Source organism: Lissotriton vulgaris, chromosome 1_1, assembly GCF_964263255.1.
Source record: "Lissotriton vulgaris chromosome 1_1, aLisVul1.2, whole genome shotgun sequence".
Lineage (NCBI taxonomy): Eukaryota > Metazoa > Chordata > Amphibia > Caudata > Salamandridae > Lissotriton > Lissotriton vulgaris.
Window position 1 is genome coordinate 926,418,834 of NC_141685.1, and position 144,179 is coordinate 926,563,012.

Below are 144,179 nucleotides of genomic sequence, written 5' to 3' on the forward strand. Positions count from 1 at the left end.
CCCATTTCAGACATAGCCGTATGCAAATCAGTCTTGACCCTGTGCCTCATGGGAACAGTCCAGCCCGAACTGCCAAGCCATGTCTTCCCTGGACCGGAATCAAGCATCCTAGGACCGGTTTCTGGCTATCAGCCGTCTTCAGCCAGGATAGCTTGACTCCAGTGGCGTAGTGAGCACAGGACCCACGTCTGGGCATACCCTTCCCACATAGGGTGAACAGCAAAACACCCAAGATGATGGATGGAATGTTGCAATGTTGGGAGCGACTAGGGCCCACGAGTCGGGATGGCAGGAGACCAATTGATGTAGCTAGATTGTACGAGCTTTTAGGTGTTCTGCCCAAGGTATGTTCTTTACCCTTTAAGGTCATGCTGTTCAGCTTGGCTTATTCCCTGGTCTTCTTAGGAACATTCAGAATTAGTAGATAGGTCACAGACTGACACACAAACGAGGATTAAGCGGGAGGATGTTGTACTTGATCTGCATTCACTGAGCCTGTTACGCAGAAGATCCCAAACTGATTCCGGGGGTAAGGGCCTATAGGTACAGTTACATGAAGCACCACTTTGTAAATCTCTGGCCAGAGATTACCTGTGAGTCAGACCACTGGAGGGATACCCCAATTTCCTGGTGCATGCAAATGGGGCCCCATGGCTCAGGCAAGATTCACACGGAGCTGTCAAAAGGCCCTGGAAGAGTTGGGGGTGCCAACAGGAGGTTTTACTTAACACTCTTTTAGGAGTGGTGCAGCTACAATGGCAGCAAGTATGGGAATGTTGTCAGAAGGGATTAAGGCTATTGGAAGATTGAAATCCAGTTGCTTTGAACGCTGTGTCTGGCTTCATCTGGCTTTGAGTCAGTCTAGCTAGGGCCTTCCTTTCCCCCTCCATACCCCTCACAACTACTTTGGCGGGCAGTGAGTTGCAGCCCTGTTTGTTTTTGTTACAGGGAAAACCATCAAGTTGTGTTGGTTCAGGGATTCAGTAGTCAACAGTGCAGCACAGAGATTCCATGGCACCATCGGGGAGATGAGTGTCAGGGCCCGCCTCGCAGGATTCAACTGATGAACACAGGGGTCCACCTCCCAATGTTACCAACACCCCGAATATAAACACAGGGGGTTCGAACCATCAGGCGAGGGATAAATAATGAAGAAAGACCGGGGAAGGGAAAGGGTCAGCAGGGACAAGGGATCTGAAATGACAAAGCATAGGGCATTATAAATACTGCACTACATACAATACTACTCTCGGTATTTCTCGCTAGAACTATAATACCTTATAGGGCTATACTCATTCCTCCAAACAATATAAGATAGACCTAGTCCAGCTTCCTGCAACGAAACACACTGGTTAACACAATTCATATGTGAGTATAACACCATTCTAGCTCAAAACCCATACATGTACACACCATATAATGTGGAGACGGACTTTGTCATGACCCGTTTATAAACTGTAAGTTTCTTTACTTTGACCATTGAATAGTTCACTTCCCCAGTATTCTTTACAACCTTAAAAAGAGTTAGAGATATGTCTCTCTGAAAGCACTCAGATTAGGTGTATTTCGTTTCACTCTTAGGACGACTTGAATTATACTCCACAACATAGGAAGGCAACAGAGTTCGTGTCCACCTCTAGTCCTTATCGTGATTAACAAAACTTTGATTAAACGGTAACGTGTGGTTGCGACCACCACTATGCTCCGCTTTTCCTGCGGGTTCAATAAATAATACACCAATCCGGCAGCGGGTAGTTGCGACCACCACTCTGCTCCGGTACTACAATCTTTGCCTGGCACACGGTAACGTGTAGAGCCCTACAACGCTCCGCTGCTCTCTAACATCCAGGAAATACCTTCTGTAAACCACAACCTTCACGGCAACTAGTAGCGACCTGCCACAAAGTTCCGCGGAACGAACCACACTGTCCCTGAACTGGCATGCATCAGCCGATGCATTTCCTCCGGTTTGTATCGGACAACATAAACACACTAAAGAGTAATCACGCGAGCTACGGCTCCCAGCGGCTCTCACTTTGACAACAGTACCTTAAGATGAGCGGGTATTTCTGCAACGGAATCGTTACAACCACGATCAGCAGCGCGACGCTAACAGCAGCCAGTACTTCTCCAATCAAAACCAACGAAAGACTCAGAATTACGCGCACCTTCCCCCTGTCTCCTCCATCCATATACTTCCTGCAGCAAAGGCTCATGGAAGTCGTAGTCCATTAAAGTTTAGGTAGGCACGGCAAGGCATAAACCTGACAATGAGCCCTGAAATGAAATACCACTTGTTGGGTGTGACCGACCTTAAGTTACTACACCTGCAGGTGCGGTTGAGTGAGGTCCTTGAGCTTGGTTGGCTTCCCAAGCCGGGTATTCTAGTTGTTCATGTTGGGGGGTATTACGTGATCCCACTGGGGAGGCAGGGAGTACGTGAAGGGCTCATATCGATGTTAGCTAAACTGCGCTGTTTGCTCCCAGAAGTCCTGTTATTGTTATCCGACGTCATCCAGCAGAGGCACTGGCCTGACAGAGCGAACCCTGAATGGCTTAACAAGTCAGTGAAAAAAAAGTTAATCTGTGGATGGCATCCATAGACACCGTAAGGCACAGGCTACTGCACCTGGGTAATTTTTAATTTTTTGATAAATACAGCATTCACCTGTCAGAGGCTGGGATGGAGGCTTTTGTACAAACAAGCTTGGGTAGTTGATGGAAAAAGGAAACTCTTGGGGGGGGGGACAGATTCACCAGTGACCTGTGGCCAATTGTACCAGAACAACAACACTGATTATTGAGGGCACTAGGTTGCCCAGTTACCTCCCTCCTTCAGGAGAAGCGTTTCAGTGGTATGGCTGGTTGGAAGTAGGGGGTGACCTGCTGGTGACCCTACACTTCTAGCCTTGGGACTCATTTGCATTGGTATGGTGACAGTCAAATAGTTTATTTACTGTTTTTTCGCTGGCTCAACTGCAAATAAGAATATCATGTTCTTTAAAAAAAAAAAATGTTTGTTGAATTAAAACTGGCCTCCACTGGCCATGTGAATCCGGTGATTGGCTGTGCCTCCAATGAAAAAAAGAAGGTGCACTGGACTCAGCTTCCCGTGGATCTGGCGCCTTCAGTCGTTTTTTGTGCGTGCCTGTGCGGGCTGTCTCTCATTTTGGGCAATATGGTTACAGTGCAAACACCAGCTGTATCTCAAAGTGGTGCCAAACAGGAAACACTGTATGTTTTTTATCAGAGGATCTAAGGCACCAACACCGTGGAAGGTAGGGATTTCCTGTTGTTGTTGCAGTTGTATATAGACTGAACTTGACCAAAGGTTATACCGTGCTTTATATGAGCACCAGTTACATTACATAGAAGAGGGACTGTGTGCATGTAGAATGCTCAAAGTAAAAGAACTGGGGGAATCAAACAAGGGTGTTAAAACTGCCCTCACACACAGAAATCTGTGTCATGCTTCATCATAGCGCAGACCAACGCTGGAGGTGGAGCAATAGGGAGGGGGAAGACAATACAACACAAAAGTGGCAAGTAATGTGGGGATCATAAGTAAAAAATGAGTGCAGAAATAGTGATTTAAAACTGGCTCCAGGGAGTCCGTTTAATAATTTTAATATTGGGTACCTTGTCCAGGATACAAAATGGTCACACCTGGACCAGTGGATGGTGGTTTGGCAAACCGGTTATGAGTTACCAACCCTTCCACTCCGCAACAGATGTCGACATGTTTCAGCGTCTAAGTCCAATCGCCCGGCTTTCTTCTGGACTTCACTATTGAATGACCCCTAAAAAAAGTTACTAATCCTACCTCCTAATGTTCAGGGATCGAGGGAAAACAACCTTGTTGAGTAACTTACTCTGTGCACTTAAGGTACAGCGCCTTGCTCTCCAAAGTGGAACCTGCAAAGAAACCAAACAAAAGCACCTGTGAACGGAACAATGTAGTGCCCATTGTGCTATACATAGAAACAACTATAGTGATGTGTGGACCCCCATAGAAAGCATTCGTGTTTAGGGCTCGAAAACAACCAGTCTCAGTTTTTGTGACAGAATTTTAACTGAGCGCCGTGGTATGCTTATATATCAGCTAGGAACCCTTGTTCCTGGGCTATATTCGCATGTAAAAACAATAATAAAAAATACTTGTTTAATTAAAAACAAATGTCAATACTAGGAGACCTGACACACCAACATTTATCCTGTGAGGCTTACCGAGTTTATATCAAATCTAAACTTGAACTGGCGTTGGAGCGATGGCAGCTCCCTATAGTCACACTCTGTTGGAAGTAAAAGTGCGTAAATAGAGAGAGAGAGAGACAAACTTTTAGGCACACGTTATGCACGGGCATTATTAACACGTTAGAACACCACCTTCAATGTAATGGTGATGATGGGTTAAAAAAAAGGGTGGTTGGGTTGGGCTTCAGGCGGGGGTTGCAGGTGGAGGGGGTTAAGGGAGAGGGAAAGGAGAATGCTGCGTGCCCCATTAGTCATGCTAGGACCATACTCTACCCCATGTATGAGTTGGTACAGTAGCGGTAAATGTATCCAGCCCAGTGGTTTCATGCCAAAAAGGTCCGAGCTAGAGTACTCCCCCCTGGAACCCAATCTCAGGTTTCAATATCGTAAAGTCCACCTTACTTCGTCAAGGTTAGCTGCATCCTCTCAATGCGTCTCTCCCTGCGCTGTGTAGGTCAGGGAAATGGAGCCGCCAGGGTCCTCTTAGTCTTGCGGCCCGCCCACAATGACGATGAAACAGACGCGTCCTGCGTGGCGCGACTGCCGAGAGGGCAGGGTGTTTCCTAGGGGCTAGAGTATCAACCGAGGCTTCCATATTTGGAGTGAAGCGAGGTGACACGTTATTCATTCCAATAGCTAGAAAAGACTTGAAAGAATGTATCCACATGATTTCCAAGGATTGGTAGAGAACCCATTTTCAATTTAAATATAGTATTTACCTCCAATAACATAACATAACATGTGTATTTGTAAAGCGCACGCTCACCACTACGGGTATCTTGGCGCTGAATAACAGATGTTTGTTGTTACCCAACTCAATGGTACTCATTTTATCGACCTCAGATGGATGAAAGGCTGAGTGAACCCGCCGGGATATGAACCTGTGACCATGAGGTCGAACACAGGCCCCTGCAGTAGACGCATTAGTCCACTGAGCCACCACACCCAGCTTTATATCAATAAAGAGATATAAATGTATGTCTATATATCTCACTGCTCATCATAGGGGAGAGTAAAATCTGACTACCCATTGGGAGTCTATGGTCTGTTGGAGGGGCAAGCATTCCCTAGAAAAAAGCCGTAATCGAGATGAGCAGCAAAGGGTATATGTTGCGTATGGTGTTTTTGTTCAGCATGCGGTAGTCCATACAGGCTCTCAGGTCACCGTTCACTTTGGCTATAAAGAAAGCGGAGAGGCTGCTGGGAAATGGGAAGGTCTAATAAACCTTCATCTACCGAGCCCCTGGACCTCGCGGACCCTTCGCCAACTCCATCACAGACATCATATCCCCACAGGCCATCGCTTCCACCAACTACACCCTGCTGGGAGACCTCAACTTCCACCTCGACAACCAACTGGACCTCAACACCACATCCCTCCTAGGCAACTGCCACAACATTGGACTCCGCCAGATCGTGACCGAGCCCACACACTCAGCTGGACACATCCTCAACCCCCTCGTCACTACAGGAAACTCCATCACCTTCAGCCACACCATGGACCGACCATCCTTGCGCCCACTTCACCTTCAGAACACCCACCATCCACAGACACCATCACCTGCTCCCACAAAGAAATTGGACCAAAATCACCGACAACCAGCTCCCCTACTCACTCAACAATTCCACCCCAACCTTCGTGGAACACGACGACCCCAACACCGCAGCACGAACCCTGCATAGATGGATCTCAGACAGCGCCAACACCATAGCTCCCCTCAAGAAAAACAACAATACCGGAGCCAAGAAAGCCAGAGGGTTTATCACCGAACTTCGAGAGTTCAGACGCACTTCCGGCCGCCTCGAGAAAGCCTATAGGAACACCAGATCCACAGAAGCCCACAACAACTTCAGAGCCGCCACCAACACCCACCACCAACTCATCAGAGAAACAAGGAAAAAAGCGATTGAAGACAGAATCTCCACACATGCACACAACAGCAAAGAACTCTTCAGCATCATCAAGGAGTTCTCCCAACCCACCAGCAGGCCTACTGACATCCCTCCCTCACAAGGGCAAACTCAGCACCACAAAATCAAGAGCATCTATGACAACTTTGACGCAGACAAGCAACACACTGAACCTCACCAACCACCCCGACACCCAGAAACCAGCGATTGACAACTGTACAGCCCTCACCACCGAAGACACACTGAAGACAATGAATTCAATCCACTCAAGGGCCCCCACAGACCCCTGCCCCGCCACATCTTCAACAGAGCCGCCAACACCATCGCACCCATGCTCCACCACACCATCAACCGCTCCGTGGTGACTGCCTCATTCCCCGACGGCTAGAAACACGCTGAGGTCAACCGCCTCCTAAAGAAACCCTCAACTGACCCCACTGACCTCAAAAACTACAGACCCATCTCCCTGCTCCCGTTCCTAGCGAAAGTCATCGAGCAAGCCATCAACAGCCAACTCGCCACTTTCATCGAAGAACACAACATCCTCGACTCCTCCCAATCCGGCTTCAGAAAAAAAACGACCGCACCAAAACCGTCCTCCACGCTGCAACAGACGACATCCGCACCCTACTGGACAAAGGAGAAACAGTGGCCCTCATCTTCCTCGACCTCTCAGCGGCGTTCGACACAGTCTCTCACCGCACCCTAATACGCAGACTCTACAACGCAGGAATCCAGGACAAGGCCCTCAAATGGTTCTGCTCCTTCCTCTCCGCCAGAACGCAGTGGGTCAGACCCCTCCCTTTCCTCCCGGACCCTACACCTACCACCTGCAGAGTGCCCTAGGACTCCTCCCTCAGCCCAACGGTGTTCAACATCTGCATGGCTCCACTCACCCCCATTGTCAGAACCTGCGGACTAAACATTGTGTCATACGCAGGCGACACCCAACTCATCCTCACCCTATTCAATGAACCCAACACCGCCAGACACAACTTTTGAGAAGGCATGGAAGCCATCACCAAATGGATGAAAAACAGCTGGCTACAACTAAGCACCAACAAAACAGAAGTACTCATCATGGGCCCAAACCCCGATGCCTTGAGCGACACCTGGTGGCCCCGTGCCCTCGGAAACCCACCAACCCCCCAACCCCCACGGACCACACACGCAACCTGGGAACCATCCTGGACTCCAAGCTCAAAATGGAACGCCAGATCAACTCCGTCTCGTCTTCCGGCTTCCACACCCTCCGCCTCCTTCGTAAGACCTTCAAATGGATCCCCCTCAAACACCAAAAGACCGTCACTCACGCCCTGGTCACCAGCAGACTCGACTACGGCAACACTCTCTTTACGCCGGAATAAACAAAAACCTCACCCGCAAGCTACAGAACATCCAAAACGCCGCCGCAGACTGGTCCTCAACCTGCCTCAACACTGCCACATCTCTCAGCACCTGCTCACACTCTACTGGCTCCCCGTCGAGGCGAGAATCACCTTCAAGATACTCACCCACGCACACAAGGCACTCCATGGCACCGGACCAGCATACCTGAACAGCCGACTCAAATTCCACGCATCCCAAAGGACCCTACGTTCAACCCAGCTCTCCTGCACCCTGTTCCCACGCACCAGGAAGACCAGATCGGGAGGCCGCTCCTTCTCCGTCTTCGCGGCCAAAGCATAGAACAACCTTCCGCTCCACCTCAGACAGATAACATCGCTCCCCATCTTCGCAAGAAACTTCAAAACCTGCACCCCCCGCTCCCACCCCTAGCGCCTTGAGACCCCTACAGGTGAGTAGTTGCGCTTAACAAACCCCCTGATTGATGTAGACGGCGTGGCATCTCTCGCAACGGCAGATGAGATGGATGCTGTTCTTCGCGGAATATGATTTTGTTGTTACCTTTCGGCCAGGTATGGAGAATCGTAAGGCGGACACCTTGTCCCAACAGAAGACTATAGAGGCCATCAACAGCAAAGACATGGAAGCAATCATTGATCCCTCAAAAGTTGTATGTGCTATCCGGGTGGAAAACTTTCTGGAGGAAGTAAGACAACATAAATCGAACTCTGGGTGGGAGAAATGGGTGGAACAAGAAACAGGTCAATCCGTGAAACAGGGGTTGCCTTTCTAAAGAGACAAGCTGTATCTGCCCACTTCAGAACTTGTCTGGTGTTGTGAGTCCCCTTTGGCAGGGCATCTGGGTATAAGCAAGATGACTCAGTTAGTACAACATCACTTTTGGTGGAAAAACATAGGCACTGATGTCTGTTTGTGGGTGTCTCAATGCGAGGAATACGCCAGAGCAAAAGGAGAAAATACCAAGAAAAAGGGAAAACTCATGCCCGTGCCCACTCCCCTGCAACCATGGCAGAACATAAGTTTGGATTTTATAACAGGATTGCCCATGGATCAGGGTTACTCAGCCATATTGGTGGTGGTAGACAGCCTCGCAAAAATGAGTCACTTTATTCTATGAAAGAGCTTGCCTACGGCAGGACAAACGGCACAGTTACTGATTAGTAACGTCATCCGACTCCATAGATTGCCCAAAGTGATTGTGTCCGACAGAGGACCTCAATTTCTAGCACAGTTCTGGAAAATGTGGTGCAAGGCACTACAGATTGATTCCACGTTGTCAACAATCTTTCATCCACAAACGGAGGGCCAGATGGAGAGGCTGAATCAGACCCTGAAGAAGTATCTCCAGTGTTATGCTAAAGATACGCAAGACTCATGGGTGTCTCTACTGTGGATGGCTGAACTGGTCTACAATAACGCCTCGCATTGCTCGACAGGAGTTTCCCCTTTTCTGGCCAGCTTTGGTTACAATGGTAGAACGCTGCCCATCAGCCTTTGGAATGACATCGAGAATCAACCTACGGTTCATGAACATGTGAAGACTCTGCAAGCCGTTCACAGGAGAGCAAGAGAGCATTTGATCCACGCCAAACTGGTCTTTATAAGAAATGGAAGGCTCGTCACAGAACGGAAGGGCATCTGTATCATGTAGGAGATCAAGTCTGGCTGTCCACGAAGAACATCCAGTTTAAACTACACAGTGTGTTTCACCCCAGATACATTGGTCCGTACACGGTGGTCAGACAAATCAACCCAGTCACCTACAAGCTGAAGTTACCTGGCAGTCTCAGGATACATCCAGTTTTCCATGGATGTATGACATTACAACGCAAATATTTACAACGCATGCCTTTACAACTCAGTTTTTACATCGCAACATCCATTACAATGCACTATTTTATATCGCATGCCATTACAACACATTTTTAGAAACTATATTTACAACACATTCCATTACATCGCTTTATACCATTACAACGCATACCATTACAACGCGTACCATTACATTGCATTTAGGGTAAATGTTGGCTAGTGTAGGGGTAAAAATTACAATTCTAACTCCAGTGGGTGCAACAGTAGGGTAAGTGTTGGATAGTGTAGGGGTTAAAATTACTATTCTAACTACAGTGAGTGCAACAGTAGGTAAGTGTTGAATAGTGTAGGGGTAAAAATTACTATTCTAACTCCAGTGAGTGCAACAGTAGGGTACGTGTTGTATAGTGTAGGGGTACTATGCGTTGTAATGGTATGCGTTATGACATGCGATGTAATGCCTACATTGTAGTGACATGCATTGTAATGACATGCGTTGTAGTGACATGCGATGTAATGGCTGCGTTGTAATGACATGCGATGTAAAGGATGTTGCGTTGTAATGACTGTTGTAAAGGTGGTGTGATGTAATGACTGCGTTGTAAAGGTTGTTTCCCGTTTTCCATAGCAACCTTCTGAAGCCCACTGCGCAAGCAAGGCGACGTGCGCCGCCTCCAGTGGCTGGTACGGGGGTCTGGAGTACGAAGTGAGAAGCATCTTGGTTTCTAAGCTTTGGTTGGGCCGGTTATGGTATCTCGTTTCCTGGAAGGGTTATTCTGCAGAAGACGACTCCTGGGAGCCCAGTCAGAATGTGCATGCGCCCACTGCCGTTCGCTCTTTCCATCGAAGGAATCCCACCAATCCTGGACCTAGGAGGCGCTTGGCGAGAGGGCCTACTGTCAGGAACTCAGGCGGGTAGGGCCTACCTTATCGCAGAGATAGGACTTCATCTCTCATAAGGCCAGAGGAAAAGGAGGGGCCTTATATACGGACTGTCACACGCACGCAGGTGTGCGTAATTAATGTTTGGTTCTGGTGTTCTCTAGCGGCTGCGAGAGGATAGCAGCTGCTGTTTGCCTCTCTGCTCTGTTATTTGTCCGCGCTGAAGGAAGTGCGTTTCCTGGAATTGTTCGATTGACATACCCGGTAACGAACTACGTTCCGGGTAAGTAGAATCAGGAACCCAGTTCTTTTCATTTCTACTAGTTCCTGGCCAGTATCTTAGTTAGGTGCGCGACGGGTAGGATTTGTCCCCGCCGGCACATCTAATCTCTTTGGGGCATCTTGGATTCCATAACTCTGCGGTCGCCGAGTTAATCAACCTTTCGAGAGCCGAATGCAGTGGTGATTGGTTAACCACGCATTACCGTTTAGCGGTTGTGCTTTCTGTGTGTTTTTTCCCTTTTCCTTCGTTTGGGTTTTGTGGCTCATCAAGTCAGGACATCGTCATGCTCCATATTATTTTGGGGAATAGCAATTACTGAACTGGTCTTTTTTAATGTGGCGGGAACATAAGAAGACAACAGATCTTCTTTGGATTATTTCTTTCTTGGTCCTTTGGGAAAATAACTATTGAGGAGTATCAGAAAACCTTTTATTCGCTCTGTGGATTAAGACACTGTGTAATTCCCAGCATTTTTGTTCCTTTATTTTTCTCATTGGACGTAGTCTTATTTTTCTATGAGTTATAGGAACCGGTATGTATGTGGTCTGCCTGCCATAATTTATCTAGTGAGATGTTGCCTTTAGATGTGAATTAATATGTTGCATTATGCCTTGTAGATATCTGTTTATGAAGAGAGAGAGAGATTCCCAAGTGCATGACAATTAAATGGAATTTCTGACAGACGATCAAGGTACATAGGAGTGACTAGCGAGACCATATGAGAGTAGAATTCCTGTGTTTGTTTATTCAAGGTGATTGTCCTTTGTTTTACAGGTTCCTTTTCTCCGCTGTTCCCTTCCTCTCCTTCCCTCGCCTGATCACCCTAATACGCTGTGGTTATATTCAGAGTTGGGGATGTCAGGAGGTGGACCCCTTATTGTTTAAAATGGACTCTGCGGAGTTCTGATCTCCGAGGAAAGATATTTCTGACACAAACTTTCATCATAAACGCTGTTAAAATCCTCGTTGAAAATTAATTCGATTCCAGTTCAAAGAGGCCCAATCCAAGATGGCTGCCACATGTCTGGTCATGACATCAGTTGTCACGTGATACATAACAGCCAATGGAATATGATATCCATTTTTAAGAATGCAGGCACTCGCAATATGTCACGCACAAGATGCAGAAGAGGACGTGCACGAGTTTATGTGAACTGAAGAACCTTATGCAGTCCTCCGACCGCCTAAAATATGATTGGGCACTTCGCACTGCAACACCGACTCCAGCAAGATCTGGTATGAGCCGATCCCTCTCAGGAAGGAGTTTCTGGGCTGACCTGTCCCTTCCGAAACTGACTCCGAAATCCGCACAAAATGCAATAGTTCTCCTGCAGTGTAATATTGCTCGTCGCCAAATGTGATGAAGGAGTAATGAGGTAAAACACACAAGAAAGATCCTTTCTTTGAAGTTTACTGAATAAAAGTAAGAGCCCACAGAGATGCACCAACATCCTGTGCTTTACGTCTGCAACTGCCTAGCAGTAGCATTCAGAACTCACATAGCAGGTGAGCCTCCACAGGCCAGCAAGTTAAAGCATAAAAATTCCATAGCATGCACCATCAGTATGTTAAAACATAAAAATTCCATAAAGCATATTATAATAAGGTAAAGTGTAATAAAAGAAGAACTAAGATTATGTATACACCATTACACCCTCATGAACATGATTTAGACATCACAAAACTAATTCTAAAATAAAATAGAAGCATCAAAATCACAATAACCAAGGTCCCACTATCTCACAAATCAAAGCTACACAGCCAAAACACTACCAACCGGCATACATCTCATGACACCGAAACCCAAACAACAATTCCCACAATGCACTGCTCTAAACGCAAAGTACAATGCTTTAAGTGCATGGGGAATCAAATATTGGCCTGACACTCTGGGCCCCTTGCCTACATCTGTCCTTAAAGTCAAAAACCTAGGTTTTATTATTGATAAAAATCTTTCCCTTAAACCTCAGGTGTCCAGTGTTACGGCATCCTGCTTTGCTGTTCTTAAATTGATCAAAAAAATCATCTGGCAAATTCCACCGGCAGCTCAGAAAACAGTTCAGCAGGCTCTGGTGATATCCAGGCTGGACTATGGCAATGTGCTGTATCTGGGTGCAGATAAAACCTCTGTCCACCGGTTGCAGGTCATTCAAAATACAGCTGCACGTCTTTTTCCATCTGCCTAGATGCGCCTCTGCGTCTCCTCAGTTCCATTGGCTTAAAGTCAATAAGCGCATTGAGTTTAAGGCCCTATGTTACATGATTCGGGTCAAATGTGGCCTTGCTCCCTCCTATAATAAAAGATTGGTAACACCTTATGTGCCAGCTCTATAGTTGAGATCCTCAAGCCTCTCACTCTTTTCAGTCCCCAAGTTTCGCCTTGTCCGTTTGAGAGGTCGCTCCTTTTCTTACTTGGGCCCTAAGCTCTGGAATGCTCTCCCAATTGATCTTAGGAATTGTCATACTCTGTTAGCTTTCCCTAAGCGCTTAAAAACTCTGCTTTTCAGTGATCTGTCCTAATTCCTATTCTTGACTGATTGACTGACTGAATTATTTTTAAGTGCTCTTATGCTGAGGCGTCTTGGCGCTGTAGAACGGAAGGGGGTATAGCTGATGGTTAGGAGGTGGAGAAGAGCCAGGTTTTTAGTGTCTTCCTAAAGCTTGTTCTGTTCTTTTCGGAGCGCAATGCGATGGACATGCTGTTCCACAGCTTAGTTGCTTGATAGGAAAAGGATTTTCCGCCCCATCGGGCTCTCTTTATTCTGGGCACGAGGATTAGATCTTGACTACCAGATCTTAACGTGCGTGCAGGCATGTAGCGGGGGAAGAGGTTAGTGAGAACTTCAGAAGTTTCCCCGTATAGAGATTTGTGAGCCAGACACAGGGCTTTGAATTGAATTCTACGCCTCACTGGGAGCCAATGAAGTTCCCGTATGGCTTGAGATGTAGGGTGTCTCTTTGGGTGGTTAAGTAGAACTCTCGCTGCTGCATTTTGGATAGACTGGAGTCTGGCAAGCTGTTTTCTCCTGTTCCAATGTACAATGCGTTACAATAGTCTACCCTAGGCATTATTAACGCACCCACTACTGTCTCGCCTGTTGCCTAATCACCTGCATGGCCCTGCCTCCACTTGTTCAGCGCGCTTTATAAATCTATTAACAAATGGCCTACCACATTGCATCACCCTATGTATATTCACTCCTCAATTCGCAGATCAGTGCCAGGAACACTGCTTTAATCCACACAGGATAATTGTAATTCGGGAATGTAGAAGGTATCTGGGACAATTTTGTTTTGGGATTCAATTTCCAAATCCAATTAACCTACCTAGATGCCCCATTCTGTAACCATCTGCTGCTACCAGCAAACTGATGTTGCTCTTTTTCCATAATCTCCAATCTAAAGTGTTACTGATGAACCAGGAGCAGTGTTAATCCCCTAAGACTTTTGTTGCTCTAGAACTGCACATGGTCAACATGTAAATTCAATATCGAATGACATTTCAGAATTAAATATGACGCACATTAGGCTTCACAATAAGGATGGACAAGATTATAATGCAAATCATGAAGGTTTATTGAAAAATTAAAGGCAATTCACCAGGAAAAAGTCAAATTCTGCTGAAAATCAGGGTTGAGTTCTCATGAGAATCACACTGTGGTCCCAATAGAGGAGACCTTGGAAAAGTATTTGCTTTGCTAACACAGCACAAAAGTTAAGAATGAAAACCAAGAGTCATGTTGTACATGGGAATATGACATTGTGTTCAAAGCATTGCCTACAAAACATCACCACATTATATTAATCAAACTGTGTTAATATAATTATGCGTTTTCATGAAAAAAGCTACTCCACATCTGTACCACATCCTTAGCAGTCTCTAACAGAAGCTGATGTTGGGTTTTAATCTGAGTCTTGCACCGTGTCTTGAGGCAGAGCCTGCTGGCACAATGTTTTTCTTTCCATTTTAGGTCTTGCCTAGGCAGCGCATGCGCGCTGTCTCTTTAAGACATGATGTAGCTACAATATAGGCTTTAAGCATCACCCATCTTTTTCGTTTGATCCTCTTACTGTCCTTTGTAAATGCTTCCTTTTTTTGGTGAATAACCTTAGTAGTCCCTCATTTTGGACTTATGGATCCTTCCATGAGGATTTCCCCTGTTACATGTGCTTTTACTCTTCATGTTATTTAGGATACTTTGTGAAACCTATTTTTTTGGGTTGGTCTGTCTCTGCTTGCGTTAGGTGTTCGTCTTATGTTTACTTCGTGCCAGCTTGAAGAAAGGTTCACGGCTGCTTCATTTGCTTTGATTGTTTTTTAATGTGGGTTTTTCTTCCTGTAGTGTTCACCCGATCCTGTAAACTTCATTCTAAGGGAGTTCAACCATGTCCAGACCAGCATTTAGGAATTTGTAATTTTGTTGAATTCTGTATTTTGTTTCAAATTACCTTTGTTTACTTTTTTTTAAAATAGTAGACAGGAAAGCTGCTACTGCGACTCGACCCTGTACCCCAGTTCCTAAGTCACCAGCTCTGTATGTTATGTTATATCCTCGCTCTATTGAGGACTCATAGAGAGTGCATTTCTTATTGCGTTAAATTGCTCATGCACGTCTCTCTCTTACGTTGCTCTGTTACATGTGCTTTTACTCTTCATGTTATTTAGGATACTTTGTGAAACCTATTTTTTTGGGTTGGTCTGTCTCTGCTTGCGTTAGGTGTTCGTCTTATGTTTACTTTGTGCCAGCTTGAAGAAAGGTTCACGGCTGCTTCATTTGCTTTGATTGTTTTTTAATGTGGGTTTTTCTTCCTGTAGTGTTCACCCGATCCTGTAAACTTCATTCTAAGGGAGTTCAACCATGTCCGGACCAGCATTTAGGAATTTGTAATTTTGTTGAATTCTGTATTTTGTTTCAAATTACCATTGTTTACTTTTTTTTAAAATAGTAGACAGGAAAGCTGCTACTGCGACTCGACCCTGTACCCCAGTTCCTAAGTCACCAGCTCTGTATGTTATGTCATATCCTCGCTCTATTGAGGACTCATAGAGAGTGCATTTCTTATTGCGTTAAATTGCTCATGCACGTCTCTCTCTTACGTTGCTCTGTTACATGTGCTTTTACTCTTCATGTTATTTAGGATACTTTGTGAAACCTATTTTTTTGGGTTGGTCTGTCTCTGCTTGCGTTAGGTGTTCGTCTTATGTTTACTTCGTGCCAGCTTGAAGAAAGGTTCACGGCTGCTTCATTTGCTTTGATTGTTTTTTAATGTGGGTTTTTCTTCCTGTAGTGTTCACCCGATCCTGTAAACTTCATTCTAAGGGAGTTCAACCATGTCCGGACCAGCATTTAGGAATTTGTAATTTTGTTGAATTCTGTATTTTGTTTCAAATTACCATTGTTTACTTTTTTTTAAAATAGTAGACAGGAAAGCTGCTACTGCGACTCGACCCTGTACCCCAGTTCCTAAGTCACCAGCTCTGTATGTTATGTCATATCCTCGCTCTATTGAGGACTCATAGAGAGTGCATTTCTTATTGCGTTAAATTGCTCATGCACGTCTCTCTCTTACGTTGCTCTGTTACCTGCCCCTTCCACTTCCATGCACTTAAAAAAGCTAGTGAGCAGCGACCTCGCATTTCACAACCTAAGCTCAGCTCAGCATGCTATTTGGATCTGGCTGCGACACTGCTCTTCAAAATGGAGCGGGCTGAGAGCGCTCCGTGATGAGCCTATTCTGCACTTCAAAAGCAAACCTGTCAGTGCTCGTGTGTTTTACTCCCCAGCTTCTTACATGTCCCAGTTGCGATAAGTAACGTGACACACGGCAATTACGTGTTTGCCCACAGAGCACGTATCTCGGTCATGGGTTTCTTGAATACGTGAAAATTGTGGTATGGGATGTGCGAGTAGAACTGAAAAGAGTTTTTTCCTCAACAAAGAACATCCACCCTGTTAAGTAAAGCTCCAGGCGAGTGAATTTAAACGTGCTTTATTACTCGTATTATGACACACCGGTACACAAGGCAGCGCTCCGGTCACCAGCTCACAACATGGACAGAGCAACTCTCAACATATCTGTCAACTAGGCTCAACTGTCATAGGACAAGCCATCTGACGAAACATATGCAAATCAGGTAAGCCGCGCGGCAGGGACGGGGGTACACAGGGGACAAATGCGAGATAGGTAAACTGATAGGAAAGACTGTCAACGTAACACATCTCATTCCCTAGGAAGAAGGAAAAAAACACGAACTGGAGTAAAACACAAAGTCCTTGTACTTCATGAACCTGACCACCAGACGTTCAGTCAACCGTGCGACTGGTTTCTTCCTCGTTGTAGTCATTCGTGTAAAGTCCCACATCGGCCCTCTCATAGTTCTCTGTTACCGATTCACTGGTGTTGTCCCTGTCGACAGGGTCCTTACCATCCAGAATGGCTTCCACCCAGTCCTGACCTTTGTCCAATGTTTGCGATTTAATTCTGCACAAAAGGTCAGACGGGTCCTCAGATCCCCTAAACTTGTGCTTCTCCATAGACTCAATTTGCATCCCTTTCGCTACCCAATCCACTTCTGGGTGTGGAAGATGTAGGTGTTCTAGTGTCCCTTCACTCCCGTTCTCTGACTCCTCATAGTACAACCATTCATAGTAGTCCTTCATGTTGTTGTGCACGAGACTCCTCTTCCTCGCACATCCTTCTTCACGCTGGTCTGTATCACTCGCTAGATAATCCTCTTCCTTAGGATTGCACACAGTACTGGGGCCACCGGTGATGCCACTGTCCCTAAGATCTATTTCATCCGTAAAAACTTCCCCTAGGCCCTTTCCTTCCTTCTACATGGACGATTGAATTGTTCAGAAAGAGTCGGCAGAGTCCTCTTTACTGCTGTACGCGTATTCTCTCCTGGACCTATTGTGCATTTCGCTCATCAAAAATAACCTATGGGTGTAGACGTTGTAAGTGTTCTAGTGTCTCTTCACTCTCATTCTCTGACTCCACAAGATATAGCCTGTCAAAGTAATCCACCTTGTTGTTGCACTGTAGCTCCTCCAGACACAAGTCCTCTTCTTTCCCCTTGAGTTGTGCTGATATACATTGTCCCTTTTCAACCAGTTCACTCTCCTCCACTTTTACTCCTTCACCTTTCCTGATCTCGCCTTCTTTACTTTCGTGTTTGTCATCATTTTTTTCCTTGTAAGTACCTAGTTTTATTTTGTCGTTTTCCACAGTTGCTTCACCTGTTCTTCCATCTCTACTTGCAGATTTTTTCCATCCATCATTGTCCTTGGCTTGTGAAGTCCTCTTGCTCAACAACACAGAACGGTTATATTGTTTTCTCCATTTTTGAACCAACCAATCCACTTGTTGAGAATAGTTGGGATTTAGTGTTATTCCTAATTTACTCTGCTCTTTCCATCCCAGTACCAAAATCCCTTTTTTCGAAATGTATACTACTCCAGGTACTTCTCCCTTGGAAACTCAATTCCATCTCTCTACATCCAACCAGGTCAATGATTTCACCTGTGTATGTTTTGAGGGTTAAATTAGCTTCCATTAACTCTTCTCCTAGTTTTCTTGCCAATTTACTTTTCCACACATTCTCGTTTACAATTGTGCAATCTGACCTAGAATCAGCGACCATGTCAAAGTCCACCCCACCCATGGTGATGACACACTCAGGTTTTTTTTCATACTCTTCTTCCTTGTCATTGGTATCTCCTTCTGTTATGATGAGCACACATAGGTTGTATTCTGACTCGTCCGAAGATTCTGATTCTTCTTCCTCGCTCACTTCCACATAATTCATTTTCCCCTTAACTTTCCTGTAGCACACCTTCTGAGAATGACCTATCAGTCCACATTGGGTACATTTACTGTTCCTTGCTGGACATTCCGAATTATCTGCCAAGTGTTTTTTGCTTCCACATCTGAAACATTTCAGATCTTTGTATTTTCTAGTTTCACTTTTTGTATCATTATCTTCCTCCTTCACATTTTTCCTTATTAAGTGCTTTTTCCTACTTCCGCTTATTTTAGCTACTATTCCTGTTTCTTCCTTTTTATTCTCGTCCTCTTTTATGACTGCTTTTGCACAACAACGCGTTAGTACTTTCTTCTTTACTATTTCAATTACTTCCTTGTGTGGTTTCTCTCCTTTAGCCCATAATGCGTCCTGTATGTCGGGATTAGCCGCACACATTACATTTTGGTCTCTTATCAAGTCATCATGCATGTTCTAGAATTTGCATGTCAGTGCCAAATTTTTTAAGGCGGAAACAGTCTTCTATACCTTCTTCCTTCCCTTGTTTACGCCTAGAAAATATATATCTGTTAACTGCTTCACACACAGTTGGCTTGTAATAATTGTCCAAATCTTCCATGGCATGATTAAACACATCTCCTTCATTTACGCCACGTGTTTTTTTTTCAATGTTGTTGTACACCCTCAGGCCACCTGCCCCTAAACAGTGTAACAGTATCTTTTTCTTTTCCTCAGGTGGTAAGGCTTCTTCTGGTTTGTCAAAAGTTGTTATGTAATTATTGAAGAACTCTCTCCATTCTTCCCATTTAATTTCCGGTTCCCCTTTACCATTTAAGAATGATTGTGGGGGTGGTAGATTGTATAAGTTGCCTGTTGCCATTTTGAAATAGGAGTGATCTTTCCTTGAATGGACCACTTAAAATCTTGTTCTTATTTTATTTTAACCTTATACAGTCCTTCTTTTATTTTTTCCAATGAAGTTTCTCATTTAATTTTGTTTAAAGTATTCTTACATGTATTTTCTCCACACATGTGCTGTTATTTCTGTTTTTATTCATAAAGAACTGCGCGGTGCTGTCAATGCTTCACTTCAGTTTCACCTCACGCTATTATTTTCCTCACTCATGTAACTGGCTCGGTGACTTCCTCACTCAAAATGGCCCCCAGACGTCAGTTACGTCATCACGTTTACTCCGGATTCGCGCTGGAGATCTGAGGCGAGTTTTTCCTCACACGCTTGACGCGTCTCCTCAATCAGTTTCACTCACAGTTGCAGGGTATTAACTGTGTTCCCTCACCAATCACTTTTCCTCACCCAGCATTCGCGGCTCACCTCCTTTCAGATTTCGCCGAGGTCAACTCTTTAGCTTTAGGTCTTCCTCTGTTTTTTTAATTTGTTTCCTTTGAACACCCAAAGTTCAATCATCAATCTAAAGATCCGGTGACAGCGCTTATTCTCTGCTCATAAATTGTTCGTGCATGTCCATACCCTTCTCCCGATGCCTCGCGCTGCCTTCTTCAGTTTCACTTAATTCTCCAGTCGTAGATTCTTTGGTGTGTCGTTCCGTCCTCGTCGCCAAAATTGTTAAGTAAAGCTCCAGGCGAGTGAATTTCAACGTGCTTTATTACTCTTATTATGACATAACAAGGCAGCGTTCCGGTCACCAGCTCACAACATGGACAGAGCAACTCTAAACATAACTGTCAACTAGGCTCAACTGCCATAGGACAAGCCATCTGATGAAACGTATGCAAATCAGGTAAGTTGCGCCGCAGGGATGGGGGTACACAGGGGACAATGCGCGATAGGAAAACGTAACACACCCCCACCCCAAACCCCCAAAAAAAGAACATGCACTGTCTGTCTCACTTACACTTCCCGGTCATGGGCATGTTATTCCATAGAGCTATTTTTTTACAGACCAGGCTGGCAACCCCTTGCACCCAGCAGGTGTCTTGGCCAGAGACTATTAACCCCATGGCTGCTAGGCGTTTTCCCGTCCTGCGCTGGGTTTTATTGTTTTACATTATTTTATGACGAGCTGGCCTTGTCATCCGCGCACGGCAGGTAAGCGCCATGACGAGCCCAGCTCGTCATTAGCCTCGAAGGGGTTAATATGCGTTTCGGGAAGTTTCTTGGGTTTAGCATCTCTTTCGGTGGTCGCTGTTTACCTTTGCAGGCCTCTGGCATGCCATGCGCCTCTTAGGCAGTGCACTGTGTTCCATTTCAGTGGGATTGAACCTTACCCAGCCCTGCTAGATTCTCTCAGACCCTTTGTTCTACCCTTTTTTAGCTAAGTTGTAACTGGGGGTCAAACTTCAGTTGTAAGGTCAGCAAGGTACTCCATAAGATTGTGCTTCGGATGAGGTCTTATATATCCAGGCATCGTCACGTCACCATTGACACGTAAAATAACAGAAGATGTTGTAGCACCCAGGAAAACGTGCTCCATGGCTAAAAACTAATTAGGTCCAACATACGACTCTTATTGGCTTTGTCAATGTTTGTTCTCTCTCAATTTCTTTCCGTCTTTTTCTTCCGGGAAACCTCCAAAGTCTGCGTGCGTAGCTTGCACCCTCCGCAACTCGTACCCCCTCACACAGCTCGTTCATGCACCTGCACTCCCGAGACGGAAGATACCATCTACTGAGGGCGGGGTGGGTAGGAGTGTTGCTCTCCTAGTTTTCCTTCAGCCTGTGTGTTTTTTGAACATCGGCTTTAACATAGGGGATTAGCACTTGTTACCGAAGGATGTTTCACCCTCCACTCCCTTCGGCGAATGTTTCACCCTGTTACTCAGTACACTCACCCCCCGCTGCAGGATGGTACGCTCCAAGCATCCCGGCGCTGGCTATAAATGACCCGGGAGGCGCGCGCGCGCGGCAGCTGCAGTGTAGGGGGCGAAGCGTGTGCAGTCTTTGAGGGTTGAGAAGACCACGAAGGTAGGTACACTGGGTAGCGTAGAGGGGCAACCTCGTCGGTGTGTGTGAGAAAGGGGCGAGAGACCGGCATGGGTGCTGTCATATATTTGAGGTTGGTCCCTTGTAGGTGCTATATATAATGAAGGAGTATTTCACTTGGTAGAAGCGGGCATAGTAAGGGGTTAAGAGAGGGATCCGTTTGAGAGTGCTTGGTGGGTGGGCTGTTTTTTTGTAGAGCAGAGGTATGAGCTGTACGTTTTAGAGCGAGGTAGATAAATTAATGTACTGTATACTTGAGAGGTGTGCATGAAGGGGTTGTAAAAATCACGAGGGGAAGATAGTGTTACATTTGTGAGGAAAGTACTGTCTGGATCGATTGCATGGGTTGCAGAAGGGACACGTGTTGGAGGGCACTGTGCGAATGTGGCACAATAGCGGGATAGCAGTGCACTGTCTGTGCATCTTGGAAAGGCGATGTGCGTGGGGTTGAGTCCGTGTAACAGTAGCTTGGGGGATTAGTGCGAGTGTAGCATAGGTGCTTCTAAAGGTTTAGCTGGTTTGTAACGGCACAGAATTAATTGGCGTAGGGCTTTGGTTATTGATGTAGAGTGAGTTGCTTAGTGAGGGTTGATGTAGGTTCGAAATGAAGCGCGTGAGACGCTTCTGCGAGTAATAAAAAGTTCGTCTCCATTGCTATTGTTTTTGATAAGGGAAATGCTTGCTAGACTTCCAACCAGGGACATTATGAAGTGTAAATGAGTGCAGCAGTTTGCATTAAAGGCGTATGAAGGGTGAATAGTAGAAGTGATTAGTGTTGGGTTGAAATAGTAATTTAGTTGTGCCATGGCTGTTGAACGTGCAGTGACCAAGCATTGGTCAACAGGAGCAGTTTTTCTTTGTTTTATATTTTTTACCTATCTTGATAAACCGCTACATACGACTCGTTACCTCCTCAGCAAATGGATCTCAGTGGCCTACCTCGATGCAATGCACTGTGGCTTGTTTCACTCGCTGAGTGTAGCCCACTTCCTCAGATAGCGTGTTGGACTGTGCGGCCGAAGAACCACAAACTGAGCTCCAGGATGTTGTTAATTCTAGTCTGTTGTACGTGAAGCTGGCACTCAAATCGTAGAGCTTGCGAACAAAAAAAGTGCACTCTGGCTCTGAGCACCCTACTCGGAAGGGGCATGGAGCATTCGAAATTCGTTTTGAATGAGATCTGGTGAGCCCTCCTCTGGGTGACACCCATGGAGGCCTGCACTTGTCTGATAATACATTATCTTTGCCGTGGTAGGAGTGACGCCGGCCTCTCCCAGAGCAGAGGTGGACAGCGACCACCGCACCCGCCTGTAAACTGCTGAAGTCCACTGGTTCATTGTGAACTACCTTCAGCTCCCAGAACGCCTGTCCTGAAAGAGCTGAAGCCAGTGGGAGCCCTATCTCACTCATCCGTGGGATTGGTCTTACACAGGTCGTAGTCTCATCTCTTGCCCCTAGAGTTTACTGGTTACTGTGTGTTACCCAGTTTTGAATGCCATCTGGTAGTTGAAACTTGAATCTATTTTAGAACGATTTTATACTATTTAGTGTGGCAAAGCTTTCCATCCGGTGTAGACCTATTACATTTTAGAGTGTTGAAGCACATAAACAGGTCACCTGACCAAGTTGAGGCATCTATACGTGGTCAGTCTTGTTTCAACCCAAAAATGAATCTTCAAGTGGAAGATTTGCAGAGGAGGTTATTAAGCCACTATAAAACAAAGACTCTGGCCGCCTTTGCCACAAGGTGTTCATATGCCCATGATGCAGTTGAAACCCTCCTGTAGTAACTGGTTGTTGGACGTTCACTCTTAACGATTATTTTCTTTATAAGTCTCACTGTCCTGGGGGAAGGTGCAAATTCAATCTGTTTTGCTCCCATTGTGAAAATAAAACTGCATGGAAAATGTGCCTTTATATGGTTGGCTTTTAAGGTTTATTTTACGGTTATTGTCTTCAGAAGGAGGAATTATATGCCGATGTTCCGTTGTCTTTTGTGCAGGTTTCTCTTGATGTGTAGAAAGTCCAAAACATGGTAACCGATAGGCACGTGACCTAATCTGTTCACCTGTTTTTTTTTTTCTTTTGGTGTTTAATACTTGTTGCGTTGAATTGAAGAGGTGCTCGGTTTTTCATCCAGGTACGCAGCTCTTTACTGCCTTTTAAGGTGTGCATGTTCCTTACCAATAATAAACGTACTTCATATCTCTTATTACCTCAACACTTGTCCTTCATTTCCTTCTCTGACTGTTTTTAGTGTGGACCTAGAGACAGTTTCTACCGCTCTCGGCAATTTGTTGTCCAAAAATTATGCTCAACTTCTTTCAGGCTAGTTTACTAGTGTTTTATAGGTAATTGTGTGAAGAATTGGCCAGGAATCTTGGAGAGTGATGGGTATGTCTCAAGAAAATTACTGTGCATGGTCAGTGAGTGCAGGTCAGTCGTGATGGACTGATTTTTACATTTCCATTCGGACCTGTGGAAAAGCACTGGACCTGGCCAATGGGGTGTCTCGTTCTAGGAGGTGGTTTACATATTTTGTTTTTGTGCCCAGGCTAACTGATGATGGAAACTGAGGTCTGAACAGGGTTTACTCCTTTAAGGTGCCTCAGAGGAAGCACACATCGAGGACTGGTTCCTTCTCAAAGTGGGTGGCAAAGCACAATTTCCAGTTGGGTTCCGGCCTGCATGTCTATGCAGAGTCTGCAGGTAGTTGAGGGCTTCACTTCTAATCCGCAGGGGATCGTGGGAATGCGTGACTATAAGCCGGAGCAGGTGACTGAGGCCCGGTGGGCTCAGAAGCAATGCTGCTCATGTGAAGGAGATTTCGGGTGAAAGCGACCTGGCAGACAGCTTCCGATCTGTGCACACCACTTCAAGGGATAATAATATAAGAGTTAAAGTCTGTGGAGGGCTGTGATGTGTAAGCAAACTTTAAAAGTAGGAAATCGGTCTGGAGCACAAAGGAGCCACCCGCTTGGTATTAGATATGGCGCTGCTTTAGAAGGCTTAGCCATTCCTTTGGTTTGGAAATCAGAGGTGTCTGTCCTGGAAAGCAAAACATTGCAAGATGCTTGATCTGGAGAATTACAGAAATTACTTTTTAAATTTCATACTCAAACATTTCTGGGTCCACCAGTGTCGCCCAAGTCCAAGCTAAAGCCACCAGGGGCCAGAATTTGGGTAGGTAGAAAAGTACCATTAATTGATGGTGGAGTTGACCCTAGATAGCTCAGTTTAATTTTCGAGTGCATGCATTTTATGTTTTAGTCGTCAATGCATCAGCTCCTTCTGACCAGGCTTTATGTTCCAGATGCAGCAGGGACACCATGCACAGAGTACTGCAGCATTGAGGTGCACTTTCACCTATCCTAGCTGCACCCTTGTGAATTGGGGGCTGCGGTTGCATTGTCAAGAGTTGGTGTCTCGGCAGTGATACTTTTGCTTGGGGGAAGGCTATGCACAAGACTCAGTGGATTGCAGTAATAGTGTAGGCTGTGTGCCAGCACTCTGTGCCCTCCTAACCAGACTATGAAGAGTATGCGAGTGACACATCTGCGTGGCCACTGAATGACTTCTTGTATGCGAGTGACACATCTGCGTGGCCACTGAATGACTTCTTGGACACTCAACCTTGAAAGAGTTGCTAACCCCCTCCGGGGGGGGGGGGTCTGTCTCGTCTTTTTTTTTTTCTAACAGAAAATGGCATCTGGCAACGCCCGCATCGGAAAGCCGGCTCCGGAATTCCAAGCCACGGCACTGGTGAACAGCGAGTTTAAGGATATCAAATTGTCTGATTACAGAGGTACTTGGAATGGAAGGTCCAATTTTGGTTTGCATGTTTTAGGAATTCGCCATAATACAAATGGATCTGCATAGTGTTCTTCTAGCCTCACTCCCGGTTGGGTCAATTAAAACGGGCTTTAAAAAAAGAAATAAACCCTTTTACCTTTTCCTTGCAAACGCAGCCTTTTAGTTCCAAAATACCACAAATTACCAGTATACCGGCAAATATCTCATTGTAACAGTTTTGGTGTATGAAGGGGGTGCCCTGACCTGTGATCTAAAAGTTGCCTGGGCAACTGTGCTTTAGGTCCGCGCCCACTATTTTTTTAACCTGTTGGTTATGCACATCCGCAGTAGGCGTTAAACCACTGAGCAGGATTGTGCTTCTAGCAGAAAGCAGCATATTATAACAAACTGTAATGCACACTATCGTTTTGGCTGTCTTTTTGTTGGGATTAGATTGTGTAGATTTGCAGACTTATGAGATTGCAGCACAGTACTGGGTGCTCAAGTTAGTGATGGCCTGCTTTAAGGGTGCCTAGAAATTAACCCAATATGTAGTCACTGAAGTGTTCTGAGATGAATTCAGTACGCACTGTGTATTTGTAGAGACCAAGCATACTTTAATGCGAATCACTGTCTCCGCTGTGCAGCAGCTCCTGTAGCTCTGTCTTTATATCTACGACAATTGCGCCCGGACTCCCTGCACTCCTTAGGGCGTGGCCACAAGATGTTCTTCACCCATCGCCCTTTGGCTTCAGGTCCTGCATGCTACTGGACTTACATATCCTGGCGTCAATACCTTGCATGCTATATACATGGCTCCAAGACTGGTTGGGATGTTTTGGGCTTCGAGGTTAATGTAGATCAGTAGTTCTGCTGTCATTTCACTTGTCTTTACTTTTCAGGAAAGTATGTGGTTTTCTTCTTCTATCCCCTCGACTTCACATTCGTCTGCCCCACCGAGATCACAGCCTTCAGTGACCGCGCAGAGGAATTTCGCAAGATAAACTGCGAGATCATTGGTGCCTCAGTTGACTCTCATTTCACCCATCTTGCATGGTAGGTGCAGGTTCCTTTTCAGTTAGTCGTGGTGCTATCACTCTTTTGCCTTTTTCATCTTGAATGTATGCTTTTGGTGTTTATAGGGGTGCATGCAGGGTGGTGCTTCTGCCTATATATCGTGTGCTCCCACGTGTTTAGATGGCTTTGCCTGGGAAACCTATATCAGTGAATGCTTTATGCATGCAGTTTGATGCCTTGAACACCTGCCTTTTACCCCCATATTGTATGTAAAGAGCTAAATGTCTCCAGCATATGGGTGTGCCTATCTAGGAGTAGTAAACATTAGTTCTGATAGAGACTTCTAACCATAGATTACTCACTTTGGACTACTCCTCAGGCATCTGAATGAATCTGTAAGATATTAAGCAGTACCTCTACGCGATGGTAGGTAGCATCAGTGGACTTTGCATCGGAAGTGATGTCACGTTGCACATATAAGTGGCGCCCCGGCATGGTGACATACTTTTCTTTCTTCCTGCACCAACGGCGCGGACCCAGAGAGCTCCCACTGTCATTTGTTTACCATATTTTTCGACTTTTGAGCTGTACCTTCAGTTTGCTAGGTTCATGTCTCCCAATAAACCCATGTTTTTCAAACCCAGGGCCGGTCCTAGGATTCATGGGGCCCCGGGCAGGATAGGAACATGTGAGGCCCCCTCTAATTTGCATAAGATGTAGTATCACAGCAAGTGACATCATAAGAAGTGTCCACTGACTAATCATTTTCTGGCACTGTTGAAGTAGCTTTGCAAGCTTCCTCTCTAATGTGTACATCACTGAGATGGCTACAAATACAATTAATAGCCCTAATAAAATAAGTGCACATTTTTTAAAGCTCTATAATGTGGAAATGCAACACGTCTAACGGGTTTAAAAGCTAGGCCTCTATCTCTCCAAAACCGATGTTTCCAGATTAGTGCATGAATGACATTCTAAGACAGACTGTCCCATAGCTATATAGTGGAACTTCAGGTGACTCCCTGACACTCCAGTTGCACCAATGAAGTTCAAGATTAAGGCATTTGGTTTTAGCAGGCATGGACATAAAGGGATCCATGCTGGTTCGGGTGAGCGACCTGAAAATGCTCCAGTAAACAGAAAGCACAAATAAGAGGATGAGATGACACAGATAACATACACAGGTTGGGTGGCATGAGCACCAAAAGCTAGACCATTCCCATAAACTGAATGCCTAAACCTGGCAACTACTCTCTAACTTCATTTTTAGGAGATGAAAAGAGCAGGACTAACTTAAAGATATAAAGATGAGATGGCTAAATAGGGACAAGAATGTGTATCCAGGGAAATAAACTGGCAAAAGCTACAGTGGGATCCAGTCACTAAACAGACAAGTAGTAAATTAAAGCAACAAAAGAAGAGGTATTTATTTTAGCAGACTCAATACAGATTTCCCTTACAAGGAAATAAAATCTAGCAATGTGGAATAGGTTGGGGAGGCTGTGTTTGACTTTCAAAATAAATCTCCCAGAATCCCTGAGCTTTGCATTTTTAAAGATTTGAAGTCACATATCCGTAATAGCTGAGAAGACACTTGCCAAATTGCGATTGGTCCAGACACATGTCGCTTGACTCAAATTTAGCCTAAGAAGTAACAACCAAATTGCACTTACTCTCAGGTAAATGCACTGGATCTTGGTTAAAGTGACAATTGAATGCAATACCCTTTAAAGACCATGTCTATTATCCATACATTACTCTAGTCATGCCCCAGGCTATCTAATCAAACACTTTTGGTCCTTCCAATCGCCAATACTATATTTGCCTTCCTAAAACTACTGGCCACCCACTCACCTAGGCTCAGTGACTGGCTAATGGCTCCATGTGTGATGATGTACTCTATGGAAATGAGCCACTCGCTCCTCAGTCAGCTCCCCTCTGCAGCCCCCTTTTACTGTAAACTGCCACTTATTCTCACCTACAAAGCAAGGCTAATTTAAAGTGTACTGCTGAAAAGCAGCAATTTACCAAGCCTCACATCGCTCCATCTTGTGCTGCCCAGGCCTTCCCATTGTCATTCTGCACTTGACAGTGATCAGGCTATCTTTGGGAGCATGACCAGACTGACCATGTGCAGCAGCCTGGTAAATGTATTTTAATACTCTTTGGGACAGGATAACTGGTGTTCTAGTGGCTCTAGTTTCTTGGACAGTTATTGACAAATGATAAACTTTAAAACACGTTGGAGCAGATACCTAATATACCTTCAAATTACTTTTACAATATATTTGGGCGGCTTCTTCCCCTTTCCTCAGGTTTGTTTTGTTGAATTACACCAAATTGAGCAGATAAAGCAAATTTCTTTAGTTATTGTTTTATGGAAAGAGATGAATGAAAATACCACTCCAAGAGGGTAACCTTTCGCTAAGGAATTTCCAAGGAAAAGGTACAGGCTATACTAATGTATTGAAAGGCCAGTTTTACAGATTTTCCCAGAAGATTTAGGATGACCGTAGCTCAAGACTGAGACATTTTGAATCCTGTGCAGCCAGAAAAGAGAAGGATCTACCTCCACTATGTTTCCTCCTAATTTTAGGATGGCACAGGAGCATGCTGTTACAGAGCGTAGGATTCTGGAATAAACGGAAGGACTAATATAGTGCTGAAGAATGAGCAGGCCCTTTTATGCAGTGCACAATGGAAAATTGATAGATCATTTGGTTGCGGTAATCAGCAGAAAGAGTATCTAGAGCAGCCTCAGATTAGGATCCTATCAGTGTTCTTAATGATCTGAAGGGTACCAAATGCATAAGGTGGGAAGTTCAAGACAGGGAACACTTTCATTATCTGGTTGTGAGAAGATAGTTGACTGTACAACAGTCTTTTTTTTTTTATTTATTTATTTTTTTTAAACCTTTATTGTGCATCAAATCAGAACAAATACGGGCCTACAACCTTCCGGCCGGCCACGGCAACTGTTGAGCATCAATGCAACTGTACGGCGACATCGTAATATCTGGTTATAGGCAAGCAATAATTGGGTTACACTGTAAGTACCATATTACCATGTCTCAGGATCAGTGAAGGTTAATTTCAAGGTTTTCATCGCAACAATTAAGATCAGGTCGTACTACTCCGCACTAATACCAGCAAGAAAAAGAAAACTAGGTCCGTGTAGGTGGGACTCGACAATAGACCCCCGTTGCAATCAGTGCGGCTCGCAACATGCAAGTTCCAGCCAGAGGATGGCCACTCAGTATGCATACCCCAGGAGAGGACGCACCATCCCAATCAACACCGCGCCACCACCCATCCCCCAGTCGACCTAACCCGGGCCTAGGAAAGAAGAAAAAATTATACAAAAACAAAGGCACCATAGAAATTAACACCAACTAAAATGTACCCCCCCACCCTACACACATGCAGAGGCTACGGCCTGCCCCCCCCCCCCTAGCAGAGTGTTTCATCTCCCCAAAAAACCCGAAATGTAGTGAGAGAAGAGAAATTAAGAGGAAGAAAGAAAAGGGAAAAGGAAAAAGAAAAAGAAATACCTTTCACATAAGACCGGAGGAGGGCCAATTAAGCATTTCCAATTCGATGAACATACGATTCCCCGGCCGCCCTTACCCCGACCCCAAGACCAGTACAATACCAATATTTAAATCCCCGGCAGTCCATCAGCGTCCCAGCAGCAGAAGAGAGACAGTCCTGACCCAAGAGGGTGCAACCTCACCCTTGGCCCCTACGGTGCGGTGCAACGGTACAATCCAGCTGCACAACAGATCTCGTAGAAGGTGGGAACAAACAAAGGGACCACAGCTGAGTAAAGGAACGATCACCAAAGTCCATTTCGGACGTCGTAGTGTGGTCCACAATCGTGGCAGACGGTCCATAGCAAGACAGCAGTTCACCAAAGGCAGCTAGTCCACACGGCAGCGATCGAAGGTGCCTGTCCCCAGCGTCCGACCAGTCCAGTGCCGTGGAGTCCCAAACTGTATAGTGAGAAGCAGCGCAGCGCAGCGAGTCACCCACGACAATCCAGCTAGACGGTGGCGACATGGGTTCACCACAGTAGTCAGAGCCGCCAGCGGCCCCCACGGAAAGTCCAGGACATGGCTCCCAGCTGCATTTCTCAAGTCGGCGCGGTAATACAGGAGCTCCCACACTGCCCACACGTAACTCTGGCAAAGTCGAGGCGGCCACTAGGTCCAGGTCCACCAGCACCCCCGTGCATAGCCGCCCAGTCGGTTCACCACGACCGAGCACAGGATGTGGCGAAGCGCCCCGCAGGCGGACGCAAGCTCGATCAACGGGGGGCAGGGCGAGCCCACCGGCGTCCAGTCGACCTCCCAGGTCCCGAGCTGTGGACCGGACATCTGCCCGCAAGGCGGTCAGGGCGTCGTGAATGACCCTTAGGCTCAGGGGCAGGTCAGGAGAAAGGGACGGCTTAGTATCAGGACCGTGGGGCTCCCGATCGTGAGTCAGTACTTGGGCCCCCCTGCCAGCACCACTTCCCAGCTGCCCGGAATACCTGCGGCGTCTCAACTTGCACACCCGGATCTCAGGGGCAAGAGCTGCACTCTCCATAATGGCAATTTCCCGGCTGTAGCATAAGGCAGAAGATAGTGATGTCGTCAGGATCCGGCCGTGCCCGCAACAGCAAGCTCAGGAGCGCCCGGCTCAAGATGGCCCCCGGGGAAGTCGTCGGAAGGCGAAGGCTAACAGTGAGTCCAGGAACGGATACAATGTATCGCTACTTGCCGCGATCCCAGTGCCGCGTGTTGAGGAAGCGGATGCAACAGTGTAGCGGATGGCTCGTCGCTGCTACAATTCACCGCCAAACTGCTCCGATCCGCCGTCTACGGCCACTGCTCCACTCCGTCGGGGGCAGCCTTCCACGGAGACAAAGAACTGGACGCCATCCGGGTACACTGGAAACAAACTGGGATGTTTCTTCACTTCTGCCGAGCGAAGAGCGACGGGGATCACACCGTCGGGCGCAGCGCCGCCTCCCGAGTCCGAAGCCGCCGAGAGGGTGCACCGTGAATTCCAGGGTTGTTAGCGGCTCGGACAAGAAGGAGACGGACCAGCGGAGCCGAGGGTTCAGGCGGCCATCTTGGTCGCCGGCTAGGCTCCTCCCCCTGTACAACAGTCTTGCTTAATGACAGGTGAAAATGTAGGAATAGGTATTGCATATGGATGTAGTAGAAGTAGATAACACACCGTTTGTCCAGACACAGAGAAGACGTTGGAAAATAAATCCAAAATGTTGTTGTTGACACAACCATGGTTGATTGGCCCAGCTCCAGAAGCCACCAAAGAGCAGTGTGTATGGAACCTGGCCCCTTAAAGATAGGGATGTCTCCTGTTTTGCTATTTAGTTTTAATGAATTTTTCTTTATCCAAAAAGCAACTGATTGCATGCAAGTCCAAAACATTTTCATGGTTCGAGACCAGGCCTCTCAGAAAGGATAAAGCTGAAGCCACGTATGGGGAATACCTTAAATTCCAGGTTGTTTCAATTGATTCAAAAGCACCGGATGGGAAACTGATATCAACAATATAATATAGTAGTATCAAGGCTGCTTTGCCTTCCTGCTCAAGAATCCGGCACAAACTGTCCAACACAGCAAGAAATGCTTACAACTTATGGAGAGGTCAGAATACAACTAGCAAGCAATTAAGAAGTAATTTAGTTTATATGAAACAAATTTGTCAATTGACTTATTTTTCAAGGATTTTTCAGAAAAAGGCAGCAAAGAGATGTTAGAAGATGCTGAGAGGCTTTGAGCCTGCTGAAGGATTTTTGAGCATAGGAACAAACGCTGCTTTTTAGTTTTTTTTTTTTTTTTCTACATAGGTTGAGACAGATGATAACGCAAGGGCGATATTGCAAATGGAGGTCAGGGCATAAGCTATGATGTTTAGATATCCATTCATGAAATGGCCAGAAAAGGGTCCCAAATGGGAGCTATATTTAATAGAAAGATCAAGAGTAGTAAGAGTACGCAGAGAGCAGGCTGTAATTCCTCAGACATGTCGAGGATGGTTCGAGATCACAAACTTTTGTGAAGGATGACACACATCGCAAATCTAAGCCACCCTTTCTACTTGGAAAATAGAGACATGTAATTGAACACTTTGGCAGAAGGCTCAATGTACTTAGCAGCACATGCTAGTTCAAAGACACTTTTACCTCTCCTCCAGCCTCCTACTTTTTTTTGCTGATTCTGCACACTTACATTCACATCTCTCCTCTGTCCTTTACTATTTACCTCACCTCTTGCTCAGCCTATTTTCTTCTCTTGTTCTTGTTCTTGTTCTTCTCTCAGTGCGTCAAACGGGAGGGGCGGCTTCCGTGGGCTCTCGCATCAGATGGGCTCTCGGGCAAGTAGATGGCCGCTCTGCTCCAAACCACCGTGTGTTGGCTTAAGGCAACTGTTGGTATTTTATACCTGGAAGGTGCCGGGTTTGACGTAAGGTTGGACATGAGACGTCACTAAGAACTAACAGTTCTTTCTAGACTTCAGGAGTTCTTGTTCAAATCAAAACAAAAGCAGGGGGTGTTTCCTGGGCTGCTGGTGGCTTGGTTTGTTTAAAGAACGCGTTGTGCTTTCTAGGAGTCGATGGAAGTACCCGTGCTGTGCTATGGACTGCATGGGCTATTACTGAATATGGATCTGATTCTTATGCCTTTATCAGGATATTTATTGATTATAACCTCCCAAGGGCATAAATCGGGAATATCGAATTAGGGTCCTAGATATAAACACGACACCCACTCCACGGATTGATGTCCATCATTACTAAAAACTAAGCGATCGTAAACATTCAACGATGCATATGTGTTTTCCGACCCACCCCAAAATACATATTTCGCATTTGAAATGGTATAAGGTAAATACACGAAATTTAGTGTTGGTACTGTACACTTTTCAAGCAATGTCATCATTCAGATAAATGCATATATATATCAGCTGAATAAATTGCAAAATTACACATGAAATGGCTCTAAATACAGAAAAGAAGGTCGAGACCATTTCATCACATATTCATATAAATTGCTGTATATGTGCTAGAGGCTGTGGTAAAATATTGCTTCTAGTATCCTAAAAATAGAAGCTCTGTTCTCTAAGAATAGTTCTACTTTAAGCAGAGTACAATGTGCCAAAAAAAAGTAAATATTTTGAAAAAATGGGCAAAAGTAATTTCGCTTTCAGGGGAGAATGAGTTCCAAATATTTTCTGTAGCTTTGTTTATCAAAAACTGAAGGCCGAATTCAGAGTTCAGGGAACGCTGTGTGCGCATTGTTTTTATTAAGAGTTATTCTCGTTGATTAGAGAGAACATTATTTCAGACAGACCCGCAAAAAAGTGGTCTACCACATCAGGTGAAAGTTCGACCAAGTTCGAAAATACTGCAACTGTGCAGTTTTCTGCGTGATTGCTATCATCGATGGTTGGATCAGCAATGCTCACAGAAGGCTGTGCCTGTTTGGTGCTGCTTTCCTCTTGTACTTCAGCGCCACCTATTCGTAGTGGTGAAGTCTCAACGAATGCCGTCATCAGAATCGGTAGCCGCTGGGGACAACACGATGCATGAGTCGTTACAGGACCTAGCAAAGTATCGATATCCATTGGTACTGCTGATTGTAGTGTAAGACAGACGTCCAACACGCATTCTTCTCCGCATTGCAGACATCGAAGCACAGGTATGATGCAATCTTGCCAGATCGGTCTGAATGAAAGAAACCAGGTTGTACTCAGATCTCTTAGCCGGGCCAATCCGAGGACCTTAGTGATACGGTCTCGGTATCGTATTGCTAGGATCGCTTCTTCCATCGTTGCTAGAGTCTTGTCTGTGGATTGGCTTGCCATATCGGTGCAGAAGGAGCAAAAATAAAATTCCTGCCACAAGTCCCAAGATTAAGGGTAGGCCGCCAAAGACCGAATGGACAAAATTCGGGAAGATGCCCAGAACTGTTTCAAAGGGTGCTAACAGTCCCGGAAAAATTGTCTTAAATACATGTGCGATGCCACTGGTATCAGACATGTTTAAGATTTGGCTTAGTATTTCTACGAAATGCACAGGGCAATTTGTCGATAAAAGGGAATGTATCTCTGCCGATGTCCTTGCCACTTGCAGATCATACATTTCTTTTGATTACGTTAACGGCACAGTTGTCTGTAAAAGAATAGACTTCATTCTGCTTAAAGTATCAATTTGAATAGAAGAGCTATTCAACCGAGGCCATAACGCAGCCCCCATATCTGGATTGCTGTGTGGATACAATACTTGCAAATGGCCCTGGAAGTTACAGTTGTCAGATAGGCTTTTCCTGGCAGCATGCCACAACAGCTGTGGTCACTTATTAAAAAGTAACTGCTGTTAGAAAGTGGTATAAAAAATGGCTCTATCTGTTTTGCAGGCGTGTCATGCAGGTGACATGAAAGGTTATTTGAAGACCCTTCGCAGGCTCCATGCAAATTAATACCTTGACACAGAAGTGTACCGCTTAGTGATTTTTTACAATTTTTACCTCTAAGAAATACCTCCTTGTTCCCTTCACTATAACATCTGTGTGTATAAGGTAAATCCCAGGTTGATTTGATGTATTCTTTACCCAACCTTTCATAGTGGCCTACAGGTATATACTCTTGACAGTATTTAAACTGGAGAGTTGTTATCGGAATTGTAATTGTTCCATGTATTATCCATTCAATGACAGGTCTCTCTGACATTGTCAATGGTAATCTCTCGAGTTTTTCAATGCTCAGAATGGTATAGTCTGCTCCTTTTTGTGCCAAACTGATTTGTTTATCAGTAAGGTTAAAGATACCGAATAATGACGTTGTGTTGATTAAATGCCATGGTACGTATCCTGAACGCAGATTTTGCAACGTCCAGCCAAGCTGTACAATAGAACGTAATTGAGACTGACCATGTTGTAACATTAGTAAGTCCTGCTCTATTATATCAAAAGCAGATGATACAATGCTGTCCAGTAAATATATTCTGGAGGACAGTCGTTAACCCATTGTCCACAACAGAAAGTGATTTTTCCAAATGTATACGATCAATTTCTCGTATTTTTTCTGCTGTTTCAATTTGCATTACTTTCCATGCTTCGTTGTACGCAGCGTATATACCGGCCGCTATGAAACGTTTTTGACGCTGTTTGCGTGGTCCCATTATGAAATCACGCAAGTCAGCACCGTCTTTAAGTAAAGTCAAGTGTTGCTTAATTTCAGCCAGTGTGGATTTCTCTAGCCACTCAAGGCATAGTTTTCCTACACTGTATGTTGTAACTATCCCTGGATGTTGTCTCTGGGAGTATCTAGGGTCTGGTCTGGTCATTTTGAACCTCTGTGTTTTGTTCAGGAATCTATCTTAACAGTTATTCGCGTCTGTTGGCCAGATCACCCACTTTTTCCAATCAGGATGTGTTCTGTTTTGGTGTAAAATATGGGATACCTCTATCTCCACATCTGTAGTGCTGTCACTATCAGTTATGGGTTTCGGAATAGATGGTGTATTTAAATCTTTTATCTTAGCTAGGCCAAGACAAGTAGTTTGTTGAATTGTGTATTAAGAATATTATTTGTTCTGGGATCATGCAGGCCCTAGAATAGTGCTTCTAGGCCTTGTACTTGCCAATCTTTGGAACCCCAGATTGTTTTTGTTTCAATGGTGTTTTTCTAAAATTCGAAACCAGATGTAGACATTTTGTCATAACATTTTTCAGAATAAATCAGTTTAGTATTTGTCAACATTGTTTTCATTCCTGTCCTACTTAACATTTTGAAATAAAACTTTTCTGGATCACGGTTATTAAACCCTGAGAAGTATTGGAATTTCTCAAAAAATGTTTTCGAACTACCTTTTGGTGGAGTTGGACAGTGTTCCCACTGGTTATAAGATAAAACATTTCTAGGCTAAGCAGTTTTATGCAAATAGTGAACACCATAATGGTTGTAACAGTATAATTCTTCATAATTCGATGAACCCTGCAAGTAATCAAGTTCTGTAAATTTGGCTGACATTACTAAATCCGACATCATATTATTAATGTTTTCAAAGTCCCAGTCATCAGAGAAGTTACTTGGTGTCACAAAGTCACTTAATGAAACCTTGAACTGGTGTGGATAATTCAAGAGCTCAACCGGGCCAAAAATGTAATAATCAGTTCTGTCCCATGCTACCCCACCGGGTATTGGATTGGCTGAGATGTTTACTGATGACAGTTTTCTTTTCTCGATGTGAGAGGATGTGTGAGGCTTTAGGACCAAGTTGATGTTCTGACTTGCTGTGTCCATTGTACTATATTTTCCATCAATGAATTTTCCCAAACAGAGAACCATGATAAGCCAAAGCAGGAGAGTAAGTACACCTAACACAATCCAAAATTCAATACATGGTGAAATCAGATATGTTTCTTTTAGTTGGAGAGAAAGTTCAATTATTTTGTCTTTGAAAGTTTTTGTTACAGGCGTTTCTTCATGCTAACTTGGATCTTCTGAGAAGTCTTCGAAATTGATGAAGTAGCCAGATGCAGTTCTGTCAATTTTTGGAATTCTGTCCGGATTTTCATTTGCTTTTGCACTTTCTTTGTTTCATTAGAATAGTCAGAGGCTACATCATTGTAGATTGGTGTTTCTTGACGAACTGTTACTATTAGGGTTTCAAGAGGCACAAGTTCCATGGCATTATTGCTTAGTCCTTTTTTATTCACTGTAGGTTTATCAAATTTGATTAGTCTCTCAGCATGAGCCTCTTGGATTGTAGCAAATTTCGGTATTCTGCTATTTCTTGGGAGTCCACTTGGCCTACTACTTATTATTGGCCTCATGATTTTAGTTTTACCAGGTCGATTGATACAACTCTGGTCTCCTTTTTACCAGCAAGGGGCGGTAGTACTACTTATCTTGTTCCGCTGATAGCTAAGACAGGTACTGCTTTTCTGTAAGAAGGCCCAAATTCCTTCTTCACCGCAATCTTTTCTCTGACCAGATCCCCAATCTTTGGAATCCAGACAGGTCTTGCTGGGACAGGTGGTTTCTCTTCAGTGGCTGTCGGCTGTAGTTTCAACTTAATGTTACTCAGGTTTTTTCTAGTTTCATTTAAATCCTGTAAAATAGCCAAACGATCTTTGATATCAAAGGATTTTTCTTTTACCACTGAAGTATGACTATCAAGATCCTGAAGAAGCATTCTAGTCCCGAACAATAGTTCGTATGGAGTGAGACCTTTTAGAGAATTTCTTGGCATATTATTAAGACTACGTTGGACACTTGTTAACGTTGGACACTTGTTAAATGTTTGACCCACCCATCACCCGAACCTAATACCCTCGCCGTTATAGATTGCTTTATGTCCCGGTTTTTTCTTTCCACAACCGCATTTCCCTCAGGATGGAAGGGAGAAAAGTAACGCAATGAGATGCCCATGCTGTTCATGGCCTCTTTGTAAGCTCGAGATCTAAACGCAGGACCCTGATCAGAATGTAGCATGCCAATTGCGTATGTGCCGATTTAGACCCGCAAATCTTTTTATAACAGTTCTGGCGTCAGCCGAGTGTTGCTGGTCTACATAATCAAGTTAATTTGTCTTAATTATTGGCACACATTTTTCTGTTGGATTTCTGTATCATAGAATGCCTGAAGCTTTCTAACAAAGATGTCCGGGCAGTATCCTGGTCCGGTTCACAGCTGCGATCTCTGTTGCAGTCTGGACAATCCATTGCAAATTTGTAAATTTGCACGCTCATTCCCGGCCACCAGTACTCTGATTTGTAATTCTATTAAAGATTTCAAGATCTGTTGGTGCCTCGGACCTAGTCCCATGTGTGCGTCTTCTATCAGGAAGACTCTCCTGTTCGTGTTTGGAATTACTCTATCCCCCACTTCAGGGATTTGAGAAAAAGGAACAGAGTTTGCATCATTTATGTATGTATTACTGAGTGGATAGTTGAGAGGTAATGCTGCATAATCGTGTGTATCAAGAGGGAGAGAGAGGACCAGATAGCTAGTCCAGATCCCCGGTTTATATGTACAATTAATCAAAAAAGGACTAGCTGGAATGGGGTTGGTATGATATTATATTATAATCATAATAGTGACTCAGTATTGTTGTGTCAGAAGGAGATGGCACCTGTTGGGTGTCTTTAGAAAGCCCTCACCCACCAACCTAGTTGGTGGCATGCTTCATCATCGGGCCCACCCAGTGACACCTAGCGTGTCCCGGGTGTGCTACGACGCCTGACTACAGCGGAGCAGGTATGTCACTGTGTGTGCGGTGAAGGGTGTTAAGTAAGTGAGTTTAAAACGGCTTGGCGGGGGTCCCAGTACCCGAAGGGTAAGAACACTTTATTAAATGGGCCTCCGCCAGCGGTTAAAAGTAAGGCAGTGGGACGTTAGAGGCGGGTTACGACCTCCTACGTCCTTTGATGTGTCAACATGTTTCAGCCAGTGCCTTATCTGTAATCTGGCTTTCTTCAGGACTGATAAAAAGTGTGTGTAGTTAAAATTAGGGGATGTGTAGTGCAGGCTATGTGTCTACACGCCCTAAAGTGTATCTAACTGTGAGAGGGGGGATTCCCTTCTCAAGATCACGCTAGTATTAGGTTGGTATGGCTTCAAGGTTATTGAAGTGGCATGGGGTTGACCAGGATTTCTGGTCAGAGCCGGCGTGGGACCTGTTGTGCCTCCTTCGCAGAACCGCTAGGTGTCACTGGGTGGGCCCGATGATGAAGCATGCCACCAACTAGGTTGGTGGGTGAGGGCTTTCTAAAGACACCCAACAGGTGCCATCTCCTTCTGACAAAACAATACTGAGTCACTATTATGATTATAATATAATATCATACCAACCCCATTCCAGCTAGTCCTTTTTTGATTAATTGTAATGCTGCATAATCGCCTTTTAATGAGGCTTTTACAGCCAGCATGGTTTCCCCATATGTGTTTTTCTGAACGCTTTTCAGTGGCTACGGAAGCCGGTTAAACCGCTTCCGCTGTGTTAGCCAATGAATTCCCTGCAACGTGAACGCCATCACGTTGATGACTCAGTGTGTGTATCACGTGAGTCTTTTGTAGTTTCTTCTGTAAAAGAACTATTTGTTCCCAAAGCGTTTTATGCTTTATTGTAGCACCTGTGTCATCTTTGTAACTGTTTTTGATCCATGTCTGCATGTCACTGTTGTATGATTTGACGCAGAAATACGAATCGCACACTATCAGTGTGGGGAATTCGCGATCAGCATTTTAAAGCACCATCTTTTAAGTTCTTATTTCAGCTCGTTCAGTTGAACAGTTTCTGATTGATTCAGTTTTGGTAATCATCGGTCTGACCTTAAACAATCGCGCACGCTGCTTTGTATGATTTTTCCACTACATTGTAGTGTTGTGCAAATCTGTCCATGTAGATTACACAAGTGTACTTTTCTAGAGGCAGACTTTCAATTGGCAGAGGATATTCTTGTTCGTACTCTAGATCATCTAGTTTCTTCAGTTTCGGGTCAAAATAGTATTTCACGTCTTCTGCAGCAAGAGAATTTTCCCATTGTATCCATTCTGGATCTAATGCCACAGCATTTAAATTGCGTGTGCACGTTAATGCCTCAAGGGCTGATTCTGCTGTAAAAACAGTTATCCTTCTGCCTTGGGCTTGGGCTCTTTCTTTTGCTACAGCAGTTTGAACCGCTAACAGAATTTTTTCTGTAGAACTGAATTTCATTTCAGCTTGAGTGTACAAATGAGATTTGTAAGCTGAAGGTACCGTTTCTCCCTCATTAGAGGTCAGGTATGTGAATCCGCATCTTCCTGGGATGACTCTGATTACAAGATTGCGTGTGTTTTCACGTGTTTGCAATTTTGTTTTAGTTAACATATCTGTTTGCAATAATCTCAAAATCTGTGTGTTTCTGAGTCAAATTTATTGGTTTGAAATCAGGTCTTATTAATTCATAGAGAGTTTTAACTTTCTCTGCATAATTTATTATGTATGTTCTTCCGAAATTCAGGAAACCTAATATTGATTGTAAATTCTTCAGCGTTTTTGGTGCTTGGAGTACAGCACATTTCTCTAAGAAATTGTCTGCCAGGCTTTTGCCTTCACTTGATAATTCATATCCTAAAAACAGGACAGTTAGATGGGCAATAAGTGACTTTTTAAAGTTGAATTTGTAACCCTCTGACGCGAACCCAAGTATTATGATGTTCACTCTTTTCAAGTGAGTCTCCAGGTCATCATCTGTGAGATAGATGTCATCAACATATGATAATGCTTCATCATCATATATTTGTAGTAACTCTGTTACCCTTGCTGAGAATAATCCTGGGCCATTCTTGAATCCCTCTGGCAGTCGGCAAAATTGTTTTTGCGATCCAATTATTGAGAAAGTAGTCAAATACTTGCTTTCAGGTGCAATGTTTTGACAGAAGAATCCATTAGAGATATCTAATGTCATTTTATATTTTTTTCGCACAATGTTATTCATTAGTGCTGCACTATGTGAGTTTTGTACTGCAAATGTTTTACAGCAGGAGTTAAGGTGTCTGTAGTCCAAAACTAGACGATATGAATCGTCTGGCTTGGAGACAGGAAACAGGATTAGGATTGTTCATTTGAGAGGTGCATGTTTCGATCACCCCTTGATATTCAAGTTGATCTAAGATCTCCCTGACTTGCTTTTTAGCTTTTTGTTTAACTGGATACTGCCTTTGTGCAGTGGGCTGATTTTTTTAACTGGATTTTGTGGTGAGGTGAATCCTCATCCCATCCTACATGATTTTTGTATAAAGCAGGAGCTTGGGCCACTGCCCATTTTCTTGCCAATGTGTATTTTTTATGAATCTGGATATGATTCGAGAAGGCAGGCATAATCATTTCTTCGCGATAGGGCACTCCCTGACAAACTCTGGTGGCCAGTCTTTCTCAGCTAACAGAATGTCATAGCCTTTTGAAAAGTTTTTCCCAAAAGAAACCTTTTATTTTTCTAGTTTTATCTCCCTCTATACGTAATGTTATTTCATATAGCTTATGGGGCACACTAACTCGTGTGTCTGCAGTTTCCACCTGAATGTACTCATTCGTGTCCACTGTCTCCAGAAGATTCATCAGGATCTTGCGAGCTATGGTCACTTCTGCTGCGCTGTCTAACATTGTCTGTGCCCACTCTCCATTTTTCAGTTGTGTCTTCAGAATTCTCGGCATGTTTAATCTTAATACTTGCTACCTTCTTTCTGGGAAATTTTAAATTTTTACTTTGATGAGCAGGTTCCTTGTCTTTGGACTTGACGTGCTCTTCTCTGTGTTCTGATCGTCCTCTTCTTTCCGATTTCTGTGAGGAAGATCGAGAAAGATTGAGTGAGAAGGATCTAGAGGGACGTGTATCAACATCTTGATATCTGTCTGGTTTTCTTATTTTATCCCTATCTCTAAGTTCATATCTTTTTTCAGAGGGCTCCCTTTGGGGAGACTGGTCTTCTCGGCCTGGAGATCTCTCTACGCTGAGGAGACCGTCCTCTGGACTGGAAATGCTTTTCCCTGGGAGTGGATTGCTTATTATCCAGTATTAGGGGTGTCTTTCATAAATTCACATGCCTGAATCATTCCCCGTCGTCGAGACAGGAGCCTCCGGTACATAGAAAAGTAATGTCCTATAGACATACATAGAGAAAATAGGCCTAAGGGCCTCACCTTAGTAGCCTATCCTTGTCCTTATGTAAAAAGGACCAAACTCTTAGAGCCAGCCAATCAGCTATGACCTCCCTCTAGAACCTTCCTGGCAGGAGCCTCAGTCCCTCAGATTTTCTACCGCACGTTGTGCTAGGGAGTCTCCAGCCTCAGTTCTCCTCAGGATCTCTTCAAAAAACAACTTGTTCACTTTTAAAAGTGACTTCTACATCTCGACAAGGATTACTTCAAACCACTTATCACTGCAGTAAGTGATTTATTTCTTCTAAATTCTGACATGTCTGAATCCCAGAAGAAAGCCCTTTTCAGGGCATGCTCATCATGTGGGAAGAAAAGGCTACATGTGGAGGATTAGCATGCCCTATGCTTATATTGCCTTTATCCAGACCACGTCCCTAAAGACTGTAAAATATGTAGGTCTTTCCCCAACAAGACCTTGAGGGACAGAGGTCGCCTTCTCATCTGGCTTGACAGGCTCAAGGAGAGGGAGAATGTGGAATCTTCAGAGGGGAGCATTTCAATGACCTCAGAAGTCTCCCTGAAGAGGCCAAGGGTAACTTCCCCTGGCCCCTCAGACACTCCTCCTATGAAGGCACAAAAGAAGTCTTCAGAGGCAAGATCAACGAAATCTTCAGTGTCTGCCAAGGACTCCCAGACTTTTAAGAAGCCTACAGTCGTCCAGCAAACTTGCGACATCCTCCTCAGCTCAAAAAAGAGTTACCACAGCGACGACAACTGTGTCGACGACGACAGCGTCGTCGGTTTGCCCATCGACGACGACAACTTCTTCATCGTCGTCAGCAGGTAAACCTATTCCATCTATAATCCTACTGAAACCGTCGTCGACGCCGAAAACCTCGTCGACGACTAAGATTGTCCCGTCGACGACGCCGTCGTCTATGAAGAGCCCACCGTCGACGATCATGTTGACGACGAAGGCGTCGACGACGAAGACGTCGACGACGAGCTCACCGTCGACGACGAGCTCACCGTCGACGAGGAATGAAGCGTCGACGAGCGCATCGTCGACGAAGGCGTCGTCGACAATGAAAATATCGTCTACAGAGGCACCGTCGACGAAGGCCTTACCGTCGACGAGAACACAGTCGACGGGGGATTCGTCGTCGACTTTGGCCATTTCTGAGCCGTGGAAGAAATCCAAGCTGGTAGAAATGTAGTCTCTGACATTATCACCGTCGACGACACCAGCAACGACGACAGGGGCTCCTGCAACAGGTTCTGCGTCTGGCAAACTAGCCAAGCAGCAGATTACACCGGAAACAACGTCTCCAAGTAAAGTGCAAACTCATTTGCCTTCAGAAATTTTCCAGAGTGAAGAATCTGAAGAACTACTCCTGGATCAAGCTACTTCCATTTCAGACCTTCATGTAAAATGTCAGAGCACGGACGAGGAACAGGAGGAAATGAGCTACCATGAACACTCTGTCCAAGCTCATGTTCGCACGGAGGTCACCCCGATGGTATGCCTTCCCGCTTCTATTGTTAATGACCTTAAATACCTTATCCAGGACTACAAACAACGTTTCCTGGAAACACCGGCAACTGAGACAGGGGGCCCGACGCCTGCTACAAATACTCCAGCGGCAGCCCCAAAACAGACACGGCCAGTTACTCAGGTCCGCCATGAGAAAGTCCTACCTCAGGTGATGGTGTCATCAGATGAGGAAGAAGAAGAGGAACTGGAAGAGGGAGAAGTCCAGGAGATCCAGTCGGACCACAAAGAGGAGGAAGAGTATGTAGCATCTTCCCCAGCTTCACCCCAACCACGCCAGGCAGATTCACCACCAGTGGATATTGGCGGTTTCCATAAAATAGTGGAAAGGGCGGCGAAGCGATTTCATATGGTGATGGAATCGACTGAGACTAAGTGCTTCTTACATGACTTCAAGGAGCAAACACAGAAAACAACGAAGTCTATCCCAATAATAGAATTTCTCTGGGACCAGGGAAAGAAACTGATGCGGACGCCAGCCTCTGTACCTGCGGTTGTTCCGCGCCTGGATAAAAAGTACAAGGCCCCAAATACAGCGGCAGCTTGCCTAAATGGGCACCCGAAACCGGATTCGGTCGTAACCCAGGCGGCCCAAAAGAACTCTCGCAACCCTTCCTCTCCTCTGTCAGCCCCTCCGGACAAGGAAGGCAGGAAGTTGGGCACAATCGGTAAACGGTTTATAACAACATCAGCCATGGCCATCAAAGTAATTAAACAACAAGGGGTGGTGATGGACAGAGTTTCTGAATTAAGAAGAATACTCTCACCCAGTCAAGAGATCAGGGCTAGATCCAACACAGTTTTTTAGCTCACTGCACCATCCCAGCTTAGAACCTGGCTGTATGCAAATTAGTCTGTTCCTGTCCCAGTGCATGATGGGAACAGGGCAAACCAAACTACAAAGCGAATTCTTTCACTGGGAAGGAAACAAGCTTCCGGGGACCGGTTTCTGGCATTACAGCCGTCTTCGGCCCGGCTTGCTTGAATCCTGATGGTGCAATGAGCAAGGGACTCACATCTGAGTATACCCTTCCACGCTTATGGTGGACAAAATAATTAAACAACAAGGGGTGGTGATGGACAGAGTTTCTGAATTAAGCAGAATACTCTCACCCAGTCAAGAGATCAGGGCTAGATCCAACACCGTTTTTTAGCTCACTGCACCATCCCAGCTTAGAACCTGGCTGTATGCAAATTAGTCTGTTCCTGTCCCAGTGCATGATGGGAACAGGGCAAACCAAACTACAAAGCCAATTCTTTCACTGGGAAGGAAAAAAGCTTCCGGGGACCGGTTTCTGGCATTACAGCCGTCTTCGGCCCGGCTTGCTTGAATCCTGATGGTGCAATGAGCAAGGGACTCACTTCTGAGTATACCCTTCCACGCTTATGGTGGACAAAATAATTAAACAACAAGGGGTGGTGATGGACAGAGTTTCTGAATTAAGCAGAATACTCTCACCCAGTCAAGAGATCAGGGCTAGATCCAACACCGTTTTTTAGCTCACTGCACCATCCCAGCTTAGAACCTGGCTGTATGCAAATTAGTCTGTTCCTGTCCCAGTGCATGATGGGAACAGGGCAAACCAAACTACAAAGCCAATTCTTTCACTGGGAAGGAAAAAAGCTTCCGGGGACCGGTTTCTGGCATTACAGCCGTCTTCGGCCCGGCTTGCTTGAATCCTGATGGTGCAATGAGCAAGGGACTCACATCTGAGTATACCCTTCCACGCTTATGGTGGACAAAATAATTAAACAACAAGGGGTGGTGATGGACAGAGTTTCTGAATTAAGCAGAATACTCTCACCCAGTCAAGAGATCAGGGCTAGATCCAACACCGTTTTTTAGCTCACTGCACCATCCCAGCTTAGAACCTGGCTGTATGCAAATTAGTCTGTTCCTGTCCCAGTGCATGATGGGAACAGGGCAAACCAAACTACAAAGCCAATTCTTTCACTGGGAAGGAAACAAGCTTCCGGGGACCGGTTTCTGGCATTACAGCCGTCTTCGGCCCGGCTTGCTTGAATCCTGATGGTGCAATGAGCAAGGGACTCACATCTGAGTATACCCTTCCACGCTTATGGTGGACAAAATAATTAAACAACAAGGGGTGGTGATGGACAGAGTTTCTAAATTAAGCAGAATACTCTCACCCAGTCAAGAGATCAGGGCTAGATCCAACACCGTTTTTTAGCTCACTGCACCATCCCAGCTTAGAACCTGGCTGTATGCAAATTAGTCTGTTCCTGTCCCAGTGCATGATGGGAACAGGGCAAACCAAACTACAAAGCCAATTCTTTCACTGGGAAGGAAACAAGCTTCCGGGGACCGGTTTCTGGCATTACAGCCGTCTTCGGCCCGGCTTGCTTGAATCCTGATGGTGCAATGAGCAAGGGACTCACGAAGACGGCTGAAATGCCAGAAACCGGTCCCCGGTAGCTTGTCTCCTTTCTGGTGAAGAATTGGCTTGGTAGTTTAGTCTGCCCTGTTCCCATGATGCACTGGGCCAGGGACAGACTGATTTGCATATAGCCAGGTTCTGAGCTGGGATGGGGCAGTGAGATAAATAACGGTGATGGATCAAGCCCTGATCTTTGGACTGGGTAAGAGTGGTCTGCTCAATTCAGACACTCTGTTCATCACCACCCCCTTTTCTGAATCATGACCATCAAAGTGGCCAACTCCATAGCTCTGTTGGGGCGTTATAACCGCCAGCTCTGGGAAGATATAGTCCCATATTTAACGGAACTGCCAGACACAGTTCAGGGGGAAGTCAAGGCACTGCTTACGGAGGGGTCAAACCTCGGCAGCTGAAATCATTGATTGTGCCATAGATGCTGCCATGACTGGCTTTCGACAACTAGCTGGGGCAGCAGTCCTGCGCCGTCAAGGATGGCTTAAGGCGACGTCGTTCAGACAAGAGGTGCAGACGAAAGTGCTGGACATGCCCTTCGACGGCCAACACCTTTTTGGTGACAAGATTGACGAGGCGCTCCAAACGATAAAGAAAGACACTGATACTGCTAGAGCACTTGGTACTTTACAGGCACGGAACCAGTCATTACGAGGCAACAAATCTAGGGGACAGTCCTCCTACAGAGGATCCTATCAAAATAGGTCCTCGTATTCCTACCAGAATAAATCCCAGTACCAACAGAAGCAGCAACAAGGTCGTCAGACTTCTTATGGAAGGTCAAACTTCAGGGGCCAAAACCAGAAGAGGGGCACTGGCGGCCGCCAGTGACCAATTACTCCAGCCAGTCCAGCAACTATATCCCTCATTAAAGATTGGAGGAAAATTGACCCATTTCCTAAACAATTGGCATCTCATCACCACAGATCGGTGGGTACTTCAATTAATAAGATTCGGCCATTCCCTGGAATTCACCACCATCCCACCTGCTACACCTCCCCGCAGACTGCCACACAAACATCTACGCCTGCTACTCCAGGAAATATCTGCGATGCTGAAGAAGGGAGCAACCGAACGAGTTCCATCGTCTCTAAGAGGGAAAGGATTCTATTCCCGCTTCTTTCTTATACGCAAGAAGGAGAAAAAATGGAGGCCCATTCTAGACCTCAGGGCTCTCAACTCTTTCCTGAAAAGTCAGTCGTTCAGGATGGTGACGATCCAAGAAATACTAGGCATACTGGAAAAAGGAGATTTTATGACATCTTTGGATCTCCAAGATGCCTACTACCACATCCCGATCCTCAAGTGTCACAGAAAATTCCTGAGATTCGAAGTGGCAGGACAGCATTACCAATTCAAGGTCCTACCGTTTGGCCTCAAATCCGCTCCGCGGATTTTCACCAAGTGCCTTGCACCTGTGGCAGCTTTCCTGAATCAAATGGGTCACCAAGTCTTCCTCTACCTCGACGACTGGCTGGTAAAGGCACCTTCAGCTGCAGGCGTGACCGAATCCTCCAACGCCTGCATCAATCTTTTTCAGCAGCTAGGATTAACTCTCAATCTCGACAAATCCTGCATGACCCCTACAAGAAACATCACCTTCCTTGGGGCAACCTTGAACACTGAATGCGCAAGGGCATTCCCTTCAAAGGAGAGGACAAACAAAATAATATCTCTGGCCACGACTGTGGCATCAAGGAAGTCCCTAAAAGTTCAAACCTACAAATCACTCCTAGGAATGATGTCTTCTTGTATACTCCTCATCCCTCACTGCAGACTCAGGATGCGCCCATTGCAGGAAGCCCTCACGAACCAATGGACACAGAGTACAGGTTCCTTCGAGGACATTGTGAAGATAACACCACAAATATCCAAGAGTCTGGACTGGTGGAGGAATCACAAGAATCTGTCTATAGGACTGCCATTCCTACTTCCAGCAACACCTCTGGTGATCACCACGGATGCCTCCCTGGAAGGCTGGGGAGCTGTCCTCCAGGACCTTCGAATAAGCGGCAAATGGACAAATCAGGAGAAGCAACTCCATATAAATCTTCTGGAACCGAGGGCTGTGTATCTGGCACTACAAGCCTTTTTACCACGCATCCAGAACTCCCAGGTGCTCATCAGAACGGACAACACCACGACGATGCACTATCTCAACAAACAGGGAGGAACGCGTTCGCTCACTCTATCACGCAAATCGCAAAAGGTCTGGAACTGGCTTGTACTCCATGGGATCACGCTAAGGGCGGACTATGTCCCGGGCAAGGACAACACCATTGCGGATGCCCTCAGCAGACAAAAATCCCTCTCCCACGGGTGGGAGCTCGACAAAAGTACACTGGATCACATATTCTCAGAATGGGGAGTCCCAGAAATCGACCTGTTTGCCACCAAGGAGAACGCCAAATGCCCAAACTACGCAAGCTGGCGTCCCCAACCAGGGTCACTCGGAAATGCTTTTTCCATCGGTTGGTTCAGCGTATTTGCGTACGCTTTTCCGCCATTTCCGATGATTCCCAGGGTCCTCAGGAAGATGAAGGCGGAGCCTTGTACCCTGATCCTAATTGCCCCATTCTGGCCGAGGCAGCACTGGTTCTCGGATCTTCATCGCCTCTCCATCAGGACACCGATTCGTCTGCAGCAGCACCCGAACCTGCTGACAATGTCCAACAGGCAGGTACAACACCCGAACCTGCAATCGCTCAGGTTATCGGCCTGGCTCCTGAGCACAGAGAGTTCTGTAGTTTGAACATCCCGCAGGAATGCAGGGACGTGCTGGCAAAAGCAAGAGCGGACAGTACCAACAAAACATACTCTCTAAAATGGAAACGATTCTGCATGTGGTGTTCAGAGAAAGGCCTGAGACCACTCCATATCACACCCGAACAGATATTGCCATATCTACTGCATTTGGCACAGTCAGGACTGGCGCATGCATCCATAAAGGTGCATCTGGCGGCCATCTCACGATTCACCAGGACTTTCAAAGGACCGTCTCTTTGGTCCAATAGGCTTATCAAGCAATTCCTAAAGGGACTATATAGATCCTTCCCAAGACCTAGAAGGGTTCCTCCGACATGGCACCTCAATTTAGTCCTTAACCAACTCATGAAGCACTCTTTTGAGCCTATTCATCGAGCATCCATCAAGTACATCTCATGGAAGACGGCTCTGCTGCTCGCTCTAACATCTGCCAGGAGAGTAAGCGAGCTACAGGCTCTATCCATTCAGGAACCCTTCATGCAGTTCAAACAGGACAGGGTGGAGCTGAGGACAAATCCTAAGTTCACACCGAAAGTGCCTTCAGACTTTCACCTCAATGAACCGATGGTTCTACGTTCTTTCTTTGCAAACCCTACCACCGCAGCAGAAAGGACGCTACACTCCTTAGACCTCAAAAGGTGTCTAAAGTTTTACATAGACAAAACAAAGACTTTCAGGAAGTCATCACAGCTATTTGTGGCCTACAGTAGGCCAAGGATGGGTATGCCTTTAACGAAACAGAGCATCTCAAGGTGGATCTCCTCCGCGATAGCATTCTGCCATGACAGGGCCGGACGGCCTTTGAGTGCTAATGTTAAGGCGCATTCCACCAGAGCGATGTCCACATCAGCAGCGCTGTTCGCTGGAGAGCCGATTTTGGACATATGCAGAGCGGCGACGTGGAAGTCACCGCACACCTTCTCCAGACACTACTGCCTGGATGCTGAACTTCTTAAGGATGCAGCAGTGGGCCAGGCGGTGCTTCGCCATCTATTCCAGTGAGGTGAGCCTTCCAACATCCCGCCATCCTGGTATGCACATCTCTTGTCTTAATGATATATTGATATATGCTATTGTTTCAAAGTCGTATGGTAATATGTGTATTATCTAAAATGACTGTGTAGCATGATTACATCAGAAATGTGCATAATGTATTGCTGACTACTCTGATTCAGGCATGTGAATCTATGAAAGACACCCCTAATACTGGATAAGAAACGCGTTACTTACCTGTAACAGCAGTTATCCAGTATTGGTGTCTTTCATAGATTCACATGCAACCCTCCTGCCTCCCCTGGAAGGACTCACATCTCTCTCTAACTGTATTACGCCTACCTAGCTTGGTGCGTACGAAAATCTGAGGGACTGAGGCTCCTGCCAGGAAGGTTCTAGAGGGAGGTCATAGCTGATTGACTGGCTCTAAGAGTTTGGTCCTTTTTACATAAGGACAAGGATAGGCTACTAAGGTGAGGCCCTTAGGCCTATTTTCTCTATGTATGTCTATAGGACATTACTTTTCTATGTACCGGAGGCTCCCGTCTCGACAACGGGGAATGATTCAGGCATGTGAATCTATGAAAGACACCAATACTGAATAACTGCTGTTACAGGTAAGTAACGCGTTTCTTACCATCCCAACTCTATTTTGGAGTTTTCAAATTATTTTTAATAAATGTTTTTTCAGGATTTTCAGTTAGTTGGGATTTTACCGGTTTCCCACCTAAACTATCTCTTCCTAGCTCTTCATAGGATTTTTCTATGATTCTGGCAAGTTCAAATGGTTGGTCTGCTATATCTGTTTCCCTCAATTTTTGGCGGATTGCCACAGATGCTGCTTCTCCTTTTATGTTGGCTAATAATAAAGCCGAGACCTGCTTGAAGTCTTTCAGTAATTTCATACCCAGGGTTAAAGCAGGTTCTGGACCGTATTCATTTTGAATTTGTCTTAATACATCTGGTATGACCGCCATAGACGGGACACCATGTGTTTTTGTGTAGATCGAAGCAAAGACTGTGCCCCAAGTGTCACAGTCTTCCACATGTGGGGCGATCCCCATTGGGAGACAGTCTGAATTCTGTGTTTCTCAGTAGGAGTAGTATCTGGAAATACTGCCTCTATTTGAGTAATTTATTGTGCTAACCAGAATGGAATTTGTTCCCGTTTTGTGGGTACTTTACCAAGACATGATTGTATGTTCTGTGGTGTGATTTTGTTTGTGTTCCCCTGGTGAGGGGTCAGCTGTGGAATTTTAATTGTCTGTTGGACTGTTGAAGTCCGCATGACATATTGGACTAATTGTCTATATATTTTAACTAAGAGTTTTAGCTGAGCTAAAAGTTCAGAAACTGACATTTTATCAATGTCTGGATGTGGTGTGTAGCTGGCTAGAACTGGCCACGTTGCTCACGGTCTACCTAGTGGTCCATGCCTGATGATGTGATTATTATGTTTTAGGGCGCCATTAAACCAGAGCAGGTGCTCTTGGTAATTTAGTGGGATTTCAACGTCCTCAAAGAGTGTATATATCTGGAGGTTCCTCTATTTTGTAATAGTGGAATTCTTTTGATATAGAGTTTGCTGCTGGAAAGTGTATCCATGAATAGAATACCTCTGTCTGCCGATATTCATGGGCCGCTACCACGAATATGACTGTACCACCACGTGATGTCAGTCCGTTTTCTATAAGTTTAAGAGTTATAGTTCTCACGTTGACCGGAATGAGTATAACACTCGGGTAATTTTCTTGGATGGTTGTATCATCCGCCATGAGTTAAGCTGCTATTCTAGCTCTCTGCTTCATCGTCACTTTCCACCATTCTTACTGACAGAAAGCTTTTGTTTGCAGATCAAGTTTCAAGTAAACAAAGATTAGGTGCACAATATTTTGGAACACTGTATCCTTCAACGGTGATCAAACCAAAAACTAATACATAGGATTCTTATTCTACTAAGTTCCGGCGGATATTAACCTTTCACCCACTCCAGACGTCTATTGGAGTTTTTACGGGAAAAAAGGGGTCTGTGAAAAAGCACGACTGAGTTACTCTAGTGTCTTGCGTTAGATTATCGCCTTACCAAACGTTGGGCGCCATGTACTGTAGTTCCTATTTTCCCAATAGGCTCTGCGCATTGGAATAAAAAACAGCAGTTTAGACGTAGGACTGAGGTCATCTAGGTCTCTACTGACTATGTTAAACTTAATTTAGATTTGCCCCAGCTAGCTCAGAGGTCACTGGAAACTTTCTTGAATGAATAGGGAGGGATAAGCTCCCCTGGCTCAGACAAGAAGGGATTCAGTTTCCGACAACCGCATAAACATGACAACTTTGCTCCCTCAAAATAAGAGTATATCTCTAGAGTCGTGTGAAACAATAGACTGCTATTTCACTCAGTCAGCAGTGCATACTTAGTTTTACCAGAATGCAGAGAAATAGAGAAACGGGCGTTTTCAATAAAAGGTGTTATTTATTGAGCAGTCTTCTTTCTCATGCAAGAGAAATTAATTGCCACAATTGCAATACTTCAAGTAAAGTGCGTACAGTAAAAGTAGTATTAGGAAATAATACTGTAAAAGCATTGATTTGTTTTCTTAGCCATATGATACTTTAAAATGGATAAAATATATACATACATAAATACATTTACTAACGTACTCAACTGGTGCTTCTAACTAAGCCTACCCCGGTGTACCTGAGCTAAGCCTAATATTTGGGAAGGGATGAGTAAGTAGCAGTTTAAGTTAAGTTGGTTAAGATTATTTTGCCAAGAATCTGCATCAAGAATTCTTTTGAAGGTTTAGTCAGCTCCGTACCTTGGTAATAGAATGTGGGAGGTCTGGTATCTTTCCTCAGGACTCGATCTCCCAGCAACCCGCAAGGGTAGGCTGGAAACACCGGAGCTGGATTTTCTTCGTTGGAGAAAAAGACAGCGTCTCTCTCAGTGCGTCAAGCATCCCCTTGACATCGTCCTACCTGATTTACAGCGGACAGCATTAATTATTTGCATTATCGAGCGTAGGAGCTACCCTACTATGCCAGTACAGTGCGTGGATTTAGCAGCGCGTTTTTAACCAAGTGTCCCGTTTTTTCCCATAAAATATTGTTTATGTAATTGGTTGTTGTACCCTTGCTTTTAAATCATCTTTGGAGAGTAGCACTTACTTGCATTGTAAACTGTGTCCCTCACCGCGCTTTTCGCAGGTCTTTAGGCTTGTGAATTCCATCGCCGCCATCTTGGGGGTAGTTTAGGGACTCTGTACAGGCGCCACTTCCGCGAGCGCTCTAGTTTTAGGCACAGGAGGCGCGGCCCCTATTTAAAGCTATCATGAAGACGCGCAACGGTGACGCGCAGCGGAAGCGCCGTCTCAGCGCCGGAGTCACGCCAGAGTCCAGCCCGTCTGTGCCCGTCCGGGCCCAGACGGGCTTAGGGCCCGATACTCTGCCTAAATGTTATCCCATGAGGCGCTCTTATGAGCGCGATGAACTCATGGCTCTTCGTCACACAATTACCGATAGCGATGACTCCCCTATTCAATGCCCTTCTCCCCCTTCAGTCGGTGGGGTAGGGATGAATAATCTCGCTAATAAAGGTAAGAACAACTTGGTTGTAGGTCTACTGAATTGTAGATCCCTTCCACGTCATTCGACAGAAGTCAATCTACTCATTCAAGACTCTGCTTTAGATCTCTTGTTTTTAACGGAAACTTGGATAACTCCCAGTTCCGATGCGGATATTGTGGAGGCTCTTCCGCCGGGCTACCTTATCTATCATGTGGATAGACCAGAGGGGCGAGGGGGCGGCCTCGCTATTGTATACAGGAACTTGTTTGTATGCAGGGCGCTTACTCTCGGACTGTGAGAGCTGCCACTTCGCTTTCCGGATATCCCCGACAGTTTCGATATCAGGCTTACTGATTTATCGGCCCCCGGGCGCTCTGGGTAATTTTGTGAGCTCCCTTGTGGAATCAGTGACGATCCTGGCCGCATCTACGGCTAATTTCATGGTATTAGGTGATCTCAATCTTCACTTCAACGATCCCACTGACCAAGCAGCTCATGACCTCCAGGGCGATTTAAAAGTGTGAGTTGGGCCTAATTAATTCTGGGGCCACTCACGAAAAGGGACACCTACTCGACCCGATGTTCTCCAACATTCCTCGCTTCACAGCTAGGCCTGCCCTCCCCCTTCCATGGTCAGACCATTTTATGGTATCAGCACTTTGGCAAATTGACCCACTGCCTACAAGTGCCAAGCAGGCCTTCCTAGTTGATAGAGCCTGGTCCAGACTAACGGTTAACAACTGGACCTCTAAGCTGGAAGACATGCCCCCCCCCTTCTGAGTCGGACCCAGTTAAGGCTGACGCCAATATTAACAATTGATTGTCTGCTTCTTTGGACGCTCTTATTCCCAAAAAGAGAGTTCAAAAGAGGGAGAAAAGAGTTGGCTCTGCTCCGTGGTACTCTGTAGAACTTCGCACCCTCAGGAAGGGATGTAAAAGGATGGAGAGGTTATGGAGGGAGAAATGGGAATTACCTAGGAGAGAAGAATACCGTGCTGCAATGAGGGGCTATAAGTCCGCTCTTCGACATGCGAAAGCCCTATTCTTTGAAGATCGTATCAAAACTGCCTCTAGTTCTTCTAGGGAGAGTTTCAAAGTGGTTAAAGAACTGCTTAAAGTTCCTGAGCCGGCTGTCACTTATGACAAACAAAAATGCACGGAGCTAGCTGAGTTCTTCCACACAAAAATTGAGAAGATCTTAAACTCCCTGCCCCAGCCTAGGCTGTCTCAGGAGAATGGGAAGCAGACCTTGGGAACTCAGATCAGAGAGACAGCTTTCCATCTTGACTCCTTTGGCCTAGTATCAGTGAGCGAGGTAGCCAAAACCTTAGCATCGGTTAAAAGTGGTTCCCCCATGGACCCTGTTCCCATGAGGTTCCTCAAACAGGTAACAGCATCCATTGTAGCTCCTGTGACGGACCTAATGAACGCTTCTTTTGTCCAGGGTGTGGTGCCACCTACTTGGAAAACTGCTGTTGTGAAGGCTCTTTTAAAAAAGCCCAATTTGGATCCCACGGACCTGTCGAACTTTAGGCCCATCTCGTTGCTGCCGGGCCTCTGCAAAATTGCTGAACGGTTGGTCAACAAGCAATTGTCAGCTTTCTTGGAGTCGAATGGACTCCTCCGGGTTTCGCAGACCGGCTTTCGCCCAGGTCAGGGCACCGACACGGCCCTTTTGGCGGTCGTCGATGAAACTAGACGTATTCTTGATTCAGGAGGGTCAGTGATCCTCCTGGACCTCAGTGCAGCGTTTGACACCGTGAACCATCAGGTGTTGATTTGGCGGCTGGCTGAGGTAGGGGTGTCCGGGGTGGCCCTGCAGTGGCTGAGATATTTTCTTTCCGGACGAACTTACCAGGTTTGGGATGGCTGTGAGAGATCTAAATCAATCCCCCTCCAGTGTGGAGTGCCACCGGGCTCCTCCCTGAGCCCTACATTATTTAATGTTTACATGGCCCCCCTGGAGGACTTAGTGTCCCCATATGACATCAAAATCGTCAGCTACGCTGACGATACGCAGCTGGTGGTTTCCTTATCCCATCTGGCCGACAACCCGGACGCCTTGAACTCCTGCCTGTCGGATGTTCATACTTGGATGGAAGAATCTTCCCTCAAGCTGAACGGCTCGAAGACGGAAATATTGCTGCTGGGGAGTAAAACTCCCCTTTTCCCTTCGATTAGCTGGCCGAGATGCATGGGTGACCTCCCGGCCCCCAAAGAAGTGATTAAGAGCCTGGGAGTCTGGCTAGAACCAGACTTGTCATTTCGCACCCAAGCCAAGAAAACCGCAGGAGTGTGTTATGCCCTGCTTCGGTCGGCTCGAAAAATTTTCCCTCTCCTACCGCTAACATCGAGGAAGCTGTTGATTCAGGGTCTCATAACATCTAGACTTGATTATAGTAACGCCATTTTTCTGGGCGCCCCTGAATCCACCTTCAAGACCCTTCAGCAGGTCCAAAATGCAGCGGCAAGGCGGCTTATGGATATCCCGAGGACGCAATCAGCGAAACCGGCATTGAAGGCGCTGCATTGGCTCCCAGTGCGGGAGAGAGTGACTTTTAAGGCACTTTGTACTGGCCATAAAATCCTCTCAGGGAAAGGCCCCCTCATTTTAAAAAATCTAGTTATTCCATACAAAGCAAGCAGAACGCTGCGATCTGATCGGAAACATCTCTGGCTAGTCCCTAGAGTCAAAAAGGCCCGTACGGGTGGGAGAAGATTTTCATTTAACACGGCAAAGCTTTGGAACTCGCTTCCTCTAAAACTACGCGCCGAGTCCTGCACATTGCGTTTCCGCAAAGGTCTTAAAACCTTTTTGTTTCCCGCATAGTGCGTTAATTCTGTCCCCCAGTACTATCGGATGTTGTCTGGAAAAGCGCCGGGATGCCCAAGGGTAACTGCGCGCTATATAAGATTTTAAATAATAATAATAATAAATAAATAAATAATAATAAACGGGAGGGGCGGCTTCCGTGGGCTCTCGCATCAGCTGGGCTCTCGGGCAAGTAGATGGCCGCTCTGCTCCAAACCACCGGATGTTTGCTTAAGGCAACTGTTGGTATTTTATACCTGGAAGGTGCCGGGTTTGACGTAAGGTTGGACATAAGACGTCACTAAGAACTAACAGTTCTTTCTAAACTTCAGGAGTTTTTGTTCAAATCAAAACAAAAGCAGGGGGGATTTCCCATGCTGCTGGAGGCTTGGTTTGTTTAAAGAACCCATTGTGCTTTCTAGGAGTCGATGGGAGTAGCCGTGCTGTGATTTGGACTGCATGGGCTAATAATGAATATGGATCTGATTCTTATGCCTTTATCAGGATATTTATTGATTATAACCTCACAAGGGCATAAATCGGGAATATCGAATTAGGGTCCTAGATATAAACACGACAGGCCCACAACAATTCTGAGGGCCCCATCCCATTCAGTCTAGGGCCAATGAATATCTGTGAGATGTGGGAGACTCTGGGGCCCATTATCACATTCTGCAGAATGGGGACCCCATCATTTTGTGTTACACAACTGCTCTTGTTACTTTTCAGATGCGTAAAGCAATGAATGGTGAGTGGCTTGAGGGGTTATATTACTTGGGTGTATCTTGGGGTGATGAGGATGAACGTGGGATCACCCCCCTCCTAATCCCTCCCCCTAACTGAATGTTAGCATCACCACTAAACTTTTAAAGACCGAATTGTTCATTCTTCCTTCGGTTCATGTAAGTTACATGAAAATAAAAAACACCAAGCGCTTTTAGCTGGAGTTATTATTTATGCTTAACTCCTTTTATGTTTGTTTTGGATTAACATGCTTGTTTGAGAAAAAAAAAAGTTGCAAAAAAGAGAAAAGAATAACAAGCCCTTTATCCATTTTCTGTCTTCTCCCTTCCATGGAAGGAGCAGCGCCTTTTGTGGTGTGAGATCACTCTGTTTTTGTGTTGTGAGCCCTGCAGGATGCTCTGCATTTCATTCATGCAGGGGCAGGGCTCACTTCACACCTCATAGTTCAAGTAGCTGCCTAACTGCTGTTATGGAGATGCAGCGATTAGGCTGATCGCGGCCACAAACCCACCTTGCCGACTCTGCAGCACCTGAAAGCGATGGGGTGTCATATTGCACTTTCAGTTCTTGACAGCCGGCGAGGTGAGGGGCCCCCCGCCGTGGGCCTCGCACTCTACACTACAAACCCCAAGGGAAGGGGCTCCACCCCTTTCACTCTTACAATGGCACCATTTCAAAAGGTTGATGGGCTATTGGGGAGGCCCCTTCACATATAGACAGCCGCGAGGCCCTGGGCAGCCGCCCACACTGCCCATGCCTAGCACCGGCCCTGTTCAAACCGAGTGGAGAATATCTGACAGAGACTTCTATCTGCAGATTCCTTACCATAGATTTCTACCCAGGCTTCAGACTAGATCCGGAAATTGTGAGTGAGCAGTACTCCTGCGCACTAGTAGGTGGCGTAATCCGAATCTGCGTGGGTCGCCAGCATCGTTAGCACCGGAAGTGTCATGTGCAGTGACTATATTAGTGCCACCCAAGCACACTGATGTCAGTTCTTTTATTTTTGCACCAGTCAGAAAAGATCAGGAGAAAGCTACCCCTAGTCAATTTTTGATTGTCCTTTTTCGGCGATGTCGAAGTCTTTTGAGATTTCTTTTTCTCCTGGTGTGGCAGGATGTCAACTAGGAAGACTGGCTTCATGCCCTGCAGCTCCTTTCACCCGCACATGTCCATGACAAACCAGCACGTTATTTGCCTCCGGTGCCTTGAGCGCAACCATGTCATGAAGACCTGCATCGACTGGTGTGCCTCGAACCCCAAGGCCTTCAAGGAACATTCCCTGCCACCCGACATGTGATGCAGTGACAGTATCTATTCCAGTTGAGAGGAAGGACCCCGGATCGGTCGCGGAGACCAAGAACCTCGTTGCACTCAAAGTCCTACAAGCGCAAGAAGAGTAAGAAGTCGCAGGGCTCTTCGACTTTGCCCCATCTGTCAAAGTCATCTGGTCCAGATGCTCCTGGTGCTGCTGTCACCCCCTGCGGTGGTCCTCCATTCTCATCCCTGACTCCCAACAGGAAGCTGAAGGGGACCGCCATACTCCGACACTGACTCGAGCCATGCCTTCCAAGATGGAGCCCAAATTCTATCCTTATGTGCTGGGATTCTGGAAGGATTGGGAGGAGCTGCGGGACCCTGAAGAACACCATCCCTTAGACCCCAACAGGGACTGCTGTGAGTATTTGGGAGGGTGGGGGCAGTGGACTGGACACATCCCAGGTACTGGCATACTCTCTCCTCCTATCATGGCTACGGATGAGGGGCTTCCTCTGCTATGGTGGTTAGTGCAGCCAACGTCCTGGACCTTAGCCTACAGTCGGTGGCAGGCAAGACTAATGTCTTGGCAGGGATACTGCAGCCGAGAGTGACCCCCTGCCCTCCACACAAATATAACCATTTGTCATTTAATAAAGATATCAATGACGTCCTTCTTTGAACTTGGTCCAAATCTTGCACAGGGGCTCTTGTGAACAGGACAATTACCCACCGGCCCGCCCCATGGGACCCCAGCTTCCATACTCAACACCCTACCCTAGAGAACTTGGTGACCCAAGCCTCCACCTCCTATGTAAACCCTGGCACATTCCCTACCGCTTCACCAGAATGGGAATCCAAAAATCTTGACACCTTAGGGAAGAAAATGTGTTCTTCCACCAGCCTGGCAATGCGGTCCGTGAACGTCATTGCCTTTTGGCTGTTAATTCCATGCCTTGTGAGATTTGGTTGCACATATGCTGTCCATGGTCTGAGGATGCCCGGCCATACTCTCCTAAGCTATGTCCTCCTGGAGATATGCATTGAAGTTCACAAATCTATGTGGGATGGACACGACTGCCTGACTGTGTAGAGCAGTTTATTCAGTGGCCTCGTAGCACCACGCCTGGCTGAGAACTGGCCTTTCTTGGATGTCCAAGCGTCGCTTATGGACATTCCTTTTCATGGCTGTAGTCTGTTTGGATAGGAGGCGAACTTCGTGCCAGAGCGCTTCTAGGATAGTTGAGTTACGGCCAAGTGCTTGAGCCATTCAATGGCCTCTCGCTAACTCTTCCGACTTTCGCTCCTATTGTGGACATGGAAGGGGCTTCCAGCCACCACAGCACGTACGCTTCCAAGCCTCTTTGTGGCCGAGGATGTGATACCTAAAGATGCTGTGGGTTGGGCAGCCACAGGTCAGGCCAGTGCATCACTCCCGGCAGCCGCAGCCTCCAAACCCCTTTAGTTTGCCATCTTACCATCATGGTCACACAGTGGATGCCATCACATACCCCGCTGGAGGTCTATAACATCAGTCCCCTGGGTTCTTAAGATTGTCCAACTGGACTAACCCCTCTCCTTTGTGAGCGCCCCTCCACCCATGCCACTCACTTGCGACAGGCTGATGAAGAAATAGATCTGCTTGCTCCACCAGGAAGTGACTGCTCTCTTGGCCAAGGAAGCCATAGAGAGGGTGCCGGCGCCAGAAGTTGGTCATGGTTATTCCTGCTACTTCATTGTGCCCAAGTAGGATGGAGGCAATCGTCCTAACCTAGAGCTGCAACCTCTACATTTCTTCCTCGAAGTTTAAGATGCTGATGCTCACTCATGCTCTGTCTGCCCTGGACCGATGAGACTGGATGGTAGTGCTGGACACATACTTCCAGATTCCCGTCCTGCCTGCCCACAGGGCTCACCTGCAGTTCATGGTGGGCCACGAGCACTTTCAGTGTACTTTGCTTCCTTTTGACCAAATCAACACCCCTTGCGTGTTCACCAAGATGTTGGTGGTTGCAGCTCATCAGCAGCGATCAGGGGTGCCAGTCTTCCCTTATCTTGACGACTGGCTGTTGAAGGGGTGCTCGTCCCAGGCAGTAGTCTTCCCATCTCCAGACTTTGGCGGACCTCCTGCATTCCGTGGGGTTTACTATCAATGTACAGAAGTCACCTAACCCAATTTCAGATGCTTCCTTTCATTGTAACTGTTCTGGTCACAGTGCATTTTCAGGCCTAGCCTCCCGAACGACGAGTCTAGGATATTCAGGTTATGATAATGATGTTTCAGGTTCTATCCTGGATTTCGGGGAGATTGACTCAATCTGGAGGTGGTGCAAGGTCTGTCAGCAGTTGAGAGCCTTGGTTAGATCTGTTAGCCACAGCAGAGAACGCTTAATGTCAGCAATTCTGTGCACTGGAGTTTTCTATGCGGCTCTCACTCGGAGACTCTTTTTGTCTCGAGTGAAGTTGAGATCTCCTTTACGCTTTTCTGCCTATACCATTCCTGACCAGACTTCTCTAGATCAGGAACGACCGGGCTCAAGCCATGGTTGTAGCTGTGGACTGGGCTTGAAGAGATTTGTTATCCCGAGCCGTTGAGCACTGCCGTCGGTCTTTCGATCAGGCTACTTCTTCGGGAGGATCTTCTGTTACAGCAGCAGGAGAGGGTTCTCCACCTGAACCAGTCAATGCTCTTCCTTTATTCGTGGAGTTTGAATGACAAGTTGACAGCTTTCGACCTTCCGCCCAAAGTCTGCACTGTTATCTTGGAAGCCAGGTGTCCCTCCATCAACATTGTATGTGCCTGCCTTCAGGGCAAGTTTGTAGCATGGTCTGCAGAGAAATGGGTTGACCCTCTTTCTCTATCTCTGCTCCAGGCACACTAAATGGGTTTCTTTCTGTCATATCAGCTTTCTGCGGTTGCTAGATCAGTGGTCCCCTTTCAAATCCCCTGTTGTAAATAGATTCTTGAAATGTTTGCAACACGTTTCCACCTTCACCCTTCATCATTCCTCAGTCGGACTTTTATCTGGTCTTGACTTTTCTGATGTACTCTCCCTTTGAGCCATTGCACAAATGTTCTCTCAGGCTCTTTACTATCAAGATGACCTTCCTAGTGGCGATAACATCTGCCTGGAGGGTCAGTGACCTTCAGGTGTCATCAAAGCAGCCAGACCTGTACATCTACTCAGACAAGTTAATTCTTCGAACTAGGGCTTCTTTTCTGCCGAAAGTGGTCACTCCCTTTCATGTAGGTCGGTCCCTCACCCGGTCTACTTTTTAGGCTGTGCCACATCCCTCCAAGGAAGAGGGGCGACTTCACCTTCTGGACCCAAAAAAGAACGCTGTTATTGTACCTTGACTGCAAAAGAGTTTCGGGTGGATGACCAACTCTTCGTGGGGTATGTTGGAGCAAAAAAGGGAAGGGCAGTGCAATGGATCGTGTTATGCATAAAAATCTGCTAGGCACTGGCCAAGAAGCAGCACCCAGAGGCTAGCATACTCATTCCACTAGACCCAAGGCAGTGACCACTGTGTTAGCATGTGGAGTTCCCGGTCCTGGATTTCTACCTGGCAGCAACGTGGGCATCTCTGCACACGTTTACCGAGCACTGCTGTCTGGACAGTCCGGTCTGTAGAGGTGGGCACCCTGCAGGACTTTTAAACAGGAAATTGTTTTGCAGACCCACTTCCGTTAAGGTATTGCTTCGGGACCTATTCTAAGGTAAGGAACCTGTGGCTAAGTCTCTATCAAATGAACAAGTTACTTACCTTCATTAATGCCGCATTTGGTAGAGACTTTATCTAGCTGCAGATTCCTAACCAACCCTCTCATCCTCCCTGCTCTGCAAACGGATTTCAGGGACAGGGCTTTGCCCTTCCAGGGCCCTAGTTCTCCACACCAGTGGCCAGTGTTTTGTGGCTCCACGTGCCTGGCTTGATGAATTGTGAAAAGAAACTGCCATTAGCATGCTGGGGTGGCACCTATGTAGGCACCACGCATGTCACTTCTGACACTACTTACCAGCACGCGTTGGGTGCTGCTCCTAAAAGTTCTGATCCAGTCTGGTGCCTGGAGATAATTCTAAGGTAAGAAATCTGCTAGTTAGTAAACTGCTAGTTAGTGTCTACGAGATACAGCGTTACTGAAGGTAATTAACTTGTTCAGCGCCAACAGGTGTCTGTCTCACATCCACACTTGGTTTGTTGTGCCTGGGGTTGAGCCACGCCCCCACGGTCTGCTCCAACTGTAACCAAATGAATCAGAAGGCAATTTACGAATGGGCATTGAAGCTCTTGGTTGTGTTGAAGACAACTTCTAATTATTTATTTGAAAGTTTTAGCGCTATACAGTCAGTGAATGTTACTTATACCGCAAATAAGAGCGAATCAAAACAAAGGTACAAAAGATATTATAAAAAGAACATAGTAAGATGCAACATAAAGACTATCTCATAACGTGAAACAGAATGACGATATAATGACTAGTTTGCTTAGATGGCCCTTTATCAAAGTCAGGTTAGGAGCGCGTGTGCATTTCATCTCGAGATTTCTATAGACCATACTCATGTGAATTTGGCCATGAGAATGGATTTTACTTCCTTTTTAAAAGAAGCAGTGAAGGGGTTAAGTCTGGTTTCTGGAGGTAAGGCATTCCAAATTGTAGGTGTAATTCCAGAGAAGGTTTGCTTATAAGTCTTCTTCTTATTGAATTTTTGTGGTTTCAATAGTAGTTTTTCTGCATTTCTTGAGGGTCTGATCCCACTCGATCAGTTTCTGTGCCAAGTAGCTGGGTGCATTGTGATGCATGGCTTTGTGCGTCATGCATGCTATTTTCAGATGAATTCTGGCTTCCAGAGGTAGGTAGCCAGTTCAAGGATTGTAGGTCTGGGGAGATATAGGAACTTCGTTTAGAACCAGTTATGAGTCTTGCTTCTGCATTGATTGAGGCTCTTAACGGTGCCGTTGATGCTTTGGGTAGGCCAGAGAGACACACATCCGTATTCCACTCTAGGTATAACTAGAGCTTGTACTGCTTGCTTGAAGTCATTGTGTGGTAGAAGGGTTTCCATTTCCTCAGTGTGTTTATCTGGAAGTGTGCTCCCTTTTTAGCACTGCTGATGTTTTTGCATGTTGAGGTTACTGTCCAGAGTTATTCCTAGTGACTTCGCTGAGTCCACGATGGAAGGTTGAACTTTGAATGCTGTAATATGTTTGATCCATTCTTGCATTTTGGGGATTTGGGTGGGTGGAGCTATTAGAAGGAATTCAGTTTTTAGGGCATTCAGTTTGAGATGACTTTCTTCCAGCCAGGTTTGGGTATTCCTAAGCATTGTATTAAGCGATTTGATATTTTCTAGGGTGAGGGTCTTACGGTATAGTTGTGTGTCGTCTGCATACATGTGATTTTGCACGTTAGAAGCATGTAGAATTTCGACGAGTGGTTCCATGAAAAGATTAAACAATGTCGGGGATAGTGAGGACCCTTGCGGGACTCCCAAAGTTACTGGGACGGGCTTGGACAGGGAATTATTGACTTTGAATTGCTGTGTCCGGTTTTGGAGAAATGAAGTAAACCAACTTAGCACTCTCCCTGATAGACCCATTCTGTGTTCCAGGAGGTCTTACAGGTTTTCATGTTTGACCGTATCAAAGGCTTAGGAGAGGTCTAGCAGGATGAGTAAACGGGATCCATTTGGATCAAGGATTTGCAGCGCGTCAATTGTGTGTCATGGCTGATTCAGTGCTATGGCCTGCACGGAAGCCTGATTAATAATTGTTAAGGAGGTCAAAGTGATCAAAATGCTTCCTTAGTTGTAGATGAACACATTTGTCCAGAAGCTTGGCCAAGGTAGGAATATTGGAAATAGGGCGATAATTGTTTATGTCCGTAGGGTCAGCCGTGGGCTTCTTTAGAATGGGTGACACCTGACCTACTTTGAGGGTATCCAGAATGCAACCTTGTTGAAGTGAACTGTTTATGATCTTGGACCAGAGAGGCAGAAGAAGTGGGGTTAGGTCTTTGACTGCATTTGCGGGAAGCGGGTCAGTGAAGTGATTGGCAGGGTTCAGGGCACTGAGTATTTTGCCTATGGTTTCTTCGGAGTAGGTGGTAAATAATGACCAGGCTGCATCGTTTTTTAGGTTGGGCTTTGATGGGAGTTGGCATGGTGCAATTGGGAGTGCTGGGGAGGGTAGAGTGTGCGGTCTTGCGTGTAAGGTTAGATCATTTAAGAGGTCCTTCGTGATGGTGTCGGTCTTCAGAGTGGAGAATTCTTCACAGTTTGGCTACGGGCACGCTATGTCTTGTGGACGTTGAGGTGCCTCCTTAGATTAAGCTTTGATTAGTTCAAAAAGTTTTTGGGGATGATTTCTTGCCTGGTCAAGTTGGAGGCTGAAAAAGTCAGCTTTGGTGAGCTTGATCTTTCGGTAATATGCATTTATCTTTGTCCTGAGAATCTTGAGGTGATTGGCGGATGGCACCGATCTCCAAGCACGTTCAGAAGTTCTGAGCGAACTTCTGTCCTCATTGAGTATTCCGTTGTACCAAGATTTAGAATATTTTATAGAGGCTCTTTTTAGTTGAAGAGGTGCAACCTCATTTATTATCGAGGTCATGGCAGAGCGGTAATGATTGGTGAGATCATGTACTTCGGAAGACCCTGCAGGGGTCAGAAGTAGGTTGTAACAGGAAGATGGCAAAGTGTTGGGGTTGATTTCCACACTTTTGGTCTTGTGGATTAAGCCGAGTTCAGTTTCACAATTTCCTTAATGGAGAAGGTAATAATGTGATGGTCTGACCAGTCACAAGGTTGGATCGACTCTAGCTAAATGGAGTCTCTTTTAGAGATTATTAAGTCCAGGATCGAACCTTTATAGTGTGTGGGGATGTTGCAGAATTGGGTTAGGTCTAGGTAATCTAGAAAGTTCTTGACTGTTGACCACTGTATCATTGTGATCATCCCAATGGAGATTGACGTCTCCAAGGAATATTTGGGTATTTTGTCGCCCACGCAGATAACTGCACCTGGGCTTACTCTAAGCTACCCAAAGTTAATTTCAGCACCATTCTAGAGCCCTCTCGCGGCGTACAACGATGAGCCCATTTTATTCCGAACTCTGAACCTGGGCCACTCCAGCACTGTTCCACGTCTATGGCCCTACCTATCCCTTGACTTTATACCCCTAGATCAACCATTCCTCCTGAAGGAGATCATGAGGAAAGGTTTGGTCCCCTAGAAGAAACTAGTATGAGGAGCTGGGGGGTGCCAGTGGCCTGGTCACCTCACAGCACTCTGGCATGGTTTCTCCTCTGTGCCCTGTGCCAGGGAGAGGTGCATCCTTCATTAGTGATGCGCATATTGGCAAAGGTCCTTAACCTTCGGCTGCCTGCTTTCAAGGTCAAGACCAACAACTTTACTGCAGTGCTTCACCCAGTAGCCGGTTCAGCTAAACCACTGCTCCACTTTAACAAAGCAGTCACTGACGTTCTCCTCCGGGATTGGGCTAAACCGTTCACAGGGGATCCTGTGCAGCACATCATTGCCAGATGTCGAGCCCCAGGAGACCCAGCCTTCCTCTCCCAGCACCCCTCACCCAGAGAGCCTGGTTATGCAGGCCACAGCTTCCAAGGTCAACCCAAATGCCCTCCTTTCCAGCTCACAGGACAGGGAATCCAAGAGGTTGGGCACCTTTGAGAAGCATATTTTTTCTTCCACTAGGCTAGCCTTGCGGTCAGTGAACATTGCATGCCTCTCAGGACGATATTCCAATGAATTGTGTGATTCCGTTGCACAGCTGCTGCCCAAGGAGGCTTGTGTTATCCTCAAGCAAGCCATATCAGATGGTCAGGATGCAGCAAAGTTTGTCATCAGTTGTGGACCTGGTATCTGACTCCCTAGACAGATCCCTGGCTTCTACGTTGGTGCTGCATCACCACGCTTGGTTGTGGTCCACTGGGTTCTCATGGGATGTCAAAGCATCCATGATTGGCATGCCCTTCGATGGCCTATTTGACGACAATGTTTACTCTGTGCTTGAGCGCTTTTGAGAAATCAGGGTCACCCCTAGATCTCTTGGGCTGTTCCCATCTTCTTGGCCCAAACGGCAGTCATTTTGCCCCTGCCTGCTGTGGCCAGGATGGTATTGGTGTCTGCAATACCTACTAGTACTGCCACTTGTGTCCGTTTTTTGGGCGGTTCCGCGAATCCCAAAGAGGACATGGGAGTCGGACCCAGCGAGCTGTCCAGTCGCTCCCATCCCTCCTGCAGCTGCCATCGCTAAACCTCTTCAGGGCTCCCTCCATTCAGCATAGCCACCCAATGGCTGCCGAATCAGGCACCACCAGCCCCAATGGTCTGCGATAACCTCCAATATGTGGGTGCTTTTTTAAAGGGGTGCCCCCTTAAATTTGTGAAAAACCCTCTACCTTTGCCACCATCCCATGAACGGATCATGGAGGACCATGACTCCTTGTGCTGTCAAAGTACAGGTTCTTCTGGCCAAAGAGGCCATCAAGAGTGTTCCTGTACCAGAAGTAGGGCGTGGTTGTTGTTCCGTTACTATGGGCGGACCCTAGAGACTGGATGGGAGAATGGACCTGCATGATGCATATTTCCACATGCCCATCCTGTTGGCCCACAGGTAATACCTATGATTCACGTTAGCCACAAGCATTTCCAGTTTGCTGTGCTCCCTTTCTGCCTTACCAGTGCCCTTGGGTGTTCACAAAAGTGGTGGTGGTTGCAGCTCCTCTTCAGAGGTTCCATTCTACCTTCCTGTTGAAGGCTGGCTCGTGACAGGCAATCATTACCCACCTCAAGACTACAGTGGACCTCCTGCATTCAGTGGGGTTTACTATCAACTTATCAAAGTCACCTGATCCCCCTCCGATGCTCCCTTTCATCTGAGCCATTCCAGACCCAAGGTAATTCTGTGCCAATCCTCTGGAGAAGCGAGTCCAAGATATAGAGGCGATCATTCTGACATTACACCCTCTATCCTGGATATTGGTGAGACTGACTGAGGCTGGTGGGCCTCAAGGCATCCTGCTGGTAAACCATGCCTGACGCATGCTGGCTCTGCAGTGGGACCTGAAGCGCTGTGGGTGCTGCATCAGGGAAATCTCTCGGATCTGGTGCAGATATCGGAGAGGACTGCACAAGATCTGCAGTAGTGGCTACAAGCAGCTATTGGCCTAACAGCAGACCCCTCTCCCTTCCCCACCCGGATCGGAGAGTGATGACCAATGCTGCACTTCTGGGTTGCCAGCAGCTGCCTGCGAGAGGTGGAATTTGGAGGTTTCTGGTCTCCAGTGAAGTCCCAGCTCCATATCATCTTTCTGGAGCGGAGGGTGATTTGTTTGGTATTGAAAGCCTTGTCCATGAAAGGAAGGCTGGTCCAGGTGTTCATGGACAACACCACCACCACCATGTGGTATCACTTCTTACAGGGTGAGGTGGGGTCATGGACCCTCTGCCAGGAGGCTCTTTGCCCCTGGATGTAGATGAACAACAAAACATCTTCCTAGTCGTGCAGCACCTGGCAAGCTCGCTAAACGCCAGAGCAGACAAACTCAGCTGTTAATGTTTTGCGGATTACAAATGGTGACTACATCTGGAGGTGGCCCATGGTCGTTTTTGTGTTCATGGAGTACCTTAGCTCGATCTGTTCGCCTCCACCTAGAATGCACAATGTCAGCGCTTCTGCTCTTTCAAATTTGCAAAGTAGTTCTCGCTCGAAGATCTTTTGTCTTGAGTGGAATTTAGGACTCCTAAACACCTTTCTGCCAATACATCTCCTGTATATGTAATATAAGATCAGGATTGGCTGGCCCTAGTCTTTCTTGTAGCTCCGGATTGGACATGGAAGATTTGATATCCTGGCCTGGATATGAACATTGGTCCTCCGGTCAGGCTGCCTCTTCAAGAGGATCTCTTGTCACAGCAACAGGGCAGGGTCTTGCACATGAACCTGCACTCTCTCCACCTTCATGCCTGAAGATTGAGCAGCAACTGTTGAGATTTTGATCTTCCTTCTGAGGAATATGATGCCACCTTGACAAACGGGCGTCCTTCCACTAAGATTGTATGCACCTGCCAATAGGATGAGTTTATAGCTTGTTATTTCTCACCCAAGTGGAACCCACTTGTCACTATTGGCAAAGTGTTGCTGTTTTTGTCTCTAGACCAGTAAGGCCTTGCCTTGGATACTGTTACAGGATACTGGTCATCCATTTCGGCTTTCCTGCAGCTGGTGGATCGACCTTGCCTGTTCAAGTCACATTAGGTAATTCGTTTTAGAAAGGCTTGTCACACTGTTCCCTCCTATCCCTCTTGTGATGCCCCAATTGGACCTCAATCTGGTCTTCATGTTTCTCATGTGATCCATTTCGATTCCATAAACAGTTGTTCTCTGTAGCCCTTAACCATCAAAATAATCCTTCTGGTGGCCATTTGTTGGACCGGGCCTCGTGGCATGGTCCCACTCCTCCCGCATGGCGGGTCCCGGACTATCTCGACCTCTGTTCTCCGGCCGAGAGCAGCACCATCCACCCTCCACGAGTGCCGCTCCTCCGGGCAGCCCCCAGCTTACCCCCGTTGGAACTCAACGACCTCTCCTCAACACCCTCGACTGGCCCGAATCCTACCCAAGGCCCCCATCTCAGGCCCAGACTCCATCTTGGATCCTCCACGAGCAGGCCTCGTGGCCTCGGCCCGACCCCAGCCGCAGACCCAGCGAAGCCCCTACATCGAGGCACCACGATCCAACCAGGGGGTAAAGAGACCACTTGAACGGATCAATGGAGGAAGGAGTTTCGATGGTCCCCCCCATCCGTCCCCCGACGGCTGGTTTCGACCGCCCCCAGCCTCCCTGGGCGCTGGCTCCACCCCCCTGCTGGGTGTCTGGACCCGCACATCCCGGACCCTCCGGCCTCCAAGTGCGAGGGCCCGGACATCAAAGGACGGCAGACCTATAACTAGGGCAGCTCCGGAGCAGGTCGGCAGTTGTATCCTGGAGTCGAGAGACACCGAGACAAACTCATCTTCGTGAAACCATCCTTGGAGTCCTGCTGGCGCTGCCGCGGCCCATCTTCGTGAAACCATCTCCGGAGTCCTGCTGGCGCTGCCGCGGCACATCTTCGTGAAACCATCCTTGGAGTCCTGCTGGCACTGCCGCGGCCCACCTTCGTGAAACCATTTCTGGAGTCCTGCTGGCGCTGCCGCGGCCCATCTTCATGAAACCCTCCTTGGAGTCCTGCTGGCGCTGCCGCGGCCCCTACCAAGGAACCCCCAGCTCGAGGATTGAGAGCTGAGCGCAGGGTATCCCTGTACCAGACTGGTACCAAGACTGTCCCGCTACCCCTTTCCCACAGAGACTAAGTTGAGAGGATATTCCAGATATTCCTGTATCATATGATAACCTGCCTAAAAGTACTGATAAAGACGTTAAGAACCTATCTTTGTGCCGTGTCCATCTGTAGGGGGGTGATTGCTCGTCTGTACGATCCTAGGAGAGGAACCTCGCCAGGAGGCCTCTCACCCTTGCTCGGCCGACCCTAAGATTTCCTTTCTAACACCATTACATAACCCTGAAGGGCCAGCGCGCTTCAAGCTCTGTTCATCCTCTGTACAATAGCTTTTTCCCTGACAAACGGATTCTATGTACGTTTCCGTCTTTCATCTGAAAGTTGTCACTCCATTTCATGTTGGGCAGATAAGATCACCTACTTTTTTCACTCTTCCTCACCCTTCTAAGGAAGAAGGACCCCAGTGCAGAGACCTAAGGGTTATTTAATTCTACATTGTGTGCACTAAGGAACTTTCGGTGGACGACTAGCTGCTTCATCTGTTGCACTGGAGCAAAAAGGGCAGTGCTGTGCAGAAGTGGACCATCTCAAGATGGATTGTACTCTGTATTAGGATCTTCTACACATTAGCTGAGAAGCCTTCTGAAGGCTTGCTGGCCTATTCTGCCAGGGCAAAGGCTGATACTACTGTACCAGCCCTGGAAATCTGTCATGCAGGTACGTAGGCGTCCGTCATGTTTAAGAAGTACCACTGCAATGATTCTTAATCTTTTGATTTTTGAGGACCACTACTTAATAATTACTGGAGGCTGGGTACTCCCAGTGAATCATTATTGGAATCCGGGTACCCCCACTGAGTCATTTCTGGAAGCTGTGGACCCCCATCTTAGCATTTTCAATGATTTGAACTAAAACAATGCAGAAAAACACAGAAACCAAAAATCATCGAAAAAATATACAAATTATTAACTATTTTAGTTGATTTGCAAACCACTGTAAAAAAGAAATGAAATAGGAAGGTTGAAACATTTCTAATTTCAATTGAGGGCCCTCATCCATGTTTTGTTTGGTGCTCTTGCACTGCTCCCATGAATCAGTTTGTGGATGCTACGTTTTTTGTTTTGTTTTCATAGTCTTATAGTATTGCGGAATTCACAGTAATGGTGGATAAATGCATGGCCAATAAACAAAGACAATAACAGAAAAGGTAATGGGATGGGGGGACACAGCACAGGGTTCAAATGTGGTTGAGTACTCAACATCACAGCTCGATAATGCAGTCAATGGTAGGAAAACTGATCAAAATCATGCACCGCACCGATTGTACAGTTGCATCCAGTTTGTCCAACACATTCATATCCCCTCAGCTTTTAGCCTGTAATGACAGTGGCATTATTATTCCCATATTCACACCAGTGGTGGGGGAGGTTAATGTCATGAGCAATCAGTGTGGTTTTAGGCAGATTGGAGGGATCAAATTTCCTTCAACATACCCAGGATGTGATTGGATCATAGATATCTTCGGGTCTGGACGTGGAGAGCATTAATTCCCAAAAGGTAGACCGGTGTTCTTGGCAGAATGTGATATCATGAATCCATGTGTTACTTGAGGGAGCTGAGAACTTGCGCCAGTGTATGACCACTCTATGCTGCGCCGATTGGAGCATTATGGCAAGGAGGTGACTGTCCACGGGCTGGCGTCTTTGACATAACCCAGCAAACCCACCAAGGGTGTGTGGCCCAATGCTACTCCCTTAACCTTTTTTTTTTTATTTTTTTTTTTAATGATTTTTATTGCAAAAACATAGAAAAATACCAGCTTGTAAGGCATACTTCAGCCGACCCAGATTAGGAAGAGTCATAATGAATAATACAGTGTCACACGGCCATTCAGCCCACACCCCGGAGGTCGGGCGGCATTTGTAAATCGCGTGCTGAGGGTATACCATTAGAGCTAGTGTAGGCATTCAAAGTCTTATTGATCATCTGCTTTTTTCCTGTTGATTTTGTTTCCTCTTCACCCCAACTCCCTGCCCCCCCTCCCCAAACTGTTCAACTTGACTGCAACAAGTGCTACAGTCATGTGCTGAGCCACATCTTACACTTTGGGCTGCGTTCGAGATATTTGCTCCAGATACATACTAATGTGCAGCCTGTCCACCCCCGTCCCACCCCCCTCCCACCACGTAACCTTATTCTTTAGCTTCTCTGTTCCTCGTCCTGTTCTCAGATCCTCGAAGTATCTCGCATAAGGCTTTACAGTTCCATTCCATGTTATATTTGCGGTTTCGCTCCTCCCCTTCCCTCTGGTGTACTCCCTCACTGTCCCCCTTCCAAGCAATGATACTGTCTCCACTTGGCCCACACTCTACGGTATTTTTTGGGGCATCCTCTCGCCTTATAGGTCACCCTTTCTGCTGCCATATAAAGATCCAGCCCCCGTCTCCATTCCTCAATGTCTGGTGATTCTGCGGCCCCCCAATATTTTGCTATGTCTCTTTTGGCAACTACCAACGCTAGCACCAAGAAAATGAGCAGTGGTCGTGGCAGCCTAGATTTGATAGCTACTTCTCGGGGGTGCATGAGGACAATCTCCCAGTCCAGGTCCTCCATCACCCCCCACATCCGCCTCCCATATACCCCTAAGTCTTGTCAAGTCACCCAGCATGTTATTAGTCAGCGTTTTGTATGTGAGGGAGACTGCCTTGCCCAATATCTGTTCCTGGAGGAGTCTGCCCTCCAGTGGCGCGTACTCTGGCATTTCCGTGAGTGTGATATTTTGTGCCCTCCAAGCATGTCTCAGCTGTGTGTATTTGAACATTTGTGAGTGGTGTAACCCAAATTCAGTCCGAAGTGCCTGGAATGACTTCAATTCTCCCCTGGAGATCACGTCACCTATGCGCGATATACCGATGCCGTCCCACCTTTGAAAGCCCCGCAGCTTACAGAGTTCTTTTAGCCATTGGCAGTGCCATAACGGCGTTTGTCTGGTAGGTTTCCCTTCCCATCCCATACGTTTCGTAGCATGAAGCCAAGCTCTGTGTGATTACCGTCGCCGGTAGGAGCGACTTCCTCGCCTTACCACCGTACAGATAATATAGTATGTTTTTGGGCGACAGTTTGTATCTTTCGAGTGCATATGTCGGGTGGTCCGCCGGGACATGAATCCAGTCATTTATCGGGGTCAGGTGTCCCGCCCAATTGTAGGCCTCTAGGTTAGGTAAAGAGATCCCCCCACTATATTGGTGTCTTTGGAGCGTCTGCAGGGCTATCCGCGGTTGCTTTCCCAGCCATAAAAAGGTGCGAAGGTCCGCATGTATCTTCGGTATCGTTGTGGTCGGGAGTGGGTAATATTCATTTTGAAGCGCGTAGAGGAACTTAGGTAAGGTAATCATTTTGTACACAGCCGCCCCGCCCAGAAGCGTGAGCGGCAACTGTTTCCATCTATTCATGTCCATCACTGCTTCCCCCATGATTCGTTCTATATTTTTGGAAAATGAGTTTCCTGTCTAGGGTAATATATACGCCCAGATACTGAAAGCCTGTGGAGGTAGTGACCAGGCGCTCAGGAACGTTCCCCCACTGCTCCCTCCCCTGTGGATCATATAGAACCGACTTGTGCCAGTTTATGGTATGGCCTGCTCTCGCTCCAAAGCTGTCCGTTCCCTAAATAACTTTGCCACCGTTGTGTCGGGATTGGTGATGTACAGCAGGACATCGTCGGCATAAAGAGATTTTTTCCTGCACGGCCACTGAGGGTTCTCGCGAGAAGCCCTGGATACCCGGGTTCCGTCTTATCCTCAGTGCCAATATTTCGATGGTTAGTGTGAATAGGAGGGGGGATAACGGGCACCCCTGGCGTGTACCCCTTTCAACTCGGAATTTGCGGGATAGTCTCCCATTCACTCTCACTCGCGCTCTCGGGGCAGTGTATAGGAGCTGTATCCAGCCCCGCAGTTTTGGGCCGAAGCCAAACCTTTGGAGCACCGCCATGAGGAAGGGCCAGTGCACCGCATCGAACACTTTTTCAGCGTCGAGTGAGAGGAACCAGTGTGGTTCACTCCTCCCCTTGACTTCTTGCAACCAGTTGTGCGTGCGCCTGAGGTTTAATTTGGTCGCTCTATCCGGGAGAAACCCCGACTGGTCCATATGGACGAGGTCTGGGATTACCGATCTCATGCGATTTGCTAAGATAGTTGCTATAATCTTCACCTCCATATTAAGGAGTGAAATGGGGCAGTAGGAGGCACAATCATCTTTAGGTTTGCCCTCCTTATATATCGGCACAATGGTGGCCAGTGCGAGTTCCGGTGGCAGAGTCCTCTGCTGGTACGATTCAGTAAAGAGGGTTTTAAGGTGGCGCGTCAGGAGATCGGTTGCCTTTTTAAAGAATTCCGCTGGGAATCCGTTAGGGCCCGGCGTCTTACCCGTTTTCAATTTTGCTATAGCTTCTGATATCTCGTCTAACGTGATATCAGTTTCCAGCGCCGTGCAGGTTTTGGGAGACAGTGCTGGTACCTCCGTCTGTTCCATATATTGTAGTGCCACATCTGTGTCCCCCAGGTCTTTGGCTCCATAGAATCGTTCGTAGTGGGTCGCGAATGCCTCCGCTATCTCCTCATCATTGCACACCATTTCCCCGTCCTCCGACTTGATTTGTTCCAGCCACCTTGCAGCCCTTTCTTTCCTGCTCAGCCAAGCCAGGAGCCTACCCGATTTATCCCCCACATCGTATAAACGATGGAGAGTTGCCAGAGATTGTGTCCTCGCATCATTCGAGACCACCTCCCTATATTTTTGTTGGTTATCGAGTAGTTGTCGCAGAGTGTCCGCACCCTTGTGTGCTTGATATTCTTCCTCTAGTTTCAAGATAGAGGCCTCCATGTCCGCCACCTCCTCTTGTTGTTTCCGTCTTTCCTCCCCCAGCCTCCCGTGGATTCTATCCCGTAGCACCGGTTTCATCGCCTCCCAGAGGGTTATCCCAGAAGAGACTGATCCTTCATTCTCCGCGATGTACACCTTAATGTCAGCCCTAATGCCACGTGCGATCTCCGGAGTCTGGAGATCCCATGCCGCCAGACGCCATTCAGCGCCTCTCCTCCCCCTCGCACTTCCTACTTTTGCATACAGGAGTGAGTGGTCCGAAATACCCCTCGCTTTGTATTCTACCACATCATCTGCCGTTAGGTGTTGCCTTGCTACGAAAATATAGTCGAGCCTGGAAAAGACTTTGTGTGCCCCGGAGTAGAAGGAGTAAGCAGTTTTTGTAGGATGTCGCCATCGCCATATGTCTGTGAGTCCTATAGTAGTCATCAGTTGTGACAGAGCTGTCTGCGCTCCCCCTCTACGTGCTTGCCCCGTACGGTCCAGTTCGTCGGACATTACATCATTGAAATCACCCCCAACTATTTGTATGGTGTCCGCTGTGTCTAGGAGAATGGACGTGATTGCCTTGAGCGTGCGTGTTTGGAGCTTCGGTGGCGCATAAACCGACACTATAGTGTATCGCTGCCTCCTCCACGTCCCTTGCACTCCCACATACGTTCCTTGAGGGTCACTCCATGTGCGTGTGGTACAGAACGGGAACGACTTTTTAATTAGGGCCGCTACTCCTCTTGAGTCTGAGGTGTACCCAGCATGTGCCAAAACCTTATGTCTACCTCTCGCTATGAATGCACACTTATCCCCTCTATGGTGTGTTTCTTGCAACAGAATGATGTCCGGTGCTGTTCTCTTAAGGTATGCATTTACCAACCCCCGTTTAATTTTGAGCCCAGGCCGTTCACATTCCACGTTAAAATGGAGACTCCCCTGTCCTCCCTTGGCGGTGCGGCTAATGTACCTGCCATTGTGTGGATCGATTCTCATCAACCGTCGGTACAGGTGGTGGATGCATGGGACGGTGTGTCAAAGTGTATGTTTGTGACTCTCCCCCAACCGTTCCCCCCACCAACTGTGTTCCCCCCTCCCCAACTTATTGTAACGCTGCACCCTCTCGCTCCCACCGCCTCCCCACCACCCTCCCCTTCCAGACTCATCCCGGTATAGGACAAAGCTTTCAGCGGGAGTCGGTCTGTCGCCCACCCTTGCCCCCCCCCTTGCTCAACTACCCCTCACCTTTCCCCCCAAAGTGGAATGCTGTGAGGTCACTCGGCTCAGTACCGCGCCTAGTCGGACAACCAAACCAATTCAAGGAAACAAACAAACTATGTAAAATAGAAATAACAAGGGGGATTGTCAACTTGCGTGTCTCCGGTCACCCCGGCCGCCATCTCTGGTAAGCCACTCAGTCATTGTTCATGAATGTGAATCTTGTGTAGCTGAGTCAGTCCCACTATTCTTGTCGGAGGAGTCCTGTTCTAGATGGCGAATCTCCTTCACGAGTGGATGCATAGAGTTCTGTTCCTCTCCGTGCTCATCCTCGGGGTCTGACACTCCACCGTCTGCGTGGTCTTCTTCCTCTCCTTCCGAATGTACTGATTGACGAAGAACCTGTCTTCTGGAGCCCGCTGTGGAGGATTCCCCCGGCGACTCCGATCGCCCTCTCCTTACACCCGCGGACGTGCGGGCCTGGTACGGTGTCCCAGGCGTGCGGGAATGTAGTCTTCTAGATTTCCGTCGTTGGGGTTTTGGGAGCCCCCACTGCGCCTTCTCCCTCAGAGACCTGTCCACTTCCTCGCGCCCTGCCGCTTCTCTGCTCTTGAGGATCGGTCTCTCTTCGAGCCACTGCCATGCGTCTTCAGGGTGGTTAAAAAATATTGATTTCTCTTTGTATATAACTTTAAGTTTCGCTGGAAAGAGCAGTATGTATGTGATCTTCAGTGCCCTTAGTTTCGCCTTCACCATGTCGAAGGAGCGTCTCTGTTTCTGCACCTCCTGGCTGTAATCCGGGAAGATCATGATGTTAGTGTTCTCTAATCGGATCTCTCCCAGTTTCCTTGCTTCCCGAAGTATCAAATCCCTGTCCGCAAAGTTCAGAAAGCGTGCAATCACCGGTCTAGGTCTCGCACCTTCAGGTGGTTTTGCCAGCAGTGCCCTATGTGCTCTTTCAATGACGAAGCACGCGGAGAAGTGTGCCGTTGGGAAAGTAGCAGACAACCATGTGTGGAGGAACGCCGCCATGTCATTCCCCTCGATTCCTTCTCTAAACCCCACAAAGCGCAGGTTGTTGCGGCGTGCCCTGTTTTCTGCATCGTCCACCTTCCACAGGAGTTGTCTGTGCGATGCTTGGAGTTCCACCATATCTTTCCGGAGCGTGGTGAGCGAGTCTTCCGCCTCCCCGATTCGCGTTTCCGTCTCTGTGACTCTTGCCGACAGGTTCCTGAAGTCTTGTCGCAGGAGAGTGACCTCCGACCCCACCTCTCCGATTTTGACCTCTAGGGCCGCTCTGGATTCCTGAATGTCCGATCTTGAGGCTTGAATAGCTGCTAGCAGTCTACCAGTGTCTATTGGTCCCTCCTGCACTGTGTTGGGGTTCTCCCTGCCCGGGCGAGATGTCGCAAAGTTATCCATTGGGCCTCGTTTCAGGGATTTGGGTAAAGCCTCTTTCTTCCCCATGACTGGCCGTTTCAGGTCAGTCCTGCTCAAGTGCCGCTGTATTGTACTCTCCCCCGTACACTGCTCCGTCGCGACCGTTACTCTGCCAATATGGTGTTTATCCGTCGCCAGATCCTGTCCGGTGCGTCCTCTAGTAGTCACTCTCCTTCTCCCTTAGGGCTTCCGAGCATCAAAGACGCCACCTCGGTGTAGGCCTTTTACTGAGTGTCGCCGCCGCTCCGTGACGTGCCCACTGCCAGTCTGGGACCCCAGGCAGTGGTCACAGATGCTCCCAGGTGTTCTGGCCGATCCCCGGGTAACGTTCTAGCAGGGGGCCACCCCCAGTGTTGTAGTTCGTGGGAACTCGGCTGTGAGAAGTTGGCCTGATATATAATGTTCACTATTCTAGTGAGCACTTTGTATCAGTCCAAACAACCCTTATGGTGATTGGTTGTAAGTCAACCTTATGACCAGCTATCCTAGTAGCGTGGATACGAGCAGACTTCGGGCTAAACTCTAGAGGGCGTGTTAAGCCAGCTGTTATACCATCACATATACCCCTTGAACACCAAGTGAAAGGACACCACACAAGTGTTATGAAAATAAACAGTGTATTTATTTAGATCACAACAGCCCTGTACTCTTTATGAGGACAGGGTACTAAGCACACAACAAAACTCTTACGAAAATACTTTTAAGTTGCACAATTTACACAAATGCCCGAGGGGCACGGAAAACCATATACTATGGAAGTGGAATGCGAAATTACTAGCAGGTAAGTACTGTACTAATAGGCTTTGGAATCTCTAGGACTACATTACTGAACCTTCAGATTACTAGTAGGAGGCCTAGGGGACTCGGGTGCAGAGTGTGCACTCTCACGCGGGATGCGGGACAAAGTCTATGGAGGCTAGTAAAGGCAAAGTTAGTGTTCTCGGGCGAACCCGACTAGGTAGATCGAAAACGAAAGTGGATCTGGACCCTTGGATAGTGAGGTTATGCTGGGGCACCGAAATGCCGAAGTTACCTAGCCCAGGGGCTGCAGCTGCATAGGTCTGAAAAGACGTTGGGAATCCTAGTTGATGAGCCAGGAGCCTATAGAAAGAAGTTGCTGGCAGGCGACCAGTGAAGATAGTTCGAAGTGATCCAAGCCTGGATCGAAGATGGATGACACCTGAAAGCAGAGGGGACCAAGTTCTTAATCACTAGCCAGTGATTGTGTGGGCACCAGGATGGCACCGGGCGAAGTCACCTCGACCAGGTGAGTGGGCGACGCTGAGCTCTGCAGTCTCACGGACCAGGAGGCGTTGTCGGCGACCAGGATGGAGGTGCGAGCTGTCCCACGATGGTTGATGCTGTCGGCGTCGCTAGACCCAGGATTGGGGCAACAAGTATTGGCAAATTCAAGCCCACGCGGTGGACCTAAAATGGCGTCTGGGGTGGACCAGGAGGGTCCGGGGTGCTCCTCTTTTGGAAGGGAGCAAGGGCCAGTCTGGAGCAACCAGACCAGCAGTCCCCGGGTAACGTTGTAGCAGGGGGCCACCCCCAGTGTTGTAGTTCGTGGGAACTCGGCCTCCTGTGAAGGCTCGCTCAGTCAGGGACACTGTATCAGGAGATCATTTGTACCAGGGATCAGCGTGAGTCTCCCTTAGCAGCCCTCCTGCCGTCTCCGGCACGAGTGTCACTTCAAGCCCGTGTCTGCTGCTCACATATCGCTGAGCCTCCCCGCAACCGCCGCCACTGTGTCCACCCTCTTCCAACGTCTCAGTCGCTACTCCCTTAATCTTGACCCAGTATTCAGCTATAGGTGGGCACTGCCATGCAAGATGCAAACACTTGGCATGGGCATCTGACACCTTCAACAATTGGCATTAATCCTGAGACCCATACAATGTATCTGCAGATACATACGGTGAAGAAACTTAAACTGGATGATTCTCAATCTGAAGTTAGGGGAAAGGTGTTCCATTTGGCCACAGCCAGTATAGCCATTTGTTAGACTTGGCATCTTTTGGCGTGTTTCCCCTGAGTTTTTGCTTCCAGACCTCCAGGTTTTGACTGTTTTTCCTGGTGTAACATTTCTGCGCACTTCTGATTAGTGGTAAAGTGCAGGCGCTCTCTGTCAATTGTGTTATGGAGTTGTGTTTTCACATTTGGATATTTGATTTACTTGTTAGTCCCTAGGAAACTGCACAGAGTGTGCCAGGGCCTGTGAATCAAATGCTACTTGTGAGCCTGCAGCACTGATTGTGCCACCCACATGAGTAGCCCTGAAAAGGTACCTCAGGCCTGCCATTGCAGAGTATGCACGCAGTTTGTAATTGTCATGTCGACTTAGCCACTGCACACACTTGCCAGTCCCTAACCTTACCTTTGCTTTCATGTCAGGCACCCCTAAGGAGGCCCAAGGTACCCCTGTGGGCAGGGTGCAGTGTATGTGAAAGGTAGGACATGCCAAGGTGTGTGTGGCATGTCCTGATAGTCAGCAACAGCCAATTTTGTTTTTCACTATTGCAAGGCTATCTGTTCTCATAGGCCAGAATGGGCAGTTTGAATATAACATCTTATAATCCTAAACTGACCCAGGGAACAAGGTAGAAATCAGAGTTTAGTATGCCTGAACTCAGAATGTTAAAATTAATCTTTTAGTGAAGGTGATTTTTACATTCTGTGTTTGAAAATACCACTTTTAGAAAGTATTTTCTTGCTCAGTCATCCCTTGTGCCTCTGCTGGAATGTGGATTGCCTGTCTGGTTTTCAGATGACAGAAGGCTGGGAGAAGGAGTGCTCCAGGTAGTCTAGTTAGGGTCAGGAAAGGGTTGAATAGACCTGGGCTGCAGTGGGGGAAGGGGAAGATTTCCTTGCACCTCAAAGGGCCTGGTCTGCCTCTGACCCTGCTGTCTCCACCACCTGCCAGGAATTCACACCAAAGAAGGCAAAACTGGTTCTGGCTGGGCACAGACACCCTCTGCCTAGAGGATCAAATGATTTTTGGACACAAATACTTGGTTCCAGACCCCTGAACTTTAGAACTCATCTGGATCAAGAAGACTACCAAGAAAAAGAGCTGGAGAAGCTGTGAGGATAAACTACCACTTTGCTGTGTGCTTTGCTGGGCTGACCTGCAGTCGCTGCTTCTGGCTTGGGCAGTGAAAGGCTTGGACTGGGCTTACTGCAACCTATTTTGAGTCTCTCTAAGTACTTGAGGTAGAGCTTGCTCCCTGTTCACGAAGTCTCATGAACAGCAAGGACTTCAAGCTCTTCTGCCTGCAGCACTGGGGACTGTATTTTGTGCTGTATCAGAGGAAAAGCAACTCAACGTCGTCTATGACGCCACTGCCGACTCCATGTCCTGAAGGCAAGCCATAACGCTGCACCGCAATCTTGGTCTCCCTTATGATGCTTATCGATGTCGCCACCGAGCAGCTGCTTGCACCACGACCTGTGGGCACTGCAGTCCTCACCGCCTTACTTCACGCCGGCTTTCTGGCCCCGCAGAGAGCAACACGCACTGGAACCTTGGTCTCACCAACGACGCCTGTTCACGCCACCACCGAGCCGCTGCTTGTACCACGACCTGTAGGCTCCGCACCACCTTGCTTCACGATGACGCCTTGGCCGCAGCTGCTTGCACCGTGGCAGGCACTGCTTGTAAGTCACACGAAGCACCGCCCTCATCCCACACCGCCGACTTGTCCTACGGGCACCATATACTCCCGCTCGTCAGCCGACTACAGCTCTTCAGCGACGACGACGCTGCATGCACTGTGACATGCTAGCACTGTGATGAGCACCGCCTTCATCTCGCACTGCGACCCTGGTCTCATCGACGGCGCCATCCGACGCCGCCACCGAGCCGCTGCTCGCACTGCGACTTGGGGGCACCGCACTGCTGCAATTCGCACCGCTGCACTTCGTACCGCAGCACCCAACGCCTGCCGACAACAGAGCTCCTGATTCCATCTGAGAGGAGCTCTACCTGCAATGCAAGTGACTTCGAGGTCCTCATCGCTCTGCATTTCTCACAGGTACTGTTTGCGGGTCTTCCCGACTCTGTAGCTTGCCCACGACCGGCCAGAACTGTTGGATTTGTTGTTCACGACGCCGTGGTAGCCCTGGATGGAGCTATCGACATCGAGGAACTTTGTTTGAAACTTATTTTGATAACTACAGACTTTTTTTTCATATAGTATTGTAGATTTTTGTCGTTTTTGGGCTTGTTGTAATTATATAAAAATATTGGATATCTTTCTAAACTGGTGTGGTGTCCTTTTTGTGGTGCGTACACTGTATTACTGTGGATTATGTGCACAGAGTAAACACCGCGCACAGGGTAAACTCAGTCCTCAGTAGTGCCTGTAGGCAGATCTCCGCAACACTGTGCTCCACCATGGAGCCACCGGGCCAGATACCGGCTCCTCCAGCGCGTTCCTTCGGGCCGATCCGGGCCCAGACTGCACTCCAGCCCCCGGCGTCCGGCTCGTGGGAAGGCCGCAGCAGGCCACAGCTCTGCACCCGCACCACGCAGTCTCTCGTGCTGTCCATCCCTGCACGGGGGCTCCGGGGGGTGGTCCGCCGCCGAGTTCGTACTGCGGTCGCAAACAAGGACCCTCCAGAAGCGCTAATTAGGATATTAACCCCCAGGCGGCTACGGAGCTCCAGCTTCAGCCGTCCGTCATCGTGGCTGGCTAGCCACGCCCCCCCATTAGAAATATACATATTGCCATATAGAACCAGTAGGTAGTCCACAAGTTAGTGTCCAACATAACATTGCAGGGACACTATGACCTGGCTGACATCAGTTCAAGCTCAGTAACAGGATATCATACCACAGGTTACATATACAAGTAAAACTTTTTCTACGCAACCGCTTGTCCCAATTGCAATGCAGTATGAGCACATTGTACGTGCACGTATTGGTTGCATACATACATTTTCGTATCGCTTCACTCCGCTTTCTCAGTTCAATTAACCAACCAATCAAATGATCTTTTAGATAACATAAACCCAAGTACAAAACCAAAAGGAGGGGTAAGGAAGGAAAGCAGGATTCCCACATAGGTGGGTAACAGAAAAGGACTTATCGTATATCAGTGCAAAAAATGCTGTTCATACAATCGTGTGTTTGCATAGTGTAAATACCTGAAATCAATAAAGGACAATTTGGGGTGTATGATACACTTCCTAGTGTTCAGTTCACAAGTCTGGCCAGTTTACAATACCTACAGAAAGCAATACTAAATTGTGATAGGAGTGTTGACCGAGACATCCAGAGTTAGTATCCCTTGTAGCTTGCACACCATTACATTCCATGCTGTAGAGATGGGAAACTTACGAAGACCCAACGTATCCTCTCTAATTAATAAGACCGCCTCAGCTTTAACCTAATTTAACAGAGTGAAACCACGCTTTCAGGGGCGGGGGTGCCTCTGCCTTCCACCGGCGTGTGATAAACCACTTGGCTATGACAAGTCCTAAATCGAGAAACCTAGGAAAGGCTTTGTTTTTTTACTTCTTAGGAAAATCCCTGTTATGCATGCCTCCCATGTCCGCGGAAACTCCCTATCCGTTCTAGTAGCCAACGCACGGATCACCCCATCCCAATACAATTGCAATGCAGAGCAAGACCAGAGTATGTGTAACAAATCCGTGTTCACTAGTGTGCAACGAGGACAGCATGCATCCAATCTATTGAAGTACTTATTGATATTGTCTGGTAATAGGTATGGCTTTTGGACGAAGTAAAATAGGATTCCTCTAAATCGAGCCTTTCTAGGGATCAGTCTGTGGCTCTCAAAGACCGTCGACCATTCTTTATCTGAGTATGATCTTGCCCGATCAGTTTCCCATTTGGTGCGTAACGGCGTTACATCCACCTTGGTGTGTTCCTGGATCAACTCCACACACCATTTCACCAAATGTCGCCCGTGCCCATCAAGTGCACCTATTGTATTGAGAGATGTGTAGGGGGTTCCTGCAAAATGTCACCCCACCAGCGTCTTAGCATGGCCGTCCAAGCGGCATGATTCAGGAATTGGCCCGAGGGGACTCCTTCCTCTTCCGTTAAGGAGAGGAAAGGCCATAGTACGCCTTCTCCGTACAAATCTCCCAATGTGGTTACCTCAGCCTCCAGCCAGTCGGGGAGATCTGTTGCCCGGACTCGTCCCCACACTTTTGGCATACCTAGTATAGGCAGAACTGGTGCATACGGTGTAACGTGCCTGGTGACACAGTGCTCTACGAAATAATTTCTGCGCACTCCGGACCAACAAGGGTAGCGACTCAGGATCTGTTCGCGGGATGAAATAAAAAGAGGATACAATCCCAGGAGTACGGAGGCTCTCGTTCAGCATAGTCTGTCAAGTGTAGTTCCTCCACCCATTTAGTCACCCACAATATCTGGGACACGAATACTTTTAGAAAGTTGGCATTTTTCTATCCTAACTATTTTGTATTTGCAACCTGTTCTTGAGTCACGTGACTGGGTGTAGTCGGCAGTAGGACTTTGTGTATTCCTTCCAGACAGCCACACAATAAAGGGAGGTGTGCCTGGATGGGCGATCACTGGCAGGAAGGAGGGGCTGGGGCTGGGCACGGCCCCACTTGCAAATCAATAAACTCTGCCCAGGGGAGCCATGACATTTCAAGTACTTCAAAGGGACTTATCTAGAAAAACTCTACTTCCACAAAGACACTGAAGAGTGGGTCCCTCAGACTTACTCTTCAGCTCACTTTCTGGACCTTCGGAAGGACTCTGAGGACTGCCAGCTGTGTACTTCAGAAGACTGCTTTGTTGCACCTGGAAGGACTGCTCTGCTGCCTGAAGTCTGCCTTGAACCCTCTAGAGGCCTACCCGGCTGCTTGAGCCCTGTTCCACTTCTTGAAAACCAAACCACCAGGGTGACTCCAAGGGCTAGTTGGCTGGCCTCCTGATCAGAGCTTCAGGGAAAGAAAAGACTCCTACCATCTTAACCCACACCTGGACCCATCTTAAGTGAGTACCAACCCACCAAGTGGTGCCTCTCCAGCCCTGAGCCTTGAAAGTGGTGCTAAAGTTTTCCAGAATGCCAAAATCTAAAACTCATGACTTAGAGCAGTTTTTAGCCAAAGATTTTCGAAGAGGCTAGAACCAACCTGCTCATCTGCCTGCCTACGGTGCACTGCAAGTCGGCCTGACTTTGCAGCAGGTCCATCTACGTTCTTCTCTGAAACAGCAAATCCTGTTCACCGGTCTTTCATAGAAGTGGTATATGGCCTTGTGGAGCCCTAATCACTACAGCCTCCAGCCTTGTCCTGCTGTACACTTTTAACTTCCAAAAAAAGACTAAGTCTAAATATGAAAATCTTCTCTGCGATTTCCTCCAGCAGCTCTTCAGTGAGGACTCCTCCAACACCACCTGCAGCCTTGCCCTGCTCGATGCCCACCATCTCAGACATTTTTTGTTGAAATTTCTCCATTACGGTCCGCCATATTTTTGGACTTTAACCTGGTCTAGGGCAACTAGATGTCTGTTTTGTGATTCTTTTAGGGGCTAGTATTTACCTTAAATTTATTAGCCCTAACTCTGCTTCTACCGATTGGATTTTTGTTGTTTTGGTGTCAAATTTATTAAAATTACTTTTTCCTAATTGGTGTGGGATTTTTCTTGGGGTGTATTCACTTGATTACTGCTTTGTGTACTAAATAAATACTTTACCTCTAAGTTAAGCCTGGCTGCTTTTTTTGCCAAGCTACCAAATGGTTTAAGCACAGGTTAATCTAGTGACTTTTGCGGTTCACATAGACTGGGAGTGTCGCTGTTGCTTGAGCAGGGTCACCACTCTACTCAACCAACAACCCAGTTTCTCATAAATGCTGCTCTACACCATGTAAGGTGTATGATTGTAAGTGTTATCTTTTTTTGAAACATTTGCAACATGCGTTTCCATGTCGCAGGGATGACCATCGTGGTGCAGTTATCGTGTTATGAGATGCATCGCTCAGCAGTGTGATGGATGAAGTGCATAAGGCAAGTAGTTTATTGTTTTCAGTAAACTTGTAGCTGTGCAGGTCCCTTTATGGTATTACATGTTCATAGTCCACTTAGCTGGTTACTGCACTGGCTTGTGCAGTCAGATTTTCTTTAAGTTGTATGGTCTTGAGCAGGTATAGGTTAAAGAGAGAAATTGAGAGATCTGCTGGGACAGAGCAGATCGTCATTCATTCAATCAAGGGATTTATAAAGCGCGCTACTCACCCGTGAGGGTCTCAAGGCACTGGGAGGGGGGGCGGGGGGGGGCTGCTACTGCTCGAAGAGCCAGGTCTTGTGGTGCTTTCTGAAGCTGAGATGGTCCTGGGTTAGTCGTAGGTGAGTGGGGAGGGAGTTCCAGGTCTTCGCTGCCAGGTAGGAGAAAGATCTTCCTCCAGAGGTGGTTCTGCGGATTCGTGGGACGCTGGCGAGGGCGAGGCTGGAGGAGCGTAGCTGGCGGGTGGGTGTGTAGAACGAGAGTCTGCTGATGAGGTAGTCAGGGCCCATGTTGTGGAGTGCGTTGTGTGCGTGGGTGAGCAGTCTGAACGTGATCCTTTTGTTGACAGGGAGCCAGTGGAGGTCTCTCAGGTGGGTGGATATGTGGCTGTGGCGAGGGATGTTGAGGATGAGTCGCGCTGCGGCGTTTTGTATGCACTGGAGCAGAGTCTGAAGTTTGGCAGTGGTTCCTGCGTATAGGGCGTTCCCGTAGTCCAGACGGCTGGTGACATGGGCCTGGGTGACCGTTCTTCTTGTTTCTGTGGGGATCCATCGGAAGATCTTCGAAGCATTCGCAGGGTGTTGAAGCATGCGGATGAGACGACGTTGACTTGTTTGGTCATCGTGAGGGAGGAGTCTAGGATAAATTCCAGGTTACGTGCGTGGTCCGTGGGTGTTGGTGCGGTCCCCAGCGCCGTAGGCCACCATGAGTCGTCCCAGGCAGATGGGGATTGTCAGAGGATGAGGACTTTCGTTTTGTCAGAATTGAGCTTGAGGCGGCTGTGTTTCATCCAGTCTGCTGCTACTTTCATTCCTTCCTGGAAGTTGGTTTTGGCGGTGGTAGGGTCCTTGGTGAGGGAGAGTCATCTGGGTGTCGTCGGCGTAGGAGATGATGTTGATGTGTTTTCGTGCGATGGGGGTGAGGGGGCTCATGTAGATATTAGAGTGTTGGGCTGAATGATGATCCTTGGGGTACGCCGCAGATGATCTCAGTGGCCGCAGACCGGAAGGGGGGGGAGGCGGACTCTCTGGGTTTTTCCAGAGAGGAACAAGGTGATCCATTCTAGGGCCTTTCCTTGGATTCCAGTGATGCTGAGGCGGTGTATCAGGTAGCGGTGGCATACGGTGTCAAAGGCTGCTGAGAGGTCCAGGAGGATGAGGGCGGCTGTATCCCCGTTGTCTATCAGGGTTCTGATGTTGTCTGTGGCTGCGATGAGGGCGGTCTCGGTGCTGTGGTTGGCTCGGAATCCGGATTGGGAAGGGTCGATCGAGTTGTTGCCCTCGAGGAAAGCGGTCAGCTGTTTGTTGACGTTCTTCTCGATGACTTTAGCCGGGAAGGGGAGAAGAGAGATGGGTCGGAAGTTCTTGAGGTCCTTAGGGTCCTTAGTCATTGTGAGAGGTCAAGAAGCAGTGCTAGTATATAGCTAGTTGGCACCTACAGTGGTGGACAAAATTAAAGTCCTCCGTTGCTCAGCGGCATGTAGCAGATGTAGTCCGGTATTCCCTGCCTGTTCAGTTGTTGGGTGGCCTATTACTGCGGGTCGGTATAGTACTTGATGATGGGCATGACACTTGGTAGTTTTGTCTTCTGTAAGTGCCAAGCAGTGAAATGGAATTATTATGCAGTCTGCTTATATAACACTTAATCCCCCAGATGAGGCATCGCAGTGCTTTATACCGCAGCACAATGTTCTGGAATTCAGGGTTAGAAAGCTTTTTTGGTTATTGGGATTAGTCGGGTGCCTTATGCCTCCTCTGTACCCAACAAACTGGTGTCTGCAAGAAAAACGTTTACTGCAGAATGCAAAGATTGGCTCTGCAGCAAACCACAGTGGGTCCTTGTCTTAACAGTGACTAGTCGCTATCATGGTGCCTGGGGAAGTTAGTCTTGAGCTCTGAAGAAAGTCATGCTATGCATTTGCTCCAGTTTCTATGTGGTAGATTAAAGTAATTGGTGTTGGCTGTGGAATGTAGTGGGGGGTGGTGGGTATGTGAGTTCGTGCATTGGATGAAGGCATTAATAGATTAACTACAGGATATTTAATAGGTTGCAAGATATGACTTAATGGAGAAATTGCAAAATTTGTATGTGAGTTCTGGGTAATTAGCAGAGATACAATAAGAAGTATTAAGGCAAACATGCATGTGACTAAGCTGTACTCAGAGGATAGACAAAAAGCGACGAGTCTCTGAAAAGAAAAGCAGAGTTGACATTTGGAACCTGCTGCATTATTAAAGCAGATCACCTGTCCCCTAGGATTTCACATCGGAACCAGTAGATGTGAGCGAGATTCTTTGATTGTGAAAGTGTAAGTGTGCAAGTGTTTGAATGAAAAACAGTGAGTTTATGGGTACATTTGTGTGTGAGGGCACACAAGGCAAATTTCGAAACATAGAGGTGAACCAGTGGCAAGTATTATGCCTCACCAGTTTTAGGAACCCCAACCACCACTGGCTCTGGTACTTGTATAGTCTTAGTAGGGCTAGCTGGAGCTTGGGAGCTTTTATTGCCAAAGTAAGATCTGGTCTTCATGTGCAGTGCTGCGGCAGCATGGTGTAGCTGTGTTCTTCGTCCCATCTGGTGTAATGCATGTACATAGGTGTTCTATCCCTAGAATGCTGTGAAACCTCCTACCCACCGAGCCCGAAATAATAAGCTCAGCATGCGCTCCTTTTCGGATCTCGCCCTCTAGACAATGTATGCGCAGTCTCTTGTGAAATATTGTTAGCATACAGTAGGCTTGGAGTCCGCACATTGCTTGTTATTGGTTGTCTTCATTGTCTCTCATTTGCCGGCCTTTTATTTGTGAGGTACCGTAGACTTTACAGCCTTCTTGTTTGTCCCTCCTCTGTGGCATGGTTGCATTACTGTTGATTACCTGATGCGCTCGCCCTTATGCTTCCCCGCCTGTGTTGATTTCTTTCCCATTTGCTATTCTCCCAGCCCACTGCTCCATGATGCTGTCCCTCTCTACCGGAGAGCAAACTGTAGACACCTACGTCTCCATGTTGCTTCTGACCCCGGTGTTGCTTCTGTACCCCCAGCCTTTTTCGCTCACTTACTTGCGGTGCAGCATGACTAAAATATATTTGCAAAACCACTAGGTCCAAAGTGCGATTGTTGCTTTGATGATTTTTGAAATGCTTCTGTTTAGCGCGCTTCTTGCACTCATTAGACAAGCACGTTTCTGCAGGGGTCTTGTTCAAACTGCCTTGGTGTATGTGGAGGTTCGTTGCCTCTACAATCCTGCATGTTGCAATTCCGCATGCACAGTAGTAGGTCTGAGTTGCAGAACTCTGCTTTCTGCCTCACCGAGGCAAAGACAAACTGGTCTTTAGAATCTGTGTACTGCAGGAGCGTCACTAGGGCTGCTGCATCTGCCAGTTATGATATTGCACTCACACTACCCAAACACTCTCTTTGGTTTTATATGGACTCTAACTGTTGGAACACTTAATGTATGTTAGACTGAACCCTATGCCATTATCTAATGGGACCACATTTATTACTTAGTCACAGCATATCTCCACCCTTGTCTGGATTTTTCTATTGCTTTGTAAAGCCCAAGAATCTGCCTTGAGTGTTTTTTAGGGTTTTTTGTTGTGCCCTGGCCACACAAATGCCCGGTGGCTGCTGTCTGTATCCAACAAGCCTGCATCTCCTGGAAAAAATGTTTTACTACAGAATGCAGCGACTGATTGTGCAAAAAACTCTTGTTGACCAGGGTGGGCCCTTGTGGTACCAGTGGCTGTCATTTTAACTCCTGCTCAGTTTTGAACTTGGTATTCTGATCACCTTTCACTTCAGGGTGCCGAAGAGTTTTTGTAACTATTGATATTCCCTAAGTTTGCTACTTCGTTGTAAATGTCTTTGAGAGAAATGGGCCGTGCATACCTCTGTATGAACTCAAGTTTATTTTATGCACAATGATACATCACCATAACCGTAAGGATGGAGTTTGACACATCAACTGTGCAGCCATGATAGTATTTCCATGAAACTAAGGCACAACACCTACAAGTCCCATTCTGTACTGAGCATTTGTGATAATGTGTTCCTCTATTGCAATAACATTCCACGTATAGGGAACCAAACATCGGAGCAAAATGCAATGTAGTATAATTTATACCAATTCTACGAAGATCTCTTCCCAGTAGCTCTGAACTCAGGCATCACCTGCCAGGTCAATTAACTCTGTCCAGTGACAGCAACACCTGATGAAATCGGCTGCCACAGTCAAGCCACAGTGTTGTAATCTGGGAGATCTGTAGTAAAGCCTATGCACAAACTTATCTGCATTGTATTTAGCATCTAAAGCACTGCTTCCAGTACCACCACATGATGATGTTTGGCTGGCGCAAGTTTGCAAGAGGAGTTCTTTTCCTTCATTTGTTTAATGGGCAGTTGCCAGACATTGGATATACACAGCCTTCCAAAATTGTTGGAGTAACCTTGTATTTATTGCCCCTCCTATTGCAGGACACACGCACCACGCAATGAAGGTGGACTGGGTACCATGGACATTCCGCTGTTGTCAGACTTGACACACAACATCGCCAGGGACTATGGTGTGCTGAAGGAGGACGATGGCATTGCATTCAGGTGAGCAAATTCTTCCGTCGGGAGTGGTTGTCCTTGAGAAAAGTTTCTCAATTTCCCTGCAGTGCTGTGCTGTTCCTATATCAGGGCATATACCGACCTAGTTCATTAGTCCAAATCGGTTACCCCACTTGTTCATCTTATACTGTTGTATTCCAGAGGTCTTTTCATTATCGATGATAAGGGAATCCTGCGCCAGATCACCATCAATGACCTGCCTGTGGGTCGCAGTGTTGATGAGATTCTGCGGCTGGTGAAAGCTTTCCAGTTCACAGACGAGCACGGTGATGGTGAGTGTGCGGTTTGTCTTAAGGGGTGACGACAAGGTTACTTTTCTCATTTGAGCGAAGTTAGTTAGCTACCTCTGCAGGTTAGTTTTCTTTCTTGACAAGTAATCTACATGCACTGCAGGAACAACTTACAAAGTGTAGGGAAAAGGGAGTAAATGCTGTGCTTTTCTGTTTGGAACATGTGGGTTACTGATTGTTGGCTGGCAGCACAAGTTCTTTCTTTGAACCACAGTATCGACACTATACCAAACTGTTATTCTTAAAATCCCCTTACTGTGTGCCTCAGTTCACTGATCTGCCAGCACTGGCAGACAGTTTAATGCCATGAAGCTATGTATAAGTAGCGGGCCATCTACGCTTATTCCTGAAAGAGCAGTGCTCTTTTATGATCTGTTTAGTGAACTTGGATAGCTATTCTACTTCATGTCCACTAAGCTTGAGTGGCAGTGAAGTCTGTTAGCTGTCAGTTCATCAGCTAGCAACAGCTTTTATTTGTAGCTTAGGGGTAAAATTTCGAAGTTATAAATATGCTTTCAATGTTTCCAGTTGCAGTCTGAGTGTATTCAAAGCTCTGACATAAGGTTATGTTTGGGCACTTCATGCCCCTTCACCCATTTTTGCTCCTTATGTTTCTTTAAAGGCTCAGTAGGCAAGATTCGATGGTGAGAGATGTGATTAAGATGCCTTAACTGATATGCAGGGGAGAGATTGGAGGGTAGGACTTGTGAGTGGCGGGTGGGTGGCTTGTTGAGAGTCGGGCTGAGATTTGAGAAGAAAGCCTTGCAAGGGAGGATCTGAGCGATTGCTCAGAAGGTGGGTAGGATTAGATGTCTCTGCTTTAGTACTTACTGATTTTTCTCCTTACAGTGTGTCCTGCTGGCTGGACTCCAGGAAAAGATACAATTAAGCCCACAGTGAAGGACAGCAAAGAGTACTTTGCAAAAGTAAAGTGAGTCCTTGCCTCCTCACCCTTCTAAAGTGAGTGTTCTACTGTTCCAGGCCACAGTTCCTCTGGATGTTGCATCATGCTCCGAAGTTCTGCCAGGACACTGACACAAACCTTTGAGCATTGTTGAACTCTGACCCATGCCTTAACTGGCATGTGTACGATCTGTAACAACATTAAAAGTGCTGAGAAGTTGGCATAACTGGTGCCTTGTGCTTCTGTTTAGTACTGCCGTCATGTTTTGTCATCTTATTGACATCTGTGAATGCAACATCCCTTTGTGCCACCATTCTGACCCTCCTGCTCCAAGCCAGCTGCTTGAACTGTTTAAATCCCACTGTGTGGTGTTCTGAAATTACATAAGCCTTTATCAATAGCTCTACCTTGTTAAAAAAATGTCTTCACCAAATGTTCCCTTAATCTGTGTGGTCTATAGTTACTATTTGGGGATTGAACGTTTTGCCTGTAGAACCACATACCAGTGAGCTGGATGCTTTTGTGCCTCGTGAGGCATGAAGTTCCATATAAATGGCACTACAGCTCTAAGACTGTTCTTCTGTGTCAGCAACACAAGCTTTTGACTAGTCCATAATGCATACATAATACTAGTATCACCATATTCTTTCCGGAGTGGTGGAGAAAGTAGAAGGTTGGACAATGGAATGAGAAGGATGGCATCAATCAGTACGTAGTATTCAAACACAAACCATTCTTTGGGAACCGCAAACATAGAGGCACAGGTTGCTGTAATAACACTGCAGCAAGCGCAGCTTCACCTAACAGGTCTCAGCCACACAGTTAAGCTTCCCAGGGCTTCCTCATTGCCAAATCCCATCACAATTTTCTAAATGTCAATGAGGAGGCTCATGCATAAACAACTTATGAGCGGGCAGGAGGTTAGGGGGTTGTGAGTTAAATGACCTGAAATGCATTTAAAATGTGAAAGTTAAGAGGGAAACGCCATATTAGGCAGCTTAGAGCACTTTTTAAGTCGAGGACTCCGTCGCACTGCGTAAGCAGTGGGCAGAGCTCCGAAGATTTTGTTTCTTAGAGGGGGGCTTGGAACCCGCCCCTCTTCTCCATTGGCTGGCTTCCTAAACGGAGGCCAGCCCTTGGAGGAGAGGGGCGTCACTCGGTTCAAGCCCCGTCTTTTTCGGATTCAGGGGCATTTTTTTAGGCTTCTTTCTATTTACTTTCTCTCCTCTTCCCATTGGCTGTAATTTTCCCTTCCAGCCAATGGGAAGAGGAGAGAAAGAAAACCACGCCCCGAATCTGAAAATGCCGGGGCTTTTCGAAAGCCATTTCGGTTCACAGAACATGGTGAGCGCTTGTTTTCTATTTTTGGCGCTAGACTGTTTAAAGCTACTTCCCATGTTTCTTGTTAAATGTCTGTGTGCAGGTTTTTTTAATATTCGTCACGTTCACAGTGCCCCTCTGGTGGAGTTGTACTTAAGCAGAAAAATAATTGAATTATCTGAAAATATGCACGCGCCGACACTTAGAGCTCTTAGGGGTCCTTGCTAGTGGGTTTACCAGCAGAAATCACAAACAAACGAATGCAAAATGGCCCGGCTTGAACTTTGTGAGTGTCCGACAAAAAGGTAGCATTTCAAAGCCTGGGACGGGTAACCAGGCAACGAGGCTCGACTTCAAACTCCGATCACAGAAACACTGGCGGCGACTGGTATGTGAGAGGCTCTCTCCTCCCCGAGCTGCGCGAAGAGACCGTCACGAGGGGGTGGGGGGGGCATTGTGTAGCACCCATTCCCACCACTGGAACAGGACGCCCCTTTCCAGGTACCTGCTGTATGTACGTACACTTCTGTATGTTCCAAGCGCCTCAAACAAAAATGCTCTACAGGCATTGAATACGGGAACTACACCACAAGTGACTCAGTGCAGTTTTCACAGAGCTCTCAAGATGAACATGTCCCGTGTGAGCAGCTTGTGCGGGTGTGAATCATGATTCGTGCATTCCGGGATGTGTGGTCTTGCATGGATAACCCGCTCGCCTTTTTATGACAAAGGTAAATACCCAGGCAAAAACAACGTAAATATCTGGCAAAAATACAATAAGGTAACGCAAACACAAGAAGGTGATGAAACAACAACATGATATGATGACATAAAAAATGTAATTATATTTATAAAAATTGATATGGACATGTTCAATCATACAGAAGAATTGTGTTTAAAATACAATAAAAGAAAATTAAATATTCAATCACAATAATATATAGTGTTCAGGGAAAGGTTAGAACATTGATAATTCCCAGAACTGATTGAAGAAGCTGCTGTCTGTCAACGCGTTTCGACACATACAATGTGTCTTCATCAGGAAAATTTCAGCATAGTTCTAAGATTGCGAATATACTGTTTTAGATCACTCATTCTTGTGTTTAGTGTAATACAATTGTTATAGACTGTGATAATTATACTATAATCTTTTGCCAGATAATTGATACAACAGCATGATATACTGCTAGATAAGGACACAATTACTAACTCAAAAGCTATTTACACTAATTTTTAAACATTGTACAAACCAGAATCAACATAGAAGGTAAAGAGCTCATACAGATAAAAATAGAATCATGAATACAGACAGTGGAGATAGAAGGTTCCTGGTGCTAACATCCTAACTAATTTTAAAGTAAAAAATCCTAATTCATATGATGGATTCTCTATTATCTGACTTATGATGATCTCACATGAACCACATTTTTTTGTTCCATATTCTAGTTATTTTAGATCATACTGGAAACTTTTTATTTAGCTATCTATAAGGTCATAGTTAGCCTGTACTACTGTCACTACCTATCCTATATACACTCTTGGATCAGGTTACTTACCTTTAAACATATAAAAGAAAGGATTTATCGATCATTTGAAATTCAGATTCGTGGGTTTAGATGTTACCTATTGAAATTGGAAATAAACAAATTGGAAAAAAGGAAAAGAAAAGATTAACGATCAGATAGTGCTACAATTACGTTTGTGTCCAAAAATAAGGACACCAGAGACAAAGGATATTTTTTGCTTAGAAATAAGTTTATCCTCATAGTATATTTTGTATTTTAATAAAATTTAGAACCCACATGGCTATATATAAAATTGTAAGATGGAGAATTCCTTCAAAAACGCCTATTCTTCTATTTGAAGCCGTTTTCGATACGGGAAAGGAACCATGCCGTTGGGGAGGCCTTACGTTTGGTTTTTCATTCTATCTATTTTTTGTGCTATTTATCCTAGACCGGTAATGGCAAATTTGGAATTGTACATTAGATACGGTGATTCTGTCCTGCAAGCATCCACTTATTTATCAGAAGTTATGCTAAATTACAATAAAGTTTGGACACAAAGGCTCTTTTAAAGTTCCTGGTTACCAAGGTTCATTATAGGATTTCTGGCCTAGGAGCATACCTGCTGTCGCCTTTCGTATGCTTCGTAAAAATTCTTTTATTCAGAATGTAAGATAATTGTGCACGATATCTTCAAATATGGACAACTTGTTGTCTTGCAACCTGTCATAAGGATAAAAATAATAATCCCATCAGCTATTAGTAATGTCATAGGTTTCCTACTAAGGCATCTATCAATTATCGTTGGATTTACCTTTGATTCGGCGAAGACGTAGGCCTAGTTTTAAAATACGAAGGACTTTATTGGTAGAAGAAACCCATCTTGTTTAAAGCATTCTAGAAAAAAGTATATGTAGAAAGGATATCGTGTATGAATGTCGATCAAAGTGGTTCGAAATTCAATTTTAGTTGCCCTCGAAGTAAATAATCTTACCTTTAGAAAATACAATTTACTCATTCGGTGAAGGTACAGCACAACTTTCGGTTAAAATGGTCACATAGAAGTAAATCGGGCAGCAGGATTCACAATTTTGCTGTTCTGCGGGTAATGATTAAAAAGTTGTTTAATTGCCAGTATAAAGGCGTGTGTCGTGCTATCTTTTAGCTCGTGTCAGCAGAATTTTACCTGATAGCAAGGAAACGATTGAGTGTGCTGTCCGTTCACGTTTATATGTCCTGTTAATTCGTGAAATCAGCAAAACTCCACCCGCATCAGCGCACGCTTATTTGAGTTACACGAGGACTGCCAACGAAAATATCATGGGGATATTAATAGTTGCTCCGTGAATGAGATGTCTACAGAGACAAGACAGTCTGCTTCTATTTAACGAGACACAGACGAATATTGCTAGGTAACGTGAAAAGATAAAAACAGTGTCGGCGAACGGCTTTACAATATATAAATGCCGAGAAAACAGCAGGGTTTCACCCGCATCTATTTATTTTAGTCCATCGGACAGACTGTATTGACGGAGTTGTTAAAATCTCTTCTAGAGACAAAGTATCCTAACGCGGCACACGTACCTTTTTCCAAAGTTGTAAACCGGCGTCGTCAATGGCGTCTAATGAATCGTCTGAAAGGAAGGGTTTGTAAAATCAAACCCGGCACAAATATATATGTGGCCTCCTGATTGGTAGGAGAATATAGCAACTCCCTCTCTTAAAGCGAGAGGTCATTATATTTTACGCGAGGTCCCGATAGAGAAATCCCGGCGCCACTTAAAGGGAAAGGTGTCAACATTGGTTGCATCGCAGAGAACCTTGTTATTCTTTATTAACTTGTTATTTTCGTGTAATTGAGAGGTCATTGTATTTTATGCGAGGTCCCAAAAGAGATTCCGACGCCACTTAAAGGGAAAGGTGTCAACACGGGTTGCATCGCGGAGAACCCGCTCGCCTTCCCATTTTCCTCAGTAGCTGAAGTTTAACTCTCGCCGCGTTAGATTTGAGTGGTCTTCCGGGCCTGGCTGGTTACTCACTTGCATTGGTTTGTAATTGTACAACAGTTTGAGTATGGCCGGGCGGTGTTTGTCGTGCGTGGTTGGTAGTGTGAGCGTGTGGTGTAATGCAGCGTGTGTGATGGAAGAGTCTGTTTGTCGTGCTTGCGGATAGGCGCGCACCAATCACGTTGTGGCCTGTGCACTGCTAACTGACACAATTGCAGTTTTGCTTTTCACATAATGTATACATGTTTACACTGAAGCATACCTCTTACACTGCCAAACTCTTCCCCTTCTGGTCTCTGCCAAAGTTAGGGTACCCTAACCAATTTAATCATCATTTTTCTGTGACTTTCTTATTCTTCTGGTGATGCCTGGGCCCTTCCATTCTGGACATAATAGTAATTACAAGGTCCAGTGGATTTATTTTTTTCTTTATTTATATATAACTGTGGACATTACCCAAAGGTGTTAGAGTGCTTTATAATAAACAGGTTTCATTGCAGGAGATAAAAAGTTACAAACTGCTGCTAGTTACAATCATTACAAGAGGCACAAAGTATCAAGTAGCGACATGGATATTTGCTCGTTTCGATCATTACAAAGGCACGGATTTACAGATTGTAAGAGGAGGTATGTATTGTAGGTAGCAGCAGCAATGTTAGATTGGGTGAGACAGGAGTAGTGCAGTTCATCTCAGTCTTGGGAGGGTAAATTATCTTCGGGGATGTTGGCTAACAGGACAACTGGGCAAAATGTCTTTGTAGGAGAAGGGCTTTCAGCTCCGTTTTGAAGACCAGCAATGAGGCGGTGGAGCATAGTTTTGGGGACAGGGAGTTCAATATTCTAGTCACACTATCCGTGAAAGAGGGAGACACGAGTCGTTCCTTTGTAAAGGTTGAAGGTTCTAACAACATTGCTTGTGCATTTCACAACAGTCTGGACCCTCTCAAAAGCTTCACTTTGTTCGCTAGATAGCGAGGAGTATGCAAGGCATTGTGGGTGACACAAGCAGTCTTATGCATCACCCTGGCTTCTATGGGGAGCCAGCAATGAATGACAAGCATTGGTGAGATATGGTTGTTTCTTTTCACCCCATAGATGAAGCATCCTGCTGAATGTAGACCTGATTGCAGAGGGGTGAGGTGGGTCTTGGGGAGTATAGTGTAAATAGAAGAAACTTTACTAGCGACTTCTGCTGGTTTGGATATATGAGTTTATTGTAACTCTTCCTTGTGGTTTCACACAGTAATTGTTGGCAATCTTTGTGCCAGTGTTCGACTGATAACCCAGACTCATCGCTGATAAAGTTTCTTATATTCTCGCAAGTTGGACTGTATCCTGCATTGCACCCCAAATGGCTCTAGTGCCCTTTCATATTCAAAATCTTAAGTTCTTTCAGCTCTGCCAAGATTTCCATTATCAAGTATCTGTATGAAGTCTTTTTCTGGACCACCGCTGGCTGGACATAGAGTTCTGATCTAGCCTGAATTATGTCTTTTCACATTAAAGCCACTAAGCATGTGGGCCCTCACAAAATAGATGTATACTCAGGTTGCTGTGTTTTGGGGTGTTCACTGTTCCTGATAACCTGCTTTTCATGGAAGCGCACTTGCTCCAATTTTAGAACTTTCATAGATTCCCATGCTTTGTATCATTCCCCGTCGTCGGAATGGGAGCCTCGGTAAATAGAAAATACCTTGTTAGTAAGCACAAAGTGAAAAAATAGGCCTAGGCCTCATCTCATTTTGTAGCTTATCCGCCTCTTTTTGTAAAAGAGACCAAATTCTTGCAGGAGCCAATCAGAGCAGCCTCACCCCATAGAACCTTCCTGAGAGAGCCTCAGATTTTCTAGCGCACGTTTTGCAAGGGAGTCTCCATTGAGCTCTGCTCATTTTCTTCAATTCTTAGTATATTTTCTTCAACTTGTGTCTATTTTTTCGTCATGTCTGACAAGGAGAAGAAAGCACTTTTCAGAGCCGGTGCTACTTGTTCAAAAAAGAGGTTGTTTGTCGAGGACAAACATGAAGACTGCATATACTGCCTATATCCGGATCATAAAGCCACGGACTGCAAGATTTGCAGAACCTTCTCCACCAAGACCTTGAGGGACAGAGAGGGACGTCTCCTCACTTGGCTACAGAAAATGAAAGACCGCAAAGAACTTATGTCTTCTGACAGTGAGGGCTCCTCGTCGATGGTGTCATCTAAAAGGTCGAAGAAGAGGGGTAGGTCTCCCCCTTCTACTTCTGACGAGCCCCTTGTCAAGGCCTTGCCAGGGACCTCTGATAGGTCTGATAGGCCTGCTTCCCAAAAATCTCCTCACCACGGTGAAAAGGAGAGGCATGGAAAGCTTGAGGAGTCGCAACCCTCAAAAAAGGCGAAGAAGGTTGCCCTTGTGACTTCACCACCCTCTGACAGGGATAGAGGGGTGAAAAAGCCTTCTACTACGACTCAGGAGGTCGTTTCCGACAAGAAACAGCGTTCGTCGACGGTGAAAACCACAGGTACGCCGATGATTTCTATTAAAAAGGACTTGTCTGTGAAATTAGCCTTGTCGACGGGCTCGTCTACGACGGCTGCGACGACGGCACCTGCGCCGTCGACTATGTTTAAAACGCCTGATGCCTGTTCGTCGTCGACGAAAATGACTTTCTCCATGACGATGACGACGAGAATCGCTTCGACGACTAGGATGAAGTCGATGACGACCATGTCGACGACACCTGTGACCTTGCTGCTGACGACGAGCTCGTCAACGATCCCGTCGACGCTCCAACCATCGTCGACGGTGACCTTCTCGTCGACGACGCAATCCTCGACAACGAGCACAGTTTCGTCGACGACGACTCCGTCGACGACTGAAAAAATTGTTTTTTCATGCAGAAGGAGGCAAATAACACCGGAAATGACATCTCCACGGCAAGTCCAAAAATTTCCTTCTAACCTATTGCTGGACAAGGATTCTGAAGAGGAGGCTTATAGCGATTTTGGCCAGGCTTATAGCCCTTCTGACTTACAAGTAAAAATTCAGGACATCAGTTCTGAAGAAGGGGAAATGGAACAACAACAATATGTTCCACAAGATTATTATGAACAACAGGAAATGCCAAGCATGCAAGTTCCTTTGCAGAAACCTTCGCGTCAATCTCGGCAGGAGATGGTGGCGATGCCATCCACTCTCATCTCGGATCTACAACTTATGTTGCAGGACTGTCGAAGGCGATTTCCTACTCCTCAAGAGGTTCAATAGGTGCGCCCTCCTACACCTCTGCCTCAGCTATCACAGCCTGTGGCAGGACACTCTTTGCCTTCAAGAGGGCGTGAAACAGAGCCTGTAGAGCATCCACAATAGGTAGTGCCCGTTCAGGACGATACAGATGATGATAATGCATCATCAGATGTGGACCAACAAGTGGACCCTGACCAAGACCAGAATGTAGACTGGAATCAGGATGACCCTCGAGATCCAGACGTCACAGGGCCTGATAACGCGATCTCTCCTCCAGCAGATGTTGGAGGTTTTCACAACTTGATGGAACGAGCTTCCAAGAGGTTTGGTCTCCCGGTTACCACAGTTCAGTCCGAATGTTTTTTGTACGATTTCAAAGAACCATTCCGGAAATCCGTACGTTCAATCCCCATCATTGAACATGTTTGGTCTGAAGGCCTAAAGGCTATGCAGAATCCGGCCACAGTCCTCCCGGTGCTCCCCAGACTGGAGAAAAAATATAAGGCGCCAGATGGCAGCCCGGCGTGTCTACTAGGTCAACCAAAACCGGACTCGGTCATTTCCCAGGCCGCACAGAGCAAATCAAAAAACCCATCTACGCCTCTAACGACGCCTCCGGATAAAGAGGGCAGGCGTTTAGACAATGTGGGAAAAAGATTCTCCGCAATGGCCAGCCTCCTCATTAGGGCGGCAAATGCTTTGGCGATTCTGGGGAGATACGATCGCCAGATGTGGTGTGACCTCTCTCCGTTCGTGGAAGAACTTCAGGATGCATCTAAGGACGAGGTAAAGAAGATCTTGCTGGAGGGAGAGCGAGCCTCTTCGGAGGTAATCGACTGCTCTATGGATATAGCAACCACAGCATTTTGAGCGCTAGCCGGCTCGGCGGTTCTGAGACGCCAGGGATGGTTGAGAGCCACGTGGTTCAGACAGGAGGTACAAAATAAAATTCTAGATCTACCATACGATGGAGAGATGTTATTTGGCAAACACGTGGATGACGCCCTACAGGGCATAAAGAAAGATACGGATACGGCCAAATCCTTAGGAACTTTACAATATCGCAAAATGCCCTTCAGAGGAGCAAGAGGAAGAGGATTCTCCACCTATAGAGGCGGCAATCAGCACAGGTACTCTTCCAGCTCACAACCTGCCAAAACATACAAACCCCAGTATTCTCGGAGGGGTTCTTTCTCTCGCCAGCAGCCGAGAGGACGACAAGGGCAGCAGAGGAGAGACAATACCGGCCAGGTGGCTCTTTCTACTGTTCCTGTGCCCTCATTAACACCAGTGGGGTGCAGGATTGCCCATTGCCTCAACAACTGGATGATCATAACAACAGACCAGTGGGTCCTAAACATCATCAAGGAAGGACACACATTGGAGATCCAACGATCTTCCTCCAACAAGCGCTACAGACGCCTTTACACCCAAACATCTGAAACTCCTTCATCTCGAGGCCCACCAACTCTTCACCAAGGGGGCAATAGAACCTGTACCTCTCTCCCAAAAGGGTAAAGGGTTCTATTCCAGGTTCTTCCTGGTTCGGAAGACGAAGGACAAGTGGCGTCCAATCTTAGATCTACGGCAGCTCAACACTTATCTCATCAAGTTGTCCTTCAGGATGATCCCTCTTCAGGACATCCTCCGCCTTCTCAATCCAGGGGACTACATGGCGACCCTAGAATTGGAAGACACTTACTTCCATGTACCCATTCATCCAGCTCACAGGCAATACCTTCGATTTACAGTAGGCAAGAGCCATTTTCAATTCAAAGTACTGCCTTTTGTTCTCCGATCCGCTCTGCGGATCTTTACAAAGGTACTAGCTCCGGTGGCAGCCTTTCTCAGGAAGCAGTCTTTGGAGGTCTTCCCATATCTGCACGAATGGCTGCTAAAGGCTCCTTCTTTCCAAGAGGCGTCCAGGGCAGTCACGAGCTGCACACAGCTGTTCGAGCAACTGGGCCTTCGGCTCAACAGAGAAAAATCAATTTTGCGCCCCTCCAAAACAGCGAAGTTTCTGGGTGCAATCCTGGACACGGAGGGCTGCCTGGCTTTTCCTTCGGAAGAATGCCAAAACAAGCTGATTCTTTCAGCTCGCCTTCTTCAGACATGGAAGTTTCTGTCAGTTCGCAAATACAAATCGCTTCTCGGATCGATATCATCCTGCATACCATTGGTACCACACTGCAGGCTGCGAATGCGTGCACTGCAGGAACAGTTGGACAAACAATGGCGTCAGGTGACAGGCTCCTTCGACGACAGGGTTGTCATTACTCCGAAAATGAGGAAGGCAAGCAGCTGGTGGTTGCTAAAAGACAATCTTTCCATGGGTTTACCATTACAACTTCCGCCATCTCCCATGGTATTGACGACAGATGCTTCCTTGGAAGGATAGGGAGCGGTCCTCCAAGAACTAAAGGTCAGTGGTCATTTGAGCCCAGTCCAAGTCAAGTTCCACATCAATCTACTGGAACTTATGGCCATTCGTCCAGCCTTACAAGCTTTCCTTCAGAGGATCCGCAACCGTTCAGTGCTGGCTCGTACAGACAACACCACAGCCATGCACTACATAAACAAGCAAGGCGGAACGAGATCTTGCACCCTTTCGAAGGAAGCACAGAGGCTTTGGAATTGGGTGATCCAACACAATATCACCCTTTCAGCGGAACATCTGGCGGGAACACTCAATGCCACAGCGGACGCCAAAAGACTATCAGCCACGAATGGGAACTGGATCAGACCATTCTAGAGGACCTGTTTGCACGTTGGGGGACCCCATCCATCGATCTGCTTGCAATTCCCCAGAACGCCAAATGCCAGTCCTACGCAAGCAGGGTTCACCATCGGGAATCCTTGGGGAATGCGCTTTTGATTGCCTGGTACGGAGCATTTGTTTACGCCTTTCCTCCCATTCCGCTGATCCCGAGACTGATCCGCAAGCTCAAGGCGGAGCCGTGCAGGATGATTATGATCGCACCAGCATGGCCCAGGCAGTTTTGGTACACAGAACTTCTTCTCCTCTCCCAAGATCAACCAATTCTCCTGCGTCCTGTTCCGTCACTGTTTGACAATGGCTCACGGACAGGTTCTGCATCCGGACCTGAAGTTCCTACGATTGACAGCGTGGCTCCTGAGTTCAGAGTTCCAGGGTTTAAATCTTTCAGGAGAATGTAAAGACATTTTGGCCCGAGCGCCTAGTACGAACAAAACCTATCGGGCTAAGTGGAAAAGATTCTGCCTTTGGTGGCGGAGGGAAGGTCTACATCCATATACTTCTGCACTGCACCAACTCTTGCCTTACATCCTTTCTCTTGCAAAATCTGGATTGGCTCCTTCTTCTGTAAAGGTACATCTAGCAGCCATTTCTAGATTTAGACGTTCATCATCAGGTCCTTCCCTGTGGTCTGCAAGGATCATTAAACAATTCCTGAAGGGTTTATTCAGGGTTTTTCCACCAGTCCGGCCTCCACCACCAGCCTGGCATCTTAAATTGGTCCTGTCACATCTAATGAAGGCCCCATTTGAACCTATTCATAGGGCTGACCTTAAGTTTCTCTCATGGAAACTGGCTCTTCTCTTGGCCCTGACATCGACTAGAAGAGTTAGTGAGCTCCAGGCTTTCACTATTGAGGAACCTTTTCTACAATTCAAAAATGATGTTCTCATCCTAAGGACAAATCCTAAATTTATTCCAAAGGTACCCTCAGAATTTCATCTGAATGAGCCGGTGGTCTTAAAATCCTTCTTCTCGCGGCCCTCCACGCCAGCTGAAAGGGCTTTGCACACTTTGGACATTCACAGAGGTCTTAAATTCTACTTGGAGCGAACAAGACTATTCAGAAAATCTTCTCAGCTTTTTTTTGTTGTTGTAAGGCTTTTATTTCGACGTATTTGTCTTAAAGCCATAAAAACATTTAAAATACATTCACATGCATAATTTAGAAAAAATAACGTGCAGGTCCCACTGGAGCAGACTGCGGGGCACCTTAGGATCTCACTTAGGGTAAGCCCTTTCATGTTCCTCATCATTCCTTCCAGCTTTAGCGTCTCTTTGCCTTTTTATCTTTCAATGCAACCATCTGACATCCAAATGGAGATATGCGTGTGACTATCTATTAGGTGGTTGCTTGTTTTAAATTTTCGAGTGTGCTTTTGAGCGTATTTTTGTATGTATCTTGAATCATAAACAAACACAGTACTGCATTTACTTCTGTGTTATGTATTCTCCCTTAGGTCGCTTCAGCTCGGCAGCACCTGTTGGCCTGCCCTTATACGACCTCATGGAATAAGGTTGTAAAAACACTTTTTTCTTAAATAATCACTGTGTAGTACCGAACATCTAGGTCCTAATGAATTGCCATTTGGGCAAGAAACATGTTGACCTGATCAGAGGGTTGTAGGTTTCTTGCTCTGCACACACTTAGCATTTATCTCCTCTCCCACCATTTTAATCAAGGGCGTCCGCCACGTCAATAAAGTTTATTGTGGACTGACCCACCTTTTTTAATTCACCACTTTCCCACAACTACACTTTCACTGGCCCTCTTACACACATGCACCATATGGCTGGAACAAAAGATCTCCGATAAAGAGCCCCTTTACGGGTGCCCGTGCCGCCAGTCTGACGAGGAGCAGAACCCATATGATGAAGCATGACATCTAGCTTGCTAGATGTGTGAGGGTTCTAGTTCCAAAAAGGGAATTTCCCCTTCTTCCTTTTCTTCATTCACGCTCCACACTCTCACCTCTCCTCTTCACCTACCCTGGGGAACTTTGTACCTTTCTTGTGCTAATTGTCCAAGAATGCCTAACGATTTAAGGACAAAATTCTCTAGGGTGTATACCTCGCAAAGTATGTTTTAGAAATTCAACTACTTTTTCAGTTGTGAGCCCTTGCATGAACTCAGCACATTCCTTTTGCTTCAGTATTCTCTTGACACGACTTGTGGTTTCTCCAAGTAATTCATTCTTAGGCCCAATGAAGTAAAGACTGTGGGCCTGATTCACAAAGTTAAACTCACACTTTTGTGTAAGTTTACTACTTTTGGGTATTTATAGACTATGTGCAGAGCTTTACAACTCTACTTGTGTGCGGAGTTCTCTGCCGTGGTTGACGATTCTGTGCAGAGAGCTCCGCACACAAGTATAGGGGGTGCGAAGTAGTGAAACACCATATATAGTTTGTAAATAACAAGGAGTGAGAATTTGCCTAGCCTTAGTGCTGGTAAGTTCCAATTCTATTAAGGACTCGGAGGCGAGGATTATGCCTTCTTCCTGCACATTTTATTATTTTTCACAGCAGCAAGAAAGACAAACAATTTTTCCCATGAACACTTGGGAAACGGGAAAAACAAACATAAGTCCTTTGTCGGTCTCCACAACTGACAGCTCCCATCATGCTCCACTGCTGCTTCCTCTTTCTTCGCGCAAAGCCCAAGTTCCGGCAAACTCACGCGTTCTGTTTCGGACCCTCATTCCCTGCAAAAGACCACACCGTCAAAACTACTCTTCTCTGTCGCATAGCAAGCACCTTAAAACATAACAGTGCAAAGCAACAGTATTCATGAATGCAAACTTCGTAAACGCATTACTTACAGTACATACGGGGAGGGTCCGCTTCTTGGAAGCCATTGGGAGGGATAATCCTCGCCTTAGAGTCCTTAATAGAATTGGAACTTACCAGCACTAAGGCTAGGCAAATTCTCATTCTATGTCAGGACTGGAGGCTTCGGATTATGCCAGTTCAAAGCTTGTCGACAACCAGCCGAGCCACTTCTAACACTGGCTTAAAGTAAAACCTCTTAAACGTGGAGTCGGAAGACCAATCAGCCGCTCTCATCAGATCTTCTAGCCAAGTGCAAAAACTTTGGAGGCCATAGCTCCTCTCGCTGAATGCGCACCAAACTGCTTGGTGTCAATCCCCGCCTCCTGCATCACCCAACGCACCCATCTGGCGATTGTTGGGGAAGAAACTGCCTTGTGCGGTTTCCGTAGGGCAATAAAAAGCTGACGTTCGCCCGGAGAGCGAGTATCTTCGGTCAAATCTTCGTAAGCACGGAGGCACTGCACAACACACAGTTTAGGGGAGTCTGGAAAAGCTGGGTTAAGGTCTTAGTGCGCCTGATCACTGTAAAAGTGACCCTTCAGGGGAAAAAACTCTGGCCGTGATGTCAAGAGCTCGAACGTCCAAGACTCGCCTGCAGGACACCAGGCACAGCAACATCGCCAATTTAGCTGTGAGCTCTTTACGGGAAAGAAACCTGTTCGCTTGCCAGGACAGAAATAAGTTCAACACTCTATTAACATCCCACAGGACAGAGTAACGCGGTTCTGGTGGCTGAGCCCCCTCAGAAGGCGGATCCCTCTCAAAAGCCTGCACACCAACGGATGTTCCCCGATCGGGGAACCCTGCACCAGATCATGGCCCGCGAGATTGCAGAACGGAAGGTATTTATGGAACCATAGGCTAGACCCTCTTCTGCCAAACCGGCAAGGAAGTTAAGGACATGCACTGCATCTGTCCCCACGGAATCAAAACCCCGTCGCACACACCAACGACTCCATCTATGCCAGGCTGATCGATATCTTAGTCGTGCTGACCGGCCAGGCCTTAGAAAGCAGGTCCTCAGCCTTTCCCGAAAGGCCTGGGATAGTCCAGCGACGCCGAAGATCCTCCAGGCTATCAGCCTCAGTGATCCGTCCTGGACTAGCCGGTGGGGAATCCCGTCCAGATTGAGAAGGATGTGAGGAGAGTGGGGGAGTAGGATTGGAGAATCCCAGGAAAGTTCCAGTAGAACCGGAAACCACACTTGAGATCTCCACCATGGTGTAATCATCACCACTTGCGCCGACTGGCGACGCAACAACGCTGACACACGCGTTATCATTGAAAACGGGGGAAACGCATACCCCTGTTCGCCCGGCCAGTCCTGAAGAAAGGCTCCGTCGCCTCCGCAGACAGGTCCGGGCGCCAACTGAAATACCTCGGAAGCTGATGGTCCAGACATGACGCACACAGGTCCACTGAGAAGGGCCCCCACCTGACCATCAGCTGGGAGAACACTCGAGGGTCCAGATTCCATACGCTGGCATCCAATAGGTGTCGAGAGTGCAAATTGGCTACCTCGTTCTGCCGACCTGGCAGAAACTCCGCCGTGACGGACACCTGATGGTCCAGGCAAAAATGCCAAATGTCCTTCGCCAGGTCCGCCAACAACTTGGGATCTGGTGCCACCCAGGTGATTAATATATCGGACCGCCGATAGGTTGTCCATCCGAAGGAGGACACAGGATTGCACTCTGTCCTTGGTCCAACACTGGACCGGGAAGGATCCCGCCATCAATTCTAAGCAGTTGATATGCATTGATTGCTCGAGGGTGAACCAAGCACCCCCAGTGGAGAAATCTCCACATCTGGCTCCCCTGCCCGAACGACTGGCATCTGACTCTATCACGATATTTGGGGCGGAGCCGAAAATCGCACGGCCACTCCAGGCCTCCATGTGCCACAGCCACCACTGCATCTCGTCCCTCACCTTCTCCGACAATGGAATCAGCTGAGAGTACGTGAGGCCTTTCCTGAGATGGAAAGTCTTCAGACGTTGCATGGCCCGATAGTGAGGAGGGCCCGGAAAAGATGGCCTGAATTGAAGACAATAGCAGGCCCACCAACCGCGCAAGCTGACGCAAGGAGATCATCGGTTTCGCCAGGGTCTGGTGCAACTCGTGCCTGATCTTCGCCATCTTCTTGGCGGGAAGACTCAAGATGGAGGACACCGAGTCTATGTTGAACCCGAGAAAGGTCACGCACTGGGAAGGAACCAAAAGGGACTTCTTCTCGTTGATGACGAAGCCCAAACCTTGTAGCAGGTCGACTGCAAATTGCAGTTGGGACACCAGCCGTTCCGGACATTAGTCCATGAACAACATGTTGTCCAAATACACTATTAGTCTGATACCCCGGGCTCTCAAGGCCTCCACCGCCGGGTGTAACACCTTTGTGAAGCACCACGGCGCCGAGGAGAGCCCGAAAGGCAACATGGTGAATTCGTAAACTTGACCGTCCCACCTGAACTGGAGGAAACAACGGTGAGGAGGAAAAACCGGAACCGCCAAATAGGCATCTTTCAAGTCTAGCCTGACCATCCAGTCTGATGGGTGCAGCACATCTCGCAGGAGGTGGATACCCTCCATCTTGAAATGGCGATACACCAGCCATTCGTTGAACTCTTTCAGATTGATGACCGGTCGACGGCCCCCGTCGACCTTGTTGACAAAAGAGGTTGCTGAGGAAACCGCCTGGATGTTCGCATGTGCAACAAATAGCCCCTTTGTGGAGGAGGGCGGCAACCTCTTTGTGCACCAAGTCTGCATCGCGCTGCGAGAAAGTAATGGGGCGTGGACGTTGAAGCTGACACGGACGGCCATGGAACTCCAGCTGGAAGCCCTGAACCGTCTGCAGCACCCAAGCATCGCTTGTAAGGGAAACCCACGCTGGGAGAAACTGCGCTAAGCGCCCCCCCTACCCGCAAACTCGCAGAGGGTAACACACTCACCTCTTCCAGCACCTTGTTGCTGGCCTCTCTGGCCCCCGCGGCCACAGAACCCCTGTCTTATTGTGGGATAAAAGTTGTTGAAGCGGGCGTTGTCCTGAAACTGCCCGCGTCCGTAGCCTTGTCCTCTGTCTGAGCCGTTGCCCAGGACGAACTAGCGGCACCCTCCACGTCCGGCCTTGTCAAAAACACAAGGGGCAAAAACCTTTTTAATATTGGACTGAGCCCTGTCCAGGGAGGTAAAGGTGGCGACAAATTTGCCGAGTTCTTTTATAATTGGGTCTCCGAACAGACCACCCTGCGCCACCGCGCCAGCCTCAGAGGAGGCGAGGTCACCCAACTTCGGGTCAATTTTAATCAAAAGTGAACTCCTTCTCTCTGTGGAGAGAGCACAGTTAGCGTTGCCAAGGAAAATAATGTCACGCTGCGCCCCATTGGACAGAACTTTCGGGGAGATAAGGTCACCCGACACCTTGGCCTCCTCGGCCATGTCAAGGGTCTTTGTCATTGGGCCCACCGCGTCCAACAGCTTGCCCTGGCATGTACGCCAGGACCTATCTATACCCTTCTGGGGGGTCCTTGACAAATTTAGCAAGGAACGTTGCCATCTTTGGGTCAATGTCAGGAGTCAAAGCCACTTTCCCCTCTAAGGAAGGGCGGGGGCACTCCGCCCTAAGGTGGCTGCGAGCATCTTTATCAACAGGCTTGCGGAGATGGTTCGCCACATACTGGGCCACCTTGTCCCCACGGAGCCAGTCCAAAGACCTGGGGTGGACAATGTCATCCGGGCCCAACATGTCCGAAGGACCCACGGATGAGGAAGGTTGGGACGGAAGCCACGACCTCGAAGAGCAGGCTTCTTCCTCCAAATCCGGAGAGTCATCTTCCTGCCGTGGCTCCGGAGACATAGTACGTGGGGAGGGGGGGGGGGGGGGGCACCTCCGCAGGGAGGATGGGCACAGGTTGGGACCCCTTATGTGCCATAAACGCGATTTTAACCTTTGCGAACGCTGCAGGGTCAACCCCGTCCATACACGGCTTAGGGGGGGTGGAGCCGGGGACGGATTGGGGTCCGGGGCTGGGGAAGGTGCGGGAATAAGGGACGCAATCTTTGCATACGCCTCATCCAACCTCGCCGAAAGCCGCTGCTCCAGGGGTATCATGGTCTGATCCACCGCCCTATAGATGGAATCATCCACCGCCTGATAGAAGTCCTCATCCCATGAGGCAGAATTCTGAGGGTCCTCCTCAGGGTATTGGCCTGACTCCGCCTGCATAGCGAGGTAAGTTGAGCTCCACTGGGACAGAGGTATGGCCAGCAAATTAACAGCACCCTCACAAGTACTAAAGGAAGCCCGGGAGCAAGCCCAGAAAATATGGGGGCACAAGGCACACACTTAAGGCACAAGCCCTGGGGACGCTGCAGCCCTCCAAATCACAGGGCTCCACCCGGAAAAAGCACCCCCACGCGCCACACACCAGCGCTATTACGACCCCTCAGGGTGTCTCTGTCACAAAAGCAAATACAACCCTAAGCAGGGCGTTCATGCGGGAAGAAAACCTAATTGCGACCCAAACGGGTGGCCAGGGGTAGCAGCTGTCACTTGTCGCCTAACGTGCGAAAACGCCGATTTTGAACGTTTTTCAGCGCGATAACCAGCAAGGAGAAGCCTGCCCCTAGCGGCGGAAGTATCGCACCGCACTCCTAAGGGCCAAAAATCGCGTCAGGAGTGCTAAAAGCATCCCGCGATTTCGAGGGGAATCTGTGGGGTGAAAACACACTAGCGCTGAACCAGGACACCAAACGCAATGATCACAGTCCCCAAAACCTCAGGAGAGATAAGAAAAAACCACTTAACTTGCTGCTGAGCAGCGAAGGAAGAGGAAGCAGCAGTGGAGCATGATGGGAGCTGTCAGAGTTGTGGAGACCGACAAAGGACTTATGTTTGTTTTTCCTGTTTCCCAAGTGTTCATGGGAAAAATAGTTTATTTGTCTTTCTTGCTGCTGTGAAAAATAATAATGTGAAGGAAGAAGGCATAATCCGAAGACTCCTGTCCTGACATAGAATAGTAAACTTAAACAAAAATGTAAATTTACCTTTGTGAATCTTATGCCATGTTCTTTCTGGAAGTCCTTACAAGTCATAAGGCAAACTTTGATTCTTTTATCTGCCATAGAGCATAGATAGTAAACTCTGACATTGTTGTCTCCTATGAGCCACAGTTAGGACAGATTGTTCCTTATGCATGCCTGTAGTCCCCAGATGCCTCATGAGCTAGCTACTAGTTTAGGTTTCTATGGTGTAGTTAGAAATGGGGGTCTCTAGTTGGCAATGGTTTGCACCTTTGTCCATGTTGGGACCCTTATTTCTAGACAAGATAACGGAGTTACACTCCTAAAATAACCCCTGCTCAGCCCTTAGGTAGCTTGGCACGAGCAGTCAGGCTTATCCCAAGCAGTGTGTAAAGCATTTGCACATAACCAACAGTAATACAGCGAAAACACTACAAAAGGACACCATACCAGTTTAGAAAAATATCCAATATTTTTATATATCTAAAAGAAGACCAAAACGATAAGAATCCAACATACAGTTCTTGAAAATATATACTTGCAAAATAGCCTTTAAAATTGCAGAAATATCTCAAAAACACAATTCTTCTGAGTCTGTATCTTCATCTGGGGCTAACGCGATACTGAAAACAGCCTCCAACAGTTCCGTCGGTCAGCAGACTCGTAAACCGTACCTTTTTCGTAGTGGCAACCCCGTTGGTGCGAGCCGGTCATGGCAACTGCCGCTATTGCGATGTGGAGCGGTGCAGCGTGTGGTGCACTCAAGGCGTGGTACAGGCAGCAGCTTGGTGGAGGTCTTCCAGCTGCAACTGTGAGACCAGGGCTATGATGCGGAGTGAGGTGGTGCGCATTGCGGTGCAGGCAGGTCACGGTGCAAGTGACAGAGCCGGTTAGTGGGAGCTGGTGTTGGTCAGCCCAGACTGCGGTGTGGGACGAGGCGGTGCGTCGTGAAACTTACGGGCGGTGCCCCCAGCCACGATGCGGTCACGGGTGTCGAAGTCAGCAGGCAGCAACGCAATTGGTGAGACCATGACGGCAAAGTGAAGCAAGGCAGTGCCGAGGTCACGGTGCAAGCAGCGGATCAGTGGTGGCGGTGGTCGTGTGACAAGAGTTGCAGTGTGATACGGCGTTGCCCTCTCGGAGACAGCGACTGAGTTGGTTGCTTTTTACTTCTCTGTGGCAACTGAAACAACTATTCCAGAAGCTGTACCCAGAGTTTGGTGAAGTGTTTTCAGACCCTGAGACTTCAGAACAGGAGGCAAGCTCTTCTTCAAGCCCTTGGAGATGCTCCGCAAGCAAAGAAAGTTCAGTCCAGTCCTTTCACTACCCAAGGCAGAAGCAGGTCAACTCAACAAAGCAACAACACAGCAAAGGAGCAGTACTCGTTCTGGCAGCTCTTCTTCTTGACAGGTTCCTTGATGCCAGTGTGTTCTAAAGTTCTGGGCCCCAGTATTTATACTCCGAATTCCTTTGTTCTCTCTGGCAGAGAGTGTCTGTGCTTAGTCCAAACCAGTTTGGCCCTCTCTGGCCCAGCTTCCCAGCAGGAGGTGGAGACAGCATTGTCTAAAGCAGACCAGGCTCATTCAGGTGCAACAAAATCTCCTCCCACTCCTCTAAATGCAGCCCAGGTCTATTCAGCCCAGCCCTGACTCATCTAGAAAAGGCAGGACACATCTCGACCCACCGACCCCCCCACCCCCAGTGGCTGTCTGAAGAGAATTCACATCACCAGCCCTTGTCACTCCAAAGCCAGACAGTCAGTCCACAGCCTCAGCAGAGGCACACAGAATGGCTAAGCAAGAAAATACCTACTTTCTGAAAATTGTATTTTCAAACACAGAACATAAAAATCATCTGTACTAAAAGATGCATTTTTACATTTTGAGTCCAGGCATACTAAACTCCATTTCCCTATCGTGCCCCAATGGGAATTTATGCTTATAAGATATTATAATTAAAACTCCAATTCTATCCTATGGGACAGGTAGCCTTTCCATAGTGAAAACAAAATGCACTGTAATTCGCTACCAAGACATGTCAGGCACACCAGTACATGTCCTACCTTTGACATACACAACACCCGGCCCACTGGGGTACCTTGAGCCTACCTTAGGGGTGACTTGTATGTAAGAAAAGGACAGATTGGAGCTTGGCAAGTGGGTGTATTTGCCAGGTCAACATGGCAGTTACAAACTGCGCACAGACACTGCAGAGGCAGGTCTGAGATACCTTAACAGGGCTACTTCTGTGGGTGGCACAATCAGTGCTACAGGCCCACTTAGTAGCATTTGATTTACAGGCCCTGGCACTCTCAGTGCACTGTACTAGGGACCAGGCACAAGTTCTTTGAAAAAAAAAGTGGGGGGACTAACCAAATCGAAATGCAAGTGACATCCTGGCTCGTGACATAACAAGAAGTGACATCAGTTCTTAAGCTCTTGCATATATGTTTAACATGTCTATCATGAGTAAATTGTAGCACATTTTGATTATAAAGGGAAACCCTCCTGATTGAAACAGAAGATTCACACTTTTCTAGGCTACTCATAAAACAATGTTGCCTTTTGATAGCCAAACGTCCTCTACCCATAATGCTTTACAAGAAAAAATTGTGATATTTGAATTATTACGCCTCCTCAGGGGTAGTAAGCACTAAATAAATGCAATTTATTTTGTGTAAATACTGGGAAAGACCAACACATCTGACATTTTTGCAGTACATGCATAGCTAATAAACAGATCCTGAACAAAGTAAAAAGATGCCTCTCAAGTATGTATGAAGTAATAACCTTTGTTTCCCCTATGCTGCATTTGCTTCTAGGTGTGAGGCTCCTGACTGCTGCCACCCAGGAGACTCAAACAAAAGCAGGCCTGATGACCCCTCAGATTTGGCGTTTGTAATGGGCCCGGCAGGAGTCTTAACTTAGAAAGCCTTCTCACCGCCTGCACGTTGTTGCAAATCTAAAGCAGACAGCAACGTGCAGGCTCTGCTGAATGTGTCCCTAGTATTTGCACATTTCACCGGGACAAATTCAGCCTATTTTTCAGTGGGGACTAGCTTCTTGGCAGGGTGCATGTGAAAATAGTTGGTGGACGCCATCCACCCACATGTACCCCCAACTTGTGCCATGCTAGGGACTTACTAGTAAATCAAATATGGCAATCATGGAAACACCAATCCTTAATACAATTTACAACGGGAGCACTTGCACTTTAACACTGAACCCCAGTGAGAAAGAGCGCAGAGACACTAAACCAGCAAAAACAGAGCCAAAACTGGGAGGCCAGAAAGCAAAAAGACAGAGTAAAAAAGCCAAAAGATGCCAGGTCTAACAGTAGAGAATTACTTTCTGTAGTGATCATTAATATGCCACACATCATTCACTTTCTGGAAGGGTTGCAATTCTAAAGGCATAGTTTTCTTTTCACTACCCAGTGACTAAATCTTGGCCTGTTGATAAATCTCATGCTCAATGGTGGCTCTATTTGACTCTTTCTGTAAGAACTGCTACACAAAACTCAACTTTTAATCTATGCCACCATCCTGCTACTGTGCCTCGGCCCTCCCTTGGGTTCTCCCTGTGGTCTGCTGCAGGTGCTCAAAACAAACATTTTCCCCGTGGCATATTGTCAGCCTGCAACATTTGAATTTAACTTGCATGCAAGCTTTGCAAGTTTTTTTAATGTTTTTCTACAGTTTAACACTTTAAGTCGGCATGTAGCACAGTATTCATTGAATATAACATTACCCTTGTAGTTTTATGACGCAGTCATATCAAACCTGGGCACTGGGTTCAATACAGCTATCATGTGCTTCCTTTACATTGTTCTATGGACAGCACAGTGAGCATAGCAATCATTGAGTGCAACAGGATTTGCAACTCTGGTTGAACTTTTCTAAAAATCCTCCACCCATTAAAATATTTCAGCAGTCTATATTCAGTCATCAACTGAGCTTCTCCCACATAAGTGTATACATTCTTAAATGCTCACACACAGTTCACCTTTTCTCTTTTAATGCCTGTAGTCACCCTTCACTTCTTGCTTATAAATAGGCACAAGGCACATTTTTGTCTAATCCCATAAGTTTGTGATGGCACAGCCCAAAGACAAAGGCAAAATCATGAGATTATTAATCTCTGGGCAGTTCCTCCTGTGCTGTTTTAAAGGGTTTGTTATGCTTGTCCCATGCAAAATCTATCTTCTATACGTAGGACACAGTGATTCCACCTGGAAGGTATAAAGTTGAATGAACAAAAGTCCCAATTCTAGGAAACAAATGCTATATTTGTGGAAAGGTTGCATCAACAATGGGCGACAAAAGGTCATTTTTTCACGTGCCCTAATGATGTTGCTGCGATATTCATCCCATTCAGTCAATGTACACTCCTTTTTTCTGGTGTACTTTGGAGTTTCTGTTTGCATTCCATTTATGTGAAAATATTGTCCTGGAATGCCGAAAGGCCTATGAATTTGAGATTTGAAAAGCACTGTGGTACCTAGGACAGACTGTCCTGAAGCTAGAAATTACCTGGAAACAGTTAAAAAAAAAATAATAAAGACTGGTTTCCTCTTGTTGACCTCCAAGAAAAGGTCGATTCGGTATTGTAGTGTTCGGTAGAAAGACGGCAGACCAGACAAATTATTCATGAGAAGTATATGGTTCTCTCGTAGGGGAATTTCCATTATAGTCCTAAGCACTGAATAGTCCTGCCCACGTGCGGAGACCTGGAGTACTTTTTCACAATCTAGCTTAAGTGTACATGTTCGCCTTTCTTCAGGAATTCCTGCACAGTCACTTAAGAAGGAAAACGATTATGCAGCCCAATTCTTCATCTTATACTTTAAAAAAAGGGGCCAGGAGAAGTATGTGTATAATTTCATGATGTTTTAAGAAAACCACATAAATCTTTCACAAACCCTTTTTGTACAGAGATTAAGGAGAGCAGGACAGTGTAGTCCCATAGGCTGTCGTAACCCAGGGACCATCAGTATCCCATGTTCAGCAGATGGCAGTTGCTTCAGTTCTTTTTTTCCGCTCCTGCTGACATGACACTAGTGAGGAGGAACAAGGAGGGGTTTGGCCCAGTAGGGAAGAGGGTAGGTAGGGCCCATTAATATGCAAAAGAAGAAAATTTACCTATGCCTCTATACACATAGTTGCAACATTTAATGTAATCAAAGAGTAAACCACACTGTTAGTCAACTCAGACAATTGATTTATGTCAGTTATTTATCGAAACTCATAAATGATTCATACATTTGTGGCAAGAGAAAAATACATAGTCAACTTGACATTGAACACACAAAGAGAGATTTTTGCAAGGGATAAAGCGAAACAAACAATATATGAACCAAAATTGTGTAGATTATCGTGAACAAATCAACAACAAGTGCAAATACATTGTACACAGTGAGTAAATTGTGTCAAAACAACAAACAACAGTTTTTCAAAAGTTGCATTAGACTCAGAAAAAGCTGCGGGGGTACGTCTTATTCAATGCTTGCCCCATTGCCTGTAACACTATTGATTATGAATGCTATATTGTGTACAGGACAATAAATTATAGAACCCAACATGAATTGGGACCAGCCCAGAGTTTTGGGCAATAATGATAAATGCCAACGCGTTTCGAATGCCAATGTATGGTTCATCGGATTCTCATCAGGGCGTGGATTGAATCCATTTGAAACTGTTGGGGAAGAGGAACAAGGGATTTAATTAAAAACTGGGATTTTGAATTACGGAAGCTTATCCCAAATGAATGCTTCATCTGTTGTAACATACCTTGAGCGACCAAAATGTTTTGGTCAGTTGGGTCTTTATTTGTGGAGACAGTTATCCTAAGCCGTGGAAGTCAACCTGTAATTTAGTGACATTGGCAAAATCAGTACTTGTACCATGAAGTACAGGCAGGCACTGGTGTGTGCATGCGTTATGAACAATTATTACCTCTATGTTAGGAGCAGCCGCTCCGAGGTTGAGGCTACAGAAGGCGCAGTTAACAATGTAATGATTTCCCTTTTGGTATGATCTGTAAACACAAAGGGATTGTGTATTTAGCGAGGGAGAAATTAGTGTCTCGTGACATGTAGCATTTAATAAAAAGGCTTATCTTACTTGTGTCCGTTAGCAAAAAAACGAGCTCTTCGTCGAGTTCTGTAAAGAAACGGAAGAGAGCGGGGAGCTGATGAATGCCCTGAGTTGACTAACAGTGTGGTTTACTCTTTGATTACATTAAATGTTGCAACTATGTGTATAGAGGCATAGGTAAATTTTCTTCTTTTGCATAGACATGACACTAGAGCATTGACCTCCACCAATTTTACTTTTTTTTTTTTCAACATTTGAAGTTAATCTTGTTGACAGGTATTTCACTTGACATTTTTGGTCTCGCCCTGGCTTTTCTTTTTTCCTTACAGCAAATTGAGGTATTTTGTCAGATGCCTTCTGTTTGACAAATGCCCAACCTGTGGAGAAAAAAGGCTAAAGACGCTCCTGCAGTTTGTTTTATCTGCCTCTGAGAGAGTGTTGTTCCTGAGTCTTGTCACCACTGCAGGAACTTCTCAAGACGCACCCTGAAGAACAGAAGGAAAATTTGTCTCCATGGTACCAAGGAGTGAAGAAGAAAGCAGACAGTCTGAAGGTGGGACCCCAGGGCAAGGAGAGGGTCAGTCCTCCACCAGGGCTCTGTCATCTGTAGTACAAAAATAAGTGGTCACAGTGGAGATGTAGTACTCATTGGTTATCCAATTCAGTGATATTTAAATATATTTATATCAGCATTTTGATTAGCAAAACATTAATATACTCGTACATAGGTGCTTCAAGAGTGCTCAAGGATGTGCTTAGGTGAGGGGTTTGAGGGAAGAAAGAGGACAATCGCCAATATTTACATATTAGATAGACAATGACCTGTCCTGCCACATTGTGGGCTACAAATACATGAAAATTCACTGTATTTCAAAGACACAGTAAGTCAATCGATGTTGTCTATACGTGAAGGTAACCTGGGTACAGGTACGAACAATGAGACTGTCGACGTTTCAACCCCAATAATAGATGAAAGGAAGGTTAGTCCTTAAGACGGGGTATGGATTATTTAAAAGAAATTGGCCATATTACTAAAGGTGATGGAAACTTTGAATTTATAAAACTAGTCAAAAAACAATGTATGATCACCTTTTCTACACTGAGGACTTCATAAATAGACTTATTCAGGGACAATCTAGTAGTAATTTTCGATCTTCCACCACTTCCAGTATTGACTTCACATTAAATGATAAGGTCAAGAGGTTAGAGAAGAAACTAATACGCACAAGACTTCATGGCCACTTTTTTTTTTTAAACAATTTTATTATTATTCATAGAAACACAGGGCATACAAAAAATTACAATGTGCATACGTTGAGAGTGGTAAATATCGGATCCAGATACAAAAATACACGATAGGAAGCATTACATTTATGGCAATTGGATAAAACCCGTGCCCTGCAACAACCCCCCCTCCCAGTTCATCTTACTCAGAGTCACCTTCACTGTCCAGTGTCGGATGGTCACACAAATAACCCCTGTATTCATTCCATGCACCCCAAAGCCTGACCCATTTCCGTGCACATTTTCGATTCAAATATACTGTCCGTTCAGCCAACATTGCAAAGTCAAGATCAGAGAACCAATCCATGACTGCTGGTACCACCGGAGACCCCCAAAATCTGGCTATGTTTCTTTTAGCATACATTATGCCTAACGTCATCCAGTCCTGTGCGGAGTGAGTGAGATCATTGGGTTCCCAGATGTTTAATAGGTAACATTGTGGCTCCGGAACTACTGAGTCCTTAACTACCTGTGACATAGTCCTCATAACCTTAGCCCAATAGTCGGCAATATGTGGACAGTCCCAGATGGTGTGAAAGAACGTCCCTTCCTCCCCGCACCCTCGTATACAGTATTGATGTGCGGCTCTCTTAATTGCATGCAGGGTAAACCCTAGTGTAGTATACACGGTGTAATATTTTTAATTGTACAAGCCTAAGTCTAGATGGTATAGCAACCTCCCGGGGAGAGGAAAGCGTAGTCTGCCAATCTGACTCCTTAAACTCTCCCACCTCCTTAGTCCAGTTGTCCTTCAGTTTCAAAGTTGGGTCCGGTAGGTTATTAATGAGTTTACGATCGACAAATTAGGTCGCTTTTTGGGGCATGTGCTCTGTTAGGAGCATATCATCTAATGGGGTAGATTCAGGAACCTCGTCACCAGGCTGGATAAGTGACCCTAAGGCATGATGAATTTGCAGATATCTAAACCTTTCTGTGGGCGCCAGGTCATATTGTTCCATGAGTTCAAATGTTAAGATGGCACCTCGTTTCCAGAGGTCTCCCACCATGGAGATACCGATCAGATCCCATGCCCGGAAGCCCTTACTGTTACATAAGCGGACCAATTGACGCAACGACCAAAGTGGCGTCATTTGCGTAAGTACGTCTTTACATTTAAGGCGAGCCTGGGCCTCATACCAAAGTTTAACTGTGTGGGCCGTAGGGCCAAGCAAGGCTGAGGAGCCTCTTTTATCATAAAGTGCAGCTAGCACACCACCATCACCTAGGTCGTACCTATCTGCTTTAAACGATGGCTCAGTCTGGGGCGCGTGCAACCATTGGTTTATGATCTTCCACTGAGCCGCCCAGTAGTATAGCTGAATATCAGGGAGAGCAACTCTGCCGTCATACCCGCCCCTAACTAGTTTAAGTCGGGAGATACGTGCCAGTTTGTCTCCCCAAAGGAGACGTGAGACCAGTGCGTCTATTGGCCTGAAATATTTTAGAGAAACAGAAAATGGGGTATTCTCGAGGATATAAAGCAGACTAGGCAATATCTTCATTTTATATGAAGCCGCTCTTCCCAGAAGGGTCAAGGGCGAGGTATGCCAGTGTTGTACATCAATACAAAAACGCTCAAGATGGGGCGCTAAATTACAGCGGAAAAGGTCTCTTGATTAGGCGTCACCCATATCCCCAAATATTTAAAGGGCTCTTCGGTGATTACCAACGGACAATCTGCCGGGAGTTGCGGTGGGGGGCCCTTGAGGACAAATAAAACAGACTTGGACCAGTTGATAGTATACCCCGAGACCCGCCCAAAAATTTCACAAATGTTAAGGAGTACTATAATCGAGCGTCTGGGCAGTGTCAAGTATAAAAGGATATCATCCGCATACAGTGATATACGGTCCTCCCACGTCGCGGTCCAGCTGAGTCCCTTAATCATGGGGTCCCATTGGATCCATGCCGCCAGCGGTTCTAGAATCAAAGCAAAAGAGCAAGGGCGATAAAGGGCACCCTTAACATGTGCCGCGACCGAGCGGGAAGTTTCTAGAAATATGACCATTGGCCACAATCTGTGCCAACGGTTTAGTATAAAGCAATTGCACCCATGCACAAAATGTGGGTCTAAAGCCAAGATGCCAGAGGACCGCAAATAAATAAGGCCATTTAACCATGTCGAATGCCATTCGGGCATCCAGGGATAGAATAACCGCAGGCTCTGGGAGACTTGGTATCTGCGCCATCACCGCATGGACCCGCCGCAAATTAAGAGCAGTGTTTCTATTCGGCATAAATCCAGATTGATCCGGGTGAATTAGAGTTTCAAGATGCGGAGTTAGCCGCTTAGAAATCATTTTAGCTAAGATCTTGGCCTCCGCGTTGAGTAATGAGATCGGACGGTATGACATACACTCGTCTGCAGGTTTGCCAGGTTTCGGTAGTGCAACGATTGAGGCTATTCGCTGATCCTGTGGTAATTCCCCTCTACTCAGACTATCTAAAAACATCGCTAAAAGGTGTGGGACTGTTAGCTCAGAAACGCGCTTGTATAATTCAATAGGGATCCCGTTGGGTCCCATGACCTTACCCGATTGCAGGGACTGAACTGCTGCGATGACTTCGTCCTTTGTAAAGTCTGATTCTAAAAGTAAGGCCTCGTCCTCTGATAGGGACGGAATTTTTATGTCTTTAATGTAGGTTTGTGCCTCTTCCGTCGTCAATTGCGAGTTGGAGGTATAGACTTGTTCATAATAGTCAGCTAAGGTGTCAACAATGTCCACTGGGGTGGTGACTACTACGCCCGTCGGGGTGTGGAGTTGTGCTATCGTCCTCTGGGCCCTCTCCTTCTGATCCAGCCATGCCAAAAGTTTCCCCGCCTTATCCCCTACTTCATAAATAGTGTGGTGCGTGTGTTGGAGACGCAATCTAACTTGTTCCCGTTGGTGTTCAGTAAGCTCGCATTGTTTGAGGCGCAGCTGCTGGGCTGCCTCTACCGTGGGGTTAGTCTTGTGCTGCCATTGTAGCACGGCCAGTTCGGCCTCAATCGCATCTAAGTCACCTCTCGCTGCCCGCCTGTGACCCGTTATCGAGGCTATGGCTTGCCCTCTCAGCACGGTCTTATAGGTTTCCCACAGGACACCCGGTGAGTGTACGGAGTCTACATTTTCTTGGAAGTAGTGCTTTGTGACTGCAATGAGTTCCTTTCGAATTTTGGGTATCTGTAAATAGCCAGGGGAAATTGGGAAGATTCGTTTCCGGGCTTTGACGTGGGAGGTATAGGTCATAGAGACCGGTGAGTGATCGGAGATGCCCAGTGGTCTTATCTCTGTCTCAGTCAAATGAGGAAGGCTATCTGCGGAGAGGAAAAATAGTCAATACGGGAGAGGCTATTGTGAACTCCTGAGTGGAAAGTGTATCTCCACCCGTCCGTAAGGCCCAGTGCATCCAAAAAAACAGTCAGCCGGGACTTCCCCGTCCCCATCGTCCTGCATGGATGGCGGTCCAGCGCATCATTCAAAACTGCATTAAAGTCGCCTCCTATAATGAGTTTCCCCTCTGGCAAGGTCAATATAAATGCGCTAAGGGCGGGAAGTGCCACAGAGTGAAGGGCCGGTGGAATGTATACTGACACTATATTAAATCTCTTCCCCTCCCATTGACATGAGAGAGCAGCAAATTGTCCCTGGGTGTCCCTCCAGACCTGTTGGACAATTAGGGGGAATCGTTTGCGAACCAATATGCAGACTCCTCTGGAGCCTGTTGAGAACTCTGAATGCGCCACCATTGTGTATCCCCAACGGTCCATAGCTTTACATGCCGAGCCTACCAGATGTGTTTCTTGGAGCAGTGCTATGGCAGGTGCCGTGCGACGTATATATTGTAACACCAATCCCCGTTTAATTTTATCCCCCAGCCCATGCACATTCCAGGTAAGTAAAGTCATAGGATACACCGGGGCCAACAGGGGGACGCTAACATCTGCAGCGTTACACAGTGTATCCGTTTCTTCCATCAGAATTAAGACAGCTTTGTAAACCAGTCTCATCAGTATGCACCCCATCAATCATAGCAGTGAAATACAGCCCAAAACTTAAACTTGAAACAAAACTCGAGAACCCCTCACATATCCTCGTCACTATTTTCATGGTCTTTATAGCCTCATAACAAACAAGATCTCCTTCCCTCCACCCCCCAAGATTTCTCCCCTCACTCCCCCCACCTTCCTCCCTGCTCCTCTGCCTGTGGATGTGGAACTACCCACCCCCCAACGTGGCAGAGTGCCTGTACCCCCCCAACCATGCTGTAGACGCAGAGGGGAATTGAGCCCTCCGTCCAATGGCAGTCTATAATGTCAACAATAAGGTACAGCCTTCATTCCAAGATAGAACCTTACAAAGCATCATGACATGTCTAAATAATCGGTAAATAAAGCACATTATAAACCCAGAGTCTTTTGAAACATAGTACAGCCGAAAGTCCGCGCTGTCGCTGCCCCCCCCCCCCCCCCCTCTCGCCCCATTCCCATTACTTGCGTGCGTCCTCGATGTCGGGTCCTTCAATAGGTCAGGAGTATGTCTTACGCTCATTCAGACCAATTGACCCCGCCTGCGCCTCCATCACTGTCATTTCAGGTCCATTACTGTTCCTCCGTTCTGTTGTATCTCGTTGATTGCCTTTCCTGCCTCCGACGTTCGTGCAGCTCTCCATCCAGTCCCAGGCTGCATCCGGCGAGTCGAAGAACCATAGTTTACCATCCCATTCCACTCTCAATTTTGCCGGAAAAAGCATTGTGTACTTAATGTCCCTGCTGCGTAATTCCTGCTTAACTGCTTGGAAACTTCTCCGCTGTGCTTGGACCCTGGCTGTAAAGTCGGGAAAAAAGGATACCTCGTAGTTGTCGATTTTGAGCGGGGGCTGGTTCTTGAGGCTTGTAATATACTATCCCTGTCTCGAAAGTTGAAAACTCTGGCAATCAAGGGTCGCGGCAGGGCTCCAAGCATGGGCCTTCCACCTGGCACCCTATGGGCCCGCTCTATAGAGAAGTAAGTGGAGAGCGCTTTGGGTTTTAAGTGTTTCGTGATTAATTCCTCCACATAGAGGTCCGCTGACGGACCTTCTGTTTTTTGCGGAACACCAAGGATTCTTATATTATTTCGGCGGGCCCTTCCTTCATAATCCTCCATCTGTTGTCATTCTAAGCTGCATTTTCTCCATTTCTGACATTTGACGTTGAAGCTCGGAGGTATCATCCTGTTGTGCTGTTGTCGCTATTTTGAGCTCCTTCACTTTCTCATTCATCTGCTTAAAATCAGCTCTGAGCAAGGAAACCTCCACCGAGATTGAGTCCATGGATGTGCGCATTCCTCCTATAGGCCGTCATAATGTTGTGGAGCGTCAGTTCCGGTTCTGAGGGCGACGACGCCTCCGAGCCCCCTTTCTGTTCTCGGCGAGTGGCCTTTGTTGCCACCTTTAGTCCACGCAAATTTGGACAACTGTTTCTGAGCAGTATTCCTTGAACCCCGGCCCCATGTCGCCATTTTCCGGGTCGTTGTGGAAAGCACACCGGGGTCTCGAGTGGAATCCGTAACATCAACGCTCCGCCACCAAGTCACGCAAGTGGTATGAGGCTCAGGTTCCAATTCTACCACTGCGCCGGGGAAAACTCTGCTGGTCCCGTAGAGCAGTACTAGGTCTATAGATGCAGCAGTATGAGGCCAGACAACGCCCCCCGGTGATAACTGTGGTCCCAGATCGCCCTCCACACAGTGCACCACCCTATGCAGGCATCACGACCCGGGTCTCCGTCCTCCGTCCTCCATCAGGCTCCGCGAGCCACCACTCCACGCAGGGGTCAATATGGCAGGTGAGGTTGCTTATTGTAAACGCTGGGGCAAATAAATAGGGCCGGCAATGCTCCGGCTACGTAGGGTCATACACGGGGGGAGCGGGGACGCATCCACGCCCCCTATGCTTCCACCGAGGTCCTCCACTGACCACAGAATCACAAAGTACAGTTCAAGTCAGGCCCGTACATCCAGTATCAGTACATTAGGGAGAGTGTTCCTCAGAGGGGACTTGCAGTATGCAGTTATGAGCGGGTGGGGTTTCCTACCTCGCGTAGGGTGTATCCCGACTAGGCCCAAAAGTCCGGGCTCCAGGCGCTGTTATTTCTTGGTGTTACCCCGACCCCAGGGAGCAAAAGCAGCGAATCAGCCCACCAGCCACCGTCCTGTAGGTCCCTTCAATCAGTCCTCTTTCATCTGAGGGGCCAAGATCGCACCACGGCTCCGCCGCGTGCCGCGGCCTCGATTTGTGCCCTGCCCATAGGTCGACGCCTGCACTAAAAAAAACAGCCGCCTTAAACTTAACTCAGACATAAACGGAAGTGCTCATCCTAGGATCATCCCCCTCTGCCTGGGATGACTCATGGTGGCCTTCGGATCTGGGCTCAGCACCCATACCCACAGACCACGCAAGTAACCTTGGCTTCATCCTAGACTCCTCACTCTCAAGACCAAACAAGTCAACGCCGTCTCATCCTCCTGCTTCAACGTACTTCATATGCTCAAAAAAATCTTCCATTGGATCCCAGCCGAGACAAGAAAGACTGTCACCCACGCACTGGTTACGAGTCGACTAGACTACGGAAACACCCTCTAGGCCGAAACTACAACCAAAGTACAGAAAAAACTCCAACGCATCCAAAACGCATCAGCGAGACTCATTCTGGACATCCCTCGCCAAGATCACATTACCGGCTACCTGAAAGACCTCCACTGGCTTCCCGTCAACAAGAGAATAACATTCCGTCTCCTTACCCACGCACACAAGGCCCTCTACAAACTAGGACCCGAATGCCTCAACACTCGACTATCCTTCTACACACCCACCCGACAACTAAGATCCTCCAACCAAGGCCTCGCCGCAGTCCCGCGTATCCAAAAATCCACCATGGGAGGTAGATCCTTCTCCTACCTGGCGGCCAAGACTTGGAACTCACTCCCCACTCACCTCCGCATTACACAGAACCACATCTCCTTCAGAAAAGAACTTAAAACCTGGCTATTCGATAAATAACGAACCCCCTCCCCAAGCGCCTTGAGACCCTCTGGGTGAGTAGTGCGCTATATAAATGCTTGAACTTGAACTTGAGCAGGGCCGCGGACAGCACTCAGCCAGGGGGGCGCCGCGAGGTGCAGTCCAGTGCGCGGTGCCGCTTCAGCACGTCAGCGCCGCCATCTTCCCTTCTCGGTTCCCGGAGCCACCCGGGTGCCAGAATGTCGCCTCGGGGGGTGTTGGCCCCGCAGAAATCACTCCGCAACCACCACGGAGGTATTAAGTTAAGTATTAAGTTCGGTATTAAGGCACTTTGGTATAAATTGCGCCGGGTCTACAGGCTGTTTCAGGATTAGTTCGCCATGGACAAGGCAGAGCTCATTCAAGCCGCAGCCATCGTTCTCGGCTGCTAGCCACGCCCCCTCATGGCCACTTATAAACAAAGTACCTGCCAGCCAACATCATGCCAGTAGGCTTACAAGTCAAAAACGAGCCTGCGATCTTTATTGATATTCCCAAATTCAAAGAAAACTTCAGTTTTGTGGCTACCAACTGTTCCCGCCATTGGATGATTTTTGGAGTAGAGACAGCCATAGAACAAGTCGGGAGACTTCTGAAGGAAATTGTTTATCTCAAACGAGAAATTAACGAGGACACAGCATTGACTAATGTGAAGGAGGCCTTGGAACACTTGGACAGGACCACCAGGGAGTTTGACACCATCACCCAGGCAAGGAAAATGGAGATACTGTTTAAGGTCCTACGACAAGTAAACCACCTACCCATACTTGCAGGAAGATTACTACAAACAGGACACACAGGTGTGTTTTCCAAACAGGGGTAGGGGCGGCTATAGAGGCTGCAGAAGATTCACGACTTACTCTGATTCTTCAGGTTTCAACAGCGCAGGAAGTGAGAGCGAACAACCATGCACAAGCTCTGGCTACTACCATCAAGACAACAGATACCAGCCACCTCAAGGCCCTGCTTTTTTAGGGAATGCCAAGTGGAGACCCCCCAGAGGGAGAGTGAACACTTGGAACGAAGGCCAACAGAGAGGCCAGAACTGGGGTGGAGGCAGAACACGGGGACAGAAACAAGTTTGTTTTCCCCGGAGAGTCACAGGAAAATTCAGACCCGACTTCAACATTACCTTTGGTAGCCAGGGAAGAGAGACCCATTATCAACTTGTCCACTTATGAACTTTAACACAATGAAAAGGAGGTACTCTGCAAAGTACTGTCCTTCGTCCCGACTTCTCTCCCAAACCGGTTTAACATCAAGGCGGAACTACATTGTTTTTTCTGAGGGAAAATTGGCACAATTGTGATTAAACCAGCCGATAAAGGCGGTGCGATTGTAATCCAGGACACCATGGATTACAAATCCAAAATCTACACACAATTGAGAGATGGTGTAAGCTATACCTTATTGAATTCAGGTCCAACCAAATAAATTAGTAAATTGATTCTGAAAATCACGGAAGAGGGGCGAAAACAAGGCTTCCTATCAGACGTGGAATATAACTACTTCAACCAGAAACTACCTCGCCTTCCAACCATTTACACCCTCCCCAAAGTCCACAAAAATTTAGAACACCCACTGTGGCGCCTATAGTTTCAGGTTGTGGATCATTATTGAAGCCACTGTGTTAATATGTGGACTTTTTCTGAAACCCTGTGCGAAGGCAACAAAAGCATATTTATGAGATACCATGGAGATCATCAGTCTGGTGGACAATCTGCCCTTTGACCCCACACGCCAACTACTTGTTACCATGGATATTGTTTCTTTATAAACGAGCATCCCACAACTGCCTGCTTTGAATGTTATGGGTACAGTGTTGGATAAAAGACCTCAACCTGTCCAGGTCCCAACCAACTTTATCATCAGATTATTAGAGGTAGCCATAATGAAACTTTTTACAAGGATATTGATTCCTGCAAACTAAGGGAGTTGCCATGGGCACAAGCTTCGTACCGGATCTGGCTATCCTATACATGGACGACTTTGAGAATTCCTTCATCTACAACAAGGCCAACCCTTACATCAATCATATAACATTATGGAAGTGTTATATAGATGGCATCCTGCTCATTTGGACGGGTAGCTCCACAGAACTTGAGACCCTCCGTGCATGGCTGAATGTCAGACGAACAGGCATCAAGTTTACAATACATTCCGACCCCAAAACAATTGACTTTTTGGAAATTTCCATTAAAGTGGTGCACAATTCCCTGTACACCACCCTTTTTAGGGCTCGCCTGCTGTGCGCATGTGCACAGCTGGAAGCTCTATAGGGGCTTAAACAGCGTTTAAACAAGCACAATTCCACTGGCGATTTCTTCAAGTGCATGTGCGCTTTTTAGGGCATTGCGCAAGCGCAAGCCGTAAAAAGCGCGTGCACAATGCCACCAGCCGCCTGCCTGCCTGCCTCTCATTACCACATCAAAGGCAGCTTCTCAGCGTGCTCTCACCCCTAATTATTCACGGCCGGCCGGCCGAACTTTCAGTTTCACGGCCGCCGGCCGTGTCTCCTTTCATGCATCTACTTTAGTTTGCATTTCTCTTCTCATGACTTCTGGTGACTTGTTTTAGTATGCACGCGTTACTTTTTGTTTACTGTTGGTAGTGGATTTAATAGTCTCTGCAGGAGAGAGCTGGATCATCAACAGAAGCAACAGGTTTTACGTTTTTCAGTGCGACCATGCATCTACTTTAGTTTGCAATATAAAAATGAAACAAGGTGCACTAGGTTGTAAGCACTTGCACATCTCGTCAATTGCCATACAAGCAGGAGAAATACTTTTTTTTTTTTTTAAATACGATCATTCCCTCGTGATGAAATAAGAGACCCGACCACCCTCGATGCCTTGCAATTTTATTACATATGTGCTCAGGAGCCAATATAAACATTTCCATTTGTAAAGAAAGGTTATAATCTTCCTTCGAATCGGTCAGATGTGTACTTGCAGGCATGGAAGCAATTTTTACATGATATAAAAATAAAATCAATACCCCATCAGTCTATCAGCAAGGAATATGCAATTATTAAGAAATGCTGCATTTTGTTTATATTTTAAGCCCTAGGAGCGAGATGCGTCAAAAAACAAAAAACCTAAGCAGGTGCAGTTTCATTAAAAAAAAAAAGCTTCGACAAAGTCAATATTAGGTATGGCATTGGTTAGCATCCTTTTGGCTTGCCAATGTTGGATTTGCCATGTTTGTTTTGATAAAACGTTATTGTTGAGGAAGCTGCGAACCCTCGTTAACATAGAATAAAACAAATTGTTCACAAGCAAAAAAACATTTGTATCTCAAAAAGCACACATAGCTATAGCAGTCCCTTGCACGAGGAAACAAGTCATTGAACGTTTTTAGCTGCAACACTTATTACAAGGGTTGAATGTTTACTGACATCGGATTACTTTCAATCAAATTTATAGAAACTGGTAGATTAGATACATCCAAGTCACGTAAATACAAAACATGTTGCATTACAAATGCTATAGGTGTCACATTTGCGAAAGTTATCACTATTGGCATTGTAAATGACAAAGCTGTTAATTTAACTAATTGAAAAAATAACACATAAATAAAAAAATAACATTTATAAGACCAATAGCTCAAACTTTCCTAATGCGAGCCCTATTGCATTTATAATGCTTGTTTTAGGAAAGCAACACTTCTGAGATACAGCAGCCATCATCCTAGAGGCTTGAGGGATAATCTGCCTTTTGGGCAATTTCTGAGAATTCGAAGGAATTGTACACATAAGGATGAATTCTTGGAAGAATCTAAAGGATTGCTCCATCGCCTTCTTGACAGGGGATAACCAAGTAAACTAGTGAAACGAGCTCGGAAAAGGGCATAGTTTAATCAGAGGGAAACATTATTAATACCCAAACCACACACCAATGACCCTTCAAACAAAATGATATGTGTCACCACCTACTGCACCCGCAGTAAAGTTATCAGGTGAATCGTTAACAATTACTGGAAACTGATCTCTGGCGTCCTTGAGTTAAGTGACCCACCAATACATTAATTTGAATACTCATTTAATTTTTTTTTACTAATAGCTCTTATTATTTTTGTATATATATCTGTTGAATACTTTTTGTGCCAATGTTCTGTCGGTGAAATAAAGTTATTTCTGACTGACTGGCATTTGTTCAAAAAGGGCAAGAACCTGAGGGACCATGCGGGCTGCTCCCTTCTGGAGACCCCCAACCCTCTATTCGTACATTATGGCACCTACCTGAGATCTTGGGCCATTACAAATGCAGCCATTCGAAGGCGTATAACCTGACTATCGAGACTAGACAACTGAGTTATAAACAGCACACTGTTGAATTTAGAACTCACACCAATTGCAACACCACTTATGTGATTTATGCCATTATTTCCCCATGCAATCAGATGTATATTGGACAAAAACTCCAGAAAGCCAAAGTTGGCATCCTGCAACACTGTAGTAGTCAGGTGGTACCCTGGGGGGCCCTTTGGTAGAACACTTTCAGACACTTTCAGACACTCAATCATTCACCAGAGAGTCTCAAATAGGTGATTCTTGAAATGGTTACATTGGGTATTATGGGTGGCGAAACAATTTCAGTCCTTAATGTACACAAGTGTAAGTGGATACACTCTGGATACGGTCGATGATGGGCTAAACGAACTAGGTGCTACCACTGCACAGCTGTCTTTCCTCAACAATGATTGAACTGAACTATATATGTACCGGCACACCTCTGTAATACCATGACATACCTATAACTGCCCATGCGTATATGCTATATGTAGTTGTTCTTATTGTCCTGTAGGATGCTTATTTGTATCATATATCTGCAGCATTAATGTTTTTCAGTAGTTTAATTGTTCAGAACACACAATACATGAGAATTGTGTTATCATCTGAGAAATTCCATAACACTTTATTTATACTTGGGTGCAGATACCCTGAGGATATATTCATCATGTTTTTACCATCATACACCCACATTATTGATGTTTATTATTGGCTGTTTGTCTAGAATAATTGTAATTTGTCATAAAACAGAATTGCCAACTGCGTACGACATTCCTAGTGCCGGTGCCCGATGTCTAGACTTCCACATACGTTTTAATATGTAGCAATGTTCTGTTTGCAAAACCTTTGTTTATGTGTATTGCTGTCACTCTCTCTTGATGTATTCAACTCTGTTAATTTATTCGCTACCAACTATGTGGCAAGTGACAATTGGGGTTAATGTAATTATTCGCACTTTCTAAGCACTACTATATATTTTTGCAATAGGCCACAATTGCAGGCGTTCATTGTATTTTAAAACTGATCATTTGCTTCCATCATAAACTAATAACATGCCAATTTCTGTTCTGACGCCCACCACGTCGGGCCGTCAGTGTCAGCATCCAGAGGCTAATCCCCTAACGTGTTCACTGCGTGCACATTAACCGTTCGGCTGTCTATATTTAGCAGGCAGCTGACCTGCCCCGCAAGACGGAGAACCGGATTCTTCGACTGTGCGCATAGGTATGTCTTGTTCCGACCTGGGGTTGTCTTTGAAAATCTCTGTTTTTTGTCTTGAGGAGCCCCTTCAGGCCCGTAATTCTATTTTTTGTCCTCCTATGTCTGAATGCTTTGGATTAATTATTTTTCCTGGAGCACACGGCTGCATCGGGTTAATCAAGGATAGGTGTCTCGCCCAGGCTACCAAATTTACTGACAGATCCTCTGCTGAGTAAGTCTGATATTTTTTGACAGGCCTCCTTTGACCTCAATATAAATTTGCGTCCTTGGTCAAACATTTTCTGATGTGCTTCTTAATAAATTTTCAGCACGTTTTTAGCCACAATTTATATGCGGGCACTCTTCTCCCTGACCGAGGACCCTACAGACCCACCACTGCGAGTGGATCCACCTAGACATTTAAGGTGGAGAAAAGGTGATCATATATTGTTTTTTGACTGTTTTTTATAAATTCAGCGTTTCTACCACTTTTAGTAATATGACAGATTTATTTGAAATAAAACATAGGTGTCTCCACATGTCCTGATAAAGACTAAACTTCCCTAATAATGGGGTTTAAACATCGACGGTCTCATTGTTCGTACCTGTACCACGGTTATCTTCACGTTTAGACAACAGCAATTGACTTACTGTGTCTTTGCAATACTGTGAATTTTCATGTATATGTAGCCCACAATGTGGCTGGACAGGTCATTGTCAATCTACTATGTAAATATTGTACATTGTCTTTCTTCCCTGAAAACCCTCACTTAAGCACATCCTTGAGCACTCTCTTTATCTTGGAGCATCTTTGTACAAGTATATTGATGTTTATAAAATCTAAATGCTTATATAAATATATTTGAATATGACTGAATTAGAGAATTGATTTATTCAACGTGATGTTGATTTCAATGACCGAAGGCTTTTGGGTTTCCCCATTGCTTTATATTGATCCTTCTCTGTAGGGCATGCCAGTAAAAAGACTGGAGAAAAACACCATTGGTCCCGGTCGAATTCAAGAGGATCGACGACTAGGAGATGTACGGCACCTACCTGTTCGTCATCTAAATATGGTTCAACATTGAGGAAGCACCATAGAAAATCATCCAGGCAAGGTGTAAAGACATTGATCACAACACCATTGACACACATGCGTTGCTTGACGCCTAGTGGTCCATCGACCATGAAACCCCCACGACGGGTGCCATCAAGATCCAGATTGGTGTTGAGGCACTGCTGAATGTCTCTGAAGGTCTGTACCAACATTGAGGCGCTGTCAACTATCACCATTGACAAGGAGGTCGGCATTGAGGAGTCTAGAATGGTCGAGGACTCTTTCAACGTCATCATGGCTGCAGGAGGCAAGGAAAAAGAGATTTATTTATTCATTTCCAGGTTCGGTGTATTCCAAAACCTACTTCCCTTCTTCAAGTGATGAACTATGTTCTCCTCCACCGGCGCCATCTCCTCCCCACCAGCCCCATCTCCTCCCCCACCAGCGCCATCTGCTCCTCATCCACCTCTGCCACCACATCCTCCAACTCCTCTGGTGCTTCTTACACTGGCACTAGTCACTCCCACACCGAGGACCAGATCTTGGTCCAAATCGCGCCATCCTTCACACCGGTCTAGACATCATACCATGGATACATCTTCTACTGGATGATACTCTTCAACACTTTCAGATTCCCTACCTCCACGTATATCACTGGTAGATGATATCACAACATTCCAAGAGGTCTTGGTGAGGGGAGCTGCAAAACTCAATATTGCTATGTCGTCTCCAGCCTCCACAACATCAGTAATGTTTGATATATTACAATACAGGTCAGCATCAAGACCATTGTTCCCCCCTAGTACCAGGTGTCCTAGAAACAGCTATTGTCCTTTTCCTAAATCCAGCCTCTGTTAAACCAACTCCAAAGAAATATCGCCGTGTGGTACAAGATCCTGCCGTTCTCCATACTGACCCATCTCCAGACTCAGTGTGGTAGCAGCAAAAAAAGCACCTTGCCTTTCACCCACTTCTACAATGCCTCTCGATAGGGAGAGTCGAAAGTTACTCGGTGGGTCGCAAAGTGTGCAGCACTGCTGCAACCACCATTAAAACTGCACTTCTTGGCAGGTGTGACAGGGTACTGGTAGAATCCATGCAGCAGTTTGCTGAACATCTCCCAAGAGATAAATGGGAAGAATTCATGGAAATCCTAAATCAAGGATTATTGATTCCCAATCAAATCATTAGTGCTGCAGCAGACTCTTAGCGGCACATGAGTACTGCCATAGAGTTGCTCTCAAAAGAGATTCTTTGCTCTGTTTCATACCCCGCAAACCAGAATCTCAACAGAGGCTATTGAATCTCCGATTCTCTAGTACAACCCTCTTCGGAAGCCACACTGATAATATGGCACAAATGAAAGCAGAAATGGACACTCAAGGCAGTCGGCTTAGAGAGCAGAGGAAGTCTTTCAGACCCTACCAATGCAGTTTCTATTCCCGGGAGGGGTCAAACTACCATCAACACCACCAATGACCTTATCAGCCATACCAACGAATGCAGACTGGAGGAGGATCCATCCAACAGCCTGCTCAAGGAGGCAAACCATCAGGATCAAAACCCTGAATTACTACTTCCCCTTTCTTCTGTCTTACGTCTTCACCCAGAACTTTCTCCAAGTGCATGGCAGTATTTACTTCCCCTCTCTGGACACACAGAATGTTAGTTTACACATACCTAGACTATTGGCTAATCAAGGCGTCAACATCTCAGCAAGTCCACCATCGTTACAACTGGAATTGCAATGTCCTCCAAAGATTAGGGCTTCATGTCAATGTCAGCAAGTCAACGCCTATCCCTGTTCAAACTTGCATTACTGGGAGCCTTTATCGACACAATACAGGCAAGAATGTGTCCTTCGGAGGAGAGATGGGTATCGATCCCTCAGAAGTGTAATTCTCTCATGAAAGCCTTTCATCCAACAGTGAGAACAGTATTGTCTCTTCTCAAACAATAGTGAGGGATGCATCACTACTGGGATAGCGATCCCACAGGGATCCCTTCCAAATTCACGGCAAGTGGTCACAGGGAGAGATGACATAATCATGTCAATCTCCTCGAACTATGCACAGTCAATCTGGGGCTAAAGGTGTTTCGCCCATAGTTCAGATCCCAGTCCCTCCTTGTTCAGAATGACGAAACAGCCACCATGTACTACCTCAACCAGCAGGGAGGAACAATGTCTAGGCCCTTGTTACAAGAGGCCCAAACAATCTGGAAATGGCTCATAGCGAGGGACCTGATAATCACAACGACTCACCTTCCAGGTGTCCAAAATGCTTAGGCAGACTCTTTCAGCAAAGTTCTGCAAGAAAACTACGAGTGGTCTTACCCGACAACTTCGTACAAAACATCTTCAAACTATGGGTCACTCCAGCCATCGACTAGTTTGCCACTGCAGAAAACAAAAAATGCTGAACCTTCGTCTCTAGTTACTTCCAGCAAGGGGAACTGGAAAATGCCCTATGGATAGACTGGCCCGGCACATTTCTCTACATCTTTCTGCTGATTTCCCTGATCCCATCAGCCCTTATCAAGCTGTCTCACTCGTGAGCCAAGGTGATCCAAGCTCGAGTGGCCACGTCAGTGATGGTTCACGGACCTTCATACATGCCTTCAAATTGAAGAGATTTTACATGTGGGGTTCCTCCTAGAACCTGGACCCTACAACTTGCCAGTAACGTGTAATTGTTCCATACTTACTACATTTGGCAAAATCTGGCTTGCAGTTCTCTTTTATAAAGGTTCACTTGGCAGCTCTTACTGCCTTCTGAAAATGTCCTTCACAAGCCTTTTTCCAAAATGCTTTGTTTAAGGATTTTCTGGAAGGGTTGAAGGTTATCCCTCCTTTAGGGATCATTCACCTCTCTGGGAACTCAATGTAGTCCTTTTACTGCTTATGCGGACCCTTTGGAGCCTTTTCATATGGTATCTCTACAACATCTGTCATGGAAAACTGCTTGACTATCAAATCAGCTCGCAAAGTTAGCGAGATCCAAACATGCAACCATGAACCATACACCGTTTGTTTACTCTTGCAAAGTGGTTATGAGAACTCACCCGAAGTGCCTCCCCCAAGGTTATTTGGATTTCCATGTTAATCATATCATATCATTGCCAACAGTCTTTCATAATCCCTCTACTCCTGCTGAAAGACTGGATGTGAGAAGAGTCTTGAAGTTTTATCTTGATAAGACACGCAGCATCCTCAGATCGAAGCAATTATTTATCAACTATGGTTTGGTCGGGATTAGCCATCTCCAAGCAATCCATTTACTGATGGATAGTTTTCTGTATCCCATTGTGCATTCAAAAAGGAAGCAAGACACTATCAGCGAAACCTAATGCGCGCTCCATTAGAAATAAAGCAGCAACAACAGCTTTATTGAGAAATATCCCTATACTGGATATTTACAAAGCTGCCATGTGGAGATCTGTTCATACATTTACCACCTACTATTACTTAGACAGTGATGCTAGAGCAGATGCTCAAGTAGGACAGGACTCCCTCAAATCTATTTCCTTAAATGGCTGCCTTAGTTCATCCTCTGTCTTCTCCACCACTCTTAGTAAGGCTGGGCTTGCTACTCTATTCCGTGCTTATGGCTATCAATGAAAATCCCCTATGAGAGAAGGAATAGATTCTTCCCTATAAATCCTGTGAATTTTCATTATAGTCATAAGCAACCATACCTCATCCCCGATGGAGTGGAAAGAGATAAGCATGGGACCTAAATATTATCATACATCGCCTCAAAAAGAGCTGAAGCAACTGCCACTTGTTGAGAATTATGTGGTACTGGTGATCCTTGAGTTCTTAAAGGCACAATCTCTATTTTTTACTCCTGACAGCCTATGGGGATACATTGTCCTTCTCTCCTTTATCTCTATCAAAAAATGGTTTGTGAAAAATATATGCTGTTTTTTTAAAACATCTCAAACACATACACTTCCTCCTGGATCCTTTTTTAAGTACAAGATGAATAATTGGACCATTGCAGCCTTTTCCTGTAGGCTGCATAATCTTTTTCATTCTTTTTTTTATTTGTTTATTGAGTCCAGTCTACATAGAGATACAGCTTCTATCATAGAATATCACATTCTTAAATAATACATAATTACGTCACACAGTATACAGTCATTTCCATGCGTTATATTTTTTACACCTTTTTGGGGATTGGGAATTATGACCTCATCAGGCTCCACCAATGCACATCAATACTCTGTGTTGCTGAGAAAAATCATTCTGGCAATACAATTTTTGGTTTACACATACATTGTTATTTAGTCGCCTCATCATTAAGTACCTGATAAAAAACGCCTTACATACAGCTGTCGTTCTGTGTATTCTTATATTCCCTCATCCGTCTGCGCATTTTGGAGATATTGCAGCAGAGGTTCCCAGTAATCCCTTGGCCTGGATGCTTGTGGTAGTTCTTCCTAATAGACCTCTAGGGTGGCCCTACAATATGTCATGTCTTTGATCCAATCCTTGAATCTACGGGGACGCCTACTGCCCCACCTAAAGGCTACGCTGCACTTTGCTAGTAGGAGCGCCACAGCCAAAAATGTCCTTCTTTTTACTGGTGTTATCTCATACATAACTAACACAAAACACCTCGGGTCTAGGACAAAAGTCAGAAAGTGAGAAAGGCACAGGTCAGTATGTGTGCAACGCTAAGACAACAGCCTCCTAGGTCGGAGAAGAGAGCCTCTTCTGCCAGAACCCATCATTCACAAGATGTGATTTTTCATCATTTTTCATCATTTGGATCTGGCCTTCTCTCATAAGGCAACCCAGTCTAAGAAATTAACTGGGATAGCCTTAGTCGGTGGAAGGACTAAAGGATGGCTGGTTGCTCCGCATAGAACACTCTGGAACCCAAAGACATATCTGAATGTTACGTGAAGAGGGTTGTAAAGGAAGAAAAAAGTGCAGGGCAAAATAATAATGAAAAAAGGGTGTCTTAAAAATGACCAACGGAACTCTATTCCAATTTTATTCTTAGAGTGCCCTTGTCATGGTTAAAAAGCAGTATGTAGACACTTGCGATTCTCAAGATGTCAAACAAAGTGATAGGTCGACATGTTTCTGCCCTCATGAAGATCTACTAGTATCGGGGCATTCCTCAGGACCAAGCAAACAAATAAAACTGCTGCTACACATCAATTGTGAAAAAAATAATTATATACAGTGAAAAAGTCACATAAGGAATTTCGTATACTCCACCGGTAATGTCCAACTAAATAGGAGTGGAAGTAATTACCGGAAACCTGGAAGAGAAAAACAATTTGTATACAAGTTGAAGGATATTGATATCCACACCTAACTCACTTTCAATAGATCTGCCTATATCAACTGCAAGGGCATATATAGAACCATTAGTAGTCCCAACATGGTCTGTAAAGTACACACACTTACCCACTCAAAGACTGACCATAACCATCAAGAAGTTGATTGATGAGGCAACTGAAGAGGGTTGGATCACAGACCAGGAAGCTGCCTTCCTTGTGACTTCACATCCTGTGGTCCCATATTTCTATGTACTGCCCAAGATACATAAAGGGGTTTCTCCCCCTCCGGGGAGACCAATTATTTCTGGATTAGGTTCCCTATTAGAACCCCTTTCTACCTTTGTAGATTTTTTTCTCAAACCTGTTGTCAAACTGATGCCCACATACATACAGGATACCAAGGATCTGCTACGGGTCCTGACAGACATACCCTTTGATGAAGAGCAGGACTATCTTGTCTCCTTTGACGTTGAGTCATTGTATACATGCATCCCACAAAATGAAACCTTATCAGTCATTGAGACTCTTCTAGGTGAAGCCGATCTAGGGATTATGACTCCTCTTCATTTCATTATGTCATGTGCAACCTTGGCAATGAAAGAAAATTTCTTCAGGTTTGAGAACGATCTGTTTCTTCAAGTGTCCGGGACATCCATGGGCAGTGTTTTTGCTCCCTCGCTAGCAAATCTCTATGTCCATCACTTCGAACAAACAGAAGTTCTGCTTGAGACGAATCCACATATAGGTCACATTGTGACTTGGAGACGCTATATAGATGACATTTTTGTGGTCTGGAGGGAGTCATCTACATCCATTGACGAGTTCCACTTGTGGCTTAATCAACGCAATGAGTTTCTCAAATTTACATGTGAATACTCTAAAAACAGCTTACCATTTTTGGATTTGAGAATTTATCCACAGGGAGGCCAATTGAGCACTGAACTTTACAAGAAACCAATGGCGAGAAATTCACTGTTGCTCTTCCAGAGCTATCATCCCCAAGCTCTATGAGAAAATGTGCCCTTTGGACAATTTTTACGAATACGACGTAACTGTTCGGATGTTACTAAATACAGAGAACATGCCAATATGTTATCTACCCAGCTCCTGGATAGACAATACCCGAGGAGAACAGTTAAAGCTTCAATGAAGAGGGCATATTTCTGACTTTTGTCCTAGACCCGAGGTGCTTGTGTTAGTCGTGTATCTCTAGGGGAAACCCACCTTGCAGGTCTTAAAATTTTCCCTGAGGCCTTCCTGAATTCTTTTTGTTGTATACGTTATCTCATACATACCCAGTAAGCATACTCTTGGTGCGTTAGGTATCATCTCGGACAACATTATAGTAAGTGCCCCCGTTACTTCCTCCCAGCATTTGTATATCTGTGGACATGCCCACGCCGAGTGTAGGAAGTCTGCCCTTAAGACTTCACACCTATAGCATTTGTTATTTGGTCGATGGACGTATTTATGTAATTGGGTCAGAGTACAATAAAATTGGTGTAGGAATTTAAAATGTACTATACGTAGATTACAGTTTGGCGTCCTCAGTTGCAGCTGTGTACAGCTATAATCCCAGTCCTGTTCAATTATAGTGTCCCCTAACATCTGTTCCCATTTACTAAGTGATTTGTCTGCTGACCCTGTTTGTTCTGATTGTGACGCGTTGTACAAACGGGTGACTAGTTTCCGGCGGGTAGGTGCAGACAGTAGTGCTTGTAGAGCTAGCAGTGTGGGTGGTTCTTCTGGGTGCGAGTTATATAAGTCCTTCATCGCCATCTATAGACGCATGTGGACAAACAGCTTAATTTGTGTGCTGTGTGTGCTAAGTGATGGATTCTCCCTCCGAATGTGGTACGGTGTGGTCAAAATATCCCAGCATATTCTGGCTTGTTTCCCCGCCCATGTAAGCTTCTGCATTGCTCTCCTCAATTTTGTAAACAACGCCTGTGTCAACCAAATAGGGATGTTACTAAATAGATATAAAACTTTTGGCAGTACTATCATCTTTTGTAAAGCTATGCGGTCCGCTAATGAGAGGGGTATCCGTATCCATTTGTCTATCTGTTCTTCCAATTTAGACATGCCTCTGCCATAATTTTCACTCACCACCAGTTCCCTATCTCTATGTCCCCATATGCCCAAATATTTTACCGGGTCCGTGTGTCACTTCAGGGAATAGTCCAAAGTTGGTTGTGTTGTAACCAACGTAAGCGGTATGACAACCGACTTATCCCAGTTAAGTTCGTAGGCCGGAAAGGTGCTCAAATCGAATATATTCCCTAATTAGTGCGTTTAAGTGCATGTCCCAATGGAAAAAAAGCACCATGTCATCGGCATAAAGAGAGATGCAGAGTGGATGGAGGTGGAATTGTAGTGCTGCTTCTGAGTACAACTGTCGTATCTTGCATGCCAATGGTTCCACTATCAGCGTAAATAGGATAGGGAAGAGCGAGCATCCCTCTCTCGTACCTCAGCTTATTCTTAGTGTCTGACGTGTGTCCGTTTATTCTGACTCTGGCGCTTGGGTCTGTGTATAAAATCTCTATCTATTTCAGAAATAGCTCTGGGAAGCCCATTTTACACAGCACTGTTAGCATATACACTCATTCCATAGATTCAAAGGCTATCGCCGCATTTAGTAATTCCACCGCTGCTGGGATGTCAGGGTCTAAGTGGTGATACAATGCGAAGTTGGTGCGCAGGTTATGAGTAGTGGATCAGTTGGGCACAAATCCTGCCTGATCGGGCAGCACAGTGTCTCCTGCAGGAGCTGTATTCTGGTTGCAATTTCCTTAGCTAAAATCTTAGCATCCATATTTATTAAAGATAACGGTTGGTACGAATCACATTTTATGGGGTCTTTGCCCGTTTTTGGGAGTGCTACCAGGAGGGCCTCTCTCAAAGAAGTGGGTAATTTACCGTCTTTGTATGCCTCCTCGAACATTTCGGCCAAATCCGGTATCAACAGATCGCTATATGTTTTGTAGAATTCACCCGGTAGCCCATCCAGGCCAGGTGCTTTGTTATTTGGGAGGGAGTTTATAGCGTCCACGATTTCGTCTTTCGACTTTTGTGACGAGGTGACTTAGAAATTTGCGATGGGTGTCAGACTGCCATTCTATAGCTTTATCCTGCAGATATTGATCAATTTCTAGTGAGCAAGCTGTAATTTTGGTACCGTAAAGATGTCTAATGTAATTTTTTAAGTAATCCAGAATAGACGGGGTATCATAGTACGTGTGTTCTTCATCTATCAGTCGCGTTATGTATGATTGTGTGGGTGCGGGTTTTATTTTCCTTGACAAGCCTCATCCCGGTCTACCCCCTCTCCATATCTACGCGCCACGTATCTACGGAATTTATATTTTACTTCATCCGCTGCATATTGTTGATAATCGTCCATCCTTTCCCTTATTTTTTCCAGCAGTGCCGAGTTCTGTGTTTGTGTATGTTCCTCCTCAAGGCGTGCAATGTCTCTTTCAATCATAGTCAATTGCTGCTGTATATCCGTTAGGATACCAGCATGTTTGCTGAGGCAATGCCCTCTTATTGTAATTTTAAATGCCTCCCATAGCGATCCCGCACTTTCCACTGACCCCGTGTTAAAATCAAAATAATCCGTTATTGCCTGATGCAATTCACTACGAAACACTGGATCTAAGAGAGTTTCACCCCGCAGCCTCCATGTAAATTGTCTAGGCACATAAGTAGGGGCTTCTAGCGTGAGGCGGACTGGGGAATGGTCAGATAATGTTTTAGGTAAATGTTCAATCGCCTTGGTTCACGTACATGCGTCTTGGGTGACTAGCCAGTAGTCAGTCCTAGTCAAAGTGTTATGCGTCGTGGACGGGCAAGTGCCCTCTCTACGCCTGTCATGTCGCATTCGCCATATATCATTCATTTCCCATGCGTCCATGCCCTCCCGCAGTACTCTAGCTGATTGTTTGCCATAGCGCTCATTACCTGTCGACCTATCCAAGGTTGGGTCAAGACACGTGTCGAAATCCTATCCTCATTTGATCGTTGCCCATGGCCATATCGCTGCGTAGAAACCGGGGTCGTCAGTATTTGGGCCATGGGATGTCACTACCGTCAGTATTGTACCCCCAAAATCTCCATGCACTATCACATACCGGCCCTAATCATCTTTAAGTGTAATTAGTGGTTGAAAGGGGGTGCCCCGCCTCATTAGCACCATCACCCCCCTAGCGTACGTGGAGAATGAAGACGCCATACGATATGTTGCCCATCTTGTGCCCACTCTAGCTTTTGTGTGTGAGGTAAGGTGTGTTTCTTGCATACAGGCAACGTCTACTCCATGCCTGTCTAAGTATGCCAGTACTCTTCGTATCTTTTGCGGATTTTGAAGTCCGTGAACATTCCATGTCAGAAACGTCAATTTGCGAGTTGGTGTGCTAGTGTCAGCCATTTCTATCTCCGTTCCAGTGTGGATCCTTCCCCCCCTTGAATACTATGTGTGTAAAACATTACATGCACACTTACCCAACGTAGACCGGACATTTTCCGTAATTTCCCAACCCCCACCCACTCCGCATGTTCCGGTAAAGCAGAGTCAGTCCCAGAACACCATTTTGTTGTACCCACCGCCCACAACAATAACATAAGAATTTGAATTTGAATTTAAAAGCACTTTTAGAGCGCACGTATACCGGCGGTTTCTTGGCGCTGTAGCTAGCGGGAGCTGAGGTTTAGGAGCAGGGAGGGTAGAGGGAAGGTTTATTCAAAGGACTTTGTGAATAAGTAGGCTTTAAGATTTTTGCGGAATTGCGGATAGAGGGTGATAGAGCGAAGTTGAAGGGGAAGGGAATTCCAGAGGGTAGGTGCAAGAATGGCAAATTTGGAGCCTCCCCACTTCTTTCTCCGGAAACGTGGGATGGTGAGGAGGGACTGGGAAGACGAACGTAGGTCCCTGGAGGGGACATATGAGACAATCTCGGAGGAGATGAAGGTTGGTGCCAGACCCGATCGGGCCAGGAAAGTGATGGATGCGAGCTTGAATTGAATTCTAGCTCGCACGGGAAGCCAGTGAAGAGATTTCAGAAGTGGGGTAGAGTGGTGAAATTTAGGGAGGTTGAAAGCCAGGCGGGCCGCCTGCTTTTGTATCTGTTGTAGGCAAGGAAAGAAAAAACAAAAGCAAAAACCATGAATAAACTGTTGTGGTTCACGCTGAGGGGTTAGAGCTGCCACCCTGGTTCTTGTGGGATTAATCCACATGGGCAAACGCCCATTAACTCGTATAACATATGCTAAACATAACTCTATACATTGACAAATATAGTCCAGTGAGTCAACGACTCAGAGCGAGCTATCTGTCCTTAAACCAAACAAACTCAGAAAGGAGCTACATAAAATTACATCAAATATTAGAGTCATATTTTAAGATGCAAGTCAAAAATGAAAAAACTTGTCTTCCGACTTATCTGGTCCTCGGTGACGAGTCCGCCGCATGCTCCGGAGCGAGTTTTCAAAATCGCCCTCATCAAGTTCAGCAGAGGAGTGTGCACTGCAGCGCACAAAACGGGCTTCACAGCGCCCCTGTCCAGATATCTGTGGGCTGAAAGTCCAGTGACACGGAGTAATCCGCATTCCTGCGAGATCTACACTTTAGTGCAATTACTACTGTTTCTTGCGTGGTGAAGTGTTATTTGCAGTCCCAATGCCCAATCATTCCACGTCCGATGTGGTGGATTGTTCTCCCTGGTCTCCCCTTGGCGTTCTTCTCCGGGCTCCTGTCTGTCCCTTCTGTGAAGGAAATGTTAGCACCTCCTGGCGGTCATTATAGAGCCGTGATTTTCCATCCTCTGTGACTCTAATTCTGGCTGGATACAGCATGGCGTATTGTATGTTTAAGTCTCTTAACTCTTGCTTCGCTGTGCCAAACTTTTTCCTTTCTTCCTATACAGATTCGTAACGTCCGGATAAAGGGAGCTATCCGTTCCTTCATGATTCAATTTGCCCAGTTCTCTGGCTTTTCGGAGCGCCGCATCCCTGTCTCTGTAGTTTAAAAGTCTTCCTATAATCTGTTGCGGTCTTGATCCAATAGGTGGTTTCGACGCTAGTGATCTGTGGGCTCTCAACTATGAAGATGTCAGCGAATGTCTCTCTCCCCAGCAGGGATATGAGCAGTTTTTCCACGAATTGTTCAGTCGGACCGGTGTTTGTCGTTCCCGATACACCCCTTAAGCGAATGTTGTTTCTACGGGACCTCGCTTCTAAATCCTCGGCTTTCGCTGCCATTGCCACCAGCTGCTTCTCCATCTTGGTCTGTTTCGTGTCCATCTGCACCTGGCTGTCTTCCGCTTCAGATATTCTACGCTCCGCCATATCTATCCTTTCCGTATGCTTGTCTATGCGTTCGGACATCCTGTCCACTTGATACGTCAACTAGTCTATTTCGCCATCTATGTTTGAAAAAGCTGCTTGGATCGTAGTGAACATGGCTTGCACATCATCATTTGTTACTATTCCCGCCGCTCCTGCCGTTGATTGTGACGAAAGTTGTTCATCTGCGCCATGATCCAGTTGTTTTTTTGCCTGGTCAAAAGTGAGTTTGGATTGAGTCCGATCAGTCTTACCCATGGTGTTGCTAAGTATATGCTCCTTGTCTTGGTTATCCCGCAGTAATCACGTTGAGGGCAGCAGCGTTTTTAAAGCACCAGCACTGCAACCAATCCCGCCAGAAACCGCTGTAACCCTGGGGAGATACACCTTATATGCAGCTAGTCCGGATGTCTGGCACTTAGTTCAGCAGCTACGGCCTCTCAGATTTGCTCCCTCAGGCACAGCACCCAGCTTGCCTGCTTGGTGAAGAATGTTAGGTGAGCCACCTAGGGATATCGGTCCACACCCAACGCAGTCTTTCTGGCTCTTCGGCACTACAGCCTGTTTTTGTATGTTCGGTCACCACGAGCCTCCTGCGTACTCTGCCTTGCGCCTCCCAGCTCCACGCATGAGCCGCCACACTGTGGCCCTCCAGAGGTGGGGTTATACGCAGCGGCCCTTCCCTCTTACCCGTGCGCAATTCTGAGCCAGTGCCCTATAAGGGCCAAAGTGACGTTCCCACTCTACGCTGCTTCCTTCCTCGAGGTCAGCCGTCGTAGTTCCTGCTCAGTTGTCCCCGCTAGCCTCTTGTTTTCCTGTCCTGGAGCTGCACATACGCTAAGGGCCTGGAGCGCCATCCGCCCGTCAGCCCTCCCACCTCGCACTGCAATATGGCTCTCACTCTGTGTGGCCTCCTAGCGCTCGACACGCCCTACCTTCTGCATCCAGCTGTTCATGTGTTTGCCGGCGGGCCCGAATGCTACTAATATCTTATACCCCTTCTCTCAGTGCCTTTTAGAGTTGCTCCTTCAATTTTATCAAGGATCGCAATGCAGGTCATAGAGTGCAGCAAGCGCCCCGGCAGGCAGCGGACGTCCCAGTCACTCGGGCTCTGCTCCTCATTTCCACCATGCAGCACCTCTACTTAGGTTTCTGACGCGCTTTGGGCTTCCTGCCCCGTCGCGCACCGCACCTCTTCCCCTCTCACTCCAGCAGTGTTTGTAGCCCGGATTACCAGCAATATGTAGCACTCTTCGTACCTTTGTGTCAGCTGCTCGGTCGCATCGGCCCGGGCTGCAGTCCTGGGCCGCGTTGCGTAACGAGCGTTGCGGCCGCGATTACCACCTCAGCCCGCGGCCTCAGTTTCACTTTCAAATGCCAGGCCCTCGAAATGCCAACGTGCACCGAACAGCCACACGCGATGGAAAGAGAAATTCCTCGCTCAATTCCGGCTCCCAAAGCTAGCTCGAGCCGTCACCCACCATTTCTCGTCGTTCAGCACTTGTATCGAGAAGGATTTTGCCGGATATTGTAGGCGTTTGAGAGGAGCTCGCTCAAGCCGCCGCCATCACTCTCCGTGGCTAGCTCCGCCCCCCAATCTTTTTCATTCTTAGGTTAATCTGCAGGCCTTCCTGAAGAAAGGAGAAAATTTACTCTTAAGAAGATATATTTTGAAAACAGTGCTCCGGTGTCCTATCACGTCAGCGGAACTATTTAGTGCTTATGACTATAATGGAAATTCCCCTGCAGGAGTTACAGGTAAACTATTCCATCGGGTAGGTTTAGCAGAAACAAAGCAGGCAGATGGAGGTATATGTAATTCCATTATGGAGCACAATATGACAAATTCAGATATAGATTGTTCAAAAGGGCTTTTTAGATGGCCATAAAAGGAATGCCCAGAATGGAGTCTAGAATTCTGGGTACCATGTTTTAATCAGTTGCATTCTCTCCATGAGAAAGTAGGAGAGCTGCCTTTAAAAGGATGCCCTAGTAAATACTGGAGAGAAGGACTGTCTAAATACGTTTTTCCTCAAGTAGTAACAGGAGTAATTTACAGCACATAAGGATACAAAAGCAAGAGGTCAATCTGCTGTGATAGCAGTGGCATTGTTGAATAATTCAAAGATTTTTGAGCAGGTTTGTAAGAGACCAGTGTGCTCAACTCTGGTGGCCAGTGGGTTGATAACGTTTAAGGGATAATTGCAATGCAGGAAAGC

General features: G+C 46.5%; 1 protein-coding gene across 1 annotated transcript; it reads left to right on the forward strand.

The window, feature by feature from the left end:
• The first annotated feature begins 21,127 nt into the window (after positions 1-21,127).
• On the forward strand, positions 21,128-90,908 carry LOC147748187 (peroxiredoxin-2-like). The gene is made up of 6 exons (XM_086959103.1): positions 21,128-21,218; positions 24,936-25,041; positions 25,931-26,084; positions 89,351-89,473; positions 89,630-89,760; positions 90,628-90,908. The coding sequence occupies exons 2-6, from the start codon at positions 24,939-24,941 to the stop codon at positions 90,711-90,713; spliced, it is 597 nt and encodes a 198-aa protein (XP_086815229.1). The 5' UTR covers positions 21,128-21,218; positions 24,936-24,938; the 3' UTR covers positions 90,714-90,908.
• Positions 90,909-144,179: the final 53,271 nt, after the last annotated feature.

What these genes read in the sequence shown, in the direction of transcription:
- LOC147748187 (XM_086959103.1), top strand. Translation starts at nt 24,939, where the DNA reads ATGGCATCTGGCAACGCCCGCATCGGAAAGCCGGCTCCGGAATTCCAA. An exon ending in GACGATGGCATTGCATTCAG is followed by an intron (nt 89,474 to 89,629) that starts GTGAGCAAATTC and finishes GTTGTATTCCAG; the next exon opens with AGGTCTTTTCATTATCGATG. An exon ending in CACAGACGAGCACGGTGATG is followed by an intron (nt 89,761 to 90,627) that starts GTGAGTGTGCGG and finishes TTCTCCTTACAG; the next exon opens with TGTGTCCTGCTGGCTGGACT.